The sequence below is a fragment of the Amblyraja radiata genome, chromosome 26 (assembly GCF_010909765.2).
Source record: "Amblyraja radiata isolate CabotCenter1 chromosome 26, sAmbRad1.1.pri, whole genome shotgun sequence".
Classification (NCBI taxonomy): Eukaryota; Metazoa; Chordata; class Chondrichthyes; order Rajiformes; family Rajidae; genus Amblyraja; species Amblyraja radiata.
This window is the reverse complement of record NC_045981.1, coordinates 37139025-37283203: the sequence shown is the minus strand read 5'-3', so window position 1 is coordinate 37283203 and position 144179 is coordinate 37139025. Positions and strand designations below refer to the sequence as shown.

The 144179-nt window shown below is 48.3% G+C and overlaps 3 protein-coding genes and 1 long non-coding RNA gene across 5 annotated transcripts; 2 read left to right on the top strand and 2 right to left on the bottom strand.

The window, feature by feature from the left end:
* Positions 1–7934: 7934 nt before the first annotated feature.
* On the bottom strand, positions 7935–39657 carry LOC116987756 (inactive rhomboid protein 2-like). The gene is made up of 17 exons (XM_033043987.1): positions 39616–39657; positions 39200–39321; positions 38395–38578; positions 37954–38115; positions 30953–31075; positions 30780–30871; positions 28834–29037; positions 28053–28164; positions 26509–26583; positions 26267–26428; positions 24863–24966; positions 23179–23242; positions 22035–22129; positions 16960–17035; positions 15547–15647; positions 11780–11933; positions 7935–8644 (listed from the first exon to the last, which is right to left on the bottom strand). The coding sequence occupies exons 1-17, from the start codon at positions 39655–39657 to the stop codon at positions 8225–8227; spliced, it is 2292 nt and encodes a 763-aa protein (XP_032899878.1). The 3' UTR covers positions 7935–8224.
* Positions 39658–65602: 25945 nt separating this feature from the next.
* On the bottom strand, positions 65603–71051 carry LOC116988169. Its single transcript, XR_004415876.1, has 3 exons — positions 70958–71051; positions 69102–69172; positions 65603–66092 (listed from the first exon to the last, which is right to left on the bottom strand). It is a non-coding gene; the product is annotated as an uncharacterized LOC116988169 (long non-coding RNA).
* Positions 71052–92949: 21898 nt separating this feature from the next.
* prpsap1 (phosphoribosyl pyrophosphate synthetase associated protein 1) lies at positions 92950–126404 on the top strand. Of its 2 annotated transcripts, XM_033044741.1 has the most exons (12): positions 92962–93091; positions 93773–93881; positions 103158–103210; positions 105233–105299; positions 112294–112466; positions 112614–112729; positions 114594–114649; positions 116371–116516; positions 119319–119363; positions 124144–124214; positions 124612–124758; positions 125833–126404. In XM_033044741.1, exons 2-12 carry the CDS (start codon positions 93799–93801, stop codon positions 125989–125991), a joined length of 1116 nt encoding a protein of 371 aa, XP_032900632.1. In that variant the 5' UTR covers positions 92962–93091; positions 93773–93798; the 3' UTR covers positions 125992–126404. The 2 variants fall into 2 exon arrangements, with proteins under 2 accessions (XP_032900633.1, XP_032900632.1); XM_033044742.1 differs by lacking the exon at positions 119319–119363 and having other exon boundaries at positions 92950–93091; positions 125833–126326.
* A 4422-nt stretch (positions 126405–130826) lies between these two features.
* LOC116987755 lies at positions 130827–142666 on the top strand. The gene is made up of 7 exons (XM_033043986.1): positions 130827–131540; positions 133905–134009; positions 135379–135465; positions 141036–141315; positions 141881–141936; positions 142196–142257; positions 142555–142666. The coding sequence occupies exons 1-7, from the start codon at positions 130827–130829 to the stop codon at positions 142664–142666; spliced, it is 1416 nt and encodes a 471-aa protein (XP_032899877.1).
* The last annotated feature ends 1513 nt before the right edge of the window (positions 142667–144179 follow it).

Here is a 144179-nt window from a genome sequence, read left to right as displayed (position 1 = left end):
GGCTGGCGTGTTGCGTTTCACAGACCGAACTGTCCAATTAATGGTAACAGATGGGCACTGAGGGAAGTCCCCCCCCCCCTCTCTGTTTATCTGCCCTTTCTTTAACATTTGTGCCTCTATGCAAGTATCTCGCGAGCCATCCCAGACTGCCCATTTCTGCTCCCCCTCGTCTTTAATAACTACATTTCCCTAACAATTACTATCTTTGTTAGTTATAGGAGCAAAATTAGGTCATTCGGTCCATTAAGTCCCCTCCGCCATTCAATCGCGGCTGATCTATCTCTCCCTCTTAACCACATTCTCTTGCCTTCTCCCCATAACCTCCTGACAGCCGCACTAATCAGGAATGTATCTATCTCTGCCCCTATACTTCACCCTTTTGACAGTAGTTTTGTTTTATTGGAGACGCGGGAGACAGCGGATGCTGGAATACTGAGCAAAACACGAAATGCTGGAGGAACTCGGTGCATTTGTGTTTAAGAAGGAACTGCAGATGCTGGAAAATCGAAGGTACACAATAATGCTGGAGAAACTCAGCGGGTGCAGCAGCATCTATGGAGCGAAGGAAGTAGGCAACGTTTCGGGCCGAAACGTTGCCTATTTCCTTCGTTCCATAGATGCTGCTGCACCCACTGAGTTTCTCGAGCATTTGTGTGTGTGGGTGGGAGTAGGGGGGGGGGGGGGGGGGGGGGGGGGGGGGGGAGAGAGATAAGGCAGCCTGAAGAAAGGGTCGCCGGTCCATTTCCCTCCGTAGATGCTGCCTGGCCCGCGGAGTTCCTACAGTCTTAGAAACTGCTTTAGACAAAAAGAGACGCAAACTGCTGGAGTAAAATAGCTCAGCAAGTGAGGTACCTGAACACTCAAAAATGAAAAAGAATGAAAATGTGATTATTTCACCTCCCTTCAACTATTTTGTGTTTCAGCATGAGAGGGATTATAACATTAGAGACATTCATCTTGTAGTGATGTGTTAATGAAGAATTGCAGACATCAATCTGATAGTAAAAAATATATTTATTTAACAATGAGGTAAAACAAGCACTGACAATCAAACTGCTCAGTTACTCACCGTTCGCAGGAGTTCCCACGGTACCCGCAAGAGTTATTACGGATATCGCACGGATATCGCACTGGCCACTATGTTCATACAATGTTGCAATGCTCAACCACAAGTGTACAAGTCACTCTTGGAGAAATTCAAACTTTCTTGAATTTTCTCCCGAGTGACCAAGTTACACGACTACCTGCCGTTAGCGCCACGGTGGTCCACGGTGGTCCACGAATGCCGTACTGTTATCGCACGAGGTTCCCACGATGTTAAACTCTGGTTCACTCTTGCGTCAAGTCGCCCCGTGAAAAAGCCACTTTAACCTGGCCCTCAACACCAGCAAAACCAAGGAAATGATTGTGGACTTTGGAAGGAGTAGGATGGGGACCCACAGTCCCGTTTATATCAACGGGTCGATGGTTGAAAGGGTCAAGAGCTTCAAATTCCTGGGCGTTCTGAAGGTCTTTCCTGGTCCGAGAACACTAATGCAATTATCAAGAAAGCACATCAGCGCCTCTACTTCCTGAGAAGATTACGGTGAGTCGGTCTGTCAAGGAGGACTCTCTCTCTAACTTCTACAGGCGCACAGTAGAGAGCATGCTGACCAGTTGCATCGTGGCTTGGTTCGGCAACTTGAGCGCCCTGGAGAGAAAAAGACTACAAAAAGTAGTAAACACTGCCCAGTCCATCATCGGCTCTGACCTTCCTTCCATCGAGGGGATTTATCGCAGTCGCTGCATTAAAAAGGCTGGCAGTATCATCAAAGACCCACACCATCCTGGCCACGCACTCATCTCCCTGCTACCTTCATGTAGAAGGTACAGGAGCCTGAAGACTGCAACAACCAGGTTCAGGAATAGCTAAGGTACACAAAAATGCTGGAGAAACTCAGCGGGTGCAGCAGCTTCTATGGAGCGAAGGAAATAGGCAACATTTCTGGCAATATCCTTCTTCAGACTGATGGGGAGTGGCGGGGAGAAGAAAGGAAAAAGGAGTAGGAGACAGCCCGAGGGCTGAGGAAGGGGAGGAGACAGCAATGGCTAACAAAATTGGGAGAATTCAATGTTCATGCCCGCAGGATGCAGACTCCCCAAGCGGAATATGAGGTGCTGTTCCTCCAATTTCCGGTGTTGCTCGCTCTGGCCATGGAAGAGACCCAGGACAGAGAGGTCGGTTGGGGAATGGGAGGGGGAGTTGAAGTGCTGAGCCACCGGGAGGTCAGGTTGGTTATTGCGGACCGAGCGGAGGTGTTCGGCGAAGCGATCGCCCAGCCTCCGCTTGGTCTCACCGATGTAGATCAGCTGACATCTAGAGCAGCGGATGCAATAGATGAGGTTGGAGGAGATGCAAGTGAACCTCTGTCGCACCTGGAACAACTGCTTGGGTCCTTGAATGGAGTCGAGGGGGGAAGTAAAGGGACAAGTGTTGCATCTCTTGCGGTTGCAACGGAAAGTGCCCGTGGAGGGGGTGGTACGGGAGGGAAGGGAAGAATTGACTAGGGAGATACGGAGAGAGCGGTCTTTGCGGAAGGCAGACATGGGGGGAGATGGGAAGATGTGGCGAGTGGTGGGGTCACGTTGGAGGTGGCGAAACTGATGGAGGATTATTTGTTGTATGTGACGGCTGGTGGGGTGAAAGGTGAGGACTAGGGGGACTCTGCCCTTGTTGCGAGTGGGGGGATGGGGAGAGAGAGCAGTGTTGCGGGGTATGGAAGAGAACCTGGTGCGAGCCTCATCTATGGTGGAGGAGGGGAACCCCCGTTCCCTGAAGAATGAGGACATTTCAGATGCCCTGGTGTGGAACGTCTCATCCTGGGAGCAGATGCGGCGTAGACGGAGGAATTGGGAGTCGGGGATGGAGTCCTTACAGGAAGCAGGGTGGGAAGAAGTGTAGTCCAGATAGCCATGGGAGTCAGTAGGTTTATAGTGCATGTCGGTCAGAAGTCTATCACCTGCGATGGAGATAGTGAGGTCAAGGAATGGTAGGGACATGGCTCCAGGGTGACCAAGGCTGGGAGCTGAACATCCAGGGATATTCAATATTCAGGAAGGATAGACAGAAAGGAAAAGGAGGTGGGGTAGCGTTGCTGGTTAGAGAGGAGATTAACGCAATGGAAAGGAAGGACATTAGCTTGGAGGATGTGGAATCGATATGGGTAGAGCTGCGAAACACTAAGGGGCAGAAAACGCTAGTGGGTGTTGTGTACAGGCCACCTAACAGTAGTAGTAGTGGAGTTGGGGATGGCATCAAACAGGAAATTAGAAATGCGTGCAACAAAGGTAAAACAGTTATAATGGGTGACTTCAATCGACATATAGATTGGGTGAATCAAATTGGCAGGGGTGCTGAGGAAGAGGATTTCTTGGAATGTATGCGGGATAGTTTTCTAAACCAACATGTAGAGGAACCAACGAGAGAGCAGGCTATTCTAGACTGGCTATTGAGTAATGAGGAAGGGTTAGTTAGCAGTCTTGTTGTGCGTGGCCCCTTGGGCAAGAGAGACCATAATATGGTTGAGTTCTTCATTAGGATGGAGAGTGACATTGTTAATTCAGAAACAAGGGTTCTGAACTTAAAGAAAGGTAACTTTGAGGGTATGAAACGTGAATTGGCCAAGATTGACTGGCAATTGATTCTTAAAGGGTTGACGGTGGATATGCAATGAAAGGCATTTAAAGACTGCATGGATGAACTACAACAATTGTTCATCCCAGTTTGGCAAAAGAATAAATCAGGGAAGGTAGTGCATCCATGGATAACAAGGGAAATCAGGGATAGTATCAAAACAAAAGATGAAGCGTACTAATTAGCCAGAAAAAACAGCCTACCAGAGGACTGGGAGAAATTCAGAGTCCAGCAAAGGAGGACAAAGGGCTTAATTAGGAAAGGGAAAATAGATTATGAAAGAAAACTGGCAGGGAGCATAAAAACTGACTGCAAAAGTTTTTATAGATATGTGAAGAGAAAGAGATTAGTTAAAACAAATGTAGGTCCCTTGCAGTCAGAAACAGGTGAATTGATCATGGGGAACAAGGACATGGCAGACCAATTGAATAACTACTTTGGTTCCGTCTTCACTGAGGAAGACATAAATAATCTGCCGGAAATAGCAGGGGACTGCGCGTCAAATGAGATGGAGGAACTGAGTGAAATCCAGGTTAGTCGGGAAGTGGTGTTAGGTAAATTGAATGGATTAAAGGCCGATAAATCCCCAGGGCCAGATAAGCTGCATCCCAGAATACTTAAGGAAGTAGCCCCAGAAATAGTGGATGCATTAGTGATAATTTTTCAAAACTCTTTAGATTCTGGAGTAGTTCCTGAGGATTGGAGGGTAGCTAATGTAACCCCACTTTTTAAAAAGGGAGGGAGAGAGAAAACGGGGAATTACAGACCAGTTAGTCTAACATCGGTAGTGGGGGAAATGCTAGTTATTAAAGATGGGATAGCAGCACATTTGGAAAGTGGTGAAATCATTGGACAAAGTCAGCATGGATTTATGAAAGGTAAATCATGTCTGACGAATCTTATAGAATTTCTCGAGGATGTATCTAGTAGAGTGGATAAGGGAGAACCAGTGGATGTGTTATATCTGGACTTTCAGAAGGCTTTCGACAAGGTCCCACAGAAGAGATTAGTATACAAACCTAAAGCACACGGTATTGGGGGTTCAGTATTGATGTGGATAGAGAACTGGCTGGCAAACAGGAAGCAAAGAGTAGGAGTAAACGGGTCCTTTTCAGAATGGCAGGCAGTGACTAGTGGGGTACCGCAAGGCTCAGTGCTGGGACCCCAGCTATTCACAATATATATTAATGATTTGGACGAGGGAATTGAATGCAACATCTCCAAGTTTGCGGATGACACGAAGCTGGGGGCAGTGTTTGCTGTGAGGAGGATGCTTGGAGGCTGCAAAGTGACTTGGATAGGCTGGGTGAGTGGGCAAATGCATGGCAGATGCAGTATAATGTGGATAAATGTGAAGTTATCCACTTTGGTGGCAAAAACAGGAAAGTAGTCTTATATCTGAATGGTGGCCGATTAGGAAAAGGGGAGATGCAACGAGACCTGGGTGTCATGGTACACCAGTCATTGAAAGTAGGCATGCAGGTGCAGCAGACAGTGAAGAAAGCGAATGGTATGTTAGCATTCATAGCAAAAGGATTTGAGTATAGGAGCAGGGAGGTTCTACTGCAGTTGTATAGGGTCTTGGTGAGACCACACCTGGAGTATAGCGTACAGTTTTGGTCTCCTAATCTGAGGAAAGAAATTTTTGCCATAGAGAGAGTACAGAGAAGGTTCACCAGTGATTCCTGGTATGTCAGGACTCATATGAAGAAAGACTGGATAGACTCGGCTTGTACTCGCTAGAATTTAGAACATTGAGGGGGGATCTTATAGAAACTTACAAACTTCTTAAGAGGTTGGACAGGCTAGATGCAGGAAGATTGTTCCAGATGTTGGGGAAGTCCAGGGCAAGGGGTCACAGTTTAAGGATAAAGGGGAAATCCTTTAGGACCGAGATGGTAAATCTCTGGAACTCTCTGTCACAGAAGGTAGTTGAGGCCAGTTCATTGGCTATATTTAAGAGGGAGTTAGATGTGGCCCTTGTGGCTAAAGGGATCAGGGGGGTATGGAGAGAAGGCAGGTACAGGATACTGAGTTGGATGATCAGCCATGATCATATTGAATGGCGGTGCAGGCTCGAAGGGCCGAATGGCCTACTCCTGCACCTATTTTCTATGTTTCTATGGTCTGTCGGAAATGGTCCAGGTGTATTTGAGTGCCGGATGGAAGTTAGTGGTGAAGCGGATGAAGTCAGTCAGTTGTGTGTGGGTGCAGGAGGTGGCACCAAAGCAGTCGTCGATGTAACGGAGGTAGAGTCGGGGATGGGCCCTGGTACGTATTGAACAAGGAATTCAGGAATAGCTACTTCCCCACAGCCATCAGGCTATTAAACCAGGCTCGGACAAAACTCTGATCATTAATAATCCATTATCTGTTATTTGCACTTATCAGTTTATTTATTCATGTGTGTATATATTTTTATTACGGTATATGGACACACTGATCTGTTTTGTAGTCAATGCCTACTATGTTCTGTGTGCTGAAGCAAAGCAAGAATTTCATTGTCCTATCAGGGGCACATGACAATAAACTCACTTGAACTTGAACTTAAATCTTGAAGTTTGAAGTTTATTTAAAAGCTTATTTAAAGAACCTCCTTGTGGTACAATGTTAAGGTTCAATTTAATCTGAATATAAAAAATAAGATATTGCTGTGCAATGTTTAGTGTTCTTTCTAATCTAATAATAATTCAAACTTTTTTTGTTGTTAAAGATGATTCCTTATAGATTTGTTATGGAATATCTCACATTTTATCTGGTTATGTTATTTTTTTATGCACTATAGTATGTTGCTAGCAATATTTGTTAGTTTATAAAACTTTTGTAAGTTTCAATATCAATAAAGGAAATGCTGGATATTTGTACTGCAAATAGATGTGTGAAGATAAAAAAATTTCAGTGTCTCATGGCATCACTTATATTCCATATATTTGATATATTTAGATCAATAAAACAAACACAAACACAAGCAAAGCCCTGCATTTAAAAGCATTTTCTTTTTATATATTGTGATGAATAAAACAAACGCAAACAGTGCACTGCATTTAAAATTAAACTCTATTGGGAGGATGTAAAATAGGATGATGTCATTGCTTTGGTGGTCATTGTGACATCTGCAGGGCCGTAGCTTGACTTCGATTGTCGTAGGTGTAGTCGTAGATGTGTCGTAGATGTGTCGGAGGAGGACGTCCTTAAGTTGCCACTATTAGATCGCTGGTTGTCAGGAGCTTGCCGTAGCGTGACTTCGACTAGGTCATAGGTTGTTGTAGCTTGTCTTAGGCATAGTCATAAAAACATAGAAAATAGGTGCAGAAGGAGGCCATTCGGCCCTTTGAGCCAGCACCACCATTCATTGTGATCATGGCTGATCGTCCCCAATCAATAACCCGTGCCTGCCTTCTCCCCATATCCCTTGATTCCACTAGCCCCTAGAGCTCTATCTAACTCTCTCATAAATCCATCCAGTGACTTGGCCTCCACTGCCCTCTGTGGCAGGGAATTCCACAAAGTCATAGGATGGGGTACAGTCACCGGTTTTTCAGCGATCTGACAAGAATATAACAGTCGCCGGCAATCGCCTAAGTGGGACAGGCCCATGACAGACCAGTCTTGACCACACGGTGTCGCTGGTGATCTCAGGTTTGGCCCGGTGGCTCGGTGCTCTTCATAGTCAGGCATGTAAATACCCACATACACACGTTTATATATTGCCCCTCCTCCCAACACACACATGCACTACAGTGCAAAACATGTCCAAACACATGTGTACCCAGTGTTCTTCAGGGCAAGCCCGTACTAGCCCGTACTAGCTAGCTTCCTCTGCACACATTCATATGTCATCCCTAAATCCCACTCCATTCTTTGAATTCTCATTCAATCCAACTCCAACCATCCTCTAGTTAGCTCAATGCACACATTCCTGCTCTGAAGGCCATCTCGTGACTGCTCAGTGTGCAATCCCCATTCTGAACCTTCTCCCATCCTCACTCAGCGGATGTGCTCTGTCCCACTTACCTCCACCCCATTGAGGGCATTGAACTTTGTCAATGGAACTGTTGCGCTACAATGCTGAGAACTATATTCTGCACCCTGTATCTTCTCCATTGCTCCATCTATTGTATTTGAGTTTGACGATTGTATCTATGGCTGATGTATCTGATTATATTCGGATAGCATCCACAACAATGCTTGAAACTGTGACAGTAATAATCGTAAACCTGTAATATGAGTCTGTCTGGCGTGAATGTGCAGATGAGGCAGGGGTCTTCCCTAGCAAGCATCACCTGCAGTGGGAACACCGGTTCCTTGTAAAATTACTTTCATTTCTTTCCCCAGTTTTCTAAGGGTGAATGAGTGCAAAAAGTTGGATGGATCTTCTGTGAACATTGGCTGGATCTCGGTGGAGCTACAGAGTGGAGCCATATTCACATGCATTCAGCGGGTACAACTATGCTGCGTTTGTGCTGGCCAGTGGCCAGTTTGGCACCAAGTTCCAGGGTTGATCTGCTGAATAATTCTGGCTCATGGTCTCCAGGCAACAGCAGTCCTAACTCAGTGCACAACTTGATCCAGCTCGTATCCCTCACAAAACGTGCTGGTGAATGGGATACAGGTGAGGTATTCACACCAATGGCAGTTAATGGGATAGGCATAAAACCAGATGACTAGAGATGCAGAGAGGCCAGTGAACACCAGGAGGGAGACAATGATCAATATTCGTTTCCTGTATTTGTCACCCTGGCCAAAGGTAATGTATGGTAGGAAGGCAAATGAGAGCAGAAAACCACTGAGGAATCCAAACATATGAGCAATGTTGTCAATCCAAGGCATCAGGCCAACTGCGAAGAGAACCAGAAGGAGGCTGAGCAGCTTCATCAATGCTTTCCATGGTTTCTCCAGAATCGGCCAACTCTGAAGCAATTCTACAAAGAGACAGGCCAACACACCAAACTGGGAGCCAGCAGGTCCAGCCTAATATTGAGGAGAGAGGATAGACCATGTTAGTGCCTCCTGCATCTTGCCCTAAAGGAACTTGCATGGATAGAAGAGTGGCTGTAGCAGAAGGGGCCTTTAATGTTTGGCTGTCAGTGGCTAGTGGCGTTCAGCAGAGGACTTTTCACATTATATGTTCATGATCTGGATGAGAGAATTGATGACTTTGTGGCCAAGTGTGAAGATAGGTGGAGGGACAGGTAGCGCTGAAGAAACAAGGAGGCTGCAGAAGGACTTGGATGTTGGGAGATTGGGCAAAGAAGTGGCAAGTGGTATACAGCATAGCAGAGTCTATGGTCAAGCACTTTGGTAGGAGGAATAAAGGCATAGACTACTTTCTAAATGGGGAGAGGATTCAGAAATCGGAACTTGGGAGTGCTGGTACAGGATTTCCAAAAGGTTAATTTGTAGGTTGAGTCCGCGGTAAGGAAGGCAAATGCAATACGGACATTAATTTCAAGAAGACTAGAATATAAAAGCCAGGATGTAATGCTGAGGCTTCATCAGGCACTTCTCTGGCTACATTTGCAATATTGTGAGCATTTTTGGGCTCCATGTCTGAAGAGTGTGTTGGCTTTGGAGAGGGTCCAGTAGAGGTTTACGAGTATAATGATTGGGTATGATGAACATTTGACTGCTTTAGGCCTGTACTTGTTTAGAAGGATGAGGTGATATTTCATTGAAACCGACCAGATAATGACAGGCCAGGATAGGATGGATGTGGAAAGGATTTTTCCATTAATGGAAGTCTAGAACCAGAAGCAAGGCCTCAGTATAAAAGCACACACCATTAAAATGGAGATGAGGAGGAATTTAACTTGCCAGTGGGTGGTGACTCTGTGGAATTCATTGCCACAAATGACCGTGGAGACTGACATTGGGTATTGTTAAGGCGGAGATTGATAGGTTCTTGATTACGTAGGACATCAAAACTTACAGGGAGAAAGCAGGAGGATGATGTTGAGAGAGAACAAAAGATCAGCCATGATTGAGTGGAGCTGGTCGATGGGCTGAATGGCCTAATTCTGCTCTTATGTCTTCTGGTCATCGCTGGGCTCATACTCACCACATCCGACAGCAAGAGTTTCTCCTGCATGGCCCTCATACTCTGGAATTCCTCTGTCTCTCGGTTCCACAGAACCTACAGTTCCCAACATCACTTTGTGAAGTTTTGTTTCAAAAGTTCCTAAGATGTTTTACATGTTAATCCCCGGGATGGCGGGACTGTCATATGACAAAAGATTGGAAAGACTGGGCTTGTATTCATTGGAATTTAGAAGGATGAGAGGGAATCTTATAGAAACGTATAAAATTATAAAAGGACTGGACAAGCTAGATGCAGGAAAAATGTTCCCAATGTTGGGTGAGTCCAGAACCAGGGGCCACAGTCCAAATAAAGGGGAGGCCATTTAAAACTGAGATGAGAAAAAACTTTTTCACCAGAGAGTTGTGAATTTTGTGGAATTCCCTGCCACAGAGGGCAGTGTTGGGTCCATTGTTGTTTGTCATGTACATCAATGATCTGGATGATGGTGTGGTAAATTGGATTAGTAAGTATGCAGATGATACTAAGATAGGTGGTGTTGTGGATAATGAAGTAGATTTTCAAAGTCTACAGAGAGATTTAGGCCATTTGGAAGAATGGGCTGAAAGATGGCAGATGGAGTTTAATGCTGATAAGTGTGAGGTGCTACATCTTGGCAGATCAAAATAGGACGTACATGGTAAATGGTAGCGAATTGAGGAATGCAGTTGAACAGAGGGATCTAGGAATAACTGTGCATAGTTCCCTGAAGGTGGAATCTCATGTAGATAGGGTGGTAAAGAAAGCTTTTGGTGTGCTAGCCTTTATAAATCAGAGCATTGAGTATAGAAGTTGGGATGTAATGTTAAAATTGTACAAGGCGTTGGTGAGACCAATTCTGGAGTATGGTGTACAATTTTGGTCGCCCAATTATAGGAAGGATGTCAACAAAATAGAGAGAGTACAGAGGAGATTTACTAGAATGTTGCCTGGGTTTCAGCACCTAAGTTACAGAGAAAGGTTGAATAAGCTAGATCTTTATTCTTTGGAGCGCAGAAGGTTAAGGGGGGACTTGATAGAGGTCTTTAAAATGATGAGAGGGATAGACAGAGTTGACGTGGATAAGCTTTTCCCATTGAGAGTAGGGAAGATTCAAAAGAGGACATGACTTCAGAATTAAGGGACAGAAGTTTAGGGGTAACATGAGGGGGAACTTCTTTACTCAGAGAGTGTTAGCTGTGTGGAATGAGCTTCCAGAGGAAGTGGTGGAGGCAGGTTCGATTTTATCATTTAAAAATAAATTGGATAGGTATATGGATGGGAAAGGAATGGATGGTTATGGTCTGAGTGCAGGTAGATGGGACTAGGGGAGAATAAGTGTTCGGCACGGACTTGTAGGACCAAGATGGCCTGTTTCCGTGCTGTAATTGTTATATGGTTATATGGTTATATGGTTATATGGAGGCCAATTCACTGGATGAATTTAAGAGAGAGTTAGATAGAGCTCTAGTGGCTAGCGGAATCAAGGGATATGGGGAGAAGGCAGGCACAGGTTACTGATTGTGGATGATCAGCCATGATCAAAATGAATGGCGGTGCTGGCTCGAAGGGCCAAATGGCCTCCTCCTGCACGTATTTTCTATGTAAAAATAACGTCAGAATACAGTAAACATGAAGTGCTGGAGGAACTCAGTGGGTGTGGGAGAATCTGTGGAGAGAATGGATAGGTGACGGTTCCGCTTGCTAGCCTTCTTTAGAGTGATGCATCCCTAAAGAGTTGAATCTTTCTCTTTGTGTCATCTCTGCAAGAAGTCATTCTTCACAGTACATGCGTTTAGTCTAGACATTGTCCTGTTGGTAAAGCTGGTGTGGACACAGGGCGTCACCTTGCAGCTGGTTCCACACCCTGCTCACATTGTTCCCTCCTCCCTCTCTGCAACTCATACCCCTTCTCACACTCACTTTCTCCCTGCCCAGCCTCTCCAACAGCCTACCTCCACCTTCCTCCCTACCACCCACACTCACCCCCCAACTATTTATTCTTTCATCCCCATCCCCCCTCCAACCAGAAGCCCCAACAACCCCCATACCTCTGCTCTGTACGGCAGGAAGATCGCACTGCCCAAGTTGCCAAGAATCCCACTCAGGAGGTAGATTATTGCAATACGCAGCCAGCCAGCTAACATCTCCAGGTCCCGGAGAATGGTCACATGGAAAAGCACAGAGAGCAGACAATGGATAATCCTGCAGAGTAATGATAATGGGAGTCAGAGCGGGCCACACAGTGTGGACGCTTAAATAATGAGAGAGCGTGAGAGTGAGAAAGCGAGAAAGAGTGAGAATGTGAGAGAAAGTAAAGAAGAGAGGGAGGGACTGCATGGAAAGGTGAGAGAATGAGAATGACAAAATATATCCGACAGCAAAGAGGGTGAGAGTGTGGGAGCGAGAACGGGAGAGTGAGAGAACATCAGCGAATGAGGAGTGTGAGTGTGTGTGAAGGTGCCTGAGTGTGAGTGTGAGTGTGAGTGTGTGTGAAGGTGCCTGAGTGTGAGTGTGTGTGAAGGTGCCTGAGTGTGAGTGGGTGTGAAAGTGCCTGAGTGTGAGTGTGAGTGGGTGTGAAGGTGCCTGAGTGTGAGTGGGTGTGAAGGTGCCTGAGTGTGAGTGTGAGTGTGTGTGAAGGTGCCTGAGCGTGAGTGGGTGTGAAGGTGCCTGAGTGTGAGTGTGAGTGTGTGTGAAGGTGCCTGAGTGTGAGTGGGTGTGAAAGTGCCTGAGTGTGAGTGGGTGTGAAAGTGCCTGAGTGTGAGTGGGTGTGAAAGTGCCTGAGTGTGAGTGTGAGTGGGTGTGAAAGTGCCTGAGTGTGAGAGTGAGTGGATGTGAAGGTGCCTGAGTGTGAGTGGGTGTGAAAGTGCCTGAGTGTGAGTGTGAGTGGGTGTGAAGGTGCCTGCGTGTGAGTGGGTGTGAAAGTGCTTGAATGTGAGTGTGAGTGGGTGTGAAGGTGCCTGAGTGTGAGTGTGTGTGAAGGTGCCTGAGTGTGAGTGTGAGTGGGTGTGAAGGTGCCTGAGTTTGAATGGGTGTGAAAGTGCCTGAGTGTGAGTGTGAGTGGGTGTGAAGGTGCCTGCGTGTGAGTGGGTGTGAAAGTGCTTGAATGTGAGTGTGAGTGGGTGTGAAGGTGCCTGAGTGTGAGTGTGTGTGAAGGTGCCTGAGTGTGAGTGGGTGTGAAGGTGTCTTGAGCACTGGGAAAACAAAGAATGATTGGAGTGGTAAGGTTTTTGATCATCTTCTCCTTGCACTGTCTACTGTACTTGTGTGTGGCTCAACTGTACTTGTGGATGGTATGGTTTGACTGGATAGCACGCAGTTTTTCACTGTATCTTGGTATATCTGACAATATTAAACCAATACCAATACAAAATTGCATTGTCTTCACCGGAGGCATTCAGACATGAACATGTCATAGAGAGATTTGGACTATGTGCAGGGAAATAGGATTAGTTTAGAGATACAGCGTAGAAACAGGACCTTTGGCCTACTGAGTGCACGCCAACCATCGATCGCACATTCACGCTAGTTCTATGTTATTCCATTGACTCATCCACCCCCACACATCAGGAGCAATGTTACTGAGGCCAAATAACCTACAACCTATTACTCAGCAAAATTAGTTTAATTATTGCGAGCCAAAGTAGCTGTTCCTGTGCTGTAATGTTCTGATAGAAGTATAGTAAATGATGAGGGGCATGGATAGGTTATATGGTCAGAATCTGTGTCCCAGAGTGAAAATCTTACAGATCAGAGGGTACATCCCTCCACCGGGTGGCGCCACCGCAGTGGCTGCCTCGCCAGCAGCTCATAGTCCTTTCACCCTTCATGTTATTTATAGTGTGTCTAAATGTATATTTTAATGTTTCTTAGTATGTCTTATGTGGGGGGAAATAGGGGGAAACAGTTTTTCAGTCACTTACGTGGATGGAGATGTGTCTTTTCTCAGTGTCGCATCACCGCTCACCCCCCCCCCCTCGCGGCCTACCAACTGGATTGGCGCGGCCTTTCCTACCTGAGCCGGCCCAGTGGTTCAGCAATGGGCGCAGCGATGAATTACCATCGCGGAGCGGGACAATCCCTTTTTGGGGATCGCCAGTGTTGGAGCTCTGGAGTTTTGGGCCTGCTGACTTTAACACCGTGGAGATGTGGTTTGCGGAGCTTCAAGCCGCGAGCGTGACACTGACTATAACATCGTGGAGGCCTGGGATCTTTTGCCGAGGATCGCTGGTGTTGGAGCTCCGTCCAGCTCGGCCTGTGGACTTCGGAAGCCGCGGTCTCTCGTAATAAGCGGCCGATTCTGAAACTCCAAGCCGCAGAGTGTATTCCTCCGTTCCGACGTCGGAGTTTCGACCATCTCGGCGAGAGGGCCAGTACATCGGGCCGTCCGTAGCGGCGACTGCGGAGGGTTCAAAGGCCCCGACGACGGGTGAACAAAGAGGAAGATGACTGAGCTTTATTGTCTTCCATCACAGTGAGAAATATTGATTCCGCTGTGGTGGATGTTGATGATAAACTCTATTGTGTTCTTTTATTCGTTTAGCTGTATGGTAACTCAAATTTCATTGTACCAATTGGTGCATGTGACAACAAATGTGAACTTGAACTTGATGAAGCTCTAAACATGGCCTCTCTTGTGCACTGCCTCAGTCTAATCTACTCTTCATACACTCTTGGACTTAATTATGACTGTGCCTATGTATAGTAAGATTTTTACAACTGTAAGTAAATAAGGAATTTCACTGTACCTAGATATGTGACAATATGAACCATTCAATCATTGTTTAGCTTTAAGGTGAGAGGGAGAAAGTTTAAAAGAGATGTGCAGGACAAGTCACTGTGATTATTGTATCCATGCCCCTCCTGATTCTATAATGTCTACACAGTCCAGTGAAAATAATTCCAGTCTGTGCAGGCTCTCCCATCCAGACAACAACCTTGTTCATTTTGTCTGCACCTTCTATAGCTGAATGACATTCTGTGTATAGTTAGGTGATGTACACACGATAATCTGTGTGTGATCTCAGCAACATGATGTCCAAACTCGTGTAATCAGTGCCACAGGTGATGAAGGCAAGCATCATGAGATCCTCATCACCCTGACTACCTGTGGCACATTCCCAGCCAGCCATCTACCCGTTGATCATTCCGATATTCCAGGGCCGTCACTCACTGTGTTTAACTTCACCAATCACGGTTAAAATGCCATCAGCTATAGTTTGCCCTCTTTCCCAGATAATGTTGATCCTGCTGTAAACCTGGACTACTTGCCAATCACCAACCCATAAACCTTCAATACCATGTCCCTGAATGTACAAGAGGAAAGCCTTTCGGCAGGCTGGCCTTCATCGGTCAGGGAATCGAGTAAAGAAGTTGGGATGTTATGTTGCAGTTGAACAAGACGTTGGGAGAGTCGCACTTGGAGTATTGTGTTCATTTTTGGTCACCCTTGTTTGATGAAAAATGTTTTTAAGCAGTAAGGGTGCAAAGAGGTTTTATGAGGATGTTGCCAGGATTCCAAGGCCTGAGCTATAGGGAGAGGTTGGGCAGGTTAGATTCCTTGGAGCGCAGGAGGCTGAGGGATGATCTTAAGATCATGAGAGAATAGCACACATCCACACTCACAATGCCACACCCTTAGCCAACGCATGTACCCTGGAGCCCTGCACCCGCACCCACACCCACACCCCACAAATGCCCACATGCCCACACCACACACCCCGCATCACGCTGCACACAACTTGATCCATATCTGCACATGTGTCCTGGCACCACATGACCGCTCCCTTGGCATTTATACACCCACTTAGTGCCTTACCCAGCATGAAGGAAAAGAGAGAGCCAAAGCCTGTAGATCTGATCTGGAACATCGGGGTTGTGGAAGGGCAACAATCCACAGACATCATCCAGACAGTGAACCTGCGGCACACAGGGTCATGGGTCACACAGAGTCATCGGTCACACAGGGTCATCCGTCACAGGATCATGGGCCACAGGGTCATCGGTCACAGGGTCATCGGTCACAGGGTCATCGGTCAGCAGTGGCTCACAAAACCAGCATTGTATCACCTCGTTGATCTGGGCATCAGTGGCAGAATCAGCCTTTACTGGTCATCCCTAATTGCCCTTGAGATGGTGGGGGGGGGGGGGGTACTGCACGGAGTAGCGAGTACTGCACAGAGTGGCGAGTACTGCACGGAGTAGCGAGTACTGCACGGAGTGGTGAGTACTGCACGGAGTGGTGAGTACTGCAGGGAGTGGCGAGTACTGCACGGAGTGGTGAGTACTGCAGGGAGTGGCGAGTACTGCACGGAGTGGTGAGTACTGCACGGAGTGGTGAGTACTGCACAGAGTGGCGAGTACTGCACAGAGTGGTGAGTACTGCGGGGAGTGGCGAGAACTGCACGGAGTGGTGAGTACTGCGGGGAGTGGCGAGTACTGCACGGAGTGGTGAGTACTGCGGGGAGTGGCGAGTACTGCACGGAGTGGTGAGTACTGCGGGGAGTGGTGAGTACTGCACGATGTGGTGAAGCTGCTGGCACTGTACCACAGGGGTGGGACGTCCAGGGGTCAGACCCAGCGATGTATCGCCAGATGGTTGGAGGATTCGGCTCTCATCATGGGCTGTAGACCAGGCTAGTGTTTGTGGATGGTACACAAGGCCACCTTGTGCCCAGGCAGGGGGTGAGGGATGGTTAATGGGGGCTAAGCTCGTGGCTGCTTTCCTCTGGGCGGTGTCCTGCGCTTCTCATTCTCTCGTTCAGGCAAGAGAAGTTTATTCCAGACACAAAGAACTGCAGCTGCTGGAATGTTGAGCAAAGCACAAAGTGCTGGAGCAACTCAGTCGATCATGCAACTGAGGGAATGGAGCAACGATGTTTCTAGACGGGACTCCACAGTTTAATGGAGGAATGAGGAGAAAGCTGGAAATTAGAGTTGTGGGCAGAACTAAGGCCAGTGATAGGTGGGTACAGGCAAGGGGGTGATTGGCAGATTGATGGAGTCAGTGGCAAAAGCTAGAGGTGAAAAAGTGCAAAAGGGTGTCTGATAATCAGAGAAGAGGAATGAAAGGCAAAGGCAGGGGGAGAGATGTAGGTGGAAGAGATGGGGGAGAGGGGAAAGAATGGGGATTCATACTCCTGACTTGTGGCTTGTAAATGTAGAAAGACCTTGGGGTGTGTGGAAGGAAGGGCCAAATAGCCTGCTTGGTTTTGTATGGTTCTAATGTTACCTGTGAACACAAGGTAGCCTCCTCATGGAAATATCCATCCATAAACTGGCAGTACTCCCTGGTAGTGATCTCACACCTACGCAAAGGACATAACACCAGTGTGAGAAGCAGAACAATAGATGGTCTCTATGGGCCTATTGTAGTCGCTGCCTCAGAAAGGCAGCCAGCATCATCAGAGACCCACACCATCCTGGCCACACACTCATCTCACTCCTGCCATCAGGAAGAAGGTACAGGAGCCTGAAAACTGTAACGTCCAGGTTCAGGAATAACTTCTTCCCTGCAGACATCAGGTTATTAAACACGACAACTTCAAATAAGCTCTGAACTACATTAGACTATTATTATTATTATTATTATTATTATTATTATTATTATTATTATTATTATTATTATTATTATTACGCTACTATTGTTTGTTTTTTGAGTATGTGTATATATATACATGCGTGTATGTGTGTATACTTGTGAGTATGTGTATATATACACACTGAAGTGTTTTTTCTCTCTCGTTTATCATATTGTTCAGAGTGTTTATGTTGTATTGTGCTGCTGCAAGTAAGAATGTCATTGTTCTATCTGGGACATATGACAATAAATCACTCTTGATCCCAGGAGTCCCACACATTCCATCAATCTTAGTCGAGTATCTAGTTCACAACACTCTGGACAGAGACCTGATCAGATGGAGTGTAATCCTGGTAAATGTGAGGTGATGCATTTGGAGAGTACCAAAGAGGCTATGATATCACACTAAGCGGCGGACTGGCTTGCGAAGCAAAAAGGGCTGTTGAGCCAAAACCAAAGTGTCCAACGTCAGGCAACGCCATTGTAGTTGGAGACTCCATTGTGAGAGGTACGGACATGGGTTTCTGCGGCAACAGACGGGATTCGAGGATGGTGTGCTGCCTTCCTGGTGCCAGGATCCAGGATGTCACGGACAGAGTGCAGAAAATCCTCAAGGGCGAAGGTGAACAGCCGGAAGTGGTAGTGCATGTCGGCACAAACGATGTCGGAAAGAAGGGGATGAATATTCTGCAGCGTGACTTTAGAGAGCTCGGAAAATGCTGAAAAGCAGGACCTCCAGGGTTGTTATCTCCGGTTTGCTTCCAGTTCCTCGTGCTGGCGAGAGCAGGAACAGGGAGATACGGAACCTGAATGTGTGGCTGAGGAACTGGTGCAGGGGGCAGGGATTTAGATTCTTAGGTCACTGGGATCTGCTTTGGAGTAAGAGGGAACTGTACAAAAGTTGTACAGGTGGGGGACCAGCATTCTGGCAGGCAGGTTTGCCACTGCTACACGGGTGGTTTTAAACTGAATAAGGGGGGTGGGGTGTCAAATGGGATAGTCGAGGATGGAGTTAAAGGGAAAAAGAGTAAAGGGATGGTTAATGACCCCCCAGAATTAACGGGAAAGGAAGCTCACAAAGGGATAGGAGAGTATGGCCAAGTGTAATAGAGATCGATGTGAAAGGTGAGATGCGTAAGGAATTAAAAGTATTGTATATGAATGCGCAAAGTATAAGAAGTAAAGTAGATGAGCTTGAGGCTCAGTTAGAGGTTGGTAGATATGACATTGTGGGACATTGTGGCTGCAGGAGGATCAGGCCTGGGAACTTAATATTCAGGGTTATACATCCTGTAGAAAGGACAGGCAGGTGGGCAGAGGAGGGGGGGTAGCTCTGTTGGTGAGGTAGAGTCACTGTGGATTGAGTTGAGGAATTGTAAAGGCAAGAAGACACTAATTGGTGTTATTTACAGACCCCCAAATAGTAGCCCGGATGTAGGGTGTAAGTTGCAGCAGGAGTTAAAACTGGCATGTAACAAATGAACTGTCACTGTGGTGATGGGGGGTTTCAATATGCAGGTAGACTGGGAAAATCAGGTTGGTTCAGGACCCCAAGAAAGAGAGTTTGTAGAATGCCTCCGAGATGGATTCTTAGAGCAGCTTGCAATGGAGCCGACCAGAGAAAAGGCAATTCTGGATTTAGTGTTCAAGAAGGAATTGCAGATGCTGGAAGATCGAAGGTACACAAAATTGCTGGAGAAACTCAGCGGGTGCAGCAGCATCTATGGAGCGAAGGAAATAGGCGACGTTTCGGGCCGAAACCCTTCTTCAGAATTCTGGATTTAGTGTTGTCCAATGAACCAGATATAAGAGAACTCGAGGTAAAGGAACCGCTTGGAGGTAGTGATCATAATATGATTAGTTTTAATCTGCAATTTGAGAAGGAGAACGTTAAATCGGAAGTGTCAGTGATGCAGTTGAACAAAGGGGACTATGAAGGCATGAGAGGGGAGCTGGCCAAGGTAGGCTGGAAAGAGATCCTAGCAGGAATGACGGTGGAACAACAATGGCAGGAATTTCTGGGCATAATCCGGGAGACGCAGGATCATTTCATTCCAAAAAGGAAGAAAGATTCTAAGGGGAGTAGGAGGCAACCGTGGCTGACAAGAGAAGTTAGGGATAGAATAAAACTAAAAGAAAAGATGTATAACACAGCAAAGAGTAGCCGGAAGCCAGAGAATTGGGAAACTTTCATAGGACAATAGAAGGAAACAAAACAGGCAATACGGGCTGAAAAGATGAAGTACGAGGGGAAGCTGGCCAGGAATATAAAGAAGGACTGTAAAAGCTTCTTTAGATATGTTAAGGGAAAAAGAGTAGCAAAGTCAAATGTGGGTCCCTTGAAGGCAGACGCAGGTGAAATTATTATGGGCAACAAGGAAATGGCAGAAGAGTTGAATAGGTACTTCGGATCTGTCTTCACTAAGGAAGACACAAACAATCTCCCAGATGTACTGGAAGACAGAAGATCTAAGGGGGTAGAGGAACTGAAATAAATTTTCATTAGGCGAGAAATAGGCTAATGGGACTGAAGGATGAAAAATCCCCCAGGCCTGATAGTCTGCATCCCAGGGTCCTCAGGGAGGTGGCTCTAGAAATAGTGGACGCATTGGTGATCATTTTCCAATGTTCAATAGATTCAGGATCAGTTCCTGTGGATTGGAGGATAGCTAATGTTATCCCACTTTTCAAGAAAGGAGCGAGAGAGAGAAAACGGGGAATTACAAACCAGTTAGCCTGACTTCGGTGGTGGGAAAGATGCTGGAGTCAATTATTAAAGAGGTAATAATGGGGCATTTGGATAGCAGTAAACGGATTAGTCCGTCAACACGGATTTATGAAAGGGAAATCATGCTTGACTAATCTTCTGGAATTTTTTGAGGATGTGACAAGTAAAATGGATGAAGGGGTGCCAGTGGATGTAGTGTATCTAGACTTTCAAAAAGCCTTTGATAAGGTCCCGCACGGGAGACTGGTGACCAAAGATTATAGAGGAACAAGATAAACCACTCGACGAAAAAGCTGTAGTACGGTCATGGGCTCATGGGTAATTTGTGGCGCGCCATTTTGGGAATCATAGATATTTGTTTTGTTTTTTAAATGGGCTGCTGTCATGGCCTTCAAGAATGTTGGCCTTCATAACAAGAGGATTTCAGTATAGGAGTAAAGAGGTTCTTCTGCAGTTGTATAGGGCTCTGGTGAGACCACATCTGGCGTATTGTGTAGAGTTTTGGTCTCCTAATTTGAGGAAGGACATCCTTGTGATTGGGGCAGTGCAGCGTAGGTTCACGAGATTGATCCCTGGGATGGTGGGACTGTCATATGAGGAAAGATTGAAAAGACTAGGCTTGTATTCACTGGAGTTTAGAAGGATGAGGGGGTGTCTTATAGAAACATATAAAATTATAAAAGGACTGGACAAGCTAGATGCAGGAAAAATGTTCCCAATGTTGGGCGAGTCCAGAACCAGGGGCCACAGTCTTAGAATAAAGGGGAGGTCATTTAAGACTGAGGTGAGAAAAAACATTTTCACCCTGAGAGTTGTGAATTTATGGAATTCCCTGCCACAGAGGGCAGTGGAGGCCAAATCACTGGATGGATTTAAGAGAGAGTTAGATAGAGCTCTAGGAGCTAGTGGAGTCAAGGGATATGGGGAGAAGGCAGGCACGGGTTATTGATTGGGGACGATCAGCCATGATCACAATGAATGGCGGTGCTGGGTCGAAGGGCCGAATGGCCTCCTCCTGCACCTATTTTCTATGTTTCTATGTTTCTATATACATGGTAACGATTGTGTCCTAGGGAGTTTTGTGGGACCTTGATGTACATGGAAAGAACCATGAGAGTGGCCACACAGGTAGAGAATGTAGTTACAGGCCTTCCTCAGTCAGGCAGCTCAAGCTGCAGAATCAGAATATTGCAGATGATGCTGGCAAGGACACAGGCTTCTCTATACTTTCAGACACAGCAGCACACCAGGCTATCAAGCCTGCCTTCATTATATTTATTTAATTAGTCATAGAGTCAGCACAGAAACAGAGCCTTCAGCCCAACTTCTCCAATGCCAACCAAGATGCCCCATCTGTACCCGTCCCACCCACCCACATTTGGCCAGTGTCCCCCTAACATTACCTCACAGGAGTTCCTTACTCACCAAAGATTGAACTTGGGGGCCACTGGACTCGGTAAGAAACCCATGGAAGCATCTTTCACCAGTGTAGCGCAGAGAAAGACACTGCTCTGCCCAGGACAAGAAGGCTCTGCAGAGAGTAGTGCGTTCGGTCGAACGCACTATGGGAACTTCACTAACCCCCCTGCAGGAACTATACATCAGAAGGTGGAACTCCAGAGCCAACAAGATCATGGGAGACCCCTTCCACCCCAGCAACGGACTGTTCCAGCTGCTACGGTCAGGCAAACGCCTCCGTTGCCATGCTGTGAGAACGGAGAGGATGAGAAGGAATTTCTTCCCAGAGGCCATTAGGACTGTAAACTCCTATCTCACCAGGGACTAACTTTACTGTGCCATTCTACTGCTTTTTTTTTAAATTGCTGTTTTTTTTCTTCCCTTTTTGCTTCATCCCACAATATGTAATTCTGTTCCATCCTGTTTGTAGTTTGTTTGTTTGATTGTTTTTTTTGCACAAAGTCCGCGAGCATTGCCACTTTTCATTTCACTGCACATCTCGTATGTGTATGTGACGAATAAACTTGACTTGACAACTCACCTTCCCTTTGTGCCAACACAGCAGGGCCTGCCTTTGATGGTACAGTCCATGTGTTTCAGTCCTGTGAGGTTACTCTGTGACTGATAGGTGCAGATCTGTAAAAAGAGCATGCATTTAGCCCTTAAACTGAAACACAAATCCATTGGGACAAAGTGTCAAATTAATACTCATCTGTATTTACCATGGAGAAAGTCACGGATTCTAGGGAAGTTGCTAAATTAATGGTGATGTCTTGGAGAACATGCGGGAGGATGTACGGGAGGTCTTAAAATTCATTAAGGTAGAACCAGTATCCTGGGACATTGTGGGAAGCTATGGTAAAACCGTGGGCTCCTGGCAAAGATATTGGAATCATCAATAAGTATGGGGGAGGAGTTGATCGACCACAGGGTTGCTAATGTTGTGTCTCTATTTAAGCACAGCTGCATGGGAGAGTCAGGGAACTACAGACCGCTGAGCCTAACATCAGTGCTGGGTAAGTTACTGTAGGGGATTCGGAGAGACAGGATATACCTGCATTTTGAAAGGCAAGGACTGAATAGCGACAGTCAGCACGGCTTTTGTGTGGAAAATCGTGCCTCACCAATTTGATTAAACTCTTTGAAGATTTGACAAAGAAGTCTGATGAGGACAATGTGGTAGACAATGTTTTTATGGACTTTAGCAACGCCTTTGACAAGGTACAACCGTCAGCTGATGTGGAAGGTTAGATCACACGGGATCCAGGGCAAACTTGCCAATTGGATGATGAGATGAGCATAGTGCAAGGTTCACAATGTGGTAGGTCGGGAGATCGGGGTTGCGCCTCCAACACTCTGATCACAGTAGGGTAGAAGCTGTTCCTGAATCTGGTGGTATCTGCCTGATGACAGAGAGAAGAAAGAATTACCGGGGTGGGATAGATCCTTGCTTTCCTGAGGCAGCATGAAGTGTATATGAAGTAGATTGTGGGGAAACTGGGGCATACCCACTCCTCTCTGTGATTTCTTGCATTCTTGAGCAGAGCAGTTGCCAAACCCGATAGGTTGCTTTCTATGGTGTATCTGGCAATGTTTTGTGACTCTTGCTTTGTTTCCTGCGTGCGTGTGAATATTGGGTCTTGCCCTCGTGTCTTGAGGTGATGAAGCTTTGGTGAAATACTCACAGGCCATCGAGTGATGTCATCATCCCAGATGTGTGGTGCAGCAGAGGCAGGTTCTTCACAAGTCCTACAGAACAGTACAGTTTAGTCACACAGCCTAATGCCCAGCGCACGGCCCAGCACAAGGCCCAGCACACGGCCCAGCGCAAGGCCCAGCGCACGGCCCAGCGCACGGCCCAGCGCAAGGCCCAGCGCAAGGCCCAGTGCAGTTTAGTCATACAGCCTAAGGCCCAGCGCAAGGCCCAGCGCAAGGCCAAGTGCAGTTTAGTCACACAGCCTAAGGCCCAGCGCAAGGCCCAGCCATGTGAGACGGCAAGTGAAAGAGTAGCAGGTTCCCCCATAATGGACAGTGGTGAACCAACTGAATTTTTAAACCACAGTCAGTTTAGACTGCATTCAGATGGACTACATTCAACCCATGGCCCAGCTGTGCCTTTCAGCACTGATCTACCTTTTGTTTTATAACAGTGAGCAAAGCTAAAGACAGAGGTGTGAATCCAGGAGTAGGTTGGTTGTCTGAAGATGTGGCAGGATGAATAGACAATAGGTGCAGGAGTAGGCCATTCGGCCCTTCAGGCCAGCACTGTGTGTTGGGGAGGTGTGACAAGTTAATGTCAAGGGGATAAGATGCAGTGTGGGCGAGCGTAGGTGAGTAATGGCACAAGTGTGGGAGAAGAGCTCCACTATACTGTAGGGGGCACTGGGTATTAGTGCAAGACTGTAGAACAAGGGGACAGATGTTTTGCTGAGATTCTAAAGGGTTTTGATGAGACCACACCCAGAGCAGATATTTTCCCCAAACCTAAAATAAGATTCTGTGTAGTATGGAACTGCAGATGCTGGTTTATAACAAAGACTGCACCTAATTCTATTTCAGATGGACACAAAATGCTGGAGTAACTCATCAGGACAGGAAGCTGGGGATTCTCTAAGATGCTTAGTTTAGTTTAGAGATACAGCACGGTAACAGGCCCTTTCGGCCCACCGGGTCTGCGCCGACCAGCGATCCCTGCACATTAACACTATCCTATACCCACTGGGGACATTTGTTTTACATTTACCAAGCCAATTAACCTACAAACCTGTACATCTTTGGAGTGTGGGAGGAAACCGAAGATCTCGGAGAAAACCCACGCAGGTCACGGGGAGAACGTACAAACTCCGTACAGTCAGCGCCCGTAGTCGAACCCGGGTCTCCGGCGCTGCATTCACTGTAAGGCAGCAACTCTACCGCTGCGCCACCATGATCGCCAATCTAAAATAGAATTAGGTGCAGCATAGTGACTGGAAGCACCCCTCCTCAGGGAGGGGGTTCTATGAAGAGATATTGAGGAAGAATTTGTGATGCGCTGCCTGACACATACTGGTTTTGTCAGGATGATCCTGACAGCTTTCCCCCCTGTTGGTCTGCAGCATGAGCTAGTCTTGCGATCAGGGTTCAGGTGTTTTGGAACAGGTAAGATGTGTTTAACTGAAGGTTTGTGAATCTTTGGAATTCTATAATCAGGGGCCGTGGATGTTCAGTCAGTGAGTGTTTGAGGGCAAGGCAGGAATGTGGTCAAGGCACATAGCTCATGAAATGGTCATGCAGATGTAAGCAGTTAGATGTTGGAGAGTGTAGGGCACCAGAGGAAGGAGGTGCTGAACCACTGGCGATGTGAGGCTCCCGACTGAAGTGTTCACTTGCCTTGGATCCTGATGGCAGACGGCACCTGATGATCGTGTCTGATTGATAGATCCCATGTTTGGAGCCTGGTTGTTTGGCCACTTTATAAATGTAGCGAGTATTTCCTGTGTTCAAACAGCAAGAACAGTTTACGTTTGGGCAACGGTACAGTGGTAATCTCCCCACTAGCGGGGCAGAGCTACAGACTTGCTCATCCTTCTGCAGTTGTACAGGGCCCTAGTGAGACCACACCTGGAGTATTGTGTGCAGTTTTGGTCTCCAAATTTGAGGAAGGACATTCTTGCTATTGAGGGAGTGCAGCCTAGGTTTACAAGGTTAATTCCCGGGATGGCGGGACTGTCACATGCTGAGAGAATGGAGTGGCTGGGCTTGTACACTCTGGAATTTAGAAGGATGAGAGGATATCTTATTGAAACATATAAGATTATTAATGGTTTGGACACGCTAGAGACAGGAAACATGTTCCCGATGTTGGAGGGAGTTCAGAACCATGGGTCACAGTTTAAGAATAAGGGGTACGCCATTTAGAACATAGGTGAGGAAACACGGTGGAGGCCGGTTCTCTGGATACTTTCAAGAGAGAGCTCTTAAAAATGGCAGAGTCAGGGGGTATGGGGAGAAGGCAGGAACGAGGTACTGATTGGGGATGATCAGCCATGACCACATTGAATGGCGGTGCTGGCTCGAAGGGTCGAATGGCCTACTCCTGCACCTATTGTCTATTGTCTAATATCAGAGTTTGATCAGGAGGACTAGAGCGATCAGTGATATTAAGATGCTGCGAAGAAAGAGAAGACAGCTGTACACAGCATGTTAACAATGTACTGCACCATTTCCCAACTTCCCACATCTAAACCTATCAGCTTTATCCTCAGCTCCCTTAACCCCTTGTCTCTGCTCCCCTTTAATGCTAGTATTCTCCTTGCCTGAGCCCTGTCCCTGGCAGTGAGACCCATGTTGCCCCACATGGTATCTTCTGGTTCCTGGTGCCTCTCATTACATTAATGTCATATTGTCTGTTGTATAGGCCTGTGCGTAGTGGCCAATATAGTCCTATTGTTTGTCACAAATGGCCAGACATTCTCTGTATCCACTCGATCAAAGTTATTTTGTAACCCTTTGTCGGTTCTTCCATCTGCCACATTGACCCCAGACGCTGAGATTGGCTGCCACAATCCTTACATATCTCCCTTGTACACTTCCTTGTCCCCTCCAAATGATGAGAAATGAAATCAGACGCAATGTTGAAAGTGTCATCTACGCAATGATCCAGGTAAAGTCAGCAAATGTTTCCTATGTTCAGTCCTTTTGTCTGGGTAGTGGGAAGTTCAACCCCTCAGGGTTTGCTGAGAAATGTCAGAATGATCAGGGGGACATTTGCAAGGGGTGTGAGGTGTAACATACCGAACAATCCTGCTTCAGCATCTGAACACAGCCTGAGTTGTCATTCTGGACGCAGCAGCCCGACTCCCTCTCTCCATCTCTCATCTCCTCAGCCAGTTTGGAGATTGACGGGTCCCTCCGTAAACAAGGGGAAAACTTTGCTCCAAGGTGAACAAGAGCTGCCTGCAAATAGTGAGAGCATTAAGCTGTTGTTGTGTGTGGTGTCAGATCAGCAGCTGCCAGACCTCTGAGCACACACTCACCGAGCTAGGTCCAATCCAGAAATTCTCCTGTTGTACATTTTCCACACTCTCATACGTTCCTTTACTCATCAACACCTGAAAAACATCATCAGTTAACATTCCCACCATTCTTTCCCCTATTGTTTTAACCCATCAACATTTGATTTCAGCATGCTGGTATCCACTTGGCACTGAGCACTATTTGGACGGATCTTGCAGCCAATTGGTTTATCATCACCTAATGGTTATAGTTTGATAAACCTATCTGCTCTCCCCTCAACCTCTGACACTACAAAGGATGTTTAGATGTATTTGTGCAACTATACTGGGCCTTACATAGACAATAGACAACAGGTGCAGGAGTAGGCCATTCGGCCATTCGACCCAGCACCGCCATTCAACATGATCATGGCTGATCATCCACAATCAGTACCCCATTCCTGCCTTCTCCCCATCTCCCTTTATTCCGCTTACTCTAAGAGCTCTATCTAACTCTCTCTTGAATGCATCCACTGAATCGGCCTCCACTGCCTTCTGAGGCAGAGAATTCCACAAATTTACAACTCTCTGTGTGAAAAAGTTTTTCCTCATCTCAGTTCTAAATGGCCTACATCTAGCATGTCCAATCCAATAATAGTTTTATATGTTTCTATAAGATTGCCTCTCATCCTTCTAAATTCCAGTGAATACAAGCCCAGTCGCTCTATTCTTTCATCATAACACAGTCCCGCCATCCCGGGAATTAACCTGGTGAACCTACACTGCACTCCCTCAATAGCAAGAATTAGGAGACCAAATTGGAGACAAAAACTGCACACAACACTGCAGATGTGGTCTCACCAGGGCCCTGTTCAACTGCCTTGGTGAGACCTGGAGCATTGTGATAGCTTTTCTTTCCTGATGTGTGCAGTTGAATATATTTACAACAGAAGAGTGAAGCTTTGCCAGACTGTCTTCCTGGGGGCTGCTCGCTCTGTCACATGTGGGCAATTTCAGCACCTGGGGTATTCCCTAGAATTTAGAAGAATGAGGGAAGACATTGCTGAAACAGAAATTAGTGTTTGGGGGCTTGTCTATGCCACAGAATTCCAAAGCAGAATGAAGGACTGAACCTTTGTGGCAACATCAATAGACCATTCAAATCAGAAGCGGATAATTTCCTAGATATCAGGAAATCGGGTGCAATCAGTCGGGCACAGGTCATAGCAGGAAAATAACAGACTTCTGGGCCATTGTTACATTGAGGAGTCAAGGGTCAGATTGTAAACATTGGTCTCGTTAAGTATTATTCATCCTCACAACAAGCATACCTGCAGCATGTGGGTAGTCACCATGAAGGCTGGTGTAGCTTAAATTGTAAATGTAAATCAAAGCCATGACTCTTCACTGACTCCCAAACATCTAAAATTCGCAGTTGGAGAAACATTAGGGCACCACAACAAGCCAAGTGGATGCGATTGATGAAGAGCAGCGGGGAGTGGGGAGTGGACACTGGTCAGTTCCAGTAGGGAGAGTGGACACCGGTCAACTACGTGTGCAGCTGCCGTGACTGAGAACATGCTTACCAGCTGTGTTTTTACACGCTGAGCAAATCCCAGTGGAGCGATCCCGTAAATCCCAATCGCCAGCAGCGTGACCACAATGTGAACAAAGGTGATCCAAAATGTGAAGTACGGCCTGAAAATAAACCAGTCGTAAATGATGCTGGCGTAGTGAGGGAGGGAGGTGGAGGGAGGGAGATGGTGAGGGGGAGGGGGGGAGGGGGGAGGAGGTGGAGGTAGGGAGATGGTGAGGGGGAGAGGGGGAGGGGGGGGGGAGGTGGAGGTAGGGAGATGGTGAGGGGGAGAGGGGGAGGGAGGTGGAGGTAGGGAGAGGGGGAGGGGGAGAGGGGGAGGGGGAGGGGGGAGGAGGTGGAGGTAGGGAGATGGTGAGGGGGAGAGGGGGAGGGGGGGGTGGAGGTAGGGAGATGGTGAGGGGGAGATGGTGAGGGGGAGGGGGGAGGAGGTGGATATGGGAGATGGTGAGGGGGGAGGAGGTGGGGGGAGGGAGGTGGAGGTAGGGAGATGGTGAGGGGGGAGGAGGTGGGGGGAGGGAGGTGGAGGTAGGGAGATGGTGAGGGGGAGAGGGGGAGGGGGGAGGAGGTGGGGGGAGGGGGAAAGGGAGATGGTGAGGGGGAGAGGGGGAGGGGGGGGGGAGGTGGGAGGAGGGGGAAAGGGAGATGGGGGAGGGGTCAGACAGAGGGGAAACAAGAGGTCAAGTCGGAGCATATTGTGGGTGAAGGTTCAGGGGGGTTTGGAGTGAGTGTCGGAGAGGTGTGGGAGTGGGGTGGGGTTGGGGAGCGGTGACCTGTGTGTGGGTAGGTGCCTCAGCTTGTCTCGGGTGCGGACACTCAGAGACCGCCGGTATCGACGGTTGAGCCAGCGGCCCACCACCCCCAGCCCCAGGTATCGGCCACGCTGGTCAAACGGGAAGTGTCTGGCCTGTGACACCATACGCGTTCCCCTCCGGCCGACCCTCTGGCCGCAGACGACATCCGGACACACACGGTCTCTGCAAAGAAATCAACAACTCTTCAGCTGGAGTCTGTGAACAGGTGAACCCTAACCTACACACACTGAGTGTGACAACACACACACACACACACACACACACACACACTGAGTGTGACAACACACACACACACACACACACTGAGTGTGACAACACGCACACACACACTGAGTGTGACAACACGCACACACACACTGAGTGTGACAACGCCCACACCCACACACACACTGAGTGTGACAACACACACACACACTGAGTGTGACAACACGCACACATACACACACACACACACACTGAGTGTGACAACATACACACACACACACACTGAGTGTGACAACACACACACACACTGAGTGTGACAACACGCACACATACACACACACACACACAGTGAGTGTGACAACACGCACATACACAAACACACTGAGTGTGACAACACACACACACACACCCTGAGTGTGACAACACACACACACACACACATACTGAGTGTGACAACACACACACACACACACACACACTGAGTGTGACAACACCCACACCCACACGCACACTGAGTGTGACAACGCACACACACACACACTGAGTGTGACAACACACACACCCACACACACACTGAGTGTGACAACACACACACACTGAGTGTGACAACACACACACACACACTGAGTGTGACAACACACACACACACTGAGTGTGACAACACACACACACACTGAGTGTGACAACACACACACACACACACACTGAGTGTGACAACACGCACACACACACACACTGAGTGTGACAACACACACACACACACACACACTGAGTGTGACAACACGCACACACACACACACTGAGTGTGACAACACGCGCACACACACACTGAGTGTGACAACGCGCACACACACACAATGAGTGTGACAACACACACACACACACTGAGTGTGACAACACACACACACACTGAGTGTGACAACACCCACACACTGAGTGTGACAACACACACACACACTGAGTGTGACAACACACACACACACACACACTGAGTGTGACAACACGCGCACACACACACTGAGTGTGACAACGCGCACACACACACCCTGAGTGTGACAACACACACACACACACTGAGTGTGACAACACACACACACACACACTGAGTGTGACAACACACACACACACTGAGTGTGACAACACACACACACACACACACACACACACACACACACACACACACACACACTGAGTGTGACAACACCCACACACACACACTGAGTGTGACAACACCCACACACTGAGTGTGACAACACCCACATACTGAGTGTGACAACACACACCCACACACTGAGTGTGACAACACACACACACACGCACACACACACTGAGTGTGACAACACACACACACTGAGTGTGACAACACGCACACACACACACACACACACACACACTGAGTGTGACAACACCCACACACACACACTGAGTGTGACAACACCCAGACACTGAGTGTGACAACACCCACACACTGAGTGTGACAACACCCACATACTGAGTGTGACAACACACACACACATACGCACACGCACACTGAGTGTGACAACACCCCCCCACACACACACATACACACACACACACACACACACACACACACACACACACACACACACACACACACACACACACACACACACACTGAGTGTGACAACACCCACACAGGGATTTCTCAGGAATGTAACATGCATTAAACAAGCTTTTACATGTTGAATGGGACTACGTCGATCTGTGAGTCTCTGTCATGGTGAGCTGAAGGTGGCGGTGACTCAAACACGTCATCGTCTGGAGCCTCCATCTGTCAGAGAATCACAGGAGCTGTCAGTTACTGCAGGCTCTCCCACTGGGACCATCACAAACATGAAAGAAACTTGCTTGCCTTATTGAAAAACGAGTAGTCCAGAATGTCAGCACCGCCAAATGCATCTTCCTCCAACACACTGGGATACGCAAAACTTCTCCTGACGCTTCTGCTTCCACAACTTTCTAGAACAGGTTTGCCCTGCGATGGAAGTCAGCCACAGGTTAGGAGAATGGTGAGGTCACGCAGTCTGCTCTCAGCGCAACAGTCTCAGACTGGCCAGAACGGCAGGGGACCTCCAGTGGACAGCTGGACATTGCTGGACCTCAACCACGGCTCTGGGAAGATTCAGAGAGCCTACACCACTCACTGTGTCCCAGTGGGCCTACAATACTCACCGTCCCAGTGGGCCTACATCACTCACCATGTCCCAGTGGGCCACACTACTCACCATGTCCCATTGGGCCTACACTACTCACCATGTATGTACCAGTGGGCCTACACCACTCACCATGTCCCATTGGGCCTACACCACTCACCATGTCCCCGTGGGCCTACACCACTCACCGTGTCCCAGTGGGCCACACCACTCACCATGTCCCAGTGGGCCACACCACTCACCGTGTCCCATTGGGCCTACACCACTCACCATGTCCCAGTGGGCCTACACCACTCACCGTGTCCCAGTGGGCCACACCACTCACCGTGTCCCATTGGGCCACACCACTCACCATGTCCATGCACCGAGATCCTCCCTGGAAGACATTGTCCAGGAGACGATCACTGAAAACAAAGCAGTGGGAGAGGGAAGCCTGTACCCGGACAGCCCAAGTGAGGAGACACGGCACTAGTTGCATGATCTGTCATGCCACAAAAAACTAAAGGGCTAGAAGAACTCAGCAGCTTCTGAGGAAGGAAAGAGATGATCACCGATTTCGCGGGCGGCCCCTCACCAGTCGGCCATCCCTTCATCTCCACAGATACTGCTTGCATCGACGAGCGCCCCCTGCTATTTGTTTTATGTTCCATGGATGTGCTTCACCAGATCGACAGTCAGGGTGGAAGCTGCTTCACCCCTTGCCCCTTCACCCCAGCCTGACCCCTACCCTGACACCCACTGCCACCTCCATCAAGTTCAGGTAAAGGTGTAACCACACACAACCCAGGGTTCCATCTCGGTCAGGGTGTGGGTGCACATTTCCATGATGGGGGATGGGATCTTTTTTTTTTTTTAATATTTATTAGAAGCATTGTACAATGATATAAAACATGAATAGAATAATACATTTTGTGTACAACTTCTTGTTTTAAATTTGATAATAAAAAAAAGTACCAAAAGCAAGAAAAAGAGAGAAATAGAATATTAAATAAAGTAGTGATATTGATAGTTCATGAAAGAATAGAGAGAAAGAGCCCACAGAGCTATAAAGCCCGAGAGAGAAAACAAAAAGGAGAGATGAAACAGAAGAGAAAAAAAAGGATAGAGAAGAGAAAAGAAAGAAAAATTAAAAGGGATATACCTGCTTCGTATCTTTACCTACCCCTCACCCGGTTCTGAAACAGTTAATTTCTAATGTTGTGCTGCACCACATGCTTGTAATAAGTCGATAAAGGGAGACCAAATCTTTAAGAATTGGTCTGATTTGCCTGATAGGACAAATCTCATATCTTCGAGATGTAACATTTCAGACATATTTGAAATCCACATTTTGAGCGTCGATGTGGGTGCTTTTTTCCAGAATTTAAGTATAAGTTTTTTTGCCGTTATTAAGCCATAATTAATGAGACACTTTTGGAACGAGGTCAGCTTACATCCGTCTTCCATAGATCCGAAAATAATCAGTTCTGTGTTGGGGTTCAATTTAATTTTAAATAATTTTGTGAAGATTCCAAAAATTTAATTCCAAAATTTATGAAGTTTTATGCAAGAGACAAAAGACTGTACTATAGTAGCTTCTTGGGATAAGCATTTATCACAGATGGGAGAAACATTTGGAAAGATTTTATTCAGTTTAGTTTTCGAGTAATATAATCTATGTAAAATTTTAAATTGAATTAAGTTATGTCTCACATTAATCGAACATTTATGTACATATAGCAAGTATTTTTCCCATCTGTCTTTCAAAATTTTTATAGATAATTATTTTTCCCAGTCCAATCTAATTGCCTCTGACGATGGTATTTCTATATTTGGAATGATATTATACAAAAATGATATTAAATTAGTTGATTCCGTCTTTCTATTCATTCCTTCATCTAATAGGTTTGATATTCTTGTGTGTGTTTTTTCAAGTAATCTCGGATTTGAAGGTATTTAAAATATTGATTACTTTTCAAGTTGTATTTTAATTGTAATTGTTGAAATGATAAAAGATTTCCCATTTCATACATGTCTCCAAGCATTTTAATTCCTATTCTTTCCCAATGGGTAAACGTTTTATCAATAATAGATGGTTTAAACGACGGATTATTAACTATTGGAGAGAGAAGCGATAGATTTCTTAATTTGAGAGTTAATTTTATTTGTTTCCAAATTCGTATTGTACTATGAATAATTGGATTTTTCTTGTATATTGTATTATTCCGTTTTATCGGGGAGAAAAGGATTATATTAAAAGGAGACCAATCCTCTTTCTCCATTATTATCCAGTCTACTTGTTGGGCAGACTTGTCTAACCAGTGAATTATATTTTTGATATTCACTGCCCAATAATAGTACAAAAAATTGGGAGTGTCGATCCACCGAATTCTTTAGGTTTACACAGGTGTCTTCTTTGAATTCTATGTGATTTATAGTCCCATATGAAATTTGTGATATCAGAGTCGAGTTTTTAAAATAATTTTTTCGGTAAGTATATTGGTATTGATTGAAATAAATACAAAATTTGTGGTAGAAAAATCATTTTTATAGCATTTATTCTGCCTATTAAAGACATCGGAAGTGTTTTCCAAAATTTAATCAACGCATTTAATTTAGTTAGTAAAGGCATATAGTTTGCATTAAATAAAGATTTATAATTTCTGGTAACTTGGATACCCAGATATTTGAATTTTTCTGTTGCAATTCTAAAGGGGAATTTTAAAAGGTGTGTCAGCTCTTGAGGTTTTATCGTCATAATTTCGCTTTTATTCCAATTTATTCTATCTGAAAAGGAACCAAATTCCTCTATTAATTTAATATGTTTGGTATGCTGATTTGCGATTTTGTAATGAATAATAATCCGTCATTTGCGTATAATGATATTTAATTGTTTGAGTGTTTGGTATTATAACCATGGATATTCGGATTTGTTCTTATACTTTCTGCTAGGGGCTCTATCACAAGAGCAAATAGCAGGGGCGATAATGCACATCCCTGTCTATTGCCCCTGGATTATTGAAATTTCGAAGATAGTATGTTATTGGTCAGTATTCTAGCAGTCAGCTTGTCATATAATAATTTTACCCATGAAATAGAATTCTCTCCCAATTGAAATTTTTGCAGTTCTTTGAAGAGGTATTCCCATTCCACTTGATCGAATGCTTTTTCTGCATCCAATGAAATAATTGATAAGACTTCTTCTTCACTTTTATATGAATGCATTATATTAAGCAAACATCTCAAATTGTTAAATGAATATCTCTTGGGTATAAACCCCGTTTGATCCACATTTATTAATTTACTAACATATTTACCCAATCTTCTCGCTAAGGTCTAAGCTAATATTTTCTGATCTGTATTTAACAGTGCGATGGCTCTGCATGAACCAGGGTCTTCTAGGTATCTTTTTTAGGTATAAGTGTAATAGATGATTCGGTTAATGTTTCTGGTAGTGTTTGTTCTTTAAAAGCGTGTGTGTACAGATATCTTAAGCGTGGTGAGATTATCTCGTAAAATCTTTTATAAAATTCAATATTAAACCCATCAGGTCCTGGCATTTTGCTGTTCTTCAGCAAATTTATTGTCTCTTCTATTTCTTTAACTAAGACATGAGCTCCTAATTCCTCTTGTTCCAACAGATTAAGTTTTGGGAGGATACAATTATCCAAAAAATTTATGACTTTAGTGTTATCTGCTGAGGTTTTGTATGTATATAAGTTTTGGTAAAATTGAGCAAATCTTTTATTAATATCTTTAGGTAATGTTAACAATTCACCTTTATCTGATTTAACTTTGGAAATCGTATTATCCTTTTCCCGTTTTTTCAGTTGACGTGCCAAAAGTTTATGTGGTTTATCGCCAAATTCAAATTTTTCCTGTTTTGTAATTTGAAATAGCCTTATTACTCTTGCAAATAAAATTCTGTTTCATTTAAATTTCAGTATTGTTAACTTATTATGTTTGTCTATGGTTGGATCTTTAGCATTATCTAGATCCAATTGACTAATTTGTTCTTCTAGCTGCAATTGTTCAGTATTATTATATTTATTTTGAAAAGCTTGATATGAGATTATAGCTCCTCTGATAAATGCCTTAAAAGTTTCCCATAATAAAGAGGCTAAAATGCCTGGAGTGTAATGAGTCTAAAAAAAAAATTCCATCTGTTGTTTTGGATATGTACAACCCTGTGGGTTGTTTAAAATTTGGGGATTAAACCTCCAAAACGTTTTTTTATTAGGCATTCCTTCTATAAAAGAAGATATAATACTATTATGATATTTAGGATTAGTTGTATACGGAATTAATTTCGTATCCACTAGAAAATATTCGATACGTGAGTAAGTTTTATGTACTATTGAGTAAAAAGAGTATTCCCTTCCAACTGGATTAGCAATCCTCCATACGTCTGTTATATTTGTGTTTTTTATGTATGTATTTAGGAGTTCACTGGCTTTAGATTTTATATGAATCCTCTTTTCTTGTGCAGATTTATCCAGGTATCGATCTAAAACGGGATCTTGGAGCCACTGAAGCCAGTGGGAGTGGGTCCTGCACGAGTCACAGAGGGCGGGGAGGTTGGGGGGGGGGCAGGAAGCTGGCAGCATTAGCTCTTGGCAGTTGCAGTGGGCAGGAAGGTTCCTGCATGAGGAGGTCTGGCTCTGATGGCTACTTTGGAAGATGACCAGCCTCACAGAATGTATCTCTAGCCCCTACCCCACAAGCCACCAACCCACTAGCCCCCAACCCACTATCCCCTACCCCACTAGCCCCCAACCCACTACCCCTACACCACTAGCCCCTACCCCACTAGCCCCCAACCCACTAGCCCCCAACCCACTAGCCCCTACCCCACTAGCCCCCAACCCACTAGCCCCTACCCCAGGTACACAAAATTGCTGGAGGAACTCAGCAGGTGCAGCAGCATCTATGGAGCCTATTTCCTTCGCTCCATAGATGCTGCTGCACCCGCTGAGTTCCTCCAGCAATTTTGTGTACCTTCGATATTCCAGCATCTGCAGTTCCCTTTTGAACAGCCCCTACCCCACTAGCCCCTACACCACTAGCCCCCAACCCACTACCCCTACACCACTAGCCCCTACCCCACTAGCCCCCAACCCACTAGCCCCCAACCCACTAGCCCCTACCCCACTAGCCCCCAACCCACTAGCCCCTACCCCACTAGCCCCCAACCCACTAGCCCCCAACCCACTAGCCCCTACCCCACTAGCCCCCAACCCACTAGCCCCTACACCACTAGCCCCTACCCCACTAGCCCCCAACCCACTAGCCCCTACCCCACTAGCCCCTACCCCACTAGCCCCCAACCCACTAGCCCCTACACCACTAGCCCCCAACCCACTAGCCCCTACACCACTAGCCCCTACCCCACTAGCCCCCAACCCACTAGCCCCTACACCACTAGCCCCTACCCCACTAGTCCCCAACCCACTAGCCCCTACCCCACTAGCCCCCAACCCACTAGCCCCTACACCACTAGCCCCTACCCCACTAGCCCCTACCCCACTAGCCCCCAACCCACTAGCCCCTACACCACTAGCCCCTACCCCACTAGTCCCCAACCCACTAGCCCCTACCCCACTAGCCCCTACCCCACTAGCCCCTACACCACTAGCCCCTACCCCACTAGCCCCCAACCCACTAGCCCCCAACCCACTAGCCCCTACACCACTAGCCCCTACCCCACTAGCCCCCAACCCACTAGCCCCTACCCCACTAGCCCCCAACCCACTAGCCCCCAACCCACTAGCCCCCAACCCACTAGCCCCAACCCCACTAGCCCCCAACCCACTATCCCCTACACCACTAGCCCCTACCCCACTAGCCCCCAACCCACTAGCCCCTACACCACTAGCCCCTACCCCACTAGCCCCCAACCCACTAGCCCCCAACCCACTAGCCCCCAACCCACTAGCCCCCAACCCACTAGCCCCAACCCCACTAGCCCCCAACCCACTAGCCCCTACACCACTAGCCCCTACCCCACTAGCCCCCAACCCACTAGCCCCTACACCACTAGCCCCTACCCCACTAGCCCCCAACCCACTAGCCCCAATCCCACTAGCTCCTACCCCACTAGCCCCTACCCCACTAGCCCCCAACCCACTAGCCCCCAACCCACTAGCCCCCAACCCACTAGCCCCAACCCCACTAGCCCCCAACCCACTAGCCCCTACAACACTAGCCCCTACCCCACTAGCCCCCAACCCACTAGCCCCTACACCACTAGCCCCTACCCCACTAGCCCCCAACCCACTAGCCCCTACCCCACTAGCCCCTACACCACTAGCCCCTACACCACTAGCCCCTACCCCACTATCCCCCAACCCACTAGCCCCTACCCCACTAGCCCCCAACCCACTAGCCCCTACCCCACTAGCCCCTACACCACTAGCCCCTACTCCCACTCCTACACCACTAGCCCCTACCCCAGTAGCCCCTACCCCAGTAGCCCCTACCCCCACTCCTACCCCACTAGCCCCAACCTCAGTAGCCCCTACCCCCACTCCTACCCCACTAGCCCCTAGCCCAGTAGCCCCTACCCCAGTAGCCCCTACCCCCACTCCTACCCCACTAGCCCCAACCTCAGTAGCCCCTACCCCCACTCCTACCCCACTAGCCCCTAGCCCAGTAGCCCCTACCGCAGTAGCCCCTACCCCCACTCCTACCCCACTAGCCCCTACCCCACTATCCCACTCACCGCCAGTACAGCTGCAGCCACTCGAAGACTCATTTGTGCAACTGACTCTCGCATCCTAGGAGGAGATCTGTGATAGCCCGAGTCAGGGCTGAGGGGCAGAGTGGGCTGCTGGTCCGCGTTACAGCATCGTGAACTCTGGCCTTGGCACAATGGGTTGCCGGTCTAAGAACAAAGAAATATGAGCCATCAACAGGAACCTGCCATGCCCCTTCACCCCAGCCTGACCCCAACCATGACCCCCACTGCGACCCCATCAATGTCCAGTCCAAACCCTTACCCCTGTCCCAATCTCTACCAACATTGAAAGAGACACAATGGTGGCTGTGGGAGAGTGCGTCCCATCTCTATCAGGCTGCACTGGGACCTACAGGTGTGTCCGTAGTGCAGGACTTAATGGAATGCCTGAGGCCCAGGCTGGCTGAAGCACACAGAAGTACGTACCATCAGCATTTTCTGGGAGTCCAGCGTTGGGGCACATGCTGACTGCGGGCTGTCCAGTTGCATGCTCCTCTGGTATGGAGCTTTCAGCTTCCCAAACGTCTGGCTGCAATGTGTCCATGTCTGTCGCTGCCAGTGCAGGGACAGGCCATCATCTGTTCCCACACCGAACCATTCTGCTGTGTCTCTGGGCAGCAACAGAACACAGTCAAACACTAACAATGGCCAAGACCGGTCACACATAACTGGACACTGCAGCTGGTGGGTTGGACAACAATCTGTTTTCTGGAAGGACGATTCTGGCCAAAGGCTGAATAGTTATGACCAGTACCTGGGTCACACCTGCAGAATCTTCACCTGACTGTGAGCAGTGATTAAGCCGAGACCACGAGTGGATCCTACACGATGGTGCTGGCTGAGGCTGAAGCTCCTGATCTTGCTTCTCTTCCAGTGTCCATATACACATGTACAACACAGGAATGGGTCCTTCGGCCCACAACATCTGTACTGATCATGATGCCAGCACCTACCCGTACCTGCCTGCACATAATCCATATCCAGCCGTCCCTGCATATCCATATCACTGAAGGACTGCTAACGTCACTATCGTATGTGTCCACACCATCACCAGCAGCAGTGTGTTACAGGCACCTTTAGTATTTCATCTCTACCCTGTTTTCAGGAGTAAATCTCCATTCTTGCGTCTACTTTCCCACCTCTCATTGCAATATACCTATCCCCAGGCCCACAGAATCTCAGTGGCCCCTCTATTGCCGACAAGCCACTCACTCTGCTTTGACCCAGTTACCTGCGCACACTCTGTGCGATGGAGCCCTTCCTCCGGTCTCTTTGCTGTTGTGCTGGGCCAGCTTGGGTGAAGGCTGCAGCCTCTGGCAAGCTGAAGCTCTGCGACAGAGCTGGTCTCCATTTCTGTAAAGTAATCAAATTATTAATCAACCAGTGATGACATCCCCCACCTAGCCACTGGGCGAACTCAATCCAGCAGGGAAACAGCTGGCACTGTGGGGAAACAGCTGGCACTGTGGGGAAACAGCTGGCACAGTGGGGAAACAGCTGGCACTGTGGGGAAACAGCTGGCACTGTGGGGAAACAGCTGGCACTGTAGGGAAACAGCTGGCACTGTGGGGGAAACAGCTGGCACTGTGGGGAAACAGCTGGCACAGCAGAGAATGATCCCAATCACAGGTGATGTCGAGAGAGCACCCCACCATTCAGGCTGCGATCCTCACTCTGCTCAAACATCATTCCCTCTTTGCATAAACACCCTGCGTTCCCCACTGACAATCCCCACTGACAATCCCACAGCCAATCCCAACAGCCAATCCCCACTGACAATCCCCACTGACAATCCCCACTGACAATCCCCACTGACAATCCCCACAGCCAATCCCCACTGACAATCCCCACTGACAATCCCCACTGACAATCCCCACTGACAATCCCCACTGACAATCCCCACTGACAATCCCCACTGACAATCCCCACTGACAATCCCCACTGACAATCCCCACTGACAATCCCCACTGACAATCCCCACTGACAATCCCCACTGACAATCCTCACAGCCAATCCCCACTTTTTCTGCTCGCCTAGGCTCTCCGGTCACGGTGGGGGCCTAGGCTAGCCACTGTGTTTAAGAAACATTTCAACTGCCGCCTCCTGAATGCTGATCATTTCTCCAGCTTCGAACATCAACTAATAATAGTTGGTCTAGTCTGTCCACTTTTAATTGTTCTTGTGTATCGCCCACCAAAAATGCTTAAGGACTTTGTCACACAATTTGCTGATCTTATCGCTAGCTTGTTGCCCAAATTTGACCGGGTCCTGATTCTTGGTGACTTTAACATTCATGTCTACTGTCCCACTAAGCCTCTTGTGAGTGAATTTATGAACCTGGTTGAGTCCTTCAATCTGACTCTACTTACCACTGGACCCACGCACAAGCTTGGCCATACACTCCACCTGGTCTCCCAATTTGTAATATAGAAATAATTGATGCCAGTCTGTCTGATCATAGTGCAATTATATTCGATGCATCTCTGCCTTTCTCTCCCTCAAAATCCCATCTCCCTGCTCGCTACTTCTGCTACTCCCATGAATTTGTGGAATTCCCTGCCACAGAGGGCAGTGGAGGCCAAATCACTGGATGGATTTAAGAGAGAGTTAGATAGAGCTCTAGGGGCTAATGGAGTCAAGGGATATGGGGAGAAGGCAGGCACGGGTTATTGATTGGGGACGATCAGCCATGATCGCAATGAATGGTGGTGCTGGCTCGAAGGGCTGAATGGCCTCCTCCTGCACCTACCTTCTATGTTTCTATGCTATATAAACTCTTCGACTGCCAGTAAGTTCCCTGAGGCTCTCATAGCTGCCCCCGATATCTGCACCATCGAGGCGTCTCCCCTCCATCTCAGCACTGATGACCTCATCTCTTTATTCAACACCACTTCCTCTTCCATCCTGGATTCTGTTGCTCCTGTTAAAATGAAAAGGCCTGAGCCTAAAGGCTGGTCCTGGCTCAATGACACCACCAGAGCCCTAAGAAGGGAGTGCAGAAAATCAGAACTGAAGTACAAATCTGATAAGCTTCAAATTTCCTTCGAACTTCTGAGAAACAATCTTCTCAAATACCAGGAAGCAGTAAAGTCTGCGAGAACACAATACTTTTCCGAGCTTATTTCCAAAAACGCCCATAACTCCAAGGTCCTTTTTAGTACCATTACCTCGATCATATGTGCTGCCCCCAGTACCAGCTTAGCTGGCTCCCCTGCTAAGGGCGAAGAATTTACTACATTTTTCACCAGCAAAGTTAAGAATATCAGAACGAATATTTCCCCTTCCATCCGTGACCTAGCTGTGTCATTGGTCTGTTCTTCAAAATTAGACTGTTTCCAACCCGTTACTCTACCCTCCCATGTAAAGCTGGTCTCCATGAAACCTGCAACCTGCCCCCTTGACATTGTCCCCACTGCCCTTCTGAAGGATGTTATTGCAATAGCCGGTCCCAGCATCCTCGCCATCATCAACAGTTCTCTGGTCCCTGGCACTGTTCCTACCTGCTTCAAGCACCAGCCCCTCCTGAAAAAACCTAACCTAGACCCCACCTTGCCTAGCAACAACAAACCTATTTCCAAACTACCTTTCCTTTCAAAAGTCCTTGAAAAGGTATTTTTAATTCAACTAATGCCTTACCTTCACCAAAATACCAACCTGGAAACTTTCCAATCAGGTTTCAGGGCCCACCACAGCACAGAGTCTGCCTTGTTGAAGGTATATAATGGCCTACTTCTCACCGTTGACTCCGGCGACTGTGCAATCCTGCTCCTTCTCGACCTCAGCGCAGCATTTGATACAGTCGACCACACCATCCTAATTGACCGTCTCCGGTATGGGGTTGGTATTGATGGCACTGCCCTGAGCTGGTTTGTCTCCTACCTCAAAGATAGGAGTTTCTCTACAAACATAGGCAACTCTTTCTCCTCCCCAGCTTGCCTCTGCTGCGGGGTTCCACATGGCTCCATCCTAGGCCCCATTCTCTTCTCCCTGTATATGCTCCCTTAGGCCGTCATTCAAAGGCACGGCATTTCCTTCCACTGCTATGCAGACGATACACAACTCTACCTCCCCCTGAAACCCAACAACCGATCAAATCTACTCAGCCTACTTGGCCCCTCGGACTCCATCAAAAGGATAGCAGGCAGCCTTGGAAGCCTTACCCCATTACTCAAACCTCACATCATAAACCTTGGCGTGATATTTGACTCCGCGTTGAAATTTGACAAACAAGTCAATGCCGTGGTAAAAGCTAGCTTCTTCCAGCTTCGGACGATAGCTAAAATAAAACCATTCCTCCAATTTGACGACCTCATTTTCTCCTCCCGCCTCGATTACTCCCTTTACACTGGCATCAGCCAATCATCCCTGTCCCGCCTGCAATTGGTCCAAAACGCCACAGCGAGGCTCCTGACAGGCACCCGAAAAAAGGGACCACATCACCCCGATCCTGGCCTCTCTCCACTGGCTCCCTGTGCGGTTCAGAATCAATTTTAAGCTCCTTCTTTATGTATACAAAGCCCTTAACGGGCTCGGCCCCACCTACATCAAATGTCTGCTCACCCACCACACCACCTCCAGGTCTCTCAGATCGGCCGACTTGGGGTTACTGACCATCCCGCGGTCTAGGCATAAGCTCAGGGGCGACCGCGCTTTTGCGGTTGCAGCTCCTAGACTGTGGAACAGCAGCATCCCCCTTCCCATCAGAACTGCCCCCTCCATCAACTTTTTTAAGTCTAGACTTAAAACCTATTTCTACTCACAAGCCTTTCTTGAGGTCCTCTGAGGGTGCGCTGTATGTATGTATTTATGTATGTATTGTTGAGCTATGTACCACTGTATGTAGCATGTTAGTACCTGCACTAATGTAAAGCACATTGGTCAACGAGAGTTGTTTTTACATGTGCTATAGAAATAAAATTAACTTGACTTGACTGCCAATCCCCACAGCCAATCCCCGCAGCCAATCCCCGCAGCCAATCCCCGCAGCCAATCCCCGCAGCCAATCCCCGCAGCCAATCCCCGCAGCCAATTATCACAGCCAATCCCCACAGCCAATCCCCGCAGCCAATCCCCAACAAAAGAGAATCATGACCAACTCTGGGATAGACATCTGGTGGGAACTTGTCACGACAGGTAGGTGACATGGTCAAGGTGCAGCATAATTTACTTCATTGATTAGTCTACCCAGGGTTGGGACCCAGAATTAGTGTGGCAGATGAGAAAGCTGAAGCGAATATAGAAATAAGTTTGCAAGTCCAGTCAGCAGACAGGCAGGAGCAGGACAGACAGGAGCGGGAAGCGCTGAAAGACTGAGCTGCATTCAGAATACTAGGTCAGTGAAACAGATGAAGTCAAGGCGTGAATCAGAAACAATGTTGAGTGAATGCTCAGAGTAGTGTATTCTAGCAGTGTATTTCCCCAGTGTATTCTAGCAGTGTATATCCCCAGTGTATTCTAGCAGTGTATTTCCCCAGTGTATTCTAGCAGTGTATTTCCCCAGTGTATTCTAGCAGTGTATATCCCCAGTGTATTCTAGCAGTGTATATCCCCAGTGTATTCTAGCAGTGTATATCCCCAGTGTATTCTCGCAGTGTATTTCCCAGAGTAGTGTATTCTGATGCTATCGAGCAGAGGCTAAATGTGAGAGGGGAAAGATTTAAGGGAGAACTTGGGGACACCATTTTCACTCAGAGGGTAGTCCGTACCTGGACTGAGCTGCCAGTTAGATACAGAAGCAGATACAATGACGCCTTTTCAGACAGATATATGGATTGAAAAGGTTTAGAGGGCTAGGGGCCAAATGTTGGCAAAAGGGACTAAGCCAACAGTCAGCATGGACAAGGTGGGCATTAGGGCCTGTTTCAGCAATGAGGTCTATGACTCTATGACAGTGTGAGGGAGTACTGCACGTCAAGTCGAGTTGAAAGCCAAATGCACAAGAATGGAGAGAGACAGGGACAGGAACCTTGCTTACAGCAGCAAGACAGGTTCATTGACACACAACATAGATTATACATAAATTCCACATCAATGAAAAAAAAAATTCTACAAAAATAATATAAGACTTTAGTGCAAAAATGCACAATTACAGAAGGTCTGTGGTAGGGAGGAGGTGTTCGGTAGTATTTAGTTGTCGATGTAGGATTAGGGTTGTGTAGGTCAGTTCAAGAACCTGATGGTTCTACACATCCAGCAACACCTTCCTGTTCCTATAGTCTATGCCTCAGCCAACAGAATCATGGGGTTATACGGTATATAACTAGGCCTTTTGGCCCACTGTATATGTGCCAAGCATCATTCCCTCAGTACTGATCCCACCTGCCTGCACCAATGTCATCTCCCTTTGAGCCCTGCACCTGTTCACATGTCCATTCAATTTGGTTACACTTCATGCCTCTCCGTTCCACTCATCTGGCAGCCCATTCTAGATCCCATCCACACTGTATGAAATATATACCCTTCAGATCCATTGTCAATCTCCTCCCTCTCACCTCCTGTCATCCACACACAAAGTTCCTCAATTCTCCTGACTATTCTTAACATTGTAAAATATGTTTCTTCTACCAGTTTGAAAGCATAATAAGAAGATTAAATGAGAACTTACCAGTTTGAAGTTTGATCTTTATTTTATGAGGAGTTACGATGAGGGATTACGTGAAGAACCCGCCAGCCCGCATGCGCGTCAATCTTCAAAGCAGCGGTGTGAAGTCACAGATAACAGTTGTTGAACTGATAATAGTTAGATTCGAGAACTTAGAACTACCAGCTGTATTGTATGAGGAGGGTTGGGAGCGGAGGGCACATCGTAACTCCTCATAAAATAAAGATCAAACTTTAAACTGGTAAGTTCTTGTTTAATCTTACTATTTTACTTCGGAGTCACGTGAGTGACTACGTGAAGATTTCAAAGCTCTGCGACTTCATGCCGTGGAACGAGTCCATGCGTCACACACTGCATGATTGACCAAGGAGGAGTGGAAATCAAGTATTCAGTCATGACAAATTTTGAACATGCTTAAAAAATATTTAATGGACAAAATTATAATAGAAAAAACCCCTCTTACACTCGAGAGAGGTTTACAAAACAGAGCTTAAAATAGAGTTTGCAAAACCACTCGACCTGGCTACAGGTTTATTGTAAAACGTCTGGAACGTGTGTTCTGAGGACCATCCTGCAGCCGCTAGGATTTGATCCAATGGGACGTCCAGGACCCTTGCTGCAGACGTAGCTGCAGCCCTGGTGGAATGAGATTTGAACACATCAGTGTCTATACCAGCCTCAGCCAGAACATGCTTTAACCACCTAGAGATGGTTTGAGCTGAAACCTTTTTATGCGGTTTCTTGTGACTGATAAATAATGTAAGTTCTGACCCCTTAAGAACCTTGGTTGCTTTAATATATTGGTGGAGGTGTGTGACCACACATAATTGGGGGTCTAAGGGGTATGCCATCAATTGTAGCTTGAGACCAGAAACACCAGGTCTGCTCTGTTTAATGAGATCATAGACAAAAAATGTTATGTCACTGGCAGAAATCACCATCCTATCCACGCAGCTTCTGTAATGACTGGACCCGTTGAGCTGATACTAAAGCCATGAGCATCACTACTTTGTAAGTGAGCCGGAGAAGGGACAGCGATGTAGCTGGAGCCCATTGGCGAAGTAATGTTAAAACCACACCTACATCCCATATTTTGATATACCTGGGCCTGGGAGGGTTTAAGTTAAAAAAAAACCCTCATGAATCTGGATATTAATAGATGGGACCCAACAGATTGACCTAAGCTTGGCAACAAATATGATGACAACACACTTCTGGCACAATTCAGAGCACTGTAGCTCAATCTCTCGTCAAAGTGGAGTTTTGAGAGGAATTCCAAAATGTCAGTTATGTGCGTTGTCTCATACGTGATGTTAGTTTGTAAACAGAACTCTTCCCATTTCTTTATGTAGGAGATATGTTGTTTTCTAGTACTGTCTATCCAGACCATAGTTAATACATCCACGGTACGGTCAGCTCGTCCAATCCCGAGAAAGAGTCTTCTTAGAATCTGCAAACCAATAAGTTTTAGCTGATCATGTAGGGGATGTTCTTTCCCAGTGATGGGGTGGATAGCAGATTCTAGCATGTAGGCACCTCCAAAAGGGTTCCATGATCACACCCAGAATGAGTGGATACCATGACTAAGTGGCCCCATCAGGGCTATTTAAGATGCCTGAGCCAGAGTCGTGATTGACTTTAAGCAGACATCGACAGACAAGGCAGAATGGGTAGAACACAGAAACGTATTCATCCCAATGCAGCGAGAATACATCAATCGCTATTACCCTTGAGTCTGGTTTGCAACCAATATACATTGGTGATCTTTTAGACTTAAGTCTGAACACAATAACTTATATCCAGTGTAACATACCTGGATATAATATTATCAAGTGCTTTATAATACAACATCCATTCGGTGTTGTTATAAATTGCATTAACCTAGCTGACAGATAGATAGCTGAAACCAAGTAATCCTTGGAAAACACCAGTGCACATTGAGACTGCTAAAATAGCTAATTTTTGGAATTTTTAGAATTTATTAAGTAACCTGGGTGCTAAAGTTAACCCATTTAACCAACATTTTAAACTGCCATGGCTGCTCCAGTTAAATTCAGTTATTCCCGGTGATCCTTTGAATAGGCACCAAGACATGAACAACGTGATGTTTATCCAACATCCATTAAACGTAATACCCCACAACATGTGATTGTGCCCCACTCCGCAGATCACCTACCTCCATGGTTGCTGGTTCATATGCGGTGTGTATAGCATGCGCCAGTTGCTCCTGATTGGAGTCTGTAGGCCTGGGCTTAGCCCTGAAAAAGGCCTTTGGCTGCCTCTGTCGGTCCTTGAGCTGGTACTGGCTCCAGTAGCCCATCTGCTGCTAGCAGAGGCATATGGGTGCTGCCGTCGGAAAGCTGATGGTCTGTCTGCTGGTGGAGCTCTGAGTAGCCCCACCGCTTTTGACTCATCGTCCAACTCTTTAATAGATAATTAGGCGACTGCACATTGGTTGACTTACATAACCCCGCAAATTTGGGATTAAGTACCGGACGAATGGCGTTTTTTCTAAAATAATTTATTTGAAAATGTGCATTGCACATTAGAGCCAATGCGTCTTGTTGAATCTCTGTAGGGAGCTTTTATCTACAGACCTGGCAAAGGCAGTGACTCCAGCAGCTAGCAGGCTCAAGATTCTTTGGAGTTTAACCTCCTGAGTCTTATGGCCTCCTCCCATGTAACTCCAAATAGAGCTATTAACAGTGGGGACCTTTAGCGAGGCGTAGTTGCTGGGTGTTTGATACTTCATTGCTGTTTCCAGCATTACCTGCCCCTATAATTGATGAGAGGTCAGGTAATTTATACTGGCCGCTAACTCCTCGTTCAACAGCTCACTGACTTGAGACGGCATCGCAAACTTAGATACCATGGATGGTACTTTTGCTTCTTGTAGATCTTGTGCTTCTGTCATGGCACTGAAGGGTGAGCCCGCCCAGGGCTGTTGACCTACACTCCCTTCTTCCGACAGGGAGATATAACGCAGCCCTGCACCAGGCACTGCCACGGGTCCCTCAAGCCCGTGTTGATATAACTCCTGTTCCTGGAGTATGTCATGCTGGAGCATCTTATCCATAAGATGCTCCATGCGAGAAATTCATACGAAGACGTTCCCTGTAGGGGGAGGCAAATCCTCCCGGCTGGACTCATTTGAGTAAACCGGCCTGTTGGTTTTACGCTTGGCCTTCCCGACTCTCGGGGTAACCAAGGTGCCTTCCATAGGCGCTGTGTCAGAAGTTGCTGGTTGTGCTACCAGCGACTGAGATGGTGAGAGTGACGGCCGCCCGCTAACCGCACTCCCGCGGTCCTGAGTAGCGGTTCTCCCCGCGGCCCGCCTGCTCTTCACCCTGGTCTTGTCCATAATGAAAAAATTTGCTTCCTAAATGTAACATGGAAACGAAAAGACGATCGCCGGTAAAGTTTCAACTTACCTGGAGGTCTTTAAACTTACCACTGGAGGAGCGACGCGCCTACCAGCCAGTCGCGGCGCAATGCGTAGATGTAATGACACGCATGCGGGCTGGCGGGTTCTTCACGTAGTCACTCACGTGACTCCGAAGTAAAATCACAGGTTTCATGGACAGTTGATGAGGGCAGCAGTGTGTGGATCAGGATGGTTCACTAGTAAAGGAAGATTTACTAAAGATAATGCTTCAACCTGTGGCCTCTTGTTGCTTGTCGTTGTGGGGGGTAAAGGTCATGGGTGAGGGGGTGGGTCATTGTGGGGGGTAAAGGTCATGGGTGAGGGGTGGGTCGTTGTGGGGGGTAAAGGTCATGGGTGAGGGGGTGGGTCAATGTGGGGGGTAAAGATCATGGAAGAGGGGGTGGGTCATTGTGGGGCATTTCAGTGTGTGACCAGTGCAAGGATTGGATTGAGGGTGGTGATGGGGTGCCAATTACGCAGGCTTTATTGTCCTGAATGGCAGGTATAGATCAGCCACAACCCGACGCACTGGTAGAGAAACTCAAGGATGTGCCACCTGCTGCTCCCACATTCCAGTGTCTGTTTATGTCAGAGTGGGAAGTGAAGGGATCCCTACGGCCAGAATCACCACACTCTGGAAATAAACTCTCCCACACATAGAAACACAGAAACATAGAAAATAGGTGCAGGAGTAGGCCATTCGGCCCTTCGAGCCTGCACCGCCATTCAATATGATCATGGCTGATCATCCAACTCAGTATCCTGTACCTGCCTTCTCTCCATACCCCCTGATCCCTTTAGCCACAAGGGCCACATCTAACTCCCTCTTAAATAAAGCCAATGAACTGGCCTCAACTACCTTCTGTGGCAGAGAGTTCCAGAGATTCACCACTCTCTGTGTGAAAAATGTTTTTCTCATCTCGGTCCTAAAGGATTTCCCCTTTATCTAGCCTGTCCAACCTCTTAAGAATTTTGTACGTTTCTATAAGATCCCCCCTCAATCTTCTAAATTCTATCGAGTACAAGCCGATTCTATCCAGTCTTTCTTCATATGAAAGTCCTGACATCCCAGAAATCAGTCTGGTGAACCTTCTCTGTACTCCCTCCATGGCAAGAATGTCTTTCCCCAGATTTGGAGACCAAAACTGTACGCAATACTCCAGGTGTGGTCTCACCAAGACCCTGTACAACTGCAGTAGAACCTCCCTGCTCCTATACTCAAATCCTTTTGCTATGAATGCTAACATACCATTCGCTTTCTTCACTGCCTGCTGCACCTGCATGCCTACTTTCAATGACTGGTGTACCATGACACCCAGGTCTCGTTGCATCTCCCCTTTTCCTAATCGTCCACCATTTAGATAATAGTCTACTTTCCTGTTTTTGCCACCAAAGTGGATAACCTCACATTTATCCACATTATACTGCATCTGCCATGCATTTGCCCACTCACCCAGCCTATACAAGTCACCTTGCAGCCTCCTAGCATCCTCCTCACAGCTAGCACTGCCCCCCAGCTTCATGTTATCCGCAAACTTGGAGATGTTGCATTCAATTCCCTCGTCCAAATCATTAATATATATTGTAAATAGTTGGGGTCCCAGCACTGAGCCTTGTGGTACCCCACTAGTCACTGCCTGCCATTCTGAAAAGGACCCGTTTACTCCTACTCTTTGCTTCCTGTTTACCAGCCAGTTCTCTATCCACATCAACACTGAACCCCCAATACCATGTGCTTTAAGTTTGTATACTAATCTCTTATGTGGGACCTTGTCGAAAGCCTTCTGAAAGTCCAGATATAACACATCCACTGGTTCTCCCTTATCCACTCTACTAGTTATATCCTCGAAAAATTCTATAAGATTCGTCAGACATGATTTACCTTTCGTAAATTCATGCTGACTTTGTCCAATGATTTCACCACTTTCCAAATGTGCTGCTATCCCATCTTTAATAATTGACTCTAGCAATTTCCCCACTACCGATGTTAGACTAACTGGTCTGTAATTCCCCGTTTTCTCTCTACCTCCCTTTTTAAAAAGTGGGGTTACATTAGCTACCCTCCTCAGGAACTACTCCAGAATCTAAGGAGTTTTGAAAAATTATCACTGATGCATCTACTATTTCTGGGGCTACTTCCTTAAGTACTCTGGGATGCAGCCTATCTGGCCCTGGGGATTTATCGACCTTTAATCCATTCAATTTACCTAACACCACTTCCCGGCTAACCTGGATTTCACTCAGTTCCTCCATCTCATTTGACCCGCGGTCCCCTGCTATTTCCGGCAGATTATTTATGTCTTCCTTGGTGAAGACAGAACCAAAGTAGTTATTCAATTGGTCTGCGATGTCCATGATCAATTCACCTGTTTCTGACTGCAAGGGACCTACATTTGTTTTAACTAATCTCTTTCTCTTCACATATCTATAAAAACTTTTGTAATCAGTTTTTATGTTCCCTGCCAGTTTTCTTTCATAATCTATTTTCCCTTTCCTAATTAAGCCCTTTGTCCTCCTCTGCTGGACTCTGAATTTCTCCCAGTCCTCTGGTAGGCTGCTTTTTCTGGCTAATTTGTATGCTTCATCTTTTGTTTTGATACTATCCCTGATTTCCCTTGTTATCCACGGATGCACTACCTTCCCTGATTTATTCTTTTGCCAAACTGGGATGAACAATTGTAGTTCATCCATGCAGTCTTTAAATGCCTCCCATTGCATATCCACCGTCAACCCTTTAAGAATCAATTGCCAGTCAATCTTGGCCAATTCACGACTCATACCCTAAAAGTTACCTTTCTTTAAGTTCAGAACCCTTGTTTCTGAATTAACAATGTCACTCTCCATCCTAATGAAGAACTCAACCATATTATGGTCACTCTTGCCCAAGGGGCCACGCACAACACGACTGCTAACTAACCCTTCCTCATTACTCAATACCCAATCTAGAATAGACTGCTCTCTCATTGGTCCCTCTACATGTTGGTTTAGAAAACTATCCCGCAAACATTCAAAGAAATCCTCTTCTTCAGCACCCCTGCCAATTTGACTCACCCAATCTATATGCAGATTGAAGTCACCCATTATAACTGTTTTACCTTTGTTGCACGCATTTCTAATTTCCTGTTTGATGCCATCCCCAACTCCGCTACTACTGTTAGGTGGCCTGTACACAACTCCCACTAGCGTTTTCTGCCCCTTAGTGTTTCGCAGCTCTACCCATATCGATTCCATATCCTCCAAACTAATGTCCTTCCTTTCCATTGCGTTAATCTCCTCTCTAACCAGCAACGCTACCCCACCTCCTTTTCCTTTCTGTCTATCCCTCCTGAATATTGAATATCCCTGGATGTTCAGCTCCCAGCCTTGGTCACCCTGGAGCCATGTCTCCGTGATCCCAACTATATCATAGTCATTAATAGCTATCTGCACATTCAACTCATCCACCTTATTACGAATGCTCCTTGCATTGAGACACAAAGCCTTCAGGCTTGTTTTTACAACGCTCTTACCCCTTATACAATTATGTTGAAAAGTGGCCCTTTTGTGACAAAAGTGACACACCCTACATCACCAGCTCTGCCAATAAAAACCCAATGAAATCCCACATAAACCCACTGCCTCACCTTATTGGTGGAGAGTGCCGTGGATTGCCACCTTCTCTGGCCGTGCATTCCTCAATGGGCAGCGGTGACTGCTGAATGAATGTTTAGCACCATCTGCAAACATGCAGAGATCAGAATCTTTCCTACGGGATTGGACCATCCACTCTAGGACTCAGTCGCGGGCTGAGCAAAGGCCGAGGAAGCTTCGGCTACCAGAAGTGATGAGAAAGATAAGGGAATCTGAAGAGGAAGTTTGCACTTCCTTCCGGCAGGCAATGACAAATCACCAACTGAAACCAAGGCTAGATTCTCAAGTCCTTCTGCTCCTAGTGAACTGTCTGCTTGCCACTGCACTCCCAACGCCAGTGAAACAGGACCAAGCTCTCAGCCTCCTCAAGCCCTGGGGCCAGGCCAGGCCAGGCCAGGCTGGGCCTTGGTGAATGCTGCACCTCCAGAGCAGTCAGAGAATACACCTGCCTCAGGGTGTCTGCATGCTGAGCATTCTCCACTAAACTCTGCAGCTGCACTCAGCAAACTTACAGCACAGAGCCTTCAACAGAAGTGACATTGCCCAACACCTGTGGCAGACTCACATTGCTCATTAACCCTTTGATGACAAGAATACTTGTCAGCATCATTCATAGTGTCTACAGTACATTACCAGCCAACAATTTCAACAATCTATTCCTGTTAGCCACAACAAAGAATGAAATGAGCAGTAACTGCAGTCGAGTTGCCTGAGTTGAAAGGCAGCCGGGAACATCAGCCCCTGCAGCCTGAACCCCATTGCATGTGTCAGAGCTGCTTGCACCTCATGTTGTTGCCTTGGTTCTATCCTCAGTGTAATTAAACAGTTTTGAACCAACTCTCAGTTTTTGGGATAAGGGGGAGCAAGGGATCGGGGGGGAGAGCCCATTATACAAAGACACCAGCTCAGCAGAGCAGGGTGAAATCTGAGGTAAAGCTCTCCCCACAGAAGCAATATACATCGCTTATTCACTATCATTTCAAACATATTGCTCTGCATTCAAAGAATCGTTCTCAGCGATTTATAGGATGAGAACATCACAAGCAAGGTCAAGATTTGTTGTTCCCCACCTCCCCTCCCCACCCCTCCCACGCCCTACACCCCCCCCCCTCCCCTCCCCTCCCCACCCCTCCCACGCCCTACACCCCCCCCCCCTCCCCTCCCCACCCCTCCCACACCCTACACCCCGCCTCCCCCACCCCCCCTCCAACTCCTTCAGCAGATGGTGGTGAGCTGTCTTCTTGAACCATTAATTTTGAAGGTGCTCCCTGCACCATTCGGCCCCTCAGGCAAGTGCTAGAGTCAAGATGATTATCAAGAATTATGGCAAGATTTTGATCAGTGGGATGAGGGATGGCAAATCGAGTTTAATTGTGAGGTATAGAGTGAGGCTCAACACTTACTCCCTCACTTTAGTGACTGATATTAAAGATTTTGGTCTGAATGTACAGGGCGTGAGATGGAAGTTTGTAGATGATGCAAATATTGTCTAATTGGTTGACAATGAGTGGCACAGTTTACATGCAACATCTCCACAAATCACACACATCTTCACATTATACCCAACTGTCCAAACCATCACCAGGGCTACTTCACTTTGTTACCAAAGCATGGAATACAAAAGCGGGCAGGTAGGTGTGGCTGGGTGTGTACACAACACAAAGTAGACCACCAATGGAAAGTCTGTGGTCAAGACAGGAAACTTGCAGCTATGAGGAATGATTGGAGAAGGGGTTGCAAGACAATGGACAATAGGTGCAGGAGTAGGCCATTCGGCCCTTCGAGCCAGCACCGCCATTCAATGTGATCATGGCTGATCATCCCCAATCCCCGTTCCTGCCTTCTCCCCATATCCCCTGACTCCGCTATCTTTAAGAGCCCCATCTAGCTCTCTCTTGAAAGTATCCAGAGAACCGGCCTCCACCGTCCTCTGAGGCAGAGAATTCCTAAGTTTGCTTTGGGACAGAGGAAGCTGAGAGGAGAAATAAGTGAGGAATATAAAATTGTAAGGGGCCTAATTAAGAAGAATGTATTTGTTGGGGCAGAGAAATCAACAATCAGGAAGCACAGATTCCAGAAAATGCTGGAAACACTGAGCAGGTCAAGGTGCATCTGTGGGAGGAGACACAGAGACAACGTTTCTGGTCAAAGATAATTTACCAGATTCAGATTAGTTTCCAGTTGAACACACAGAGTGCAGCAAAGCTCCTTGTCAACTTGATCAACAAAAGCCTACAACTCTACAGAGCATCCATCCATTGTGCACTCCAGTGCTGAATGTTCAGGACAATGTTTTCATCAAAATATCAATGAAAGCAGATATTTCAAATCCAAACACAGGGAGTCAAAGTATCCCCAGTGTAGCCATGCGTCACATGTGCTGAAAGGAGTCACCCGGTGCAGCCCCGCATCATGAGGTTCAGCCATGTGTCACTGGTTGCAATAATGCCCTGCTGGGTGCAGCCACATGTCATCAGGTGCAGCCCTGGGTCACTGGGACCTGCTGGAGGTCAGCACACATCGTGTTGTGTGGATCTGCCCACTTACACCTCCGTGACATTGCCCAGACTCAGCTTATTCGCTGTGGAAGCCTCACCCTGCTCCTTGAGACCTGACAAGCAATGCATCTCCAGCAGACCCACCCTCCCTCCCACAATTACAAGCTGTACCACCCATACGCAGCGGCATACACCAGGGGCACATTTAATTCCATAACCTCTCTCTCTGTCTGTCTGTCTGTCTGTCTGTCTGTCTGTCTGTCTGTCTGTCTGTCTGTCTGTCTGTCTGTCTGTCTGGCTTCCTCTTGCCCTCTCACTGTCTTTCACCCCTTTGCCCTCTTGCCCTCTCCCTCCTGCTACAATCTCTGCCACCTTTTCTGCCTCTGTTTTTCTGTACAAGATCTCTCCATCTGGATCTGGATATACTAAGATGTTATTAAGTGCATTTCTGACAGGATTAGAAAGCTTTATCTTGTAATCCAGTGCATCAAAGCCCCAGTTCAGAGTAAATCACTCCAGGGTCACCTTCATGATTCGTTACCTGTGAAACAAAAGCTGTGACCCACTCAGGACCAGGTGATAGAAAGGGGCAGAAGTCACTCAAATCAAGGTCACTTCCGGCTATTTAGGTTTCCAGAGGTTGCCAGGGCAAGCCTTGTCCATGGCGTGAGGCAGCTGTCTGGCCACTGGCCACTGGCTACCCACCATGGTCACTCTGCAGAACAATGTGGGAACTGCTGACACAGGAGTCTTACCCCAGCATCAGTGGGCTGCGGGATACACACCTATATCCAGCTGTTGGGAGCCAGAGGACAGAATCAGTGGTGCCCGTCTACTTTGTGCCCATCCGTGACTCAACCATACCTCAGTGTCAGTACGACATTAACTCCAGCCTATATCCACTGTGGTTTTCCTACCATCGCAACTGGTCCATGGCAGATGGCATCTCCCTGGCCCTGCACTCATCACTGGAACATATCAATAACGACACCAACGTCTTATTTATTGTCTAAAGCTCTGCTGTCAACACCATAAACTCAACCAAACTCACCTCCAAACTCCTGGACCCAGGTGGCAGCACCGCATTCTACCACTGGCTCCCCACAAGGCTGTGTACTCGGCCCTTACTATATTCCCAAAACACTCACCATTCTGGGGCCAAACTCTGCTCTAATTTCATTTACAAATTTGTGGATGACACCAGTATCAAAGCGCCAGACGGATCTCGACTGAAGGGAAAGGAGAGAGCTGAGTAACATGGCGTCAAGACAACAAGCTCACCCTGAATGCCAGCAAGACGAAGGAGCTAGTTATTAACCTCAGGACATGAGGTGGAATAATGGAATCAGCATCAATTGTGCCAAAATGGAGATGATGGAGAGCTTCAAGTTCCTGGACTTAAATATCACCAACAATTTGTCCTGGACCAACCAAATTGATTCTATAGCCAAGAAACCACCTCAGAAGACTAAGGAAGTTTGGCAGAAGATAAACACAAAAAGCTGGAGTAACTCAGTGGGATAGGCAGGATCTCTGGCGAGAAGGAATGGGTGACGTTTTGGGTTGAGACCCTTCTTTAGGCTGGTTAGGGATAAGAGCAACAAAGAGATATAAATGTTGATGTAGAGAGATAAAGGACAATGAATGAAAGATATGCAAAAAAGTAATGATGATAAAGGAAACAGGCCATTGTCAGCTGTTTGTTGGGTGTAAACGAGAAGCTGGTGCAACTTGGGAGGTGGGAGGGAGGATAGAGAGAGAGGGAATGCTGGGTCTACCTGAAGTTAGATAAATCAATATTCATACCACTGGGCTGTAAGCTGCCCAAGCGAAATATGAGATTCCTCCAATTTGCGTTTAGCCTCACTCTGACAATGCAGGAGACCTAGGACAGAAAGGTCAGTGTGGGAATGGGAAGGAGAATTAAAGAGTTTAGCAACCGGGATCAGGTTGGTTTACACGGGCTGAGCGAAGGTGTTCCACGAAACAATCGCCCAGTCTACGTTTGGTCTCGCCCATGTATAAAGAATCCACATCTTGAACAATGGATACAGTAGATGAGGTTGGAGGAGGTGCAAGTGAACCTCTGCCTAACCTGAAAGGACTGTCGGGGTCCCTGGACAGAGTCGAGGGAGGAGGTATAGTGACAGGTGTTGCATCTTCTGTGGTTGCAGGGGAAGATGCCTGGTGAAGGAACGGTTTGGGTGGGAAGGGATGAGTTCACCAGGGAGTTGCGGAGGGAACGGTCTCTGCGGAAGGCGGAAAGGGGTGGAGATGGGAAAATGTGGCTAGTGGTGGGATCCCGTTGGAGGTGGTGGAAATTTTGGAGGATTATGTGTTGTATGCGACGGTTGATGTGATGGAAGGTAAGGACTAGGGGGACTGTCTCTGTTGTGACTAGGGGGAGGGGGAGCAGGGCAGAGCTGTGGGGTACCGAGGAGACACGAGTGAGGGCCTCATCTATGATGGGAGAGGGGAACCCCCGTTCCATAAAGAATGAGAACATCTCGGATAGTCTAGTGTGGAACACCTCATCTTGGGCGCAGATGCGGCGTAGACGGAGGAATTGGGAGTAGGGTATAGAGTCTTTGCAGGAAGCAGGGTGGGAAGAAGTGTGGTCAAGATAGTTGTGGGAGTCAGTGGGTTTGTAATACACGTCAGTTGATAGTCTATTTCCTGTGATGGAGACGGCGAGGTCAAGAAAGGGGAGGGAGGTGTTGGAGATGGTCCAAGTAAATTTGAGTGCAGGATGGAAATTGGTGGTTAAGTTGATGAAGTCCATGAGTTGTGCATGGGTGCAGGAGGTAGCACTGATGCAGTTGTCAATGTAGCGGAGGTAGAGTTCAGGGATAGGGCCAGTGTACGCCTGGAACAGGGGTTGTTCAATGTACCCTACAATGAGGCAGGCATAGCTGGGGCCCATGCGCGTGCCCATAGCCATACCTTAGAGGAAGTGGGTAAGACCAGCTCGACTAGGCGGAGTAAAGTGTTAGGAGAGGGAAATTGGATGGTTCTGCAGTCGAGGAAGAAACTGAAGGCTTTAAGGCCTTCCTGGTGAGGGATGGAGGTGTAGAGTGACTGAACATCCATAGTAAAGATGAGGGATTGGAGGCCTGGAAAACGGAAGTCATTAAAGTGACGAAGGGCATGTGATGTATCTTGGACATACGTCGGGAGAGATTGGACCAGGGGGGATAGGATGGAGTTGAGTTATGTGGAAATTAATTCAGTGAGACAGGAGCAGGCAGAAACAGTGAGTCTGCCAGGGCAGTTGTGTTTATGGATTTTGGGGAGAAGGTAAAACCGGGCAGTGCGGTGCTGAGAAACGATAAGGTTGGAGACTGTGGAGGGTAAACAGTCAGTGGTGATGAAATCACAAAGTGTGTGAGATTAAGGCCTGGTGCTTGTCTGTGGGATCATGATCCAAGGATAAGTAGGAGGAGGTGTCTGAGAGTTGTCGCTTGGCCTCAGCCCGGTAGAGGTCAGCACTCCAGACCACCACGGCACCTCCCTTGTCGGCGGGTTTGATGATAATGTCGGGGTTGCTGCAGAGTGGGCAGAGGGCTCTACGTTCAGAGGGGGTGAGGTTAGAGTAGGTAAGGGGAGTGGATCAGTTGAGACGGTTGATGTCACCATTGATGCAGTCCCTTCTTACACAAGGAGGTTTGGCAACTCTCTAATGACTCTTAACACGTCTATGCACTATAGATAGCATCCTATTGGGATCCTATCATCAAAACCTGGTTTGGTAATAGGCCTGTCCAAGACCACAAAGAAACTGCAGAGTTGTGGATGTAGCCCAGTCCTTTGCGCAAACTGACCTCCCTCCAATCAATTCCATCACACATAGCAGTGACCTCAGGAAAGCAGCAACAATAACCAAGGTCTACTCGCATCCTGATCATGCCCTTTTCTGCCCTCTCCCTTCAGGCAGAAGATACACCCCACCAGCTTCTGGAACAGCTTGTTCCCTGCTGTTATCAGACTTCTGAACGGCCCGTCAAGAAGCTAAGGTGTAGTCCTGATCTTCCAACTAACCTTGTACATTGTTTCTCTGGATTGTCTCTGCAGCTGAACACTGCATTCTACACTCAGGCATTTTTCTCTTTATACTACCTGTTGTACTGGTTTATGGCATGCTTGCACTCATGTATAATATGATCTGATTGTATCGATTGCAAAACAAAGTATTTCATTATCTCGGTACATGTGACAATTATAAACCAACACTAATATTGAATCGGGAGTTGTAGCATGTGACATAACAGGTTCTTAAAGATACACCATACACATAAATGTTCTGTGCGAGGATTAGCCTTTGATCTACTTTAATAGTTTGAATTGAATTGACCCATGTATGAGATGTATCACTACCTCAGACAGAAGATATCTTCCCTCATTCCTCACTCCCTCTGTACCTGCGTCCTACTGTGCTCTTCTGTGTGGGACATCCTGAGCATCAAGAGGAACACTCACTCACAGTCGCAGCAAATCATAGGTTCCCCTCCCTCCAGAGCACAAAACCTTGGCCAACGCTTCTGTGCCGAGTTTGCCCTTGACTCATACTCACAGCATGCTCGTCACGAGGTCGTGGGAGGTCGTAGGTAAGTCGTAGGTAGATCGTAGCAGGTCCTGATGCTAGTCGTAGGTACACGTGGCATCAAGTAGGTCGGGGCGTTTTTCTAGCATGAAGAAAAATGTTCACGAGTAAAAAAGGTTGTGAATTAGGTGGTGAAAGTGGGACAGGCCCTTAAGGGAGCTGCCGCCATGTTGGAGGGGCAGGAGGACAGTGCTGCATCAGTGAGGCACCTTCCAAATGAGGGGATATCTTTCAGATGTGCTGTGCTATCTCTGTTGAAAGTAGGTGATATATTTGACCAAAGTCTGGAAGTGTTCTCCTTTGTGGCAACATTTATCAATCATTATATCAAACTATCAGCTCAAGAGAAGAGTGTTTTATTGTCGTATGTCCCGGACGGGACAATTAAATTCTTACTTGCTGCAGCACAACAGAAGATGTGAATATGTAAGCATAGTATATAACGGGGGAAGAGAAAAAACGTTCAATCAATAACAAATATAGTGCAGTAATAATAGTCTTTTGCAGTTCAGAGCTCAGAGCTTATTTGTTGTTGTGTTTAATAGCCTGATGGCTGTAGGGAAGCAGCTGTTCCTGAACCTGGACGTTACAGTTTTCAGGCTCCTGTACCTTCTTCCCGATGGCAATGATGAGATGAGTGTGTGGCCAAGATGGTGTGGGTCTTTATTGATCCTGGCTGCCTTTTTGAGGCAGAAACTACGATAGATCCCTTCGAGGTCTCCTCTCAGCCTCTGATGCTCCAGAGAAAACAATCCAAGTTTTCCCAACCTTATACCTATTAGCCTCTAATCCAAGCAAAATCTCAGTAAACCTCTTCCGTACCATCTCCAAAGCCTACACTTCTTTCCCGTGACCGAGCAACCAGAACTTCATACAATACTCCAAATGTGGCCTCACCAAAGTATTATAAAGTTGCATTATGCAAGACCTGGACAACATTCATGCAGGTTTACCGCCTTGGTTATACATAGGCACCATCCAACCATCTACACTTGATGTTGAATGATTGACCATCATCAACTCTCTCAGAGCCAAACTGGATGGAACGTGCCATGTAAATACTGCGGCTATAAAAATATGTAACCTGATCTCCTGACGCACCCGAGGCAAGATCCCAATCAAGAGTGCAATGGAATGTTCGAGATGAGCACAGCTCCAATAACTCTCACTAGGCTCAATGCTTTTCAGGACAAAGCAGCCAGCTCTGTCGAGAACCGGCAGTGTCTGCAATACGTGCAACCTACAACATACACTGCAGTTACTCGCACAGGCTACCCCAAACCCATGAATTCTGCAAACTATGGCACAGGCAACAGCAGCATGCAAAGATCATCCTACAGCATCTCCTTCTAGTCGCATGCCAGCCTGATCTGCAAATGTATCATTGGTCCTTCATCCCTGTTGAGTCTACATAGAAACATAGAAACATAGAAAATAGGTGCCGGAGGAGGCCATTCGGCCCTTCGAGCCAGCTACGCCATTCATTGTGATCATGGCTGATCGTCCCCTATCAATAACCCGTGCCTGCCTTCTCCCCATATCCCTTGACTCCACTAGCCCCTAGAGCTCTATCTAACACTCTCTTAAATCCATCCAGTGATTTGACCTCCACTGCCCTCTGTGGCAGGGAATTCCATAAATGCACAACTCTCTGGGTGAAAAAGTTTTTTCTCACATCAGTCTTAAATGACCTCCCCTTTGTTCTAAGACTGTGGCCCCTGGTTCTGGACTCGCCCAACATTGGGAACATTTTTCCTGCATCTAGCTTGTCCAGTCCTTTTATAATTTTATATGTTTCTATAAGAGACCCCTTCATCCTTCTAAACTAGTGAATACAAGCCTAGTCTTTTCAATCTTTCCTCATATGACAGTTCTGCCATCCCAGGGATCAATCTCGTGAACCTACGCTGCACTGCCTCAATCACAAGGATGTCCTTCCTCAAATTAGGAGACCAAAACTATACACAATACTCCAGATGTGATCTCACCAGAGCCCTATACAACTGCAGAAGAACCACTTTACTCCTATACTGAAATCCTCTTGTTATGAAGGCCAACATTCCATTAGCTTTCTTCACTGCCTGCTGTACCTGCACGGCAACTTTCAGTGACCGGTGTACAAGGATACCCAGGTCTCGCTGTACCTCCCCCTTACCTAGCCTAACCCCATTGACATAATAATCTGGCCCCTTGTTTTTGCCGCCAAAGTGGATAACCTCACATTTATCTATATTATACTGCATCTGCCACGCATCTGCCCACTCAGTCAACCTGTCCAGGGCACCCTGCAACCTCCTAACATCCTCTTCACAGTTCACACTGCCACCCAGCTTTGTGTCATCCGAAAACTTGCTAGTGTTGCTCCTAATTCCCTCTTCCAAATCATTAATATGTATGGTAAACAGTTGTGGCCCCAACACCGAGCCTTGCGGCACTCCACTCGCCACAGCCTGCCATTCTGAAAAGGACCCGTTCACTCCTACTCTTTGCTTCTGGTCTGCCAACCAATTTTCTATCCATGTCAACACCCTACCCCCAATACCATGTGCTCTAATTTTAGTCACCAGTCTCCCGTGTGGGACCTTATCAAAGGCTTTCTGAAAGTCTAGATACACTACATCCACTGGCACCCCTTCATCCATTTTATTTGTAACATCCTCAAAAAATTCCAGAAGATTAGTCAAGCATGATTTCCCTTTCATAAATCCGTGTTGACCTGGACTAATCCTTTTAATGCTATCCAAATGCCCCATTATTACCTCCTTAATAATTGACTCCAGCATCTTTCCCACCACCGAAGTCAGGCTAACTGGTCTGTAATTCCCCGTTTTCTCTCTCGCTCCTTTCTTGAAAAGTGGGATAACATTATCTATCCTCCAATCCACAGGAACTGATCCTGAATCTATTGAACATTGGAAAATGATCACCAATGCGTCCACTATTTCTAGAGCCACATCCCTGAGGACCCTGGGATGCAGACCATCAGGCCCAGGGGATTTATCATCCTTCAGTCCCATTAGCCTACCCAATACTATTTCTCGCCTAATGAAAATTTCTTTCAGTTCCTCTACCCCCTTAGATCCTCTGTCCTCCAGTACATCTGGAAGATTGTTTAAGAAGGAACTGCAGATGCTGGAAAATCGAAGGTACACAAAAATGCTGGAGAAACTCAGCGGGTGCAGCAGCATCTATGGAGCGAAGGAAATAGGCAACGTTTCGGGCCGAAACCCTTCTTCAGAATGGGAAATTGTTTGTGTCCTCCTTAGTGAAGACAGATCCGAAATACCTATTCAACTCTTCTGCCATTTCCTTGTTGCCCATAATAATTTCACCCGTGTCTGCCTTCAAGGGACCCACATTTGACTTTGCTACTCTTGCACCCTTAATATATCTAAAGAAGCTTTTACTGTCCTTCTTTATATTCCTGGCCAGCTTCCCCTCGTACTTCATCTTTTCAGCCCGTATTGCCTGTTTTGTTTCCTTCTGTTGTCCTATGAAAGTTTCCCAATCCTCTGGCTTCCGGCTACTCTTTGCTGTGTTATACATCTTTTCTTTTAGTTTTATTCTATCCCTAACTTCTCTTGTCAACCACGGTTGCCTCCTACTCCTCTTAGAATCTTTCTTCCTTTTTGGAATGAAATGATCCTGCGTCTCCTGGATTATGCCCAGAAATTCCTGCCATTGCTGTTCCATAGTCATTCCTGCTAGGAACCCTTTCCAATCTACTTTGGCCAGCTCCCCTCTCATGCCTTCATAGTCCCCTTTGTTCAACTGCATCACTGCCACTTCCGATTTAACGTTCTCCTTCTCAAATTGCAGATTAAAACTAATCATATTATGATCACTACCTCCAAGCGGTTCCTTTACCTCGAGTTATCTTATCATATCTGGTTCATTGGACAACACTAAATCCAGAATTGCCTTTTCTCTGGTCAGCTCCATTACAAGCTGCTCTAAGAATCCATCTCGGAGGCATTCTACAAACTCTCTTTCTTGGGGTCCTGAACCAACCCTGATTTTTCCCAGTCGACCTGCATATTGAAATCCTCCATCACCACAGTGGCATTACCTTTGTTACATACCAGTTTTAACTCCTGCTGCAACTTACACCCTACATCCCGGCTACTATTTGGGGGTCTGTAGATAACACCAATTAGTGTCTTCTTGCCTTTACAATTCCTCAACTCAATCCACAGTGACTCTACCTCGTCAGTCCCTATGTCATCCCTCGCAAGGGACTGAATTCCATCCCTCACCAGCAGAGCTACCCCCCCCCCCACCCCTTCCTCTGCCCACCTGCCTGTCCTTTCTATAGGATGTATAACCCTGAATATTAAGTTCCCAGGCCCGATCCTCCTGCAGCCACGTCTCAACCTACACCATGCATGCGCTCCTCAGCAGCACTGTGGCAGTATGTTCACCAGAAGTTCCCAGGCCCGATCCTCCTGCAGCCACATCTCAACCTACACCATGCATGCGCTCCTCAGCAGCACTGTGGCAGTATGTTCACCAGAAGTTCCCAGGCCCGATCCTCCTGCAGCCACGTCTCAACCTACACCATGCATGCGCTCCTCAGCAGCACTGTGGCAGTATGTTCACCAGAAGTTCCCAGGCCCGATCCTCCTGCAGCCACGTCTCAACCTACACCATGCATGCGCTCCTCAGCACCACTGTGGCAGTATGTTCACCAGAAGTACAAATTGACAAGTTGACTCACTCAATACCAGTTTCTCAAGGACCATAAATGTGAGGACTTGCCACAGCCCATGAATGAATGATAAAAATGTCACAAGCATTGGGGAATGTCTAGGTCCAATCCCCAATTATAAATAATATTATTAATCTATTACAGAGGAAATTTGTGAGAGACATGCTTAGAATGTGAACACATAAATTGTTAGAAAAACTCAGCAGGTCAGGAAACATTTGTGGGAAGTGAACAGTTGATGTTTCAGGTCAACTGAGGAAATGGCTTTGACCTGAAACATTAACCCTGTTTCTCTTTCCACCTGCTAGTGTTTTTAATATTTCGTTTTTATTTTCGATTTCTAAATTCTGACTGATTGGATGAAATAATGATTGATTTGGTGAGAGGGTGGCAGGTTAATTGTGAGTATGAATGCAAGTGACAACATGAGAGTGCAATGATTGATAATAACAGATTGCCAAAATCACTGCATTAACAAAGCCCAGCCCCAGCCCCAGCCCTGCCCAGAACATTTAGAACTTGCATGCTGCCATTTGCTAGGCAGCAGATGGTGATTTAAAAAAAACCTGAAATCCACTCAAGGGATCTTAAAGGATAAAGAATTATGAAATGCCAGTTAGTATTGGGAAAGACTGACGCACTGATGCTTTTACCTGTAAGACTGAACCCACTGAGAGGAAACCAAGATTGAAGTTTTAAAGTGTGGGGGAGTTCCAGAAGTCTCAGCAGATATATTTTAAGAGAGAGAAAGATTTCCCTCACTTCCCACATCAGCTGGTGGAATTCCCTGTTGTTGATGTTCATAATAGTGAATAAGATATCAATTGTTGCTAACCTGATCTGTGATCATATTTAACACGTCTTCAAGTCCAATTCAACACTGACCAATGGCTTTGGAGAAAAGATCATGAAACATCTGACCAGACCACTGGGCTCTGTCGACCACACATTCACAATTGCACAAAGTCAAGGGAGATGTATTGAGTGGAGCAAAGCATTTAGTTCACAGATTTATTAGACAGGGAGAAGGAGAAGTTAACAAATTCTGAAAAATGAGTTGCAGAGTTCACTTCGTGGAGCAAGATGCGACGTGGGGAATTGTTCTCATGGGCTCCAGCTCTGCCCCATGATGGTTGTGACTCCCTTCTGTCTGTAGTGCCTCCACCTGATCCTCGTGCAGCTTTCCTCAGCCGCTGATGGGTCTGCTTGAGGCTGCTGTAATAGAGTATCTCCAGGAATGACAGGTGTTGAGGCTGTCAACACCACAGAACCACACACCCTCTGTCGTATGACTACTTGGTTGTCACCAGTCTCAGGCCATATCTCCCTACACCCTCCAATCTAAGTACCTAGGTATGCCAAAGGCCAGACATTCACCGCTAACATTGAGTTACCCTTTCACAGTCCTTATTCCGTCTGTTCCACCCCAGTGCCCCTCACTGCCCCACCCTTTCCCACAAATACTCATGCCCACATTATGTGACAGCCACTTCCAGCTATCTAGCATTAAATCAGAATGTTGTAAACCTCAATTCATTTACACAATATATTGAAGGACAGAACGAGAGTTGCTCCTCAGATTCACTCTGTCTGACTGCAAGAGACAGTGTCAGGTTTGGTCAGCCAGGGTCAGCGAGTGATCAGCTATTCTGACATTTAAACCTGGCACGTGCAGCACAGCATGCATGAGGGAGGAGCTTTCATTCACATCCGGGCAAAGATCCCCCCCCGCCCGTCATCCTAAAACCTCTGCAGGAGCAAGGGGGTTCCAACCTGCACATTAGCTCAGGATTCAAAATCCACGAACAACACAGTGGTTCAGTGGTTAGGGCTGCTGCCTTACAGCTCCAGCTACCCGAGTTCAATCCCGACAGGTGCTGTCTGTGTGTGTGTGTGTGTAGTTTGCATTTTTTCAGTGACCCTGTGGGTTTTTCCAGGAACTCGTTTCCTCCTACATAGTCCCCATCATTTATTTATTTGCCTCTGTACTCCACAATTTGAGATTTGTAATAGAAAAAAATCACATGTGGTTAAAGTGCACATTGTCAGATTTTATTAAAGGATATTTTTATACATTTTGATTTCACCATATAGAAATTACAGCTGTGTTTATACAGTCCCCCCATTTCAGGACACCATAATGTTTGGGACACATGGCTACACAGCTGTTTGTAATTGTTCAGGTGCATAATAATTGCCTCCCTAATGCAGGTATAAGAGAGCTCTCAGCACCTAGTCTTTCCATCACCTGTGGAAACTTTTATTGCTGTTTAGTCGGTTAATTGCCCACTGTACATTACCCTGTGTGTATGAGTGAGGGGTAGAATCTGGGAGGCAATTGATGACAATGTAGAGAGAATCAAATGAGTTGTGGGTAGCATTAGTGCGAGTGGGTGGCTATATTAAGCTGTGTAACTCTGGGTCTCTGATCCCAATATTATGCTGTCAGAACCACTTCACTTTGGACAATGACCAACCATCAATGATTCCTCAAAGACAGACTTGATTGTCAGTTATACTGTGTATCTGGAGTACTGGTGGGCCAACGGAACGAGTTTAGTGCGGTGCGATCTGACTCAATGTGGCTCATCGTGGCTCTAAACAAAGCATAGTTCTGCTGAGTCCATCTGGGACATCACAAAAACTAACTCTTCAGAGGCCTCCTGCAAAAGAATACAAACAATATAATAATCCAGGTTATTTGAAGTAGGAAAACAAAGCACCAACCCCCCAGATGTCTTAAACATAGAAACATAGAAACATAGAAATTAGGTGCAGGAGTAGGCCATTCGGCCCTTCGAGCCTGCACCACCATTCAATATGATCATGGCTGATCATCCAACTCAGTATCCCGTACCTGCCTTCTCTCCATACCCTCTGATCCCCTTAGCCACAAGGGCCACATCTAACTCCCTCTTAAATATAGCCAATGAACTGGCCTCGACTACCCTCTGTGGCAGGGAGTTCCAGAGATTCACCACTCTCTGTGTGAAAAAGGTTCTTCTCATCTCGGTTTTAAAGGATTTCCCCCTTATCCTTAAGCTGTGACCCCTTGTCCTGGACTTCCCCCAACATCGGGAGCAATCTTCCTGCATCTAGCCTGTCCAACCCCTTTAGAATTTTGTAAGTTTCTATAAGATCCCCTCTCAATCTCCTAAATTCTAGAGTATAAACCAAGTCTATCCAGTCTTTCTTCATAAGACAGTCCTGACATCCCAGGAATCAGTCTGGTGAACCTTCTCTGCACTCCCTCTATGGCAATAATGTCCTTCCTCAGATTTGGAGACCAAAACTGTACGCAATACTCCAGGTGTGGTCTCACCAAGACCCTGTACAACTGCAGTAGAACCTCCCTGCTCCTATACTCAGATCCTTTTGCTATGAAAGCTAACATACCATTCGCTTTCTTCACTGCCTGCTGCACCTGCATGCCCACTTTCAATGACTGGTGTACCATGACACCCAGGTCTCGCTGCATCTCCCCTTTTCCTAGTCGGCCACCATTTAGATGCTTTCCTGTTTTTGCCACCAAAACTGACAGACCTTCATCAGATTACGACACAAGAGACTGGAGACTCTTGATAGCTATGGGGTGCTTGACAGAGTAGTCTTGTGGGCATGACATGGGAGCTGTGTAATCATTTATAATTACTCCAGTCTGCAACTCGCCTTCACAGTTTAACTCATTCAGCCCGAGTGCCTGGTGTTTCTGTTGCTTCTCTCTCCAGGGCCCCCTCTATCCTCGGGGATAATTGCCCCATGTTCACCAAATGCAGTTTGACGAGCTCTGTCCAGATGTACATAATCCCCTCGTGCTGGTGAAAGGTGCCAGTGCCTGACATCCATTGTAACATCCTTTGTCTCTCACTAAAGCATTGACCTTCTTCCTTGGGAGCTGCGTTGATGAGCTCACACTTGGACTCATTAACCTGAACTTGCCACAGATTTGCCCATTCACTACTGCAACTTTCTTTCACAGGTCACCATGCCACCGAACCCAAAGTCTACAGCTCTCTATTCCTTCAACCAAATCATCAAGGAATATGAGGACTAGTAGAGACTCCTGGGTATCATCATTGCTCTCACCTCACTCGCATTTCCATTCTCTTCCACCTAGCAATCTATTTCCAACCCAAGTGAACAAGTTCTTGAGTTTTGTGCACTATTCACTAACCTCAGCAAATTTCTAAAGATGCAAGATTCTAAAGATGATTCTCCCCTACCCAAGCAATAAAGCGACTCCATCCAAGTTAGATGGACAAGAGATTGTCTACAGTGGAATACTAGCTCATGTGAATATGAGAACTAGGAGCAAGAGGAGGTTACCAGCTCATACTTCCGACTGTCATCTGAGAACAGTCAACTTGGCTGTAACCTCAGATAGAGTCATAGTGCTGTACAGCATAGAAACAGTCGCTTCGGCCCACCTTGTCCATGTTGACCAAGTTGGCATTCTGGGCTTGCCTCATTTGATTCATCTCCCTCTAAACCCCTCCTACCCATATATATGTCCAAATGTATTTTCAAAGTCATAATTACATCTGCTTCCATAGCTTCCTCTGGCAGTTCCTTCCAGATACGGACTACCCTCTGAGTGAAATAATAAGTGGATTAAATGTAATTCTCCCAGTTTGGAGCCGCCACTAAACTGTGAGTGAGGGTGAGCTCGGAGGACAAGGACGAGAAGGCACTTCTCCCCACAGTCTTTGTACTCCCTGGGATCAGGCAGCATTCCACTGAATCCAAGCAGTCTGTGTCGATCTGCCTCGATGATACCCCACATCCTACCCTTGTACTCAGTAAACAAACAGCCTGCCTGGCTGGGCTCATGTGCAGCCCTGACCCATCCTGGTCATTGCTGCTGAGATTCACTCTCAGTTCCCTCTACCATCCAACACAACAGTGCTGTCAGACACAATCTGGTCCTACGCATAGTGCCTGCTCTCTGCCTCCTGCTCTCTCCCTCCTGCAGCCCGAGCATCAGACTGAGCACCCCACCCCATCATATCCTGCCTGCCGGCACCCACCCCACCCTGCACTCAACCCATTACCACCAAACCACCTGCACTTGATCCAATCCTACCAACCTGCTCCGCACTACCCTCCCTGTACCGAACCCCTACTGCACCCGAGACCCCACTACCTACTCCCTGCTCGCAACGAGACAACCCTGACGACGTTGATTTCCCTGTGCCCAACCCCCACCCTCCCACATGACCCCACCCCACACGTGACCCCACCCCCACATATGACCCCACAGGTGACCCCACCCCACCTTCCCGGTGTCAGCCCTACACCCTGACCTCACCGTTCCTTCCTAGTGTCTGACCCGAGCACCCCACCACCCGTTCACCTAACCTGCCCCCCCGCGCCTCTCCCGACCCCGCATCCCTCCCTTCACCTAACCTCTCCCCCCCCCCCCCTCCCTGCAGGCGACCTGATACCCCAACACCCAATCTGCCCTCGCTATGCCCCACCCCACCCACTCCTTGCGCCCAACCTGACCCCAACACCCTCCAGTGTCCAAAGGCTGACCCATCCCCCCCACGCCCCACTCTACCAGGTCCCCTTCTGCGTCTAGCCTGACCCCCCCCCCCCCAGCATAACACCATCTCCCATCCTGATTTCTCCCCCACCCTGATCACACTCCAACATACTACTTTCACACTGACCCCTGCACACCGATGACTCTGCTCCACATCTCTGTGAATCGGCGGTGTGTCCGTCCTCTCCATTAACGAGGCTGTGGAGAGGCCGCAAAGCACGTCAGTTGGGGTAGGGCCGAGAGGTGGCTGGGGTAGGAGAGGGTGGTGGGTGGGGGCTGGGGGCTGGGGGCTGGGGACAGGGTGGGGCGGGGTTAGGAGAGGCTGGGGGCTGGGGGCTGGGGGCAGGGCCGGGGGTAGGAGAGGGTGGGGGCTGGGGGCAGGGCCGGGGGTAGGAGAGGGTGGGGGACTGGGGGCAGGGGGCCGGGGGGGGTAGGAGAGGGCTGGGGGCTGGGGGCAGGGCCGGGGGTAGGAGAGGGTGGGGGCTGGGGGCAGGGTCGTGGGGGGGGGGGGTTAGGAGAGGCTGGGGGCTGGGGGCAGGGCCGGGGTAGGAGAGGGTGGGGGCTGGGGGCAGGGCCGGGGGCTGGGGGGGTAGGAGAGGGTGGGGGCTGGGGGGGTAGGAGAGGGTGGGGGCTGGGGGCTGGGGGCAGGGTGGGGGGGGGGGGTTAGGAGAGGCTGGGGGGCTGGGGGCAGGGCCTGGGGTGGGGGGGTAGGAGAGGGTGGGGGCTGGGGGCAGGGCCGGGGGTAGGAGAGGGTGGGGGCTGGGGGGGTAGGAGAGGGTGGGGGCTGGGGGCTGGGGGCTGGGGACAGGGTGGGGCGGGGTTAGGAGAGGCTGGGGGCTGGGGGCAGGGCCGGGGGTAGGAGAGGGTGGGGGCTGGGGGCAGGGCCGGGGGTAGGAGAGGGTGGGGGCTGGGGGGCAGGGTGGGGGGGGGGGGGGTTAGGAGAGGCTGGGGGCTGGGGGCAGGGCCGGGGGAGGGGAGGGGGGGGGCTGGGGGCAGGGCCGGGGGCTGGGGGGGTAGGAGAGGGTGGGGGCTGGGGGGGTAGGAGAGGGTGGGGGCTGGGGGCTGGGGGCAGGGTGGGGGGGGGGGGGGTTAGGAGAGGCTGGGGGCTGGGGGCAGGGCCTGGGGTGGGGGGGTAGGAGAGGGTGGGGGCTGGGGGCAGGGCGGGGTAGGAGAGGGTGGGGGCTGGGGGGGTAGGAGAGGGTGGGGGCTGGGGGCTGGGGGTAGGGCCGGGGGCTGGACCAGGGGTGGGGGGGGTAGGGCCGGGGGTGGGGGTGGGGGTTAGGAGAGGGTGGGGGCTGGGGGCAGGAGAGGGTGGGGGCTGGGGGCAGGGTGGGGGGGGGGGTTAGGAGAGGGTGAGGGCTGGGGGCAGGGTGGGGGGGGGGGGGTTAGGGGAGGCTGGGGGCAGGGCCGGGGGCTGGGGGGGTAGGAGAGGGTGGGGGCTGGGGGGGTAGGAGAGGGTGGGGGCTGGGGCTGGGGGCAGGTGTGGGGGGGGGGTTAGGAGAGGTGGGGGCAGGGCCGGGGATGGGGGGGGTAGGAGATGGTGGGGGCTGGGGGGGTAGGAGAGGGTGGGGGCTGGGGGGGGTAGGAGAGGGTGGGGGCTGGGGGCTGGGGGCAGGGTGGGGGGGGGGGTTAGGAGAGGCTGGGGGCAGGGGGCAGGGCCGGGGGTAGGAGAGGGTGGGGGCTGGGGGCAGGGCCGGGGGCTGGACCGGGGGTGGGGGGGGGGGTGGGGCCGGGGGTGGGGGTGGGGGTTAGGAGAGGGTGGGGGCAGGGCCGGGGGTGGGGGGTTAGGAGAGGGTGGGGGGGGGTGGGTGAGTTGGGGTTTAGGTGGGCTCTTTTTGAGGGGTTCGGTTTTGACAGGGAGTGGATTTCAAAGGCAGTTGGGTTTGCGAGGGAAATATGGGTCCGGGTCCAGGGTGATGGAAGAGATGTCAGGGTGAGGAGTGAGGGGGGGGGGGGGGGGGGGGGGGGGTCCGGGGTCCTTACACGGGCTGCACGCGGCTGCAGAAGCGTCGCCGCAGGAAGAGCATGAGCGCGCCCAGCGCCATCACCGTGGTGCACATACTGGGTGGGGGCGGGGTCAGGGTGACGGTTACTGACAGCGCGAGCGTGGGGGGGGGGGGGGGGGGGGCTGAGAGGGGGGGAGGTGAGGGGGGGGGGGGGCTGAGAGGGATGGCTCGCGTGGATACGTGCAACGTGGTAACCAGGTAATGATGGGTAACTTTAATCTAATCTGAACAAATCAAATCAGTCTAAAGAAAATGTTCGACCCAAAACGCCGTTTGTCAATTCCCTCCACATACGCTGCCCGACCCTATGAGTTCCTCCAGCACTTTGTTGTTTTAAATCAAATTAGTTACCCGGGCTGGAAATTGAGGAATCTTCTAAAGAACATTTGGAAGCGCATTTGGAAAGCAGTGACAGGATCGGTCAAAGTCAGCATGGATTTATCAAGTTCAAGTTCAAGTTCAAGAGAGTTTATTGTCATGTGTCCCAGATAGGACAATGAAATTCTTGCTTTGCTTTCAGCACAACAGAATATTGTAGGAATAAATAAATACAGAACAGATCAGTGTGGCCATATACCATTGAATATATGTATAGGGTGATTTCACGAAAGGTCACTGGAGCGTAAATCCCCCCTCACGTGACCGAAAATTTTAACTGGGGGACAAGCGTCACTTCCGGTACATGTTAGTGGATGGGAAAACACGCACTTTCACACCCGTTAAAAACATCGAAAACGGCCAGGTTTTGAGCTGCAATTTACGGAGCCGGTCGGGGTGACCGTGAGGAACAGCTACCTAAATTTACAGTCCAAAAAAAAGATAGAAACTAAGGTAAATACAAGAGCGAGCTGAAGGTGTAAACAAGGCGGAAGTGCTAGCGGACTTTTTTCTTGGAGATTTAAAGATCCAAAATATCGGGAATTATCGCGTTTGCTCGCTGCATTTCATCAAAAGTGGCATTATTGACTTTTTATCTTTATTCATTTGTTATATGAAAAGTATTAAAAGTTAGAAATCCGTCAGTAAAATTGCAAAACCGCCCATGGTTCTCGGGTGGGTTTTAACATGCAAAATGAAAACGCTTCTGAAGCTCCATTTACCATTTAAATAATCGTAAACTCTCAATGCGTTTGGAAATCAATTTTGCTGAGATGCAAGTTTACGATTATTTAAATGGTAAATGGAGCTTCAGAAGCATTTTCATTTTGCATGTTAAAACCCACCTGAGAACCATGGGCGATTTTGCAATTTTACTGATGGATTTCTAACTTTTAAAACTTTTCATATAACAAATGAATAAAGATAAAAAAGTCAATAATGCCACTTTTGATGAAATGCAGCGAGCAAACGCGATAATTCCCGATATTTTGGATCTTTAAATCTCCAAGAAAAAAGTCCGCTAGCACTTCCGCCTTGTTTACACCTTCAGCTCGCTCTTGTATTTACCTTAGTTTCTATCTTTTTTTTGGACTGTAAATTTAGGTAGCTGTGCCTCACGGTCACCCCGACCGGCTCCGTAAATTGCAGCTCAAAACCTGGCCGTTTTCGATGTTTTTAACGGGTGTGAAAGTGCGTGTTTTCCCATCCACTAACATGTACCGGAAGTGACGCTTGTCCCCCAGTTAAAATTTTCGGTCACGTGAGTGGGGATTTACGCTCCAGTGACCTTTCGTGAAATCACCCTATACACACACATAAATAAGCATGTAAAGTGCAATCGGCTATTATTCAGGTTTTTGTTTGAGTTGAGTTTAATCGTCTGATGGCTGTGGGGAAGTAGCTGTTCCTGAACCTGGATGTTGCAGTTTTCAGGCTCCTGTACCTTGTACCTGAAGACATCGGAGAGATGAGTGTGTGGCCAGGATGGTGTGGGTCTTTCATGATGCTGGCAGCCTTTTTGAGGCAGCGACTGTGGTAGATCCCCTCGATGGTAGGGAGGGTAGAGCCGATGGACTGGGCAGTGTTTACAACATTTTGTAGTCTTTCCCGCTCCTTTGCGCTCAAGTTGCCGAACCAAGCCACGATGCAACCAGTCAGCATGCTTTCTACTGTGCACCTGTAGAAGTTCGAGAGTCCTCCTTGACATACCGACTCTCCGTAATCTTCTCAGGAAGTAGAGGTGCTGATTTGCTTCCTTTATCATTTCATCAGTGTTCTGGAGAGATCTTCGGAAATATGCACGCCCAGGAATTTGAAGCTCTTGACCCTCTCCATCATCGACCCGTTGATATAAACAGGATTGGGGGTCCCTATCCTACCTCTTCCAAAGTCCACAATCAGTTCCTTGGTTTTGCTGGTGTTGAGAGTCAGGTTATTGTGCTGGCACCATTTGGTCAATCGGTCGATCTCACTTCTATACTCTGACTCGTCTCCATCGCTGATACCTCCCACAACAGTGGTGTCGTCGGCGAACTTGATGATGGAGTTTGCACTATGACCGGCTACGCAGTCATGAGTATAGAGTGAGTACAGCAGGGGGCTGAGCACGCAGCCTTGAGGTGCTCCCGTGCTGATTGTTATTGAGGCTGACACATTTCCACCAATATGAACAGACTGTGGTCTGTGAATGAGGAAGTCGAGGATCCAATTGCAGAGGGATGCGCAGAGACCCAGTTCTGAGAGCTTGGTAATCAGCTTGGAGGGGCTGATTGTATTAAATGCCAAGCTGTAGTCAATGAATAACAGCCTGACATATGAGTTTTTGTTGTCCAAGTGGTCCAGAGCGGAGTGGAGAGCCAGCAAGATCGCATCCACCGTTGATCTGTTGTGGCGGTAAGCGAACTGCAGTGGGTCCAGGTTTTTGTCGAGGTAGGAGTTGATTTGCGCCATGATCAGCCTCTCAAAGCACTTCATCACCACAGACGTTAGTGCCACTGGTCGATAGTCATTGAGGCACGTCACCTTACTCTTCTTGGGCACCGGTAAAATTGATGCCCTTTTAAAGCAGGTGGGAACCTCAGACCTCATAAGTGAGAGGTTGAAAATGTGTGTAAAAACTCCAGCCAGTTGGTCCGCACAGGATTTTAGAACACGACCGGGTATACCATCAGGTCCAGGCGCTTTCCGAGGGTTCACCCCTCTGAAGGATTTTCTGATGTGGACCTCTGTGACTGACAGAAATACCATCACGGTGAATGGGGGCTCGGGAAGGCATGTCAGTATTCTCCCTATCAAAGTGTGCGTAGAACGCATTGAGCTCATCAGGGAGTGATGCTTCGCTGACATTTGAGCTGCCTCCTGATTGCGCCTTGTAGGAAGTGATGTCATTCAAACCCTGCCACAGTTGCTGAACATCCGTCTCATCCTCCAGCTTGGAGCAAAAGTCCCTTTGGCCTTTTTGATGGCCTTACCAAGGTCATATCTGGACTTCTTGTAGACCTTTGTATCTTCGCATATGAATGCCCGGTGTCTGGTCTTCAGAAGAATGTGGATCTCATAGTTCATCCAAGGCTTCTGATTGAGAAACACTTGGAAGGTTTTTGTTGGGATGCAGTCCTCCACAAAAACCTTCCAAGTGTTTCTCAATCAGAAGGGGTAACTTTATGAAGGGCAAATCCCAATGGCAAAGAGAGACATTAGCTTGGATGCTGTAGAACTGGTATGGGTAGAACTGCGAAATAGCCAAGGGCAGAAAACGCTTGTTTGAGTTGTGTACAGACCACCAAGCAGCTGTAGTGAGGTTGGGGTATGGGGGTAGCATCAAGCAGGAAATTAGGGATGTGTGTAACAAAGGTACAGCAGTTATCATGGGTGGCTTTAATCTACATATATATTGGGCCAACCAAATTGGTAACAGTGCGGAGGAGGAGGAGGATTTCCTGAAATGTATACGGGATGGGTTTTTAAACCAATATGTAGAGGAACCGACTAGAGGGCAGGCCATCCTAGACTGGGTATTGGGTAATGAAGAAGGATTAGTTAGCGATCTTGTTGTGCAAGGCCCCTTGGGCAACAATGACCATAATATAGTGGAATTCTGCATTAGGATGGAGAGTGACATGGTTAATTCAGAGGCTAGGGTCCTGAACTTGAAGAAAGGAGACTTTGAAGGTATGAGACGGGAATTGGCTATAACCGTCTGGGAAATTATACTTAAAGGGTTGACAGTGGAGATGCTATGGCAAAGATTTAAAGACCACATGGATAAATTTTTTGCAAAGAAAAACTGGGAAGATGGCTCAACCGTGGCTGACGAGGGAAGTCAAGGATAGTGTTAAATCCAAGGAAGAGGTATATAAATTGGCTAGAAGAAGCGGCAAACCACTGGGAGAAATTTAGAACTCAGAGGAGGACAAAGGCGTTAATTATAACCATATAACAATTACAGCACGGAAACAGGCCATCTCGGCCCTTCTAATCCGTGCCGAACACTTACTCTCACCTAGTCCCATCTACCTGCACTCAGACCATAACCCTCCATTCCTTTCCCGTCCATATAACTATCCAATTTATTTTTAAATGATAAAATCGAACCTGCCTCCACCACTTCCACTGGAAGCTCATTCCACACAGCTACCACTCTCTGAGTAAAGAAGTTCCCCCTCATGTTACCCCTAAACTTCTGTCCCTTAATTCTCAATTCATGTCCTCTTGTTTGAATCTTCCCTACTCTCAATGGAAAAAGCTTATCCACGTCAACTCTGTCTATCCCTCTCATCATTTTAAAGACCTCTATCAAGTCCCCCCTTAACCTTCTGCGCTCCAAAGAATAAAGACCTAACTTGTTCAACCTTTCTCTGTAACTTAGGTGCTGAAACCCTGGCAACATTCTAGTAAATTTCCTCTGTACTCTCTCTAATTTGTTGACATCTTTCCTATAATTTGGCGACCAGAATTATACACCATATTCCAGAATTGGCCTCACCAATGCCTTGTACAATTTTAACATTATATCCCAACTTCTATAATCAATGCTCTGATTTATAAAGGCCAGCAGACCAAAAACTTTCTTTACCACCCTATCTACATGAGATTCCACCTTCAGGGAATGATGTACAGTTATTGCTGGATCCCTCTGTTCAACAGCATTCCTCAATTCGCTACCATTCACCATGTACGTCATATTTTGATTTGTCCTGCCAAGATGTAGCACGTCACACTTATCAGCATTAAACTCCATCTGCCATCTTTCAGCCCACTCTTCCAAATGGCCTAAATCTCTCTGTAGACTTTGAAAATCTACTTCATTATCCACAACATCACCTATCTTAGTATCATCTGCATACTTACTAATCCAATTTACCACACCATCATCCAGATCATTGATGTATATGACAAACAACAGTGGACCCAACACAGATCCCTGAGGCACCCCACTAGTCACCGGCCTCCAACCTGACAAACAGTTATCCACCATTACTCTCTGGTATCTCCCATTCAGCCACAGTTGAATCCATCTTGCTACTCCACTATTAATACCCAACAATTGAACCTTCTTAACCAACCTTCCATGTGGAACCTTGTCAAAGGCCTTATTGAAGTCCATATAGACAACATCCACCATATAGAAATCATCAATTTCCCTAGTAACCTCTTCAAATAATTCAAGAAAATTAGTCAAACATGACCTTCCAGGCATAAATCCATGTTGACTGTTCCTAATCAGACCCTGTTTATCCAGATGATTATATATATTATCTCTAAGTATCCTTTCCATTAATTTGCCCACCACTGACATCAAACTAACAGGTCTATAATTGCTAGGTTTACTCTTAGAACCCTTTTTAAACAATGGAACAACATGCGCAGTATGCCAATCCTCCAGCACCATTCCCGTTTCTAATGACATTTGAAATATTTCTGTCATAGCCCCTGCTATTTCTACACTAACTTCCCTGAATGTCTGAGGGAATATCCTGTCAGGACCTGGAGACTTATCCACATTTATATTTTTCAAAAGTGTCAGTACTTCCTCTTCTTTCATCCTCATAGTTTCCATAGCTACCCTACTTGTTTCCCTTACCTCACATAATTCAATATCCTTCTCCTTGGTGAATACCGAAGAAAAGAAATTGTTCAATATCTCCACCATCTCTTTTGGCTCTGCAGATAGCTGTCCACGCTGACTCTCTAATGGACCAATTTTATCCCTCGTTATCCTTTTGCTATTAATATAGCTGTAGAAACCCTTTGGATTTACTTTCACCTTATTTGCCAAAGCAACCTCATATCTTCTTTTAGCTTTTCTAATTTCTTTCTTAAGATTCTTTTTACATTCCTTATACTCCTCAAGCACCTCATTTACTCCATGCTGCCCATAATTATTGTAGATCTCTCTCTTTTTCCGAACCAAGTGTCCAATTTCCCTCGAAAACCATGGCTTTTTCCAATTATTACTATTTCCCTTCAACCAAACAGGGACATAAAGATTCTGTACTCTTAAAATTTCACCTTCAAATGTCCTCCATTTCTCTACTACCTTCCCATAAAACAAAATGCCCCCAATTCACTCCTTATAAATCCTTTCACATCTCCTCAAAGTTAGCCTTTCTCCAATCAAAAATCTCAACCCTAGGTCCAGTTCTGACCCTCTCCATAATTACATTGAAATTGTATTGTGATCACTGGACCCGAAGTGCTCCTCAACACATACCTCCGTCAACTGACCTGTCTCATTTCCTAACAGGAGGTCCAGCACTGCCCCTTCTCTAGTAGGTACCTCCATGTATTGCTGCAAAAAACTATCCTGCACACATTTTACAAACTCCAAACTATCCAGCCCGTTTACAGAATGTGTTTCCCAGTCTATGTGTGGAAAATTCAAATCTCCCACAATCACCACCTTGTGCTTACTACTAATATCTGCTATCTCCTTACATATTTGCTCTTCCAATTCTCGCTCCCCATTAGGCGGTCTATAATACACCCCTATAAGTGTTGCTACACCTTTCCCATTTCTCAGTTCCACCCAAAATAGCCACCCTAGACGAGCCCTCTAATCTATCCTGCCAAAGCACTGCTGTAATATCTTCCCTGACAAGCAATGCAACACCTCCACCTCTTGCCCCTCCAATTCTATCACACCTGAAGCAACGATATCCGGGAATATTTAGTTTGCAATCACAGCCCTCCTGCAACCATGTTTCACTGATCGCCGCAACATCATACTTCCAGGTGTCAATCCAGGCTCTAAGCTCATTCACCTTTCTTACAATGCTCCTAGCATTAAAATATACACATTTAAGAAACCCACCACCTCTTATTCTCTGTTTATTATCTTTTTTTTCTTTCTCCCCTACATGTTGGGTCTGAGTGCTTCCCTTCTCTGCCTCCTGTCTCACACACTGACTACTAGCTTTCTCTATTTGAGTCCCTCCCCTCATCCGTTCTAGTTTAAAGTCTCCCCAGTAGCCTTTGCAAATCTCCCCGCCAGGATATTGGATTACTGTAAGAGGGGGAAAAAAGAGCATGAAAGAAAGCTTGCGGGGAATATAAAAACTGACTGTAAAATTTTCTTTAGGTATGTAAAACAGGAAAAGAGTAGTGAAGACGAATGTAGGTCCCTTACAATCAGAGACAGGTGAATTTATAATGGAAAACAAGGAAATGACAGAACAGTTAAACGAGTACTTTGGTTCTGTCGGTTCACTAAGGAAGACACAATCTCCCGGAAATACTAGGGGACCGAGGATCTCGTGGGAGGGAGGAAATGAAGGGAATTCACATTAGTCAGAAAATGGTGCTAGGTAAACTGTTGGGACTGAAGGCAGATAAATCCCCAGGGCCTGATGGGCTGCATCCCCGAGTACTCAAGGAGATGGGCCTAGAAATCGTGGATGCATTGGTGATCATTTTCCAATGTTCTCACGATTCTGGATCAGTTCCTGTGGACTGGAGGGTAGCCAATGTAACTCCACTTTTTAAGAAAGGAGGGAGAGAGAAAACGGGGAATTATAGACCAGTTAGCCTTACATCGGTAATGCGGAAGATGCTGGAGTCGATTTATTAAAGATGTGATAGCAGCGCATTTGGAAAGAAGTGACAGGATCATAGAAACATAGAAAATAGGTGCAGGAGTAGGCCATTCGGCCCTTCGAGCCTGCACCGCCATTCAATATGATCATGGCTGATCATCCAACTCAGTATCCCGTACCTGCCTTCTCTCCATACCCTCTGATCCCCTTAGCCACAAGGGCCACATCTAACTCCCTCTTAAATATAGCCAATGAACTGGCCTCGACTACCCTCTGTGGCAGAGAGTTCCAGAGATTCACCACTCTCTGTGTGAAAAAAGTTCCTCATCTCGGTTTTAAAGGATTTCCCCCTTATCCTTAAGCTGTGACCCCTTGTCCTGGACTTCCCCAACATCGGGAGCAATCTTCCTGCATCCAGCCTGTCCAACCCCTTAAGAATGTTATAAGTTTCTATAAGATCCCCTCTCAATCTCCTAAATTCTAGAGAGTATAAACCAAGTCTATCCAGTCTTTCTTCATAAGACAGTCCTGACATCCCAGGAATCAGTCTGGTGAACCTTCTCTGCACTCCCTCTAGGGCAATAATGTCCTTCCTCAGATTTGGAGACCAAAACTGTACGCAATACTCCAGGTGTGGTCTCACCAAGACCCTGTACAACTGCAGTAGAACCTCCCTGCTCCTATACTCAAATCCTTTTGCTATGAAAGCTAACATACCATTCGCTTTCTTCACTGCCTGCTGCACCTGCATGCCTACTTTCAATGACTGGTGTACCATGACACCCAGGTCTCGCTGCATCTCCCCTTTTCCTAGTCGGTCAAACTCAGCATGGATTTAAGAAGGGGAAATCACGCTCGACTAATCTTCTGGAATTTTCTGAGGATGTAACAAGTAGAATGGATAAGGGAGAGCCAGTGGATGTGCTGTATCGACTTTCAAAGATCGAGGTCCCACACAAGAGATTAGTGTGCAAAATTAGAGCACATGGCATTGGGGGTAGGGTATTTACATGGATAGAGAACTGGTTGGCAGAAAGGAAGTAAAGAGTAGGAATTAAAGAGTCCTTTTCAGAATGGCACACAGTGACTAGGGGGGTACCGCAAGGCTCAGTACTTGTTATTTACAATCTACAGTGCCCTCCAGCATGTTTGGGACAAAGTCCCATCATTTATTTATTTGCCTCTGTACTCCACAATTTGAGATTTGTAATAGAAAAAAATCACATGTGGTTAAAGTCACATTGTTAGATTTTATTAAAGACCATTTTTATACATTTTGGTTTCACCGTGTAGAAATTACAGCTGTGTTTATACATAGTCCCCCATTTCAGGACACCATAATGTTTGGGACACATGGCTTCACAGGTGTTTGTAATTGCTCAGGTGTGTTTAATTGACTCCTTAATGCAGGTATAAGAGAGCTCTCAGCACCTAGTCTTTCCTCCAGTCTTGCCATCACCTTTGGAAACTTTTATTGCTGACTAGACTAAATGGGACCCGTTGGGTCCCAGCATCACACGGGAGGGCTGGTCACCAATGCAATATTCCACCTCTCCACCAATTCCAATATTGCTCGCCAGTGGAAAGGGGGGGGGGGCTTTCTGTTGCGCTAGTATGGGTGTTAAGGGCTGATGGTACTGGTTTCCAGAGGGCTAGTATAGACATTGTGGGCCGAATGGAGCCAACTGTTTTTATGATTTTAAAAGCCAAGCCAAGGCAAACAATTTGGCTGCAGCCACCCGACAACCAAAATTCATTTTGTGAAAAGAAACATTTTAAAAGGTGAGGCAAACAATTGGGCAGCAGCCACCCGACAACCAAACTTCATTTTGTGAACATAAACTTGTTAAAAAGGCGAGGCAACAATTGGGCTGCAGCCACCCAACAACCAAAATTCATTTTGTGAACACAAACTTGTTAAAAAGGCGAGGCAAACAATTGGGCTGCAGCCTCCTGACAACCAAAATACATTTTGTGAACCCAAACTTGTTAAAAAAAAAGGCGAGGCAAACAATTGGGCTGCAGCCACCTGACAACCAAAATTCATTTTGTGAACACAAGCTTGTTAAAAAGGCGAGGCAAACAATTGGGCTGCAGCCACCCGACAACCAAAATTCATTTTGTGAACACAAACTTGTTAAAAAGGCGAGGCAAACAATTGGGCTGCAGCCTCCTGACAACCAAAATACATTTTGTGAACCCAAACTTGTTAAAAAAAGGCGAGGCAAACAATTGGGCTGCAGCCACCTGACAACCAAAATTCATTTTGTGAACACAAGCTTGTTAAAAAGGCGAGGCAAACAATTGGGCTGCAGCCACCTGACAACCAAAATTCATTTTGTGAACACAAACTTGTTAAAAAGGCGAGGCAAACAATTGGGCTGCAGCCACCTGACAACCAAAATTCATTTTGTGAACACAAACTTTTAAAAAAGGCGAGGCAAACAATTGGGCTGCAGCCACTTTAGAGCCACATCGAGGGGACTCACCGTGGAGTAGACATGCGTTCAGTGTTATTCGCAGCTCAGAGAGACGTGACCCTGTCGCTTCCTGTGTCTGGCAGAGAATGAGTGAGGCACTACACTTCCGGGTTTTATAGTCCCTCCCCCACCCGCCAGTGGGGGCAGCAGAGAGAATGGGGAATTTTTTTTAAACATTAATATCTCTCTGATTTTTCATCAATGGGAAAAATCCTCTGGTCCCGGAAGGCGGAGGGGGGCTCTGAGCGAGGTGGCCAAAAATAACAGCCGTTGGTGGTGGCGTTCTCTCGGAAATCGCAGCACAGTGGGCCAAAAGTGGTCAAGATCAGACTTTTAGTAATATAGATTATCAACATGAGGACCAAAGTTGTGCCAATGAAAGTCAAAGAAGCCATTATGAGACAGAGAAACAAGAATAAAACTGTTAGAGACATCAGCCAAACCTTAGGCTTACCAAAATCAACTGTTTGGAACATCATTAAGAAGAAATTGCAAAGGGACTGGCAGGCCAAGGAAGATCTCCACAGCTGATGACAGAAGAATTCTCTCCATAATAAAGGAAAATCCCAAACACCTGTCTGACAGATCAGAAACACTCTTCAGGAGTCAGGTGTGGATTTGTCAATGACCACTGTCCGCAGAAGACTTCATGAACAGAAATACAGAGGCTACACTGCAAGATGCATACCACTGGTTAGCCATATAAATAGGATGGCCAGGTTACAGTTTGCCAAAAGTGCTTAAAAGAGCAACCACAGTTCTGGAAAAAGGTCGTGGGAAGATGAAACGAAGATTAACATATCAGATTGATGGCAAGAGCAAAGTATGGAGGAGAGAAGGAACTGCCTAAGATCCAAAGCATAACACCTCATCTGTGAAACATGGTGGTGGGGGTGTTATGGCCTGGGCATGTATGGCTGCTGAAGGTACTGGCTCACTTATCTTCATTGATGATACTACTGCTGATGGCAGTAGCATAATGAATTCTGAAGTGTATAGACACATTCTATCTGCTCAAGTTCAAACAAATGCCTTAAAACTCATTGGCCAGCGGTTCATTCTACAGCAAGACAATGATCCCAAACATACTGCTAAAGCAACAAAGCAGTTTTTCAAAGCTAAAAGATGGTCAATTCTTGAGTGGTCAAGTCAATCACCCTAACCCTAATTGAGCATGCCTTTTATATGCTGAAGAGAAAACTGAAGGGGACGAGCCCCCAAAACAAGCATAAACTAAAGATGGCTACAATACAGGCCTGGCAGAACATCACCAGAGAAGACACCCAGCAACTGGTGATGTCCATGAAACACAGACTTCAAGCATGCAAAGGAAATGCAACAAAATACTAAACATGACTACTTTCATTTACATGACATTGCTGTGTCCCAAACATTATGGTGTCCTGAAACTATGTATAAACACTGCTGTAATTTTTACATGGTGAAACCAAAATGTATAAAAATGGCCTTTATTAAAAATTTTAACCACATGTGATTTTTTTTTCTATTACAAATCTCAAATTGTGGAGTACAGAGGCAAATAATAAATGATGAGTCTTTGTCCCAAACATTATGGAGGGGACTGTATATTAACGATTTAGACGAGGGAATTAAATGTAACATCTCCAAGTTTGCAGATGACACAAAGTTGGGTGGCAATGTGAGCTGCGATGCGAATGCTTCGAGGCTGCAGGGTGACTTGGATAGGTTGGGTGGGTGGGCGGATGCATGGCAGATGCAGTATAATGTTGATAAATGTGAGGTTATCCACTTTGGTGGCAAGAACAAGAAGCCAGATTATTATCTGAATGGTGTCAGATTAGGAGAAGGGGAGATGCAACCTTGTACATCAGTCACTGAAAGTAAGCATGCAGGTACAGCAGGCAGTGAAGAAATCTAATGGCATGTTGGCCTTCATAGCGAGAGGATTTGAGTTTAGGAGCACGGTGGTCCTACTGCAGTTGTATACGGCCCTGGTAAGACCACACCTGGAGTATTGTGTGCAGTTTTGATCTCTTAACTTGAGGAAGGACATTCTTGCTATTGAGGGAGTGCAGCATAGGTTCACCAGGTTAATTCCCGGGATGGAGGGACTGACATATGATGAAAGAATGGGTCGGCTGGGCTTGTATTCACTGGATGAGAGGGGATCTTATAGAAACATATAAAACATTTAAGGGATTAGACAGGCTAAATGCATGAAAAATGTTCCCAATGTTGGGGGAGTCCAGAACCAGGGATCACAGTTTAAGAATAAGGGGTAGACCATTTAGAACAGAGTTGAGGAAAATCTTTTTCGCTCATAGTTCTGAATCTGTGGGATCCTCTGCCACTGAAGTCAGTGGAGGCCAATTCACTGGATGTTTTCAAAAGAGATTTAGCTCTCAGTTAATGGAATCAGGGGATATTGGGGAAAAAGCAGGAACGGGGTACTGATTTTGGATGATCAGCCATGATTATATTGAATGGCGGTGCTGGCTCGAAGGGCCGAATGGCCTACTCTTACACCTATTTTCTATGTTTCTATGTGTAAGAAGGAACTGCAGATGCTGGTTTAAACTGATAGACACAAAAAGCTGGAGTAACAGCGGGACAGGCAGCATCTCTGGAGAGAATGAATGGGTGATGTTTCGGGTCGAGACGTCTGAAGAAGGGTCTCGACCCGAAACGTGACTCATTCCTTCTTTGCAGAGATTCTGCCTGTCCCGCTGTTACTCCAGCTTTTTTGTTTCTATGTTTCTATGATGTTTTAGATTTAGTTCTGTCCAATGAGACAGGTTTGATTAATAATCTTGTTGTAAAGGGGCAGCTGGGAAAAAGTCATAAAATGAGCGACTGCCATATAAAGATTGGAAGGTATTTAGTTCAATTGGAAACTAGGGTCTGACCAAAGGAATGTGCGAATTATGAGGGCAGGTCAGTGGCGGTAGACTGGGAAATTACATGAAAGAGTTTGACAGGGAATGGAGAACCACCAGGATTTAGTTAATACATGAGATGAAGCAACAATTATTTTGTGGCACAACACGGTAGGAAAAGATGCCCAAGCGTCGGTTAAGAGTCAAGAGTATTTAATTGCCATATGTGCCAACAACATAACAATGACATTCTTCATTGCTGCAGCTTAACACAGAATAATACAATACATACTGGATAATAATCACAAATACAATAAATGTATAATCTTTCTACTAGGTAACCATAATAGTGCAAATCCGAAGGTAGTAGTGCAAGCAAAGACATATAGAAACATAGAAAATAGGTGCAGGAAGAGGCCATTCGGCCCTTCGAGCCAGCACCGCCATTCATTATGATCATGGCTGATCGTCTCCAATCAATAACACTGTCAATAGAATATTGTAGTTGCTGAGGTTAGTGTTGTGCAGATGCTGGTTTATATTAAAAAACACATAAAATGCTGGAGTAATTCTGAAGCAGCATGTGGGTCAGGCTGGCTGTCTGACTCACTGAGGTTAGCGTTGTGTCATCTTCAAGATGGTTGCCGCCTCCATTGGATGGTCGAATCATGCTTCAATATCTTATCAGAAGAAGGAAAAGTTAGAACACTGCCTGATTTGTTGGGTGTGGAATTCTGACGAAATGTGGGTGATATCTTTCCAATGCTTTCACACCTTATAATTTGGTTGAAGTGAAGGTGGGAGAGCAGGAGCAGCCAAAGCTAGGATTGGCTGGAAGTTGGTGAGTCAGAGGGAAAGTAGAAAAGCACGGGCGGGACCAGCCTAGAACACACACCTTCAAGGTCGGCAGTAGGTGGAGTGCAGGGATTTAATTGGTAAATTGGCAAATGAGGTAATTTATGAGCCAATATAAGCAAGGTTGCTCAAGGGGAGCAGCCTTGTGAGGGAAGTGGCAGGAGAGGAGACTACGGCAAAAGTTGGAGGACGGGACGTGGGGAAGACATGACGGGTAAGATGATTCAGTGTGAGGCTTGCGGGATGTGGGAGACCAGAGACACTGATGGTGCCTCTGGCTGCTACAACTGTGGTAAGTGTGTCCAGGTTCCTGAAGGATCATGTTGTGGCACTGGAGAAGCAGCTGGATGACCTCTGGGCCATCAGGGATAACAAGAGTTTTGTGGATAAGACCTACAGTGAGGTTGTCACACCAAGGCTACAGGAAGAGTGGAGGAGGGTGACCGTGAGTACGAGGAGTAAGCGTGGAGTGCAGGAGACCCCATGGCGGTACCTAATAAAAACCGGTACACCCTTTTGGGAGCTGTTAGGGCAGACTACGCTTCCAGTCCGACAGATGGACAGGTCGGTGGCTCCAACCTAGGCGATGAGACTTGACCGACATCCGGCAGAGCTATAGGGTGGGTGAGTCCATTGTCCGAGGTACGGACTGGAGATTCTGTGGCGGCTGCCGAGACTCGAGGATGGTCTGTTGCCTCCCTGGTGTCAGGGTTCAAGATGTCACAGACTGACTTCAGAACATCCTCGAGAAGGAAGGTGAACATCCGGCAAACGACGTCGGGAAGAAGAGGAAGGAGGTTCTCCAACGTGAGTTTAGAGAGTTAGGAAGAAGACTGAAAAGCAGGACTTCTAGGGTGGTTATCTCTGGATTGCTTACAGTACCTCGTGCTAGTGAGGACAGGAACAGGGAGATAGGGGATCTGAATGTGTGGCTGGGGGGCTGGTGCAGGGAGCAAGGATTTAGATTTATAGACCACTGAGATGTATTCTGGGATATGGGTGACCTGTACAAAAGGGACAAGTTACACCTTAACTGGAGGGGGACCAACGTTCTGGCAGGCAGGTTTGCAAGGGGGTACATGTGTGGGTTTAAACTAAATAGTGGGGGGGAGGGATTGACAAATTGGGAGTATAACGATGGAGTTAAAGGGGAAGTGAGTACAGGAAAAGTTACAAAAGACTCCCGAATTAATGGGAAGGAAAGTTCGAGAAGGGATAAGAGAGTAAGGTCAGGGCCAATAATGACCAGAGTGAGAGGGGAGGGGAATACCAAATTCAAAGTGTTGTATATGAATGCGCAAAGTATAAGAAATAAAGTGGACGCGCTTGAGGCTGTTAGAAATTAGCAAGTATGATGTGAGAATTACAAAGACATGGCTGCCAGAGGGCTGGGAACTGAATATTCAAGGAAATACATCCTATCGAAAAGACAGACAGGTGGGCAGAGGGGGTGGGGTAGCTCTTGGTGAGGAATTAAATTCAGTCCCTTGCGAGGGGTGACATTGAAACAGGAGATGTGGAGTCAGTGTGGATAGAACTAAGGAATTGTACAGGTAAAAAGAGCCTAATGGGAGTTATCTACAGGCCCCCAAACAGTAGCCTGAATATAGGGTGCGTTGAATCCAGTTTAAATTGGCATGTTGTAAAGGTAATGCTACGTTTGTTATGGGAGATGTTAACATGCAGGTAGACTGGTAAAATCTGGACCCCAAGAAAGGGAGTTTGTGGAGTGCCTCTGTGATGAATTCTTAGAGCTGCTTGTACTGGAGCCTACCAGGGAGAAGGCAATTCTGGGTTTAGTGTTGTGTAATGAACCAGATTTGATAAGGGAACTTGAGGTTAAGGAGCCATTAGGTAATTACCATAATATGATGTTTTAATCTACAATTCGAGAGGGAGAAGTGTAAATCGGAGGTGTAAGTGTTACAGTTGAACAAAGAGGGAGGAGCTGGCCAAAGTTGTCTGGAAAGATACCCTTGCAGGGATGACAGTGGAAAACCAATGGCAGATATTTTTGTGAATAATACAGACGGTGCAGGATCAGTTCATTCCAAAGAGGAAGAAAGATTCCAAGGGGAATACGGTGCAACCGTGGCTGAAAAGGGCAGTCTGGGGCAGTATAAAAATAAAAGAGAAGTATAACATAGCAAAGATGAGCGGGAAGCCAGAAGATTGGGTAACTTTTAAAGAGCAACAGACGATAACTAATGTAACCCCACTTTTTATGCTAATGTAACCATAATATGGTTGAGTTCTTCATTAGGATGGAGAGTGACATAATTAATTCAGAAACAAGGGTTCTGAACTTAAAGAAAGGTCACTTTGAGGGTATGAGACGTGAATTGGCCAAGATAGACTGGCAATTGATTATTAAAGGGTTGACGGTGGATATGCAATGGAAGGCATTTAAAGGCTGCATGGATGAACTACAACAATTGTTCATCCCAGTTTGGCAAAAGAATAAATCAGGGAAGGTAGTGCATCCGTGGATAACAAGGGAAATCAGGGATAGTATCAAAACAAATGATGAAGCATACAAATTAGCCAAAAAAAAGCAGCCTACCAGAGGACTGGGAGAAATTCACATACAGCAGAGGAGGACAAAGGGCTTAATTAGGAAAGGGAAAATAGATTATGAAAGAAAACTGGCAGGGAACATAAAAACTGACTGCAAACGTTTTTATAGATATGTGAAGAGAAAAAGGTTAGTTAAAACAAATGTAGGTCACTTGCAGTCAGAAACAGGTGAATTGATCATGGGGAAGAAGGACATGGCAGACCAATTGAATAACTACTTTGGTTCTGTCTTCACTAAGGAAGACTTAAATAATCTGCCGGAAATAGCAGGGGACCGGGGGTCAAATGAGATGAAGGAACTGAGTGAAATCCAGGTTAGCCGGGAAGTGGTGTTAGGTAAATTGAATGGATTAAAGGCCGATAAATCCCCAGGGCCAGATAGGCTGCATCCCAGAGTACTTAAAGAAGTAGCCCCAGAAATAGTGGATGCATTAGTGATGATTTTTTAAAACTCTTTAGATTCTGGAGTAGTTCCTGAGGATTGGAGGGTAGCTAATGTAACCCCACTTTTTAAAAAGGGAGGGAGAGAGAAAACGGGGAATTACAGACCAGTTAGTCTAACATCGGTAGTGGGGAAAATGCTAGTTATTAAAGATGGGATAGCAGCACATTTGGAAAGTGGTGAAATCATTGGACAAAGTCAGCATGGATTTATGAAAGGTAAATCATGTCTGACGGATCTTATAGAATTTTTCGAGGATGTAACTAGTAGACTGGATAAGGGATGCGTTATATCTGGACTTTCAGAAGGCTTTCGACAAGGTCCCACATAAGAGATTAGTATGCAAACTTAAAGCACACGGTATTGGGGGTTCAGTATTGATGTGGATAGAGAACTGGCTGGCAGACAGGAAGCAAAGAGTAGGAGTAAACGGGTCCTTTTCAGAATGGCAGGCAGTGACTAGTGGGGTACCGCAAGGCTCAGTGCTGGGACCCCAGCAATTTACAATATATATTAATGATCTGGATGAGGGAATTGAATGCAACATCTCCAAGTTTGCGGATGACAAGAAGCTGGGGGCAGTGTTAGCTGTGAGGAGGATGCTAGGAGGCTGCAAGGTGACTTGGATAGGTTGGGTGAGTGGGCAAATGCATGGCAGATGCAGTATAATGTGGATAAATGTGAGTTTATCCACTTTGATGGCAAAAACAGGAAAGTAGACTATTATCTGAATGGTGTCAGATTAGGAAAAGGGGAGATGCAACGAGACCTGGGTGTCATGGTACACCAGTCATTGAAAGTAGGCATGCAGATGCAGCAGGCAGTGAAGAAAGCGAATGGTATGTTAGCATTCATAGCAAAAGGATTTGAGTATAAGAGCAGGGAGGTTCTACTGCAGTTGTTAAGGGTTTTGGTGAGACCACACCTGGAGTATTGCGTACAGTTTTGGTCTCCAAATCTGAGGAATGACATTCTTGCCATAGAGGGAGTACAGAGAAGGTTCACCAGACTGATTCCTGGGATGTCAAGACTTTCATATGAAAAAAAACTGGATAGACTCGGCTTGTACTCGCCAGAATTTTGAAGATTGAGGGGGGATCTTATTGAAACTTACAAAATTCTTAAGGGGTTGGACAGGCTAGATGCAGGAAGATTGTTCCCGATGTTGGGGAAGTCCAGAACAAGGGGTCACAGTTTAAGGATAAGGGGGAAGTCTATTAGGACCGAGATGAGAAAAACATTTTTCACAGAGAGTGGTGAATCTCTGGAATTCTCTGCCACAGAAGGTAGTTGAGGCCAGTTCATTGGCTATATTTAAGAGGGAGTTAAATGCGGCCCTTGTGGTTAAAGGGATCAGGGGGTATGGTGAGAAAGCAGGTACAAGATACTGAGTTGGATGATCAGCCATGATCATATTGAATGGCGGTGCAGGCTCGAAGGGCCGAATGGCCTACTCCTGCACCTATTTTTAATGTTTCTAAAAAGGCAATAAGGGGAGAAAAGATGAGGTATGAAGGTAAGCTAGCCAAGAATATAAAGGAGAATAGTAAAACCTTCTTTAAGAATGTGAAGAGGAAAAAATTAGTTATGACCAAAGTTGGACCCTTGAAGACTGAAAAGGGTGAATTTATTATGGTGAACAAGGAAATGGCAGATGAGTTGAACAGGTACTTTGGATCCGTCTTCACTAAGGAGGACACAAACAATCTTCCTGATGTACTAGTGGCCAGAGGATCTGGGGTGACGGAGGAACTGAAGGAAATCCACATTTGCAGGAAACAGTGTTGAGTAGATGGGACTGAAGGCTGATAAATCCCCAGGACCTGATGGTCTGCATCCCAGGGTACTTAATGAAGTGGCCCTAGAAATTGTGGACGCATTGGTGATCATTTTCCAATGTTCTATAGATTCAGGATTCCTGTGGAATGGAGGGTAGCTAATGTTATCCCACTTTTAACTAAGGCAGGAGAGAGAAAACAGGGAATTATAGACCAGTTAGCCTGACATCAGTGGTGGGGAAGATGCTGGAGTCAATCATAAAAGATGAAATAGCGGCACATTTGGAAAGCAGTAACAGGATCGATCCGATTCAATATGCATTTACGAAGGGGAAATCATGCTGGAATTTTTTGAGGATGCAACTAGGAAAATGGACAAGGGAGGGCCAGTGGATGTTGGGTACCTGGACTTTCAGAAAGCATTTGATAAGGTCCCACATAGGAGATTAGTGGGCAAAATTAGGGCACGTGGTATTGGGGGTAGAGTGTTGACATGGATAGAAAATTGGTTGGCAGACAGGAAATAAAGAGTAGGGATTAACTGGTCCCTTTCAGAATGGCAGGCAGTGACTAGTGCCGTACTGCAAGGCTCGGTGCTGGGATCGCAGCTATTTACAATATATATTAATGATTTGGATGAAGGGATTCAAAGTAACATTAGCAAATTTGGAGATGACACAAAGCTGGGTGGCAGTGTAAACTGTGAGGAGGATGCTATGAGAATGTAGGGTGTCTTGGACAGGTTGGGTGAGTGAGCACATGCATGGCAAATGCAGTTTAATGTGGATAAATATGGGGTTATCCACTTTGGTAGCAAAAACAGGAAGGCAGATTATTATCTAAATGGTGTGAAGTTGGGAATAGGGGAAGTACAATGGGATCTGGGGGTCCTTGTCCTTCAGTAAGCATGCAGGTACAGCAGGCAGTGAAGAAAATGAATGGCATTTTGGCCTTCTAACAAGAGGAGTATAGGAGCAAAGAGGTCCTTCTGCTGTTATACAGGGCCCTAGTGAGATCACACCTGGAGTATTGTGTGCAGTTTTGGTCTCCAAATTTGAAGAAGGACATTTTTGCAATTGAGGGAGTGCAGCGTAGTTTCACAAGGTTAATTCCCGGTATGGCAGGACTGTCGTATGCTGCGAGAATGGAGTGGCTGGGCTTGTATATTCTGGAATTTAGCAGGATGAGTGGATATCTTATTGAAACATATAAGATTTTTAAGGGTTTGGACACGCTAGAGGCAGGAAACGTTCCCGATGTTGGGGGAGTCCAGAACCAGGGGCCACAGTTTAAGAATAAGGGGTAAGCCATTTAGAACGGAGAAATACTTTTTCATACAGAGGGTTGTGAGTCTGTGGAATTCTCTGCCTCAGAGGGCGGAGGAGGCCGGTTCTCTGGATACTTTCAAGAGAGAGCTAGATAAGTCTCTTAAAGATAGTGGAGTCAGGGGATATGGGGAGATGGCAGGAACAGGGTACTGATTGTGGATGATCAGCCATGATCACATTGAATGGCGGTGCTGGCTCGAAGGGCCGAATGGCCTACTCCTGCACCTATTGTCTATTGTTACTCATTTCGGCTGCCAGTCCTCTCTGCAGCCTTGCAATTTTTCTTCACATTTATCTAATTTAGTCAGAGCCCACAATGAAAAATTCCTCCACTACAGCAGCAGCAAAGCATTCCACATTCTAAAAACTCTCCATACAAAGCCTTTCTTCATGATGATCAAAGCTCCGTGCAGGGTTTGAAGTCTTGATCTTCAGAATCTTTTCTTCAGATTACTACCATGCTTGGACACTTGAGTAGAGTAGTTGGTGACAGATTAATTTTTATTGAGAAGAATTATACTCTGCATATCGCCAACTTGGATGTGTTAGTGCCCCCTTAAAACGGTCTATGAAGGTGATTTGACTATTGTTGTCTAGTTTATTCCATTCCCTTAAGGTTCTTACAAAGAATGAGTTCTTATAAATATCTGTCCTGGCGAATGGGATTTCTATTTGCCTATCATTTCTCTTTCTTGTTCTCCTTTCTGTAGATATTAGATTCAGGTTTCTGCTGAAGGTTCCTGGGATGAAGGACTGCAGTTGCAAGAATGTGGGGCTGGGATTGTTTTCTTGGAGAATACTGAGGAAAGATTTGGTGGATACAATAATAAGATGGGCTGGAGAGAATGAATATTGGGGGTTGTTCGCTCTAGACAAGCGGTCGGGTAGTTTAAGAAGTGGGGAAAGAGTTGAGACATGTTTTAAATGTGGTGTGATTGGAATCCCACACACGCTGCCTGGATGTGGTGGAGGAAGTTTGCAAAGTAGCAGATAATGATATGGTGGCAAAGAGTTCCGCTCTGTGATCTTTGGTTGCAAAGGTCAGTGGGTGGAATCAAAGAACAGCGCTGGCAGAGATCCGGCTTGGGCTAAGGACCGGCTGGTGGCAAAGTGAAGCCATGACGATGGTGACAGGCGCCGCTCCCAGTGTCCCCCCCCCCCCCCCCCCCGCCCGCTCCCAGTGTTCCACCCCCGCTCCCAGTGTCCCCCCCCCCGCGTTCCACCCCCACCCCCCCCCCCCCCCCCCCCCGGTGTCCCAGTGTCTCCCCCTTCCCGGTGTCCCACTGTCCCCCCCCCCCCCCCGCGTTCCACCCCCCCCCCCCCCCCCCCGGTGTCCCAGTGTCTCCCCCCTTCCCGGTGTCCCACTGTCCCCCCCCCCCCCCCCCCGCTCCCAGTGTTCCACACCCCCCCCCCCCCGCGTTCCACCCCCACCCCCCACCCCCCCGGTGTCCCAGTGTCTCCCCCCTTCCCGGTGTCCCACTGTCCCCCGCTCCCAGTGTTCCACACCCCCCGGTGTCCCACTGTCCCCCCCCCCCCGCTCCCAGTGTTCCACCACCCCCCCCCCCCCCGGTGTCCCACTGTCCCCCCCTCCCCCCCGGTGTCCCACTGTCCCCCCCCCCCCCCCCCCCGCTCCAGTGTTCCACCCCCCCCCCCCCCCCGGTGTCACCGCCCCCGTCACCAGAGATCCTATAGCGGATCTTGCTCCAGGATATTTGTCTGGATATCACCGCAGAACCGGGGACTCGCGCCGGAAACGGGCCGGCAGCGGATGTCCCGCCCCCGGGCCTGTAGTAGGTGCGGGTCCGGGCGCTGATTGGGTGAGGTGCTGCCCGTCACGGGGTCGGGCTGCAGCTGGATCCGCGAGCGACTGGAGACGGAGGGTGAGGGTGGGTGAGGGGTGGGCCCGGGGGGGTGAGGGGTGGGCCCGGGGGGGTGAGGGTGGGTGAGGGGTGGGCCCGGGGGGGTGAGGGTGGGCCCGGGGGGGTGAGGGTGGGTGAGGGGTGGGCCCGGAGGGGTGAGGGTGGGTGAGGGGTGGGCCCGGGGGGGTGAGGGGTGGGCCCGGGGGGGTGAGGGGTGGGCCCGGGGGGGTGAGGGTCGGCCCGGGGGGGTGAGGGGAAGGGCCGGGGGAGAGGAAGAGAGAGATGGGAGGAAGGAACTGCAGGTGCTGGTTTAACCCGAAGAAAGACGCAGTGCTGGAGTAACAGTGGGACAGGCAGCATTTCTGGAGTGAAGGAATGGGTGATGTTTCAGGTCTAGACCCTTCTTCAGAGAGATCGGGGGAGGGGGGCAGAGATCCGGGGGAGGGAAGATAGGGAGACCCGTAGTAGTAGGCCGGGGAGGGAAGATAGGGAGGCCCGGGGAACAGGAGGGAGGTGGGTTGGGGTGGCGGGAGTAGAGAACCGGGGAGAGAGCGAATATGTGGGCCGGGGAGAGGGGTGGGCCGGACAGGGTGTGGAATTTTGGTGAGTGGGAGGTGGAGAGCAGCTTCTTCTGTATCTCACATCCACGGGCTCCTGCGCTGCGTTCCCTGCCTTTAACTCCCCCTCTCCATCTCTCCCCAGGATTGAAGAGTTGGACGCTGTGCAAAATGAATGTGGCAAAGGGTGGCTACCGCGTATTCTCAGCCAATTCCAATGCTGCCTGCACCGAGTTAGCCAGACGCATCACTGAGTAAGTGGAGCCGACGCTGGTCATCTTCTGTAGATACTGCGGCTGAAATTAGTCTTTAAAGCCCTGTTTATATTTGGCACTTGACAAATTTTCAATGGCCCAGTTGCATTGAAGGGTGACAGGTTCTCTGTGGGTTCCAATATAGACTGGGACTTCTCTAGTGTCAAGCGCTTAGTTGGGTGAAATTTGTCCATGGGGTGAAGTGTGTTCATGATCTTTCCCTCGGGCAATGTACGGAGAACATTTAAGAGAAAGAGCAAAGCTTAACATCCTCTTTGGGTATTGGGCAGGGAAGTGACTAGCAGCAAGCACAGTTATATTAGTTTTTGAATAGTTGTGGAGAAGGACAAGGCTGGTCATCATGTTATGGTTCCCAATTGAGGCAAAGCCAACTTTGGTATTTGATAAGAACTTGCAAAAGTTGATTGGAGTGGGTTATATTGGGGCAAAGGGAGGTACAGGAAGTGGGAGATATTCAAAAGTCATTTATTTATTTGCCTCTGTACTCCACAATTTGAGATTTGTAATAGAAAAAAATCACATCACCAGGCAACGGCCCTCCCTGGGAGCCAGAGCAGAGCCGAGCTGGAGCCAGCACCTTCACCTTCCCTCCCCCCCCCCCCCCCCCCCCCCCCCCCCCCCCAACGTCGGCTGCTAGCCCGGGCTCGTGCCTCCATATAGGGACGGGGCACCCGGGAGGGGACGGGGATGGCCCAGCAGCAAGGCTCGACCTCGACCACGACCCCACGCAGCAGCACGATCTTGCTCACTCACCGAAGCATAAAGCAATAAAAACAACAAGATCATCGTAGCTTTATACAAAGGAACAATAAATACAACTATTTCGTAGTTTGAAAGCAGTATTTTCTTATCTAGAAGAATCAAAGCTGGAAAATATGCTTGAAATGAAGGTCTGTATGCTCTGCTATGAACAATGTTTATGGCAAGTGACCTATGACCCAGGAATGCGCAATCGGAATACCAAACTCACTTATTAGGTTCAGTTCGGGTTGTTGAATTGGCCACTCAAGAATTAACCATTTTTTAGCTTTGAAAAACTGCTTTGTTGCTTTAGCAGTATGTTTGGGATCATTGTCTTGCTGTGGAATGAACTGCCGGCCAATGTGTTTTGAGGCATTTGTTTGAACTTGAGCAGATAGGATGTGTCTGTACACTTCAGAATTCATTATGCTACTACCATCAGCAGTTGTATCATCAATGAACCAGTACCTTCAGCAGCCATATATGCCCAGGCCATAACACCCCCACCACCATGTTTCACAGAAGAGGTGTTATGCTTTGGATCTTCGGCAGTTCCTTTGTTCCCTCCATACTTTGCTCTTGCCATCACTCTGATATAAGTTAATCTTCGTCTCATCTGTCCACAAGACCTTTTTCCAGAACTGTGGTTGCTATTTTAAATACTTCTTGGCAAACTGTAACCAGGCCATCCTATTTTTGCGGCTAACCAGTGGTTTGCATCTTGCAGTGAAGCCTCTGTATTTCTGTTCATGAAGTCTTCTGTGGACAGTGGTCATTGACAAATCCACACCTGACTCTTGTAGTGTGTTTCTGATCTGTCAGGCGGGTGTTTGGGGATTTTTCTTTATAATAGAGAGAATTCTTCTGTCATCAGCTGTGGAGGTCTTCCTTGGCCTGCCAGTCCCTTTGCGATTAGTAAGCTCGCCAGTGCTCTCTTTATGGTTCCAAACTGTTGATTTTGGTAAGCCTAAGGTTTGGCTGATGTCTCTAACAGTTTTATTCTTGTTTCTCAGTCTCATAATGGCTTCTTTGACTTTCATTGGCACAACTTTGATCCTCATATTGATAAACAGCAATACAAGTTTCCAAAGGTGATGGAAAGACTGGAGGAAAGACTAGGTACTGAGAGCTCTCTTATACCTGCATTAAGGAGCAATTAAAAACACCTGAGCAATTACAAACACTTGTGAAGCCATGTGTCCCAAACATTATGGTGCCCTGAAATGGAGGGACTATGTATAAACGCAGCTGTAATTTCTACATGATGAAACCAAAATGATTAAAATGGCCTTTAATAAAATCTAACGATGTGCACATTAACCACATGTGATTTTTTTTCTATTACAAATATCAAATTGTGGAGTACAGAGGCAAATAAATAAATGATGAGTTGTTGTCCCAAATATTATGGAGGCACTGTAGTTTAATTCAGCTAAGTGTGAGATGTATCGCTTTGTACCTTGTCTGCTATTGGCAGTTCTTCCTGTATACTCTCTTTGAGAGCTTCATTATATTCTACACATTCGCTTGAGCTGTGTCCACTTGTCAGTACACAGATGCTCTGCTTCATACCCATATCTCCTTGCTTTCCTCCTTTAACCATTTGCATCCATTTTAAAAAACAATTATTTTCAGTTGGCCTTCAGCCTGGATGATTTAGACTGGTAAAGAGGGCAGATGGCATGGTCTCCTTCATTGGTCAGGGCATTGAGTATAAGCATCAGGATGTCATGATGCAGCTTTACAGGACTTGGGTTAGGCTGCTTTTAGAATATTGATTGCAGTGCTGGTTGCCTCATTGCAGGAAGGATGTGGAGGATTTGGAAACCGTACCAGAATGATGCTTGAACTAGACAGACTTAGATTGTTTGCTCCAGAACGTTGGAGATGTGAGCAGACCTGATAGAAGTATATCAAATGATGAGGTGTAGATAGGCAGAAGCTTTTTCCCAGGGAGAGGGCATAGCTTTCTGGTGAAAGGGGCAAAGGATAAAGCAAGCAGGGCAAGATGGTGAGACTGCAATGTGTTGTCAGCAGTAGTGATTGAGGCAGATAGTGACATTTCAGAGGCTTTTGGAAAGGTAAGTGGACATGCAGAGAAAGGAGCGACATTGAGTATGTGCAGGCAGATAAAGTTGGTTTTGGCATCATGTTCAATTCAATTCAATTCAATTTATTGTCATTTGGACCCCTTGAGGTCCAAACGAAATGCCGTTTCTGCAGCCATACATTACAAACAAATAGACCCAAGACGCAACATATTTTACATAAACATCCATCACATTGCCGTGATGGAAGGCCAAAAAAACTTTTCTCTCCACTGCACTCCCCCCCCCCCCCCCCCCCCCCCCCCCCCCCGATGTCAGAGTCAAAGTCAAAGCCCCCGGCGGGCGATGGCGAATTGTCCCGTGGCCATTAAAGCCACGCCGGGTGATGCAAGGTCGCACACCGGGTCTTGATGTTAGAGCCCCCGGCGCGCGCTCGCAGAGACCCACCGCCATTCCAAGCCGCGCGGGGCGGTGCTGTAAGGCCCCACTCCAGGAGCTCTTCAACCCCGCAACTCGGGCGGGAGAAGTCGCCGTTGCGGGAGCCCTGAAAAGCGGTCTCCCTCCAGGGACCCGCGGGCTGCCGGTGCCGCCCGCCAGACCCGCAGTTGCAGCCACCGAATCTCCGGGGGTCGGGTTGCAGCAGCGTCCACCACCGCTCCACCCGCTCTGGACTCGGCCAGCTCCATGACGGTGAGGTGAGTAGTCAGCACCAGAGCCCCCGGTCTTCCTGTTGGAGGCCGCTCCTCGTTGCAGCCCCAACGACAACGGAGACCCGACAAAGAAAAGGTCGGGTCTCCCGTGCAGGGAGAGATTTAAAAGTTACCCCCTCCCCCCCCACACCACCCCCACCCCCCCCCACACACATACCCCAACAAAAATAACAAAAACTACATTAAAACATAGACATAAAATAATAAAAACGCAGACGGACTGCAGAGGCCGCTGCAGACGAGAGTCGCGCCGCCTACCGTTCAGCATAGATATTGTGTGCTCTACTGTTTGGATTTTTTAAAATTTGGATGTAGATTAAACGATGAGAAGCTTTCTATTCATGTGCAAGGAGCATGGTAAATGGGATCCAATGGGTGTCCTGCTTTTGAATCTCAAGTGCCATTTGATAGGTTACCATGTATATGGTTATTGTAGAAGGTAAGTCTTCATGAGTTTGGATGGATAGAGCTTTGAGTTAAGGTAAATGGGTCAACTTCAGTTTGTTGAGCTGTAACTGGCTGTAACCCGGGTCCGTACCTGGGGCTCAGTTAGTTAAATTCAATATTAATGTCTTAGATGAAGTATGTGTATGAATTGTAAAAGAGTGTTTAATTGTCCTATGCACCAGGAGCAGTGAAATTCTTACTTGCTGACCCATTCACGCAATAACACCACAGATACTATAATCAATGAGAAGGGTGCTAAACTGAAACTTCATCTCTCCTTGTTCTCAAGGGATGTTGCCCCACCCGCTGAGTTACTCCAGCACTTACCTTTTTTTTGTAAATCAGCACCTGCAGTTCCTTGTTTCTACAACAATCAATAATGGTATAAATTAATAATCAGTAATACTAGGTAACCAGACCACAGTGCAAATCTGAGGTAAGTAGAGCGACTAAAGAACAAAGTAAATCGTTGTCATTAGGGATAGGAGTAGAATTAGGCCATTCGGCCTATCAAGTCTACTCCACCATTCAATCATGGCTGATCTATCTGCCTCCTAACCCTATTCTCCTGCCTTCTCCCCATAACCTCTGACACCTGTACTAATCAAGAATCTCTATCTCTGCCTTAAAAATATCCACAGCCTTCTGTGGCGAAGAATTCCACAGATTCACCACCCTCTGACTAAAGAAATTTCTCCTTATCTCCTTCCTAAAAGAACGTCCTTTAATTTTGAGGTTGTGCCCTCTAGTCCTAGACTCTCCCACTAGTGGAAACATCCTCTCCACATCCACTTGATCCAAGCCTTTCACTATTCTGTATGTTTCAATGAGGTCCCCCCTCGTTCTTCTAAACTCCAGTGAGTACAGGCCCAGTGCCAGCAAATGCTCATCATAGGTTAACCTACTCATTCCTGGGACCATTCTTGTAAATCTCTGGACCCTCTCCAGAGCCAGCACATCCTTCCTCAGAAATGGGGCCCCAAATTGCTCTCAATATTCTAAATGTGGCCTTACCAGCGCCTTATAGAGCCTCAACATTACACCCCTGTTGTGCAGTAGGGTAGTGGTTAGGGTGGTGCAATGGGCTCAAGAGCCTGGTAGTTGTGGGGAAGAAGTTCTTGAAGCCGGAGGTCACAGTTCTCAGGCTCCTGTACCACTACCTCAATGGTAGCAGCAAGATGAGAGCAGTGTCATGTGGTCAGTGTCATGTGGGTCTTTGATACTGGTTGCCTCGTATAGATTGTTTCGAGGATGGGGAGGGGTCAGTGCCTGTGATGGACAGGACGATGTTCCCACTTGCTGCAGCCTCCTTTGTTCCTGGGCGTCTAAATTACTGAACCATTTAATGTTCTCTACCATACACCTGCAAGTGTCCAATAGAGAGAGTTTGGCCACATACTCAATCTTAGTTTTCTTATGAAAACATTTCCATCTCTGAAGTAACCAGTTGACTGATTACATTTGCTATCCTTGCAGCATTTTACATTTATCAGTTTTGTTTGAAATTTTATTATTGATTGTGCAGTCCCTTCACTTTCTCCGAAAAAAGCTTCCTCTATGTAAAGGAAAGTAAAGCTTCCTCTATGCAGAAAAGGGAACAATGTGCTGGGATAACTCAGCAGATCAGGCAGCATCGCTGGAGAACATGGATAGGTCCCGTCATACACTCCCTGGCCCAGGACAGTATAGCTTGGAGGCAGAATAAAACTCCCTGTGAGTGTAGAATACCTCCACATCACTATATAGGTGGGTTAATATCCTCAGTTAATTAAAGATTAAAATCTGTTTTTATGACACACACAATCCTATGGTGTACTCTGACCCCAGAGTTTCATGTATAAACCTGCACCATTTCACAATAATACTCTTCCTGGAAACATCTGTGATTAGCCTCCCTGACAACCCCCTACTTTCTCCAGTTCCATTATATTTGTCCCGAGGACAATATGGGCCGAATCTCTCTATGGCATCATCTTCCCTGCCAACTTTGCAGAGATATCATAGTCATGGAGTTAGACAGCATGCATCGGGTCCTTCTGCCCAAGCCATGAGCTAATCCTTGTCTGACTTTGGTCCATATCTCTCTGAAACTTTCCTATCAAAGTTGCAGTAGAAATGTCTGTTAAACTGGAGTGGTGCGAGAGCTGGGTGCACAGCTGGATGGGGGAGCGAAGGCAGGCAGGGGACACAGAAGGGGAGTATTACTTGAAATTGGAGAATTATTGGGTTGTATGATGTGCCCATCCATTTGTTCCCCGATCCCAGTCACCCTGCTATTTAAACTCCCACCCCTCTGCACACTTTTCTCCCATCCACCAGATCTTTTGTCGGCTCTTTCCCTTCCCACTGTCCCTTTCCACACATATCCCTCCCTCCGGCTTTACATTTCCCACCTCTGACATCCTTCTATATCCTCATCAATCTGCCAATCACCCCCTCACCTACATCCATCTATCACTTGTAGAAACAAGGAACTGCAGATGCTAGATTACCAAGGAAAGAGAAAAGCTGGAGTAACTCAGCGGGTCAGGCAGCATCCCTAAAGAACATGAATAGGTAATGTTTTTGGTTGGGACCCTACTACAGAATGAAAAACGCTCCTGACCCAAAATGTTACCTATCCATGTTCTCCAAGGATGCTGTCTGACCTGCTAAGTTACTCCAGCAATTTGTCTTTCCACCTATCACTTGCCAGGTTTTGCCTCACCCCTCCTCTTTTCCAGCTTTCTTCTCCCCCTCAATCAGTTGTCTGTTAATTCCCTCCAAGATTCCAGTATCTACAGGTGCTTATGTGTGTCATCATTTATAGTGCTGTGCCTTTGTGGATTCTACTTGGGTGGAGAGCCTGAGGGCTGTCAATGAGCAACTTAAATTGCTCTGGTAATTAGATCCCACCCACCAGAGCATGACATCAATAAACAATGGAAATATCACAGCTTCAAGCAGTAAACTTGAAGTGTAACAGACAGCATTTCTGTTTATAACGAATGGGTGACATTTTGGGTCGAGACTGAGAGTCAGGAGAGGGAGACACCCGAAACGTCACCCATTCTTTCTATTCAGAGATGCTGCCTGTCCCGCTGAATTATTCCAGCATTTTGAGTCTATTTTCAGCGCAAACCAGCACCTGCAGTTCCCTCCTACACAGGAAGTGTAAATTCAGTTCAATTGATCACAATGTAATGTTTGAGACGGAATTGTCTAATTAAAGGTCGGGTGGTGCATGTGGTCCAACATGGATGTTAGTAACGTTCCTCAGGTAGGCTGATGCATGGGACCTACGGAGACTGGGTCATTTGGATTCAGAACTGGCTAAATCGTAGAGGACCGTGGTGGAAGGGATGTTATTCTGGCTGGGTATATGATCAGCTAAGGTCTGCGCTTGGATGTCTGCTGCCTATATATAGATGACTTGGACGTTTAGTTTTATTTAAAGATGCAGCATAGAAACGGGCCTTTCATCCCACCGAGTGCACAAGGAACATCAATCCGTTCACGCTGGTTCCATGTTCCACTTTCTCATCCATACCCTACCCTCTGGGGGTAATTTACAGAGGCCATTAACCTAGAAACTGTCTCAAGTTCAAGTGAGTTTATTGTCATGTGTCCCTGTGTAGGACAATGAAATTCTTGCTTTGCTTCAGCACACAGAACATAGTAGGCATTTACCATAGTAGGCAGTCTCCCTGCCACTTCCAGACTGGGCTGGCAATGTCACTCCTGGCCACTTCCAGACTGGGCTGGCAATGCCACTCCTGGCCACTTCCAGACTGGGCTGGCAATGCCACTCCTGGCCACTTCCAGACTGGGCTGGCAATGCCACTCCTGCTGAGTTACTCCGGTACTTTGTTTCCTTCTGTGTATTTGTCAGCAAATGCAGGCATTTGTTTCTACTACTTATACAATGATAGTCCGTTACTTGGCTATAGGAGACAATCGGCAATAATGGACATCATCTCTGCCCCTTATAGGTTTAAGGTGACAGGGAAAGTTTAAAGGAGATGTGCAAGTTAAGTTTTTTTTTTTTCTAGAGTGCTAGGTGCCTGAAACACACAGCTGGGGGTGGTGGTGGAGGCAGATACAACAGTGCACGTAACATAGAAACATAGACAAAAGGTGCAGGAGTAGGCCATTTAGCCCTTCGAGCCAGCACCGCCATTCAATATGATCATGGCTGATCATCAAAAATCAGTACCCCTTTCCTGCTTTCTCCCCATATCCCTTGATTCCGTTAGCCGTGCATTGGCCTCCACTGGCGTTTGTTGCAGATAATTCAACAGATTCACAACTCTCTGGGTGAAAATGTTTTTCCTCATCTCAGTCCTAAATGTCTTTAAAATAGGCACATGGATGTTGTAGGGAATTGAGGGATATGGATCACGTGCAGGCAGAGGAGATCAGTTAAACTTGCCATTGTATTTGCACACTCTGTGGGCCGAAGAGCCTGTTGCTGTGCTGTACTGCTCTGCTCCATTCACTGGTACCTGCTTGAGTTAATGTCGTCATTATCTGGAATTATCCAGTACTCAGGAACTGCTTGGCCTTGGCTCTGGAATTGTCTGCTTCTCTTTATTACAAATGCTCAAGTTTCCCTTGGGTCCCAGGCCACGACTTGTGTAAGGACCTTCATAGTGAATGGAAGAGCTTTGGGGAGTGTTACAGAGCAGAGGGATGTAGGAGTGCAGGTACATAGTTTCTTCAAAGTGGCGTCTCAGATGGATAGGATGGTGAAGGCGGCTTTCATCAGTATTGAAATTTGGAGTATCACGTTCATTTTTGGTCGCCCCACTACAGGAAGGAGGTTATGCTAGAAAGAGTGCAGCGAAGATTTCAGAGGATGTTAACTGGGCTTAAGGGCCTGAGCCAGAGAGAGAGGTTGAGCAGGCTAGGACTTTATCCCTTGGAGTGCAGGAGGCCAAGGGTGATGTTGAGAGGTGTGGGATTATGAGGGGAATAGATAAGGTGAGTGCAAGTCTTTTACCCAGAGTAGGGGAATCAAGAACAAGAGGAAATGGATTTTAGAAGAGAGGGGAGAGATTTAATGTGACCAGAGAGGAACCTGAGGGGCAACGTTTTCCACATAGAGTGTTGGAGATGTGCCAGGGAAGTTGGAGGGAGATGGGGCAAATGTAGGCATTAGTGTTAGATGGGACTAGTGTAGATGGGGCACCTAGGTTGACATGGCCAGGTTGGGCCGAAGGGCCTATGTTTGTGCTTTATTGCTCTGACTGTATAATTGTGGTTACAGTCAGACTGTATCACAGACGATCTTTCCAATGCTTTTAACAATCTTGTCCTTATTTCTTCAGGCGTCTTGGCGTTGAACTTGGTAAAGCTGTGGTTTATCAGGAACCAAACCGTGGTAAGTTACAGTAATATGCTGATTGATATAGACAATAGACAATAGTTGCAGGAGTAGGCCATTCGGCCTGAGCCAGCGCCGCCATTCATGCCTGGTGTACATTGCAGAGTGGGCCCATCACAGTATTCAGTAAAACTACTGTTCTAGGGCAGGAACGTATGGGTGAAGCCATATATACATGTCCTCTGAAGGTGGACTCCAGTCCTCACAGTTTATCAGAGGTGACCATTATATTACTAAAACTAATTTCCGGGGCTCGAATCCTATCTAGCTCTCTTGAAAGTATCCAGTGAACCGGCCTCCACCGCCCTCTGAGGCAGAGAATTCCACAGTCTCACAACCCTTTATTAAAAGTGTTTCCTCATCTCTGGTCTAAATGGCTTACCCCTTATTCTTAAACTGTGGCCCCTAGTTCTGGACTCCCGAACATCAGGAACATGTTTCCTGCCTCTCGCGTGTCCAAATCCTTAACAATCTTATGTGTTTCAATAAGATATCCTCTCATCCTTCTAAATTCCAGAGGATGCAAGCCCAGCCACACCATTCTCTCAGCATATGACAGTCCCGCCATCCCGGGAATTAACCTTGTAAACATAAGCTGCACTCCCTCAATAGCAAGAATGTCCTTCCTCAAATTAGGGGGCCAAGACTGCACACAATACTCCAGGTGTGGTCTCGCTGGGGCCCTATACAACTGCAGAAGGACCTCTTTGCTCCTATACTCAACTTCTCTTGTTATGGCCAACATGCCATTTGCTTTCTTCACTGCCTGCTGTACCTGCATGCTTCCTTTCAGTGGCTGATGAACATTGACCCCCAGATCCTGTTGTACTTCCCCTTTTCCCAATTTGACACAATTTAGATAATAATCTGCCTTCCTGTTTTGCTACCAAAGTGGATAACCTCACAATTATCCACATTAAACTGCATCTGCCATGCATCTGCCCACTCACCCAACCTGTCCAAGTCACCCTGCATTCTCATAGCCTCCTCCTCACAGTTCACACTGCCACTCAGCTTTGTGTCATCTGCAAATTTGCTAATGTTACTTTGAATCCCTTTATCTAAATCCTTGATGTATATTGTAAGTAGCTGTGGTCCCAGTACCGAGCCTTGCGGTACCCCACTAGTCACTGCCTGCCATTCTGAAAGGGACCAATTAATCCCTACTCTTTGTTTCCTGTCTGCCAACCAATTTTCTATCCATGTCAGCACTCTACCCCCAATGCCATGTGCCCTAATTTTGCCCACTAATCTCCTATGTGGGACCTTATCAAATGCTTTCTGAAAGTCCAGGTACACTACATCTACTGGCGCTCCCTTGCCCATCATCCTCAAAAAATTCCAGAAGATCAGTCAAGCATGATTTCCCCTTTGTAAATCCATACTGACTTGGATCGATCCTGTTACTTCTGGCGAACTGTGCCACTATTTCATCTTTTATAATTGGCCCGCATCTTCCCCACCACCGATGTCAGGTTAACTGGTCTATAATTCCCTGTTTTCTCTCTCCCGCCTTTCTTAAAAAGAGGGATAACATTAGCTACCCTCCATTCCACAGGAATCCTGAATCTATAGAACATTGGAAAATGATCACCAATGCGTCCACGATTTCTAGAGCCACTTCCTTAAGTACCCTGGGATGCAGACCGTCAGGCCCTTGGATTTTGCATTCCACACACTAAGGGCAATTTACAGCAGCCAGTGAACTTACAAACTTGCATGTCTTTGGAATGTTGGAGGAAACCAGAGCACTCGGTGGCCAAAGAGCGAACATGCAAACTCTGTACAGACAGCACCGGTAGTCAGGATCGAGCCTGGATCTCTGGCACTGCAAGGCTGCCACTGTTGCCCCAGGATAGATCTTGACATTCTTCTCTAAAAGTGTTACCATCATCAGACCTGGTGGGCCAAAGTGCCTATTCCTGCTCTGTAATATTCTGTTCTATCTCTGGTGCGACAGTGTTTAGCTCCAGTATTAGAACAATCTTGGCATCTGATTTTTTTCATTGTGTCTCATAGAAACAAGAGTGGAAATAAAAGAATCCGTTCGTGGCCAGGATATTTTTATCATTCAAACCATCTCGCGGTGAGTGGATCCAAAAAAAAGCCAAGAAAAATGCCGAGACGGGTTGTGGGCATTGTGCCGTGAGCTGTGGGTGGGCCATGCGGAGATGGGATGTGGGCCTTACATAGAAACATGGAAAATAGGTGCAGGAGGAGGCCATTTGGCCCTTTGAGCCAGCACCGCCATTCATTGTGATCATGGCTGATCATCCACAATCAGTAACCCGTGCCTGCCTTCTCCCCATATCCCTTGATTCTACTAGTCCCTAGAGCTCTATCTAACTCTCTTTTAAATTCATCCAGTGAATTGGCCTCCACTGCCTTCTGTGGCAGTGAATTCCACAAATTCACAACTCTCTGGGTGAAAAAGTTTTTTCTCATCTCAGTTTTAAATGGCCTCCCCGTTATTCTTAGACTGTGGTCCCTGGTTCTGGACTCCCCCAACATTGGGAAACATTTTCCTGCATCTAGCTTGTCCAGTCCTTCTATAATTTTATATGTTTCTCATCCTAAATTCCAGTGAATACAAGCCCAGTCTTTTCAATCTTTCCTCATATGACAGTCCCGCCATCCCGGGGATTAACCTCGTGAACCTACGCTGCACTGCCTCAATAGCAATAATGTCCTTCCTCAAATTAGGAGACCAAAACTGCACACAATACTCCAGGTGTGGCCTCACCAGGGCCCTGTACAACTGCAGAAGGACCTCTTTTCTCCTATACTCAAATCCTCTTGTTATGAAGGCCAACATGCCATTACCTTTCTTCACTGCCTGTTGTTCTTGCATTGAGCTGGTATGGATTCCACGTGCAAAATAGCCTGTTTCTTCCTCACCTGTATCCACCTATTGCTTTCTAGCACTTGTTCCACCCCCTCTCCTCTCACCCTCTAGGCTGGCTACTGCCCCTGACGAAGGGTCTCGGCCCAACATGTCAGCTATTTACTTCCCTGCACAGATGCTGCCTGACCCACTGAGTTCTTCCCACTGCCCCAGATTCCAGCATCTGGTCTCGTGTGTCACAAGCTCTTCCTCTCATGTGACCATTGTGATGATTGTAAATCTGGGCAGTCTGGCAAAAGTATGGAGAATCCTGGAAGAGAAGTAACATCAAATGCAAGAAAATAATATTTTTACGTGTAGTCAGTGGGAAAGTAAACAATTGGGGCATTTGTAGGAAAGTGGGTAGGCACTTGCAATCATAGTATCTTCGCTTGCAATGTGATTAGCAGCCTGTGGAGGGAGAGAGAGCAGCTGACTGGCCTTTTCCTGTCATGCAATCCCATAAGATATGCTGCAGGTTTTGCTGAAATTGCTGAGGGTAGATAGGGATGCAGTCTCTGCTTCTACACCCCTCAGCCTTCCTTGCTCTCTCCCCTTGTCTCCCTCCTCCTTATCACAGCTCACTTGCTTCCTTTAGTTTCCTGTCGTTAAGAAGTAGGTTGTATTGTCAATAGCCTCTCCTACTGGAGGAATGGTTTACTGAGCTGCAGCCAGGGGCCTGGGATGAGTGATGTTATAATTACTTTGTGCACTGTGGTACAGGATGGTTGGACTATGCAGTCTGTTAGTGGAGCAAGCCCTGAATGCCTAATGGGTGTAACCTGCATATCTGAAGCAACCGGGCTGTTGTGATTTGGTATTATAAGCTTCTGTAGAAGATTCTGCTGTGTAATATCCCACATGTAATTGTTGCATGATAGAAATATAATAACATAGAAGGAGACCATTCCACACTATTCCACACCATCTCTATAGAATACTGTTTTTTCCACTCTATTCCAAAGGCCAGTTTCCTCTTGCAATCATCGATCATCTGTGTCCACAACCTTCACAAGCAATGAGTTTGGGTTCCAGCACTCGCTGGACCAATCAGTTCTTCCTCACTTCTGTTCAAGGCTGTAAATCCCTCTTCTCCAGGCCTTCAAGGGAAATGTTTCCTGTTCACCTTGTACTACCCACCAAAGTTGCCGTTCCCTAAAGGTTGAGGTGATAGTAATGAGTGATGAACCGCTGCAGTCCTTCGGGCGAAGGTGCTCCCACAGTGCTGAGAGTTGTGAGGATAGAGAGATACTCAGTTTGAAAGATGAGAAGGAATGGAAGAGGTAGCAAGTGGTAGTTCCTTGAAATGTACCAGAGGCTGGAGAATGGAGATAGTTACCCTGTTCAAACCTGGAAATGAACCAAAGCCAAACGTCAGAGGCCAACCCATTCAACCTCTGTGTGGGAAAGCTTTTAGAAACATTGAACCAAGACAGGATTAATAATCTTCTGCAGTAAAATAAATTAATTAAAACAAGTCAGCGAGGATTTAAGGGTAAATTTTATTCAACCAATTTGCTAGAATGTTTTGATGAGGATATACAGTCAGTGAAGTGTATATGCAGTTCCACAAGACTTTTGATAAGGTGCCATGTAATAGGCTTATCTGCAGGCTTGAAACGCATGGCATAAATGAAAGGCCTAGCATGGATAGGAAGCTGGCTGAGAAACAGGCTAGCGGGATGTGGTGGACTGTGGTTTTCATGCGGGTGGTGAGAGATTTCAGCAGAATATAAACAGGCTGGTGGAATGGGCAAGTGGCAGGGAGAATGAAGAATTTTGGAGGGATATGGAGCAAACGTGGGCAGGTGGGGCTCGTGTAGCTGGGGCGTGTTAGCCAGTTTGGGCAAGTTAGCACTCTCATTATCACTCTATTCACTCCCTTTGATCTGGTATTTTGTTGGCTCGCATGCTTGATCAATGGTGTTTTATCATTAATGTTTTATTATTATTAATGTTTACTGTTTTCTGAGTCATTCGTAAATGTCACTATGTCATGTTGTTACTTGTGGGCGGACCATCAAGGCAAATTCCTTGTTTGTGAATACTTGGCCAATAAACTTACTTACTTAATTCTGTTGTAAAGAGGGTCGCGGGGGGCAAGGGTCACGGGAGCGAGGGGGCGAGGGTCGCAGGGGGGCGAGGGGCCCGGTGCACAACCCAGTGAGACTGGCATGTTGACACATGCACAATTCTGGGCTTTATCAACAGAGGATGAGAGCAGGGAAATCGTACTAAACTTTTTCTTCAAAATAAGGTCCAGTTAGCTGGTGTTGTGTTCAATTCTGGTTGCTGTGTTATAGGAAGGATGCGGAGGCATTAGAGAGGGTCCAGGAAAGCTTTAGGTGCGTAGTCTCTGGCTGACGGACAATGGTTACAAGGATAAATCGGCAAGGCTGGGATTCTTCACTGTCGACAGGCTGATGGACATCAATAGAAGTGTATAAAATATGGAGGGAGTCTGGACAGAGTAGATGTGTTCCAGTCAGTGAAGGGATTGGGCTTGAGGACACTGTTTTAAATGAAGAGAATTTGTGTGACGTGTGTTGGGTTCTGCAGAGTTGACGTTCTGTTGTGACCTTTGAGGGAGTTGAAAGAAATATGTGCAAGGCTACAGAGAGGTCCAGGGTAGAGAGCTGGAGTGGACACGGTGGCCCAAGACACTGGCTGTGGAACTCCCGACCCGACTGCGGATCACAGGTACTGTACCTTGAAACGCCGGGATGACCCCCAGAGCCGACGGGCTGGATCTCCCAGCAACAACGGAGCTGCAGTTGCCGACTTTGAGGGAACCCCTGTTCGTTACGGAGCTGGAGCTGCCGTCTGTGAGGGAATCCCCGTTCCAGCGCAGGTCCGCAGAAACAGCAGGTACAGCAAACACAGTACCTGGAAACAAAGGGGAAGCCTCCATTGTGTCCGGAAACGTGGCCGTCGGGCAGGACTTCAGGTCAGAATGAAGCGCAGGGGCCTCCGGCCCCCTCTCCCTACTATCCTACTGGCTAATGTACAGTCCCTTGAAAACAAAGTGGAGGACTTAAGGGCAAGACTGCTTTATCAAAGGGAGCTGAGGGAATGCTCTGTGTTCTGTTTCACAGAGACATGGCTCACCCCCAGCTCCCCAGACTCAGCGGTCCAGCCTGAAGGGTTCTCCATCCACCGCATGGACCGTACCCTGGCATCTGGGAAAGGGAGAGGAGGGGGCGTCTGCCTCATGGTCAACTCTGCGTGGTGTTCCGACGTGGCAGTCCTGTCCAACTCATGCTCTCCACACCTCGAACATCTGGCGGTGAAGTGCCGTCCCTTCTACCTCCCGAGAGAATTCACCTCCGTTATCCTGACCGCGGTCTACATCCCACCCCAGGCAGACGTCCGTCTGGCACTGGAGGAGCTGCAGGCCGTGGTCAACAAACACCAGACGTCTTACCCCGAGGCATTTACCACCATTGCTGGGGACTTCAATAAGGCGAACCTCAAGAAATCACTCCCCAACTTCCACCAACATGTCTCCTGCTGCACCAGAGGACCAAACACCCTCGACCACTGCTACACCACCATCAAGAATGCCTATCGTTCTATCCCTCGCCCTCACTTCGGTAAATCCGACCATACCGCGGTGCTGCTTCTTCCTGCCTACAAGCAGCAATTAAAGAGCGCACCCCCAGAAGTGAGGACAGCACAGAGCTGGTCGGGGGGGGGCAGAAGAACAACTCCAGGACTGTTTGGAGTCTGTAGACTGGGCAATGTTCAAGGACTCGGCAACGGACTTGAACGAATACGCCACAGTCGTTACAGACTTCATAAAGAAATGTGTGGAGGACTGCATCCCTACAAAAACCTTCCGAGTGTTTCCCAATCAGAAACCTTGGATGAACTTTGAGATCCGCACTCTCCTGAAGTCCAGACACAGGGCATTCACCTCCGATGATACAGTGGCCTACATGAAGACCAGATACGACCTTGGTAAGGCCATCAGAAAGGCCAAAAGGGACTTCTGCTCCAAACTGGAGGACGAGACAGATGTTCGGCAGCTGTGGCAGGGTCTGAATGCAATCACCTCCTACAAGGCAAAACCAGGAGGCAGCTCGAATGCCGGTGTAACATCACTCCCTGACGAGCTCAATGCATTTTACGCACGCTTTGACAGGGAGAATACTGATGTGCCTTCCCGATCCCCCATTCGCTGCGATGGCATTTCAGTCTCAGTCACAGAGGCCGATGTCAGGAAATCCTTCAGAGGGGTGAACCCCCGAAAAGCACCTGGTCCTGATGGTATACCCGGCCGTGTTCTAAAAACCTGTGCGGACCAACTGGCGGGAGTTTTTACGGACATTTTCAATCTCTCACTTCTGAGGTCTGAGGTCCCCACCTGCTTTAAAAGGGCATCAATTATACCGGTGCCCAAGAAGAGTAAGGTGACATGCCTCAATGACTATCGACCAGTGGCACTAACGGCGGTGGTGATGAAGTGCTTTGAGAGGTTGATCATGGAGCAAATCAACTCCTACATCGACAAAAACCTGGACCCACTGCAGTTCGCGTACCGCCACAACAGATCGACGGTGGATGCGATCTCGCTGGCCCTCCACTCCGCACTGGACCACTTGGACAACAAAAACTCATATGTCAGGCTGTTATTCATTGATTACAGCTCGGCATTTAACACAATCATCCCCTCCAAACTGGTTACCAAACTCGCAGAACTGGGTCTCTGCGCATCCCTCTGCAACTGGATCCTCGACTTCCTCGTCCACAGACCACAGTCTGTTCGTATTGGTGGAAATGTGTCAGCCTCAATAACAATCAGCACGGGAGCACCTCAAGGCTGCGTGCTCAGCCCCCTGCTGTACTCACTCTATACCCATGACTGCGTAGCGAACCACAGTGCGAACTCCATCATCAAGTTCGCTGACGACACCACTATTGTGGGGCGTATCACTGATGGGGATGAGTCAGAGTACAGAAGAGAGATCGAGCAACTGTCCATATGGTGCCAGCGCAATAACCTGGCCCTCAACACCAGCAAAACCAAGGAACTGATTGTGGACTTTGGAAGGAGTAGGAGGGGGACCCACAGCCCCATTTATATCAACGGGTCGATGGTTGAAAGGGTCAAGAGCTTCAAATTCCTGGGCGTGCACATCTCTGAAGATCTTTCCTGGTCCGAGAACACTAATGCAATCATCAAAAAAGCACATCAGCGCCTCTACTTCCTGAGAAGATTACGGAGAGTCGGATTGTCAAGGAAGACTCTCTCTAATTTCTACAGGTGCACAGTCGAGAGCATGCTGACCGGTTGCATCGTGGCTTGGTTCGGCAATTTGAGCGCCCTGGAAAGGAAAAGACTACAAAAAGTAGTAAACACTGCCCAGTCCATCATCGGCTCTGACCTTCCTTCCATCGAGGGGATCTATCGCAGTCGCTGCCTCAAAAAGGCTGGCAGTATCATGAAAGACCCACACCATCCGGGCCACACACTCATCTCCCTGCTACCTTCAGGTAGAAGGTACAGGAGCCTGAAGACTGCAACAACCAGGTTCAGGAATAGTTACTTCCCCTCAGCCATCAGGCTATTAAACCTGGCTCGGACAAAACTCTGATTATTACCAACCACTTTCTGTTATTTGCACTATCAGTTTATTTATTCATGTGTGTATATATTTATATCATGGTATATGGACACATTTATCTGTTTTGTAGTAAATGCCTACTATTTTCTGTGTGCTTAAGCAAAGCAAGAATTTCATTGTCCTATACAGGGACACATGACAATAAACTAACTTGAACTTGAACTTGAACTTGAACTTTGCTGTGACCATTCTGATTCTACATGATCCCAGGCTCTGGTGGAGAAGGGTGGAGGGGAGGGGAAGGGGTCATCTTCTGGAACCTATGATCCTCTGCTCCAGTGTCTCTTGGGCCTCTGCTGTAGATACTTGCTGCACAACAGGAGTCTCGAGCATGGTGCAGGCATAGTGGCTCACCCATCATCAAGAATCTGTAAAGGTCTTGTCTAAACGCCTAATCTTATTTAATGTCCATGGCTCTCAGGATTCAATGTCCTGTGTTTTCTCCCAGGCTGCTCGACTTACTAACCCTGGACCTGAACCCTTTGCAACTTGTTCTTAATTGTGGTCTTGCTGAAATCGGTGATGCTTTGGTGATACTTGTAGCTGGATAATGGATTTCTGTTTTGCAGTGATGTTAACACAGCCGTGATGGAGTTACTGATCATGGCCTACGCGTGCAAGACGTCGTGTGCCCGGAACATCATTGGGGTGATTCCCTACTTTCCCTACAGCAAGCAATGTAAAATGAGGAAGAGGGGCTCCATCGTTTGCAAATTACTTGCATGCATGTTGGCCAAAGCAGGTGAGCAGCAATTGGGCCAAAGGGAAGGCTGTTTGGGGCCAGGTATAAGGGCGTTCTGGAGCTCTACAGTTGGCACTGCAGCCCGAGAGCAATAACGTTGTGCAGTGTCTCTGTCGCCACAGTAAAAACTGTGTGTTGTGTTTCCAGGACTGACCCATATTATCACAATGGACCTTCATCAGAAAGAGATCCAAGGTTTCTTCAACATTCCTGTCGACAATCTTCGGGCATCACCATTTCTACTGCAATACATTCAGGATGAGGTGAGTTTGTGGCCGGGTGGGCTGAGGAATTGGAGCAGGACCTACATAGTGAATGGCAGGGCTCTGGGGAGTGTTGTAGAGCCGAAGAATCTAGGAGTGCAGGTGTATGATTCCTTGAAGGTGGCGTCGCAGGGAGATCGGGTGGTCAAAAAGGCTTTTGGTACATTGGCCTGCATCAGTCAGAGTATAGAAGTTGGGAGGTCATGTTGCAGTTGTATGACCTTGCTGAGACCGCATTTAGAGTATTGTGTTCAGTTCTGGGCACCATGTTATAGGAAAGATGTTGCCAAGCTGGAAAGGGTACAGCGAAGATGTACGAGGATGTTGCCAGGACTAGAGGGTCTGAGCTATAGGGAGAGGTTGAGTAGGCTGGGACTCTATTCCCTGGAAGATGAGGGGTGATCATATAGAGGTGTATAAGGCCATGAGAGGAATAGATGCGCAGGAATAGAGTCTCTTGCCCAGAACAGGTGAATCAAGGACCAGGGGACATAGGTTTAAGGGGAAAAGATTTAATAGGAATCTGAGGGGTAACCTTTTCACACAAAGGGTGGTGGGTGTATGGAACAAGCTGCCAGAGGAGGTAGGTGAGGCTGGGATTATCCCAACGTTTAAGAAGCAGTTAGATGGATACATGGATAGGATGGGTTTGGAGGGATATGGACCAAGCACAGGCAGGTGGGACTAGTGTAGCTGGGACATGTTGGCCAGTGTGGGCAAGTTGGCTGAAGGGCCTGTTTCCACACTGTATCACTCTATGACTCTATCTGGCCACAGACACAATGTGTTGCTATATTTTCAGATTAGTTAGAATGTTTTATAAGCCAATCAAATTACTGAGGCAGGATTTCCGCTCCCCTGCCCAAAGCCACACTGATTCTTGATCACCCCTCGCCTTTCCAAACGCACATATATCGTTTCCCCATTAATGTCCCTGCCCCCGACACAAGGCTCACTGGCCTACACTTATTTGGTTTTAGTCAGAGGGTAGTGAATCTTTGGAATTATTTGCCACAGAGGGCTGTGGAGGCCAAGTCAGTGGATATTTTTAAGGCAGAGATAGAGAAATTCTTGATTCGAACGGGTATCAAGGGTTATGGGAAGAAGGCAGGAAAATGGATTAGCAGGCAGGGATCAGCCATGATTGAATGGCGGAGTAGGCTCCTTGGGCCCAACAGCCTAATTCTACTCTATTCTCCATTCCTCCGGTACCTCACCTGTGATGCAGAAATCTCTGTCAGAACTCCAGCTCCCTCTTAACTATACAAAGTGCTGGTTACAAAACCGTCAGGTAACACCTTTGGAGCACACGGATAGGTGATGTTACAGGCCAAGACCCTTCTTCAGACTCTGACCTGAAACATCAGCGGTGCTGGCTCGAAGGGCCGAATGGCCTCCTGCACCTATTTTCTATGTTTTCTATCACCTATCAATGTTCTCCAGGGAAGCTACCTGACCTACTGAGTTACTCCAGCACTTTGTGTCTGTTTGTGTATTAGCCAGCATCTGCAGTTCCTTGTTTCTACATTTCCCAGCTATCTCGTTTCCCATAGCTTCTTCCTGGGATAAATCTCATCCAATTCTACTAATCCCATTTGCCCATATTAGGCCTGTATTTATTTTTCTATCCAAATGTATTTTACATGTTGTGATAGTTTCTGCATCCACCAACTCCTTTGGCAGCTCATTCTGGACATTCGCCACCATTTGGGTGGGAAAAGTAGCTGAACGGTAGCAGATTTGGGGAGGTGTGACCATGTTATGTCTGTGTATCTCTGTTCCCTTCACCCACTTTCAGCCATGTCCTCCTCTCTCTCCAGACACTCCTGACCCATGTATTCTCTACCTTCAATCTCTTTTACAGATTCAGGACTACAGGAATGCAATCATTGTTGCAAAGTCACCCGCAGCGGCCAAGAGGTAAGGAGGATGGAATGGATGGATAGATGAATGAATGAATGAATGAATGAATGAATGAATGGTGTGAGGGTGCTAATCCAAGGGTGGACTTGGCTCATTCTTTAATTCTCCTCCACACATGTCATCCTCTTATCTCCCATTCCAGTCTGCTGATCACCACACTTCTATAGGCAACGATTGGACTCTAAATTCTCTTGCTGAACCTCCAGCGTAGGATTTGCATTGCACTTGCCAGTGCTGGCACTGGTGTAGAGCTGTAGGGGAAGGGTGGTGCAGAGGCATTGTCAAGACTGCCCTTGCAAAGCTAACGTTTTATGAGTCACTAGACCAAGAGGGAACGTTGGGTCCCGTCCCCTCTACGTTGGGTCTGGTCCCCTCAACGCGCGGTTGCGGGGGGGGGGGGGGCCTGCGGCGTCACACACACACTAACCACCTCCCACACACACACACGGAGGGGGGGGTTAGAGAGGAGGGGGTTAGAGAGGAGGGGTTAGAGAGGAGGGGGTTAGAGAGGAGAGGGGGGAGGGGAAGAGGGAGTGGAGAGGGGCTGTGGGGATGTAGTGGGAGGGGGGGCAGAGGGGGGGAGTTAGAAAGAGGAGGGGGGTAGAGAGGGGGAGAGAAGGAGGGGGAGCTGGGCGAGTGAGGGTGCTGCGAAAAGCAGAGCCCGGAGAGAGAGAGAGAGAGAGAGAGAGAGAGCTCTAGTACAGGGCCCTACTCTAGTAAAAAGCTCTTGGCAGCTCTTGGGAAAGCCGAGTCAAGACGAGCGTGCGTCGACCTCGGAAGCTCTCGGAAGCGCCTCCGGATGCCGTCGGGATCTGCAGAACAGAGCCCACTTGCTCGTTCATTCTGCGTCTGTTGGAGAACCGGGGGGGGGGGGGGGGGGGGGGGTGACGTCACTCCTGGAAAATAGTGCCCAGCAGGCAGCGTGTTGAAAATTCTGCGCAGCATGCCGCGAGGAGCAAAGGCATTGTGACGTCACCAGCTCGCTTCAGCACGTTAGATTTTAAAAAGATGTCAGATTGGTGAACAATTTTAGTAAAAAAAACTCTGGAAATAATGAAACAAATTTTCAGATGAGGGATTTTTGAAATCATGAGGTAATTCTCTACCGGAATATGTAAAAATGTCGCCGTTACTGCGTCGGGTTTTCGAGGAGATGTGAATGAAAGAAAAAGTGCAAGCAAGCAAACCCACGAGTAAACATCCAAGATCAGACAAGTATAATAGATAAGTTATATGATAGATGTTTGTCCATAAGGTCATCAGTGATGGGAGCAGGATTAGGCCATTCGGCCCATCAAGTCTGCTCCGCCATTCAAAATGGCTGATCTATTTCTCCCTCCTAACCCCATTCTCCTGCCTCCCCCCCCCCCCCCCCCCCTGCCATAACCCCTGACACCTGTACTAATCAAGAATATATCTATTTCTGGCCTCCAAACTGTCTGTGACAAATAATTCCACAGATTCACCACCCTCTGCCAAAATACATTATTCCTCCATCTTCTTTAATTCTGAGGCTATGACCTCTAGTCCTAGACTCTCCCACTAGTGGGAACATCCTCTCCACATCCACTCTATCCAGGCCTTTCACTATTCGGTAAGTCCAGTACCTGCCAGTGTGCCTGGAAGTTCACTCTTGAGGCAGTTGCTCTCATGATATAGTTTGTGTGCTTTTGATTACATCAACAGTGATGCTAATCCTGTCAACGTACCCCTTTCAGAGCACAGTCGTACGCAGAGAGACTGCGGCTGGGACTGGCAGTGATCCACGGAGAGGCTCAGTATGCAGAGTACGATATGGTGGATGGGCGACACTCTCCTCCGGCTGTCAAGAACACCATGATACATTCTGGTCTGGAGTTGCCATGTAAGGAATATACAGCTGCAGATTGCAGATACTCTACTTCAAGAGAAGGGCGTAAACAGGTTGGAAGCACTGGCGAGTGATGTCCAGCCTGCGGTCAGCTCAGTGATGCACCATATCGGCAGGCTGTTGCCATTGCTACATTCTGTTCCTTCGGCAACTAGTGAATGTGTTGTGTAACTGCAGATAGAAAACAAGCACAAATAGTCACTGCTGGACAAACACCAGCCCAAAGCTGCTGTGTTGTCAATAGACAATAGGTGTAGGAGTTGGCCATTCGAGCCAGCACCGCAACTCCTGTAGCTTGGATCTGTGCTCCCATCACTCGTCACACTGGTTCCAGCCCACTTGTCCTTGACAGTATTCTCCTGTGTTGTGTGCAGTTTTGCCCTCTTTCTAACCCTGACTAATGTTTTCCTGAATGCGCCATTACTTGCATGCTTTGAAAGCAAGTTCCTTCTCGCTGTCAATACACAACAGTCCAGCTGACAAATGCATCACCTGCCTCGAGTACACCCTCACTCAGTCACAACCTGCCTTTCTCATGTTTCTCCAGCGCCATTGTTCCCTATCGTCTACATTCTCCTTTCTTCCGTTTCCTTTCACTGTGACCTAAACACCGAGTACAATCGCTATGCTATGAACACAGCACTGTGTCACAGACTAACCCCATTGAGTCTCACAGCCTTCACTCAACAGTTACATTGTGGAGAATACAACAATTCTCCACAATTCTCCTGTGGGAGACTATGGCCAAGTGAAATAGGAATCGATGTGAAAGGTGAGGTGAGTAATGGATTAAAAGTATTATATATGAATGCTCAAAGTATAAGTGCTTGAGGCTCAGTTAGAGATTGGTAGAAATGACATTGTGGGGATTACAGAGACATGGCTGCAGGATAATCGGGACAAGGGACTGAATATTCAGGGTTATACGTCGTATAGAAAGGACAAGCAGGTGGGCAGAGGAGGTGGGGTAGCTCTGTTGGTGAGGGATGAAATTCAGTCCCTTGCAAGGTGTGACATAGGGACTGACGATGTAGAGTCGCTGTGGATAGAATTGAGGAATTGTAAAGGTAAGAAGACACTAATGGGAGTTATCTACAGGCCCCAAACAGTAACCTGGATTTAGGGTGCAAGGTGTAGCAGGAGTTAAAATTGGCATGTAACAAAGGTCATGCCACTGTAGTTATAGGAGATTTCAATGTGCAGGTAGACTCGGAAAATCAGGTTGGTTCTGGCCCCAAAAAAGGGAGTTTGTAGAGTGCCTCCAAGATGGATTCTTAGAGCAGCCTGAGAGATTAGTTGGCAAAATTAGAGCACATGGTATTGGGGGTAGGATATTGACATGGATAGAGAAATGGTTGGCAGAAAGGAAACAAAGAGAAGGAATAAACTGGCCCTTGTCAGAATGGCAGGCAGTGGCGGGTGGAGTGTCGCAAGGCTCGGTGCTGGGGCCGCAACTATTAAAAGTAACACTAGCAAATTTGAAGATGACACAAAGCTAGGTGGCAGTGTGAACTGCGAAGAGGATGCTAGGAGGTTGCAGGGTGACTTGGACAGGTTGAGTGAGTGGGCAGGTGCAGTATAATGTAAATAAATGTGAGGTTATCCACTTTGGCGGCAAGAACATGAGGCAGATTATTATCTCAATGGTGTCATTAGGAAAAAGGGAAGTGCAACAAGACCTGGGTGTCCTTGTACACCAGTCACTGAAAGTAAACATGCAGGTGCAACAGGCAATGAAGAAAGCTAATGGCATGTTGACCTTTATAACAAGAGGATGTGAGTATAGGTCCTTCCACAGTTGTATAGGGCCCTGCTGAGACCGCACCTGGAGTATTGTGTGCAGTTTTGGTCTCCGAATTTGAGGAAGGACATCCTTGCTATTGAGACAGTGTAGCGTAGGTTCACGAGGTTAATCCCCGGGATGGCAGGACTGTCATATGAGTAAAGATTGGAAAGACTGGGCTTGTATTCACTGGAATTTAGAAGGATGAGAGGGAATCTTATAGCAATGTATCAAGGGACTGGACAAGCTAGATGCAGGAAAAATGTTTCCCAATGTTGGGGGAGTCCAGAACCAGGGGGCAGAGTCTAAGAGTAAAGGGGAGGCCATTTAAAACTGAGATGAGAAAAAATGTTTTCACCCAGAGAGTTTTGAATTTGTGGAATTCCCGGCCACAGAAGGCAGTAGAAGCCAATTCACTGGATGTATTTAAAAGAGAGTTGGATGGAGCTCTAGGGGCTAGCGGAATCAAGGGATATGGGGAGAAGGAAGGCACGGGTTACTGATTGTGGATGATCAGCCATGATCACAATGAATGGTGGTGCAGGCTTTCTCCTGCACCTATTTTCTATGTTTCTATGATTCTACATAAGTTGTACAGTTTTGAGAGCGTCCGTAGTCCTGGATCCGGTTTGCTGTTGCGATGATGCTGGCAGCTGCCATTGGTGGTTGTTGCCTTCACCTTCACCAGTCATGGTGCACCTGGCCAGGTGAAGGTGACAGCCCTGGATCCGGTTTGCTGTTGCGATGATGCTGGCAGCTGCCATTGGTGGTTGTTGCCTTCACCTTCACCAGTCATGGTGCACCTGGCCAGGTGAAGGTGACAGTCCTGCAGCAAACACCTGTCAGGTTGCTTGCTTGAGGCTGCCCAGTGCTGTGGGGTGTGACGTCAATCTCATTCCAGGCGGGGCAGATGTGGAAGCAACACTCATCGCATGTAGTCCTTTGGTTATATTGTCATGTACCTTGTTCTGTTTTATTAATTTATTCTGCCTTTGTAAATTTTATGCTTTTAGCTGTACATAGGCTGCGAATTCCGTTTCCTGGTATTGAGCTTCCAAGTACGAGAGTATAATTTTTCCCTTTTACTGATGGCGGGCCGGATTCTGGGATACTCAAGGCTGTTTGTGGTTGCGGCTTGTAAACTGCATGTGTGAATGGAAAATAATCCCACAGGGGCTTGAGTGTCAGCCTGGGACTGAATGAAGCAGAACATCTCTCTTGCTCTCAATGTATGGAAGGACCATGGGTGGAGTGTCACAGCAGGCAAATAGTGAATTTCCCCAAAAACCACCCTATTACAACAAAATTGGCACCTTGTAAATATATAAGAATGAATACACAAAAAGATTTGGAGAGACGAGAAGATGTCAGAATTGCTGCCTTGGTGATGTGGGAGGGTGGCAGGTGTGGGAACTGGTTCCAAGTGCTGGCAGTGTGGGAGGGTGAATGGGTCCCTGTACTAATTGTACACTCAGCTCAATACTGGTTGAGATTTGTATATTTTGTACTTTTTGTTCACTGTTGCTGCAGTGATTCTAGCAAGAGTTTTAACCCCACGTCTGGGCTACATAACTTTTCCTTTTCCTGTTCAACCATCTGCCTGCTCCATACACAGTCACGTTGGCCAGGGATGTCTAACCATGTGGCTGTGTTTTACTGTCACATTTTACAAATTTAGGTTTGCAATTTTTATACAGATGTAAATATGGAAACCTCAAGATGATTGAGGTGCTGGTGGAGGCCCAGTGGCAGCAGAGGTGAGCCTCTGACCAGTGCCCACCTGTGCCACACTGAGCCTCTCTGTGTGGCACAGCCAGGGAACCATCAGCCAGGTGTGACGGTAGCAGCCGTGAGTAATGTCAGTGCCAACAGTGGTGCAGTGTGCCATGCATTAGGGTTAGGGTTCCCAATGGGGCAGTACACAACACTAATTGCTGCTAGTGGGGATTGTGAGAAAGGTTGTCTGAGACTGCAGATCAGAGGGGAGGTTGAGCAGTGTATTGAGATGCAGTTTAGTCTCCAAGTGCGAGCTGATGAACTTTGCAAAGTCTAATGGGTAGGATGTGTAAATGGTAGGGAAGAAAGAAATGTTGAACCGAAGGACCTTGACATTCAAGTCCATATCTTCCTGAAGGTAGCAACACGGAGAGAAGATGATAAAGGAGGCACTTGGCGTAACGTTAGCAGAGGATATAAAAGTCGTGATGTTATATGCAACTTTACAAGTGGTGTGTTTGCCCACACTGGGTATTGTGTGCAGTTGTGGTCGCTGCTCCATAGGAAGGATGTGCTTGTGTGATGTGGGTACAGAGGAGATTCACCTGGTTGATGCTTGGATTGGAGCACTTTATTTATGGTGAGGTGGGCTCGTGTTCCCTGGGGCTGAGGGGCAAGCATCCCCTGCATTATAAACATTCACCACAAATCATTACTCAAACATCTGGGAAACACAATAAAAATCTGCATAAATTACTGTGAAAAATAATAAATACTGAATTTTTATTTAATTCTCATTTGTGGGCCCATGTGCGGTTAACGTAGATAAATTTCTAGGATATTCCCCCCTTAATGTGTAAACGCATATTGTCTGTATAAGATTGTGAGAGCTGGGGAGGAGCAGATAGTCAAAATGTTTCCCATGGTAAAAGTATCAAAAACAAGAGTGTAGACAATGCTGGAGTAACTCAGCGGGTGAGACAGCATTTATGGAGCTTCGGGTCGAGACCCTTCTTCAGACTGATGTGGGGGAGGCGGGAAGAAGAAAGGAAGAGGCAGAGACAGTGGGCTGTGGGACAGCTGGGAAGTGGAGAGGAAAGAAGGAGAAAGCAGGGACTACTTGAAATTGGAAAGTCAATGTTCACACCGCTGGGGTATAAACTGCCCAAGCGAAATATGAGGTGCTGCTCCTCCAATTTACCGTGGGCCTCACTCTGGCCATGGAGGAGGCCCAGGCCAGAAAGGTCGGATTCGGAATGGGAGGGGGAGTTGAAGTGCTGAGCCACCGGGCGATCAGGTTGGTTATTGCGAACCGAGTGGAGGTGTATGGCGAAGCGATCGCCAAGCCTACGCTTGGTCTCACTGATGTACAGCAGCTGACACCTAGAGCAGCGGATGCAATATATGAGGTTGGAGGAGGTGCAGGTGAACCTCTGCCGCACCTGGAAAGACTGCTTGGGGCCTTGAATGGAGTCAAGGGGGGTGGTAAAGCGACAAGTGTAGCATTTCCTGCGGTTGCAAGGGAAAGTTCCAGGAGAGGGGGTGGTTTGGGTGGGAAGGGACGAATTGACCAGGGAGTTACGGAGGGAGCGGTCTCTGTGGAAAGCTGAAAGGGGAGGAGATGGGAAGATGTGGCCAGTGGTGGGATCCTGTTGGAGGTGGTGAAAATGTTGGAGGACTATTTGTTGTATGTGACGGCTGGTTGGGTGGAAGGTGAGGACAATGGGGACTCTGCTCTTGTTACGAGTGGGGGAGGGGGGGGGGATGGGGAGAGAGAGCAGTGTTACGGGATATAGAAGAGACCATGGTGAGAGCCTCATCTATAGTTGAAATGGGGAACCCCGTTCCCTAAAGCGTGAGGACATCTCTGATGCCCTGGTTTGGAACACCTCATCGTGGGGCAGATGCAGCCTAGACAGAGGAATTGGGAGTAGGGGATGGAGTCCTTACAGGAAGCAGGGTGGGAAGAAGTGTAGTCCAGATAGCCATGGGAGTCAGTGGGTTTATAGTAGATGTCGGTCAGTAGTCTGTTACCTACGATGGAGGTGACAGACTACTGATGTCGCCTATTTCCTTTGCTCTAGAGATGCTCCCTCACCAGCTGAGTTTCTCCAGCATTTTTGTCTACCTTTGATTTTCCAGCATCTGCAGTTCCTTAAACAAAAAAACAAGACGGAGTGTTTAAGGTGAGAGGGAGGAGTTTGAAAGGGGATTTGAGGGGAGAGATTTGACAGAGAATGGTTGATATCTGGAAGCCACCAGCAGGAGACATGATGGAATCAGACCCTTCGGCACGCCGACCAGCCACCCCCGCATATTAACACTATCCTGCGCACATTATGGACAATTTACACTTACACCAATCCAATTAAACTACAAACTTGTATGTCTTTGGAGCGTGGGAGGAAACTGAAGATCTCGGAGAAAACCAACACGGTCACGGGGAGAACGTACAAACTCTGTACAGACTCTGCAACGGAGCCAAGTCTCCGGCGCTGCAATTGCTGTAAGGCAGCAACTCTACTGCTGCGCCACCATGCCGCCAAAAACCACCTGATCAAACCACTTTAAGAGGTGTCAAGATGGATGCTTAAAGGGGCACGGTTTAGAGGGACATGGATCTAAACTGCACAAATGAGATTAGTACAGAGGGGTAAGGTGGTTGGCATGGATGTGATGGGCCGAAGGGCCTGTTTGTGTGGTGTACCTCTGACTGAGGGATGAAGGCTGTAAGACAGTGTAGCAGCGACAGGGCATGTTGATGTCTACCACAGCTGGAGGCCTACCTAGTATAGCAATGTCTAATGTCTATCCCACACAGTGTAGTCTGATGTCTACCCCACAGTGTAGCAATGTCTGATGTCTATCCCACACAGTGTAGTCTGATGTCTACCCCACAGTGTAGCAATGTCTGATGTCTATTGTCTACCCCACAGTGTAGCAATGTCTGATGTCTACCCCACAGTGTAGCAATGTCTAATGTCTATTGTCTACCCCACAGTGTAGCAATGTCTAATGTCTATTGTCTACCCCACAGTGCAGCAATGTCTGATGTCTAACCCACAGTGCAGCAAGAGACGCTTTATCTGACCTGTGGTCTTTTACACACATACTGCTCTGCTTTCCTGGTGCTGTGGTTGTTCATGTATTGCATGTTTCAGACACACTGTGCAGGCCTGAACCATTTCACCTCCACAGGTGCCAGCTGTGACTTCACCATGGGCAAATGAAAATTAATGCAAGTGTCTTAAAGTTGAGGACACTTTTGGGTATTGAGCTTTGGAAGGGGGTGGGCAAGTAGCAGAGGGTGGCCCAGTTCTGGAGCCCCTGTGGTGCCGCACAGTTTCTGAAGTCATTGTTCCAATGCCAGAGCGAACCAGTCCCGCTGGGATTTGCTATAATGAAGCGTGACCATGTGAATGCCCCGCGCAGCAAACACTGGAGCAGTCCCTGACTGATGCTGGGTGGCCAATGCTTGGTGTCTTAAGGTGGTGAGAGCTTTGGGGAAATTGAAACAACTTTCTTACATTGGTGCCAGAGAAGCATTGACTGTGTTGGCAGCTGCAACTCAAGCCCTTGTTACCAGAGTGGAAGGAAGCCTCCAGCGTTTGTGCATCATCAGTGCATTGGGTGGTGTTGGATTTTGGATCTGAGTTATTGCATGCAGTGTGCAGCACTCTGGTGATGCTGGAGCTGAAGGAAATGCACATGTTACAACAGGCAGCCAACTGGGACATGAGATCAACAACCTTCTCCATTCATTTGCATCTCTTCCTCTCCATGACCGGTGTTTACTGCAAACAATTGAGGAAAGCAGGAACGACCTAAACACGATGAAAAGGGCTGTGATACTTTGGTCAGCATGGATGACTCGAGCCAAAGGCCAGTATCCGTGCTGTTTCGACTTGTCCAGTTGATGTGTCCCACTGGTGATTAACCCCACTACATCCCTATTCTTCTGAAGAGGCTGCAAGCTCTTCACAATAGTTTGGTCCACAAGAGGCTGTCTGTGTGAAATGTGCCTTTTGTTTCACTCAGAGATACGACCAAACTGATGTGTGGTCTTGTTTCAAAATGTGCAGAATTCCTGATTGAAGTAATAGGTCTCTTTCCATTGCACAGTGATGATGCCCAAGGAGAAGCCGCCTATCACTGTGGTTGGAGATGTTGGTGGAAGAATAGCCATCATCGTGGTAAGGAAGGAATTGCAGTGCAGCAACTTGACGCATGTTTACAATCCGCTTACATTTCTCCAGTTGTACTCTCAGAATTAATTTGTTGCAAAGAACTCTTAACTTTAAAGCAATTAACCCTGGTTATCAAAGTGTGTTTTAAGTAGGTGGTGAGTTTGTAGTACGGGATCGTTGACCACTGGAAGTGTCTCTGTTCACAGCTGAACCATCACTTGATGGATTTGCTCTTCCATGGCCCCTTTCTCCATCTCCAGCATTGTAATAGGGGACAACTTGATGCAGAGTTCACCCTTTGGGTGCAATTAATTGGGGAATGAATGCTTAAACATTTAAAATACCTGTCTTGTAGTGAGAGAGGGGAACGAGCTGTGCTGATTCCACTTGATTCTACCCACAGGACGATATTATTGATGACGTTGATGGCTTTGTGGCAGCTGCTGAGATACTGAAGGAGCGAGGTGCATACAAGATCTATGTCATGGCCACACATGGCCTTCTCTCTGCAGATGCCCCCTGTTTGATAGAGGAGTCAGCCATTAATGAGGTATTCTTGTTATTACCGGAGATGAGACTGGTTAGAACATGAGGCCATGGTGCAATGTGCTAGCCTACGAAATGATTCACGTCGTTCTGTAAATCCGTCTTGTGCCTGCAGCACATTCAACACTCGTCCACACCCACCTCTCCATCCCCTCTAGCCCTCTACCCACATTATGCTCATCTGCTCAAGGAAAATGGTGAAGGGGAGGTGGGGGAAGAGTCCCTGTTGGGGCGGGGGGGGGCAAGAGAGACCTTGGTGTGGGGGGGGAGGGAGAGAGACCTTGGTGTGGGAGGGAGGGTGGTGTGTTTTTTTTAGTTTTAGTTTGGGTCCGCACCGACCAGTGATCTCTGAGCATTAACACTGTCCTACACACACTAGGGACAATTTTTACATTTACCAAGCCAGTTTACCTACTTATCTGCACGTCTCTGGAGTGTGAGAGGAAACCGAAGATCTCGGAGAAAACCCACGCAGGTCATGGGGAGAACGTACAAACTCCGTACAGACAGCACCCGTAGGCGGGATCGAACCTGGGTCTCCCACGCTGTGGGGCAGCATATCTACCACTGTGTCACCCTGGTGGGGTGCGGGGAGAGAGATCCTAGAGTTGGGGGAGGGGGGGCACTGCAGTGGGGGGGACACTGGAGCAGGAACTAGGGGGGAACTGGAGTGGGAAGGGGGGTACACTGGATTGGGGGGGGCACACTGGAGTGGGGGGGGGTACACTGGAGTGGGCACTGGAGTGGGGGGGGGGACTGGAGTGGTGGGGGGGGGGACACTGGAGTGGGGGGGGGACAGCTTGGTCATAGAATCAGTGAAATGATTCTAACACTTTGATCAGAGATGCATGACCTAAAGTGAGGTTTTAGGATTGAGCTTGTTACTGGCGGTTCCTCTTGTTGCGGGAGCCTCACACACTGGTGTTGTGTGTTCCCTCATCCTTGTTCATCATCACATTTCTATTTCAGAAGGCTCTGCCCGAATGTTAACCTGTTGTTCTTAGTGGCAGCGCTTCTTGGCTTGAGAGCTTTCTGAGTGGTCCTGAGAGATGAATTACCTTCTCCTTTCCCCCTCCAGGTGGTGGTAACAAATACTATTCCTCATGAAGTTCAGAAGCTGCAGTGCCCCAAGATCAAAACTGTTGATGTCAGCATGATCCTGTCGGAAGCCATCCGCCGTATCCACAATGGAGAGTCCATGTCCTACCTGTTCCGCAACATTACTGTCGATGACTAGCCCCTTCCCACTCCTCTCATGCAGTGGTGCGTCAGCAGAGGAACCCAGGCAGAACTAGAACAGTTGTGCGCAGGGTTGCAATGGCTGCTTAATGTTGCCTTTGTTGCTGGGCAAGACCAATGCCCTGCTTTCAAATAGTTGCTGCAATGGCATTTAATTCTGTAAATAACTGCAGCTTTTTAAAATTGCTTTTGAATGACTGTTTGAAAGCTGTAAATTGTTAATGGTGCAACTGAGCGGCACGTTCCAGTACAGACTGCTCCCAGCACGTCCACATACAGTGGCAGAGGGCGGCTGCTACACTCATGGGTCTGGTATTTTTTTTTAAACTATTTGACAGCATTATCGGTGATGCCAAGGGCCTGTGATGGTTTGGTTGTCATGTAACTAATTAAACTATTCTGATTACCTAAGAATTGTCTGAAGGTATGGTTGTTATTTTACAGATGCAGAGAAAGCTGCAAGTGGTCAGACACTATCCATGAGTGAGATGAGGTTGTGCTGTTTGGGACTGCACTCTGTGTTTGGGCTGCCTGCTCTGCAAGTCACCAGCCGCTCAATATTACAGGCCAGTTAGCTCATGGTTACTTGATGGTCACACTGTTGTTAGTTGATAGAGTTGTACCATGCAGAAACTGTCCCATCAGTCCATGGTGCCATCAGCACATGAAGCGCAATGTCCCCCCCCCCCCCCCCCCACCTGTGGTAGTCTCGTCCAAGGTCAGCTAGCCAATTGCATTCGCAATTGACCTTGGGGAAGGAATGAAAGGAAAGCTGTGGAGGTTTTGTTTCCAACTGGATGTTGCTATACCGTGGGATTGAGGTGTAGGAAAGAATTGCAGATGCTAGTTTAAATCGAAGGTAGACACAAAAAGCTGGAGTAACTCAGTGGGACAGGCAGCATCTCTGGAGAGAAGGAATGAGTGACGTTTCAGGTCGAGACCCTTCTTCAGACTGAAGCCTTCTCTCCGGAGATGCTGCTTGTTACTCCAGCATTTTGTGTCTACCATTTAAAAAATTTTAATATACAAATACTTTTATTCAGAAAATAAAAACAAACATCCAGAATATGAACACGACCAGAGACTGCCTACATTGACAGTTTACAAACGGTCATCAGATTAATATATCGCCAACTTTATCAACAATACACTCATCCTCCCGCGGCAACCTGTGTCCCCATGGACATCGCGTGTTCCCTCTCCAGGGACACATGGGCCGGACATGGCCCGGAAAGGGGGCAGGTAGTCAACCCCAGTGCGGCCGGCGACTACCCGCTGGCTGGACCCGTGAATGGCCATCTTGGCCAAGCCCAGGAGCAGATCGACAGGGAGACCACTCCTCCCTCTCCCTCCAGACCCTCCCCCCCTCTGTACAGGGTGCCCAAATATCAGGAGTGGGGCTAAAATGTGGCCAAAACATGAGGAACAGCCCCTTCAGATAGTCGAACAGGGGCTGCAACTCTCACACTGCATGTACAAATGAAACACGATCTCTTCCTCGTCGCAGAAGTGGCTGATGAGTCCGTGAACCGGCTCGAGTACCTGTTACAGGCCACAGCCATGTGCAGCACTCTCCACCCCAGGTCCCCGATGTAAAGGGGGAGGACTCCTTGTAGAGCGGCCTCCACTGAGGACCACTCCCGCTGTCAGGTGGTAACAAGGACCGCCAGGGCGTGTCCGGACGGAAGACAAGGTCGAGGAAGTGCAGAGTGTGCAGGAGCAGCCTGTACAGTACGGGCTTCTCAGCATCTCGGAACGGCACGCTGAGCATCTCGGAAAGGCAGCTCGTGTTGCGTGGGGCCGGCTCTCGGGGAGGGACCCGGGCCGTGGGCCCTTTGAGCAATTCTGACAGAGCGAGGGTAAGCTCGGCCGGAATAGTGGGATTGAGGTAGTGTGACGATGATATTGTAGTTAACATCACCAGTAAAGTTTCAATTGACACCAAATGTAATGGTATTGCACACTTGCAATCTTTGGCAAGAGTTTTGAGTACTAAAGTTGGGACATTGTGATGTAGCTGCTGCAATTGTTGGTGAGAATATACTTGGAGAACTGTGTGCAGTTTCACCCAGCTATAGGAAGGATTTCATTCAATTAGAACATTCAGAATTCTGGGTGGAGGATTGTAAAACTAGAAGGCATCGGCTTAATGTGAAAGGGAAGAGATTTAAGAGGAACCTGGGCCAACATTTTCATTCTGAGGGTAATCTGTATCTGAAATGAGCTGCCAGAGGAAGCTATAGAAATGGATACAGTTACGACTTTTAAAATGCATTTTGTACAAATATATGGATAGAGTTTAGATGGCTATGCGACAAATGCTGGGAAAAGGGTCTAGCCCAGTATGCTAACATGGTGGGCAATGCTAGATACCTTGACGACTTGAATGAAACATATCAGAACCTGAGGGGTCTTGCTACGTGTAGAGGAGCTGGATCTAGGAGAGCACTGTTTGAAAGTAAGATGTCGCCAGGGATGCAGATCTGAGAAAGTTCACAGCATCTTGTAACCACTTGCAATAAAGTTTGAGTCAGAAGCTTTGGGGTGGGCTGGTTCAGATGATTCATGTTTATGACAGGAAGGGTAATAGGATCAAAGTAAGAATTAGGCTCGTGTTAAGGAGGGGACAGAGTGATAACAGTCATTGTTAATGCTACCTACAGGCCAGTCTTCCTGTTCTGAGCAACCACAGGCTGCAGTGACTGCCATGGTAGTGTTGCTGGCAGCTGCCCCAGTCTTGGGGGTTCTGTAATCTACTCTAATACTTCTCATAGCATCTGGTCACCTGCCCTGATATCACCTCACCTGCCTCACTGCCAGATTTTACTGAGTACATTATTGCAAAGTTTGTTCAGATACCTTTGCCCTGAGGGAGTAAAACTTGGAACCATTTTCTTTTATTTCAAGTTATTAGTTGTATTCAATCAGTTAAATCTCGTGCCAATATGAGTCACCCAAGAAATGCATTGATTTGATTTTAGATTGTGGGCAACATTGCTTTGATGCAATGCCACGTAAGTTTCTCATCAATGCTTGTGAGACCATGGTCATCTTCATCTTCACTATGCTAGTGTATGCTGGAGGGCAGAAGAGCTTCTCCGGTTGTTGTCTGAATTAGGTAGTGTTAGATGCAAGGAGAGGTTCGACAAACAGATTATTTTTGGAGCATCGGAGGTTAAAACAAAACTTGATAAAAGTTTATTAAATTTATGAGAAACATAATAGGGTAGAACATCAAGTGTTTACCCAGGCAGGTAATGTCCAAGCCCCGCGACGGTTACTGCCCTGGGTCTCGGGCTGCTGCGCCTCCTATGCTAGTGGCCACCTCCTGGCCTGCACCGGCACACTGTGGGCCAGTCTGACAACCCCCCCCCCCCCCCCCCCAATAGAGCAGCACCCTTCCCACCCTCCCCCTCCCCCTCCCTCTCCCCCCCCCCCCAATAGAACAGCACCCTCACCCTTCCCTCTTCCCCCCCCTCTCCCCCCCCCAATAGAGCAGCACCCTTCCCTCCCTCCCCCTCCCTCTCCCTCTTCCCCCCCAATAGAGCAGCACCCTCACCCTTCCCTCCCTCTCCCTCTCCCCCCTCCCTCTCCCTCTTCCCCCCCCCTCCCCCTCCCTCTTCCCCTCCCCCCAATAGAGCAGCACCCTCTCCCCTCTCCCCTCTCCCCCCACTTCTTCACCCTCCCCCCCTCACTTCTTCACCCTCCCCCCCTCACTTCTTCACCCTCCCCCCCCCCACTTCTTCACCCTCCCCCCCCCCCCCACTTCTTCACCCTCCCCCCCTCACTTCTTCACCCCCCCCCCCCCACTTCTTCACCCTCCCCCCCTCACTTCTTCACCCTCCCCCCCCACTTCTTCACCCTCCCCCCACTTCTTCACCCTCCCCCCCTCACTTCTTCACCTTCCCCCCCCCCCACTTCTTCACCATCCCCCCCTCACTTCTTCACCCTCCCCCCCTCACTTCTTCACCCTCCCCCCCCCCCCACTTCTTCACCCTCCCCCCCCACTTCTTCACCCTCCCCCCCTCACTTCTTCACCCTCCCCCCACTTCTTCACCCTCCCCCCCCCACTTCTTCACCCTCTCCCCCCACTTCTTCACCCTCTCCCCCCCTCACTTCTTCACCCTCCCCCCCCCCATTTCTTCACCCTCCCCCCACTTCTTCACCCTCCCCCCCTCACTTCTTCACCCTCCCCCCCTCACTTCTTCACCCTCCCCCCCTCACTTCTTCACCCTCCCCCCCCCCTTCTTCACCCTCCCCCCCCACTTCTTCACCCTCCCCCCCCCACTTCTTCACCCTCCCCCCTCACTTCTTCACCCTCCCCCCCTCACTTCTTCACTCTCCCCTCTCCCCTCTCCCCCCTCCCCTCTCCCCCCACTTCTTCACCCTCCCCCCCCACTTCTTCACCCTCCCCCCCCCACTTCTTCAACCCTCCCCCTCACTTCTTCAACCCTCCCCCCCCTCACTTCTTCACTCTCGCCCTCGCCCCTCTCCCCCCCCTCCCTCTTCCCCACTTCTTCACCCTCCCCCGCCCTCACGTCGTCACCCTCCCCCCTCAACTTCTATCACCCTCCTTCTTCAAACTTCACAACCTCCCCCCCCTCACTTCTATACGCATCCCCCCCCTCACTTCTTCACCCATCACTTCTTCACCCTCCCCCACTCACGTTCTTCACACCTCCCACCCCCCACTTCTTCACCCCTCCCCCCCCCTCACTTCTTCACCCCTCTCACTTCTTCACCCTCTCCCCCCCTCACTTCTTCACCCTCCCCCCCTCACTTCTTCACCCTCCCTCTCTCCCCCGTGTTTTTATTTCCGGGATATTGGCGTCCATGGTTGCGGGGCAACGGGCGGCGGGGGCAGTCATTGGGCGGCGGGCAGTGAGTGACGTGCGCGCGGTCCAATGGGAGCGCGGGGGCGGGCGCTCCGCGGACAATGGGCGTGTCCATGGTAACGGGGGCTCAGTGCACGAGTGGCGGGAGCGCGCGAGGGGCGCGCAGTGCACGAGCGCGCGGGGGCGCGCAGTGCACGAGCGGCGGAGCATGGCGGCCACCATCAGCCTGTTCGATCTGGCGAACCTGAGCATCGGCTACCCCGAGCCGGGCGTGGTCAACTTCGCTGCGTTGCACGCCTTGCTACACGCCGTGCTGCAACACCTGGGCATCCAACAGGTGCAAACCGAGCACCTGCCCGAGGTGGGGCCGGTGCCCGCGCCCGGACACGACCCCCTGCTTGCAGACGTGCCCGCGCCCGAACACGACCCCCTGCTTGCAGACGTGCCCGCGCCCGAACACGACCCCCTGCTTGCAGATGTGCCCGCGCCCGGACACGACCCCCTGGCCATGTCGGTGCCCGTGCCCGCGCACTACCGCCGGCTGGAGCGCAAGGTGCGGGACGTGGAGCTACAGGTACAGGAGCTGAGCCGCTTGCCCAACGCCGTGGAGCTGCTGCAGCGCAGCCGGCACGATGGCCGTGCCATGAGCGATGTGTGGAGCCTCCTGCAGCTCCGCAAGAGCACGGATCTCAACCGCGAGGGCGTCGACAAGGTAGTAACCGGCGTGGACATCCAACACACCCGGCCAGTGTCCACAGACTGGCCGCTATGCTCCAGTGTCCGGAGACTGACCGTTCTCCCCCACTGATCACGACACTGGTGTCCGGAGACTGACCGCTCCACACTGGTGTCTGGAGACTGACCGCTCTCCCCCACTGATCACGACACTGGTGTCCGGAGACTGACCGCTCCACACTGGTGTCTGGAGACTGACCGCTCCACACTGGTGTCTGGGGACTGACCGCTCTCCCCCACTGATCACGACACTGGTGTCCGGAGACTGACCGCTCCACACTGGTGTCTGGAGACTGACCGCCCTCCCCCACTGATCACGACACTGGTGTCCAGAGAATGACCGCTCCACACTGGTGTCTGGAGACTGACCACTCCACACTGGTGTCCACAGACTGACCACTCCACACCCCATCCTGTGCCACAGTGTCCAGAGACTGACCACTCTGCACTGGTGCCCCAGTGTCTGGAGACTCTCTCTTCCCCCCCCCCCCCCACAGTAGCCGGACATGATGAGGAATATTGGGACGATGGTCAGGAAAAGGGAGGCGCGTATAACTGAGGAGACATCCTCGCCTCATAATAATATATAATCATTATTGCAATAATAACAGAGTGCTTAAAGATAGGGGGAGAGGATCAGTGATGGATATTGTGTCTTTGCTTCTAACATGGGGGAGCATCAGGGGAGAGGAGAGGTGGTGGTAATCACCAGGAGGTGATTACCCATGCTGTGGCCTCCCAGAGCTGCTGCCTGTGTATCAATGTGCCCATTCTGACTCGCACACCAGGGGTGGGGAAAAACAGTGGAAGGAACTGCAGATGCTGGTTTACACTGAAGATAGACACAGATCTCAGCGGGTCAGGCAGCATCTCTGGAGAAAAGGAATAGGTGACTTTTCAGGTCGAGACACTTCTTCAGACAGAGTCGGTAGAGAGAAATGGTCTCACTTTGGTGATCAATGTGTGGGGTAGCAGTCTTTGTGAGGAATATGTTACAGATTTAACACGTGCCCATGTTCCTGTCTCCAGTGTGTCCAGCAGTGGGTACACAAAAATGCTGGAGAAACTCAGCGGGTGCAGCAGCATCTATGCAGCGAAGGAAATAGGCAACGTTTCGGGCCGAAACCCTTCGTCCAGCAGTGGGGTTGCCTGGCCTTTGTTTCCCTGAGCCTGTTGCTGAGGGACCTGTGCAAGTCTGGTGGTTGTGATTGTTCAGGTAACCACTCAGTGTCTGTGAATGAGGGGGGGATCTTTGCTTGGTATTCGTACATTCTCTGAGCAAAGATCAACAATGGCCATTGAGTCCGCTGCTGGTTGGATGTGAACAACATGTACTTATTCCATTGTTTGTCTTTGTCCTTGTCTCTGTGGCACTCGGTACACAAAGCAGACTGAGCTGTTCAGACTTGCTTAATGGTCTGACTAATTGCAACCTTGGGTCACTGAAGTCTGATTCAACCAGGACAAGGTTGAACCAGGACTGGCCTGTTCCACACACCGAGATGATAGGAATCTCAGTGAGTCAAACGTTGTGAGTGCCAGCAGCTGCTTCACACTCCACTGCTCCCCTCCACCCCTCCGCACCCCACCCCCCTGTACCCCACTGCCCCGCACCCCACCCCAGTTGTACCCCACCGCCCCGTATCCCACCGCCCCGCACCCCACCCCAGTTGTACCCCACCGCCCCGTACCCCACTGCCCCGTACCCCACCCCAGTTGTACCCCACCGCCCCGTATCCCACCGCCCCGCACCCCACCCCAGTTGTACCCCAACGCCCCGTACCCCACTGCCCCGTACCCCACCCCAGTTGTACCCCACTGCCCCGCACCCCTCCACTGAGTCACTGTATCTGTGTCAACATGGGAGGGGATGCACGGTCGGTCTACTATTGGAGAAGGTTCCTCGAGGTGAAGCTGGTGCCGTTAGAAGCTGGAGAGTTCAGGGTTTGATGTGAGATGCAGCTGTGGCCACAGGTCGATGTTAATCCTGTTGCTAAGGGTACCGGGATCCTGAGCCGTGGGGGGGTGGGGTACGGGGCAGTGGGGTACAGCTGGGGTGGGTCCCACAGGGTCTGAACCCCTCGACCATTCCTCGTTCAGTGAGAGCTGGATTGGGCAGACTGTGCAGACGCCTCTTTCAGTCGTCTCTCCAGTTGTCCTGTACACCTGTGGACAGGTGTGTGGGTCAATGTAGACATGAGGCAGGTGGCCTCCTGCTGTCATTGTACCCTCATGAACACAGTTGGGAGACATTACGACCCCATGACCTCGCACCGTGACCCCGCACTGTGACCCAGTGATCCCTGCACTGTGACCTTGTGACCCTGTCCTTGTGTTGCAGGCCATGTCCATGATGGAAGAGGTGATGCAAGAGATGCATTATTTAAAGAAGTTCAAAAACACGATGGAAGATCACGTTAAAGAAATCAACAAGAATATAGATTTGGTAAGATGAGGGCAAATCTCACTTCCAGTAGAACCCCCCCCCCCCCCCCCCCCCCCCCCCCCCGGCTCACACTCCATGGGCAGAAGGGAGGGGGGTGGAGGGGAGCGGAGACCATCCTCTCCGGCCGACAGAGTGGACAGATGTGTGGCAGCCGTGAAAGACCCACCATGTTATTGTCGCCCTGCGATGGGTCACTCTTTAACGCGGCCTCTCCTTGTATTCCAGGTGACCAACCAGATGATCTCGGTCAATGAGGTTCTGGTGAGACCAACATTCAGTTCACGTTGCCCGAGTCCAAGGAGCGCAATTAGATGTGGTTGTTGTTACATTTAGTGCTCAATCTTCCACCCAACAGATTCCAAAAGGCTGGACCTGTTTCTGAATGGCGTCTTCCTGCTTCTCCCTGCTGGTCACCATCTGCGTTAGGTGTGACCACCTCCCTGAATCCTGCCTCCTTCCCCTGATGGGCCAGCCTTGTCCAGCTGTGGCTCCACTTCCTCCTTCCCTCCCTCCCTCCCTCCACAAGGAGCTGCACATGGACAAGTTCCCGTGTCAGTGAGGTCGCCCGACCTGCCAGCACAGGTGGGCACCATGCCCTCTCCTGCCCTCTGCTCCCTTGCCCAAGCTTCAACACCCACCCTCAACAGTGTCCTCTTGTCCCCCCGCGCGTCTCCTCGACCCCTCCCCCGCGCGTCTCCTCGACCCCTCCCCCGCGCGACCCCTCGACCCCTCCCCCGCGCGACCCCTCGACCCCTCCCCCGCGCGACCCCTCGACCCCCCCGCGACCCCTCGACCCCCCCCGCGACCCCTCGACCCCCCCCGCGACCCCTCGACCCCCCCCCGCCCCCTCGCCCCCCCCCGCACCCCCGCCCCCCCGCCTCCCCCCCCCCCCCACCCCTCGCCCCCCCCCCTCCCCCCCTCCCCCGCCCCCCCCCCCCCCCCCTGGCCCCCCCCCCACCCCCCCCCCCCCCCCCCCCCCCCCCTGCCCCCCCCCCCGCCCCCCCCCCCCCCCCCGCACCCTCTCCTTCCCCCCCCCCGCTACCCCCGTCCCCCCGCCCGACCCCCGCGACCCCGTCCCCCAGCGACCCCTCGTCCCCACCGCGACACTCTTCGCCCCCTCGCCCCCCCGCGACGCCTTACCACACCCCCCACGCGACCCTTCGCTCCCCTGCGACCTCGCCCTTCGCGCGACCTCTCGCCCCTCCCGCACGACCCCTGACCCGCCCCCACCGCGCGACCCCTCACCCAGACCCCACCCCCCCCTCCCCAGACAGACGGAGTGTAGGGAGAGAGAGCAGGGACACAGCCGGCTGGTCCTGTCGTGGAGACGTCTACTGAGTGACAGCTGTTTAACTTGTTTTCATTGCAGAATAAATCTCGTGAGGAGCTGGAGCAGTTTGTCCCGTGGAAGACCCTCCAGAGCACGCTGGTGGACCCTCCTATGGAACGCTATGGTGTAAGGAGTCTAACCTCAGCCCCTCTGCTCACTCTGCGTCAAACCCAATGAAAAGGGAGGTGCCACGTTAGTCTGGCGTGCTGACCTCTCAGGCGAGGCCAGGCGACAACTCTCAGACACCTCCTCCTACTTATCCTTGGACCATGATCCCACAGACGAGCACCAGGCCTTAATCTCACACACTTTATGATCATTGAAACATAGAAAATAGGTGCAGGAGTAGGCCATTCGGCTCTTCAAGCCTGCATTGCCATTCAATATGATCATGGCTGATCATCCAACTCAGTATCCTATACCTGCCTTCTCTCCATACCCCCTGATCCCTTTAGCCACAAGGGCCACATCTAACTCCCTCTTAAATATAGCCAATGAACTGGCCTCAACTACCTTCTGTGGCAGAGAATTCCAGAGATTCACCACTCTCTGTGTGAAAAATGTTTTTCTCATCTCGGTCCTAAAAGATTTCCCCATTATCCTTAAACTGTGACCCCTTGTTCTGCACTTCCCCAACATCGGGAACAATCTTCCTGCATCTAGCCTGTCCAACCCCTTAAGAATTTTGTAAGTTTCTATAAGATCCCCCCTCAATCTTCTAAATTCTAGCGAGTACAAGCCGAGTCTATCCAGTCTTTCTTCATATGAAAGTCCTGACATCCCAGGAATCAGTCTGGTGAACCTTCTCTGTACTCCCTCTATAGCAAGAATGTATTTCCTCTGATTAGGAGACCAAAACTGTACGCAATACTCCAGGCGTGGTCTCACCAAGACCCTGTACAACTGCAGTAGAACCTCCCTGCTCTTATACTCAAATCCTTTTGCTATGAATGCTAACATACCATTCGCTTTCTTCACTGCCTGCTGCACCTGCATGCCTACTTTCAATGACTGGTGTACCATGACACGCAGGTCTCGTTGCATCTCCCCTTTTCCTAATCGGCCACCACTCAGATAATAGTCTACTTTCCTGTTTTTGCCACCAAAGTGGATAACCTCACATTTATCCACATTATACTGCACCTGCCATGCATTTGCCCACTCACCCAACCTATCCAAGTCACCTTGCAGCCTCCTAGCATCCTCCTCACAGCTAACACTGCCCCCCAGCTTCTTGTCATCCGCAAACTTGGAGATGTTGCATTCAATTCCCTCGGCCAAATCATTAATATATATTGTAAATAGCTGGGGTCCCAGCACTGAGCCTTGCGGTACCCCACTAGTCACTGCCTGCCATTGTGAAAAGGACCCGTTTACTCCTACTCTTTGCTTCCTGTCTGCCAGCCAGTTCTCTATCCACATCAATACTGAACCCCCAATACCGTGTGTTTTAAGTTTGTATACTAATCTCTTATGTGGGACCTTGTCGAAAGCCTTCTGAAAGTCCAGATATAACACATCCACTGGTTCTCCCTTATCCACTCTACTAGTTACATCCTCGAAAAATTCTATAAGATTCGTCAGACATGATTTACCTTTCATAAATCCATGCTGACTTTGTCCAATGATTTCACCACTTTCCAAATGTGCTGCTATCCCATCTTTAATAACTGATTCTAGCAGTTTCCCCACTACCGACGTTAGACTAACTGGTCTGTAATTCCCCGTTTTCTCTCTCCCTCCCTTTTTAAAAAGTGGGATTACATTAGCTACCCTCCAATCCTCACGAACTACTCCAGAATCTAAAGAGTTTTGAAAAATTATCACTAATGCATCCACTATTTCTGGGGCTACTTCCTTAAGTACTCTGGGATGCAGCCTATCTGGCCCTGGGGATTTATCGGCCTTTAATCCATTCAATTTACCTAACACCACTTCCCAGCTAACCTGGATTTCACTCAGTTCCTCCATCTCATTTGACCCCCGGTCCCCTGCTATTTCCGGCAGATTATTTATGTCTTCCTTAGTGAAGACAGAACCAAAGTAGTTATTCAATTGGTCTGCCATGTCCTTGTTCCCCATGATCAATTTACCTGTTTCTGACTGCAAGGGACCTACTTTTGTTTTAACTAATCTTTTTCTCTTCACATATCTATTAAAGCTTTTGCAATCAGTTTTTATGTTCCCTGCCAGTTTTCTTTCATAATCTATTTTCCCTTTCCTAATTAAGCCCTTTGTCCTCCTCTGCTGGACTCTGAATTTCTCCCAGTCCTCTGGTAGGCTGCTTTTTCTGGCTTATTTGTACGCTTCATCTTTTGTTTTGATACTATCCCTGATTTCCCTTGTTATCCACGGATGCACTACCTTCCCTGATTTATTTTTTTGCCAAACTGGGATGAACAATTGTTGTAGTTCATCCATGCAGTCTTTAAATGCCTTCCATTGCATATCCACCGTCAACCCATTAAGAATCAATTGCCAGTCTATCTTGGCCAATTCACTTCTCATACCCTCAAAGTTACCTTTCTTTAAGTTCAGGACCTTAATTCAGTTTCTGAATTAACAATGTCACTCTCCATCCTAATGAAGAACTCAACCATATTATGGTCACTCTTGCCCAAGGGGCCACGCACAACAAGACTGCTAACTAACCCTTCCTCATTACTCAATACCCAATCTAGAATAGACTGCTCTCTCGTTGGTTCCTCTACATGTGCCAATTTGACTCACCCAATCTATATGCAGATTGAAGTCGCCCATTATAACTGTTTTACCTTTGCTGCACGCATTTCTAATTTCCTGTTTGATGCCATCCCCAACTCCACTACTACTGTTAGGTGACCTGTACACAACTCCCACTAGCGTTTTCTGCCCCTTAGTGTTTCGCAGCTCTACCCATATCGATTCCACATCCTCCAAGCTAATGTCCTTCCTTTCTATTGCGTTAATCTGCTCTCTAACCAGCAACGCTACCCCACCTCCTTTCCCTTTCTGTCTATCCCTCCTGAATATTGAATATCCCTGGATGTTCAGCTCCCAGCCTTGGTCACCCTGGAGCCATGTCTCCGTGATCCCAACTATATCATTGTCATCAATAGCTATCTGCACATTCAACTCATCCACCTTATTACGAATGCTCCTTGCATTGAGACACAAAGCCTTCAGGCTTGTTTTTACAACACTTTTACCCCTTGTACAATTATGTTTAAAAGTGGGCCTTTTTGATTTTTGCCCTGGTTTTGTCTGCCTGCCACTTTTACTTTTCACCTTGCTACCTATTGCTTCTACCCTCATTTTACACCCCTCTGTCTCTACGCTCACACATTTAAGAAACCCTTTCCCTTTAACTCCATCCTCAACTATCCCATTTGACACCCCACCTCCCTTATTCAGTTTAAAACCACCCGTGTGCCAGAATGCTGGTCCCCCACCTGTTAAAATGCAATCCGTCCCTTTTGTACAGTTCCCTCTTACTCCAAAACAGATCCCAGTGATCTAAGAATCTAAATCCCTGCCCTGTGCACCAGTTCCTCAGCCACACATTCAGGTTCCGTATCTCCCTGTTCCTGCTCTCGCCAGCATGAGGAACTGGAAGCAAACCGGAGATAACAACCCTGGAGGTCTTGCTTTTCAGCATTTTTCCGAGCTCTCTAAAGTCACGCTGCAGAATATTCATCCCTTTCTTTCCGACATCGTTTGTGCCGACATGCACTACCACTTCCGACTGTTCACCTTCGCCCTTGAGGATTTTCTGCACTCTGTCCGTGACATCCTGGATCCTGGCACCAGGAAGGCAGCACACCATCCACGAATCCCGTCTGTTGCCACAGAAACCCCTGTCCGTACCTCTCACAATGGAGTCTCCCACTACAATGGCGTTGCCTGACTTTGGCCTTTTTGGTTTTGGCTCAACAGCCCTATTCGCATCGCAAGCCAGTCTGCCGCTCAGTGTTAAAACGTCTTCTGTCCCGACAGCTTCTAAGTGGGTGAACCTGTTCACAAGAGGTACAACACCCGGGGACGTTGGCATTCCATGCTTCCCTCCCTTTCTCACTGTCTCCCACCTTCTCTCTTCCAGTACCTTAGGTGTAACAATCGTACTGTAGGACTTGTCGAGGAACGACTCCGTTTCTCGGACGAACCTGAGGTCATCCACTTGCTTCTCCAGTTCCCCAACACGGTCCTTCAGGAGCTCTACCTGGATGCACTTGTCACATTTGTAGCAGCCAGAGGCACCAGCAGTGTCCTTGACCTCCCACATACTGCAAGCATCATACTGAATCAGCTTGCCTGACATCTCCTTCTTTCGTCTCTCCCTCTGCAGTGTTTTGCGTAGCCTCCTCTCCTCAGCCTCCTCGCCGAAGACTCTCGAGCCAAAGACTCACACTTTTCTCACATGGCACTTCCCTCACAAGGCCGCTCCCTCACTGCCACTCCCTAAGAGCAGTCTTGCTTATATTGACTGATAAATTGCCTAATTTACTAATTTACAATCCAAATTCCTCAGTTTTCAACTGTTTTCCTCGCTTTGACTCACTTCTCTCCTCCCACTTGGGCTAGAGCCAATCAGTGTTTTCTCTTGCTAAGCTTCTGCTGTTGCTTCCAAATCTACAGCAGCTCTGAGTAAAGTCTGCCTGTGCTTTGCCTCTCCTTTTACCTTCCACCCCATCAGCCGTTGCATACAACACATAATCACATAATCCTCTGACATTTTCACCACCTCCAAAGGGACCCCAACACTAGTCACATCTTCCCATCTCCACCCCTTTCCGCCTTCCGCAGAGGTTCACTTGCACCTCCTCCAACCTCATCTACTGTATCCGCATTCCAGGTGTGGACGATATATCATCGAGACCAAGCGCAGGCTTGGCGATCGTTTCAGCCAACACCTCCGCTCAGTCTGCCTAAACCTACCTGATCTCCCAGTTGCCAAAGACTTTACTCCCCCCTCCTACTCCCACACTGATCTTTCTGTCCTGGGCCTCCTCCACTGTCAAAGTGAGGCCACATGCAAACTGGAGGAACAGCACCTCATATTCCACTTGGGGATCTTACACCCCAGCGGTATGAACACTGACCTCTAACCCTTGCTTTCCCTCTCTCTCCATCCCTCCCCCACCCTAGTTCTCCCACTAGTTTCACTGTTGACCTGATTCATTTTGATGTTTTTAAGAAGGAACTACAGATGCTGGAAAATCGAAGGTACACAAAAATGCTGGAGAAACTCAGCGGGTGCAGCAGCATCTATGGAGCGAAGGAAATAGATTGCCTATTTCCTTCGCTCCATAGATGCTGCTGTGTCCGCTGAGTTTCTTTAGCATTTTTGTGTACCTTTCCTTTTTGATGTTTGTTGTCACCATTCGCCTCAGGTAACAATGAACATAGAAACATAGAAAATAGGTGCAGGAGGAGGCCATTCGGCCCTTCGAGCCCTTCGAGCCAGCGCCGCCATTCATTGTGATCATTCTACATTTTCTTATTTTCTGATGAAATCAAGGAACTGCAGATGCTGTTTAAACCAAAGATAGACACAAAATGCCGCCCGTTTCTTATTACTCCAGATGTCCCGCTGAGTGACTCCAGCATTTTGTGTGTATCTCCGGTTTAAACCAGCATCTGCAGTTCCTTCCTACTTGGGCTGTGAGGACTGTTGTCTTTGTTGCTTCTGAAAGCCGTGTTGTTCTGCTCTTCCACAGGTCTGGTCAGTCGGTTCAAGCCAAGTGACGGTGATAGGTTTACAGCCGGCTGGCCCCACCGATGATCCTTCCAATAAGATACAGGCGGTGCACGCAGACAGTCTGCCTCAGCAGGTGGTCACCAGCTCCCGTCACATCAGCCCCTCGCCCATTTCCTCACAGACAGTTGACCGTTACCCTGAGGCTGTGACCGCACTCAAGCGCATCCGCCATGTCACCGACAACCAGCCAGTACTGGACCGCCGAGTCTCTGCGCTAGAGAAAGTCGTGGCCGACCTGGGTAAGGGGGGGGGGGGGGTCAAAGCAGGTCCAGCACCCTGGACAGGGCTTTGGGGGGGGGGGGGGGGTCAAAGCAGGTCCAGCACCCTGGACGGGGCTTTGGGGGAGTGGGGGGTCAAAGCAGGTCCAGCACCCTGGACAGGGGGCTTTGGGGGAGTGGGGGGGTCAAAGCAGGTCCAGCACCCTGGACAGGGGGCTTTGGGGGAGTGGGGGGTCAAAGCAGGTCCAGCACCCTGGACAGGGGGCTTTGGGGGAGTGGGGGGTCAAAGCAGGTCCAGCGCCCTGGACAGGGGGCTTTGGGGGAGTGGGGGGGTCAAAGCAGGTCCAGCACCCTGGACAGGGGGCTTTGGGGGAGTGGGGGGTCAAAGCAGGTTCAGCACCCTGGACAGGGGGCTTTGGGGGAGGGGGGTGTGGCTGAGGGGGGATTGCGGAGGGGGGTTGGGGGAGTGGGGGTGGGGAGGAGGGGGGTTGTAGAGGGGGGGTTGGGGGCTGAGTAATGGGGGGGGTTTGGGGGCGAGGGGCGGACGGCATCGCTGTCTCTGGGTGACGGGGTTTTGTCGCTGCAGCTGCTCTGACGCTGGACGGGGACGAGACGCGGGACCCAAGTGAGCACCGAGTGAAGGTGAGTGGGAGAGGGGTGGGGGAGAGGGGGGGAGTGAGTGGGAGAGGGGTGGGGCAGAGGGGGGGCAGAGGGGTGGGGTGATAGGGGTGGGGGGCGAGAGGGGTGGGGGGGAAGAGGAGTGGGAGGAGAGGGGTGGGGGGGGGGGGGGAGAAGCGATCTGTGACCCACCACTAATGGGTGAGTTGTCCATGGGAGGGGTCATGATTGAGGGGTATGGGTGCGAGGCGTTAGTCGACCCTGACCTCTGCCCTTTGCTCAGTCCGCAGGTGCAGCGGACGGGGTGAAGGCCGATGACGTACAGGCGCAGATCACCGACCTCAGGTGGGGGGGGTGGGAGTGTGTGGGGAGTGTGGGTGTGGGTGTGGGGAGTGTGGGTGTGGGGGGGTGGGTGTGGGGGGGTGGGAGTGTGTGGGGAGTGTGGGGGGGTGGGAGTGTGTGGGGGGGTGGGGACAGGGTGTGGGGGGGGGTGTGGTGGGAGGGAGAGGTCAGGACCCCAGTGCACCAAGACCCCACATGAACCTGGGCGAAAGGTCACAGGGGTCGGCTCTGGTTTCCCTGTGGGAGGGGGAGGTCAGGGTGAAAGGGCACAGCCTGTAACTGACCTTTGATCCTCGCCAGGGACATGGTGAAGAACATCGATGAAGAATTGAACGAGCTGCGGAAGTTGCAACCCGGGGGCCCGGTGCAGCAGCAGGTCAGAGCCGGGGGGTGGGGGCCGTGCCCAGCGTGAGGACAAGCTGGACTCGGTGTTGGAGGGTGGGTGGGTGTGTGTTTGTGGGTCTGTGTGTGTGTATGTGGGTCTGTGTGTGTGTCTGTGCATGTCTGCGTGTGTGTGCTTACGTGTGTGTGCTTACGTGTGTGTGTGTACGTGCCTGTGTGTGTCTACGTGTGTATGTGTGTCTGCGTGTGCGATTGTGTGTGTGTCTGTGCGCGCGGACGCGCGCGTGTGTGTGTGTACCTGTGTGTGTGTCTACGTGTGTGTGTGCGTGCGTGCGTGTGTTTGTGTGTATATGTGTGTGCGTGTGCGCGAGTGGGTGTGCGTGTATGTATATGTACGTGTGTGTGTGTGCGCGTGTATGTGTGCGTGCGTGTGTTTGTGTGTGCGTGCGTGTGCATGTGTGTGCGTGGGCGCACGTGTGTGCATTGGCGGACCTACATTCTTGGGGCCCCTTCACAACCAGCAACGAGGTCTGGGTGACCACTGTTATTTTCATCAATGGGGTTGTTTATGACGAGCCTACTTGATACTTTAATAACCTTTTAATTTTAATTTAAACTATTATTTTGTATTGAATTACACTATATTATTAATATTATTCTTTTTTAAAACCCTTTCTCATACAGTAGACCCAACATGTTTAAGCAATGTGGACTAAGCATGATATTTACCTCCAGTATTTGCCGGGGGTTCAGGGGTCTGTGCTCCGGTGGGGGTTCAGGGGTCAATGCCCCGGAGGGGGTTCAGGGGTCAACGCCCCGGAGGGGGTTCAGGGGTCAGTGCCCTGGTGGGGGTTCAGGGGTCAGTGCCCTGGTGGGGGTTCAGGGGTCAATGCCCCATTGGGGGTTCAGGGGTCAATGCTGAAGCTCCTGCATTTTCAATACATTGAAAGTGATTCTCAAGCTTTCTACTGGTAGTTTACATAACAGAAGCTTAGAATGTTTCTAACACAAGTAGTAAAATAACCACCAAAAGATATGTATTTCATGAAATAGACAATCGGTGCAGGAGTAGGCCATTCAGCCCTTCCAGCCAGCACTGCCATTCAATGTGATCATGGCTGATCATCCCCAATCAGTACCTGCCTCCCCATATCCTATCTTTAAGAGCCCTATCTAGCTCTCTCTTGAAAGTATCCAGAGAACCTGCCTCCACCGCCCCCTGAGGCAGAGAATTCCACAGAACGGGGGGGGGGGGAGGAGGGCGAAAGCAAGGACTACCTGAAATTGGAGAAGTCAATGTTCATAGCGCTGGGGTGTAAACTACCCAAGCGAAATATAAGGTGCTGTTCCTCCAATTTGCGGTGGGCCTCACTCTGGCCATGGAGTAGCCCAGGACAGAAAGGTCAGATTCGGAATGGGAGGGGGAGTTGAAGTGCTGAGCCACCGGGAGATCAGGTTGGTTAAGGCGGACTGTGCGGAAGTGTTGAGCGAAGCGATCGCCAAATCTGCGCTTGGTCTCACCGATATAGAGCAGCTTACATGTGTGTATGTCCATGTGTGTGTGCGTGAACGTGTGTGTGCGC

Coding starts and splice junctions, on each gene's coding strand:
- LOC116987756 (XM_033043987.1), bottom strand. CDS start 39,657: ATGATGTTTGAGCAGAGTGAGGATCGCAGCCTGAATGGTGGG. Junction 39,322..39,615: donor ATCGCAGCCTGAATGGTGGG/GTGCTCTCTCGA, acceptor ATTACTTTACAG/AAATGGAGACCAGCTCTGTC. Junction 11,934..15,546: donor TCTCTTTTCCTTCATGCTGG/GTAAGGCACTAA, acceptor ATTACTCTGCAG/GATTATCCATTGTCTGCTCT.
- prpsap1 (XM_033044741.1), top strand. CDS start 93,799: ATGAATGTGGCAAAGGGTGGCTACCGCGTATTCTCAGCCAATTCCAAT. Junction 116,517..119,318: donor TTCTGGTCTGGAGTTGCCAT/GTAAGGAATATA, acceptor TTATGCTTTTAG/CTGTACATAGGCTGCGAATT. Junction 124,759..125,832: donor AGGAGTCAGCCATTAATGAG/GTATTCTTGTTA, acceptor TTCCCCCTCCAG/GTGGTGGTAACAAATACTAT.
- LOC116987755 (XM_033043986.1), top strand. CDS start 130,827: ATGGTTGCGGGGCAACGGGCGGCGGGGGCAGTCATTGGGCGGCGGGCA. Junction 131,541..133,904: donor ACCGCGAGGGCGTCGACAAG/GTAGTAACCGGC, acceptor CTTGTGTTGCAG/GCCATGTCCATGATGGAAGA. Junction 134,010..135,378: donor TCAACAAGAATATAGATTTG/GTAAGATGAGGG, acceptor TTTTCATTGCAG/AATAAATCTCGTGAGGAGCT.